At 49.0% G+C, this 124,064-nt stretch overlaps 2 protein-coding genes across 2 annotated transcripts; one reads left to right on the top strand and one right to left on the bottom strand.

The window, feature by feature from the left end:
• The first annotated feature begins 20,602 nt into the window (after nucleotides 1-20,602).
• LOC116976466 lies at nucleotides 20,603-25,379 on the top strand. Its single transcript, XM_033026359.1, has 2 exons — nucleotides 20,603-21,071; nucleotides 24,566-25,379. The coding sequence occupies exons 1-2, from the start codon at nucleotides 20,603-20,605 to the stop codon at nucleotides 25,078-25,080; spliced, it is 984 nt and encodes a 327-aa protein (XP_032882250.1). The 3' UTR covers nucleotides 25,081-25,379.
• Nucleotides 25,380-27,367: 1,988 nt separating this feature from the next.
• Nucleotides 27,368-119,177, bottom strand: LOC116976465 (adenylate cyclase type 8-like). Its single transcript, XM_033026358.1, has 19 exons — nucleotides 118,371-119,177; nucleotides 112,975-113,124; nucleotides 110,593-110,717; nucleotides 98,154-98,265; nucleotides 90,365-90,492; nucleotides 89,028-89,186; nucleotides 76,883-77,216; nucleotides 74,123-74,317; nucleotides 66,580-66,680; nucleotides 65,029-65,265; nucleotides 62,733-62,820; nucleotides 56,011-56,177; nucleotides 52,786-52,867; nucleotides 47,365-47,523; nucleotides 45,140-45,286; nucleotides 44,328-44,420; nucleotides 36,913-37,027; nucleotides 30,809-31,177; nucleotides 27,368-27,543 (listed from the first exon to the last, which is right to left on the bottom strand). The coding sequence occupies exons 1-19, from the start codon at nucleotides 119,175-119,177 to the stop codon at nucleotides 27,368-27,370; spliced, it is 3,744 nt and encodes a 1,247-aa protein (XP_032882249.1).
• Nucleotides 119,178-124,064: the final 4,887 nt, after the last annotated feature.

Below are 124,064 nucleotides of genomic sequence, written 5' to 3'. Positions count from 1 at the left end.
CCCATATCAAAAACCACCAACGCAACTTTCCCAACTATTACCTGCCACACTTTGTCCGGCCTCTCCCCTCCCCGCACAACCAGTCTGAAGACGGGACTTGACCCGAAGAGGCACCCTTCCATGTTCTCCACAGATGCTGCCTGACCCACTGAGTTCCAATGTTCCATAGATTCAGGATCAGTTCCTGTGGATTGGAGGGTAGCTAATGTTATCCCACTTTTTAAGAAAGGCGGGAGAGAGAAAACAGGGAATTATAGACGAGTTAGCCTGACATCGGTGGTGGGGAAGACGCTGGAGTCAATTATAAAAGATGAAATAGCCGCACATTTGGTTAGCAGTAACAGGATCGGTCCGAGTCAGCATGGATTTACGAAGGGGAAATCATGCTTGACTAATCTTCTGGAATTTTTTGAGGATGTAACTAGGAAAATGGACAAGGGAGAGCCAGTGGATGTAGTGTACCTGGACTTTCAGAAAGCATTTGATAAGGTCCCACATAGGAGATTAGTGGGCAAAATGAGGGCACATGGTATTGGGGGTAGAGTGCTGACAGGGATAGAAAAGTGGTTGGCAGTCAGGAAACAAAGGGTAGGGATTAACGGGTCCCTTTCAGAATGGCAGGTAGTGACTAGTGAGGTACCGCAAGACTCGGTGCTGGGACCGCAGCTATTTACAATATACATCAAGGATTTAGATGAAGAGATTCAAAGTAACATTAGCAAATTTGCAGATGACACAAAGCTGGGTGGCAGTGTGAACTGTGAGGAGGATGCAATGAGAATGGACAGGTTGGATGAGTGGGCAGATGCATGGCAGATAGTTTAATGTGGATAAATGTGAGGTTATCCACTTTGGTAGCAAAAACAGGAAGGCAGATTATTATCTAAATGGTGTCAAATTGGGAAAAGGGGAAGTACAACGGGATCTGGCGGGTCTTTGTCATCAGTCAATGAAAGTAACCATGCAGGTACAGCAGGCAGTGAAGAAAGCAAATGGCATGTTGGCCTTCATAACCAGAGGAGTTGAATATAGGAGCAAAGAGGTCGTTCTGCAGTTGTACAAGGCCCTAGTGAGACCACACCTGGAGTATTGTGTGCAGTTTTGGTCCCCTAATCTGAAGAAGGACATTCTTGCTATTGAGGGAGTGCAGCGTAGGTTTACAAGGTTAATTCCTGGGATGGCGGGACTGTCATGCTGAGAGAATGGAGCGGCTGGGCTTGTATACTCTGGAGTTTAGAAGGATGAGAGGCTATCGTATTGAAACATAAGATTATTAAGGGTTTAAACACGCTACAGGCAGGAAACTAGCATGTTCCCGATGTTGGGGGAGTCCAGAACCAGGGGCCACAGTTCAAGAATAAGGGGTAAGCCATTTAGAACAGAGATGAGGAAACACTTTTTCACACAAAGAGTTGTGAATCTATGGAATTCTCTGCCTCAGAAGGCGGTGGAGGCCGGTTCTCTGGATACGATCAAGAGAGAGCTAGATAGGGCTCTTAAAAATAGCGGAGTCAGGGGATATGTGGAGAAGGCAGGAACGGGGTACATGATCACATTGCCATGATCACATTGAATGGCGGTGCTGGCCCTAAGGGCCGAATGGCCAATTCCTGCAACTATTGTCTATTGTCTTTTGAGTTACTCCAGCACTATGTGAAACGTCACCTATCCATGTTCTCCACAGATGCTGCCTAACCCACTGAGTTACTCCAGCACTCTGTGAAACGTCACCTATCCATGTTCTCCACAGATGCTGCCTGACCCACTGAGTTACTCCAGCACTCTGCGAAACATCACCTATCCCAGTTCTCCACATATGCTGCCTGACCCACTGAATTCTCCAGCGCTTTGTGTCCTCCTGAGTATTGAAGTTGGGAGGTTATGTTACAGTTGTACAAGACATTGGTGAGGCCGCATTTGGAGTGTTGTGTTCAGTATTGGTCACCCTGTTATAGGAAAGTTGTCATTAAGCTGGAAAGAGTGCAAGAAGATTAATGAAGATATTTCTAGGACTCGAGCCTGAGTTATTGGGAGCAGTTGGGCAGACTAGGACTTTATACATTGGAGCACAAGATGCTAGGGGGTAGTAGACATACTATGGATGTCCAGTCACTCTACACCTCCATCCCTCACCAGGTGGACTGAGGCCAGGCGACAACTCTCAGACACCTCCTCCTACTTATCCTTGGACCATGACCCCACAGACGAGCACCAGGCCTTAATCTCAAGCACCATTACTGATTTCATCACTTCCTGCTCCCCGACCTTATGGTTCCCCAGCCCCGCACGGCCCTATTTTGCCTTCTCCCCAAAATCCACAAACAGAACTGCCCTGGCAGACCCATTGTTTCTGCCTGTTCGTGTCCCACCAAATTAATTTCCACATACCTCGACTCCATCCTATCCCCACTGGTCCAATCCCTCCCTACCTATGTCCAAGGCACCTCACACGCTCTTTGTCTCCTCAGTGACTTCCATTTTCCAGGCCCCCACTCCCTCATCTTCACCATGGATGTCCAGTCACTCTACACCTCCATCCCCCACCAGGAAGGTCTCTGGAGGCTTTGAAGAGAGAGATAAATAGAGCTCCTGAAGATAGCGGAGTCAAGTGGATATGGGGAGAAGGCAGGAACGGGGTACTGATTGTGGATGATCAGCCATGATCACGGTGAATGGCGGTGCTGGCTCGAAGGGCTGAATGGCCTACTCCTGCACCTGTTGTCTATTAAGCCCTCAGTTTCTTCCTCAATTGCAGAACCAGCCAAGTTCCATCTACCAATACTCTCCCACGCCTAGCAGAGCTGGTCCATACTCTCCAACAACTTCTCCTTCCACTCCTCCCACTTCCTCCAGATCCAAGGCGTAGCTATGGGCACTCGCATGGGCCTTAGCTCTGCCTGCCTCTTTGTAGGGTACTTCGAACAATCCCTGTTCCAGGCGTACACTGGCCCTATCCCCAAACTCTACCTCCACTACATTGACAACTGCATTGGTTCTACGTCCTGCACCCATGCAGAACTCACTGACTTCATCAACTTCACCACTAATATCCATCCTGCACTCAAATTCACTTGGACTATCTCCGACATCTCCCTACCATATAACCATATAACCATATAACCATATAACAATTACAGCACGGAAACAGGCCATCTCGACCCCTCTAGTCCGTGCCGAACACATAATCTCCCCTAGTCCCATATACCTGCGCTCAGACCATAACCCTCCATTCCTTTCCCATCCATATAACTATCCAATTTATTTTTAAATGATAAAAACGAACCTGCCTCCACCACCTTCACTGGAAGCTCATTCCACACAGCTACCACTCTCTGAGTAAAGAAGTTCCCCCTCATGTTACCCCTAAACTTTAGTCCCTTAATTCTCAAGTCATGTCCCCTTGTTTGAATCTTCCCTACTCTCAGTGGGAAAAGCTTTTCCACGTCAACTCTGTCTATCCCTCTCATCATTTTAAAAACCTATCAAGTCCCCCCTTAACCTTCTGCGCTCCAAAGAATAAAGCCCTAACTTGTTCAACCTTTCTCTGTAACTTAGTTGCTGAAACCCAGGCAACATTCTAGTAAATCTCCTCTGTACTCTCTCTATTTTGTTGACATCCTTCCTATAATTAGGCGACCAAAATTGTACACCATACTCCAGAATTGGCCTCACCAATGCCTTGTACAATTTTAACATTACATCCCAACTTCTATACTCAATGCTCTGATTTATAAAGGCCAGCACACCAAAAGCTTTCTTTACCACCCTATCTACATGAGATTCCACTTTCATGGAACTGTGCACAGTTATTCCCAGATCCCTCTGTTCACCTACATTCTTCAATTCCCTACCATTTACCATGTACGTCCTATTTTGATTTGTCCTGCCAAGATGTAGCACCTCACACTTATCAGCATTAAACTCCATCTGCCATCTTTCAGCCCACTCTTCCAACTGGCATAAATCTCTCTGTAGACTTTGAAACTCTTCTTCATTACCCGCAACCCCACCTATCTTAGTATCATCTGCATACTTACTAATCCAATTTACCACACCATCGTCCAGATCATTGATGTACATGACAAACAACAGTGGACCCAACACAGATCCCTGTGGCACCCCACTCGTCACTGGCCTCCAACCTGACAAACAACCATCCACCATTACTCTCTGGCATCTCCCATTCAGCCACTGTTGAATCCATCTTGCTACTCCACCATTAATACCCAACCATTGAACCTTCTTAACCAACCTTCCATGAGGAACCTTGTCAAAGGCCTTACTGAAGTCCATATACACAACATCCACTGCTTTACCCTCATCAATTTCCCGAGTAACATCTTCAAAAAATTCAAGAAGATTAGTTAAACATGACCTTCCAGGCACAAATCCATGTTGACTGTTCCTAATCAGACCCTGTTTATCCAGATGCTTATATATATTATCTCTAAGTATTCTTTCCATTAATTTGCCCACCACTGACGTCAAACTAATAGGTCTATAATTGCTAGGTTTACTCTTAGACCCCTTTTTAAACAATGGAACAACATGCGCAGTACGCCAATCCTCCAGCACTATTCCCGTTTCTAATGACATTTGAAATATTTCTGCCATAGCCCCTGCTATTTCTACACTAACTTCCCTCAATGTCCTAGGGAATATCCTGTCCGGACCTGGAGACTTATCCACTTTTATATTTCTCAAAAGTGTCAGTACTTCCTCTTCTTTGATCCTCATAGTTTCCATAGCTACTCTACTTGTTTCCCTTACCTCACATAATTCAATATCCTTCTCCTTGGTGAATACCGAAGAAAAGAAACTGTTCAATATCTCCCCCATCTCTTTTGGCTCTGCAGATAGTTGGCCACTCTGACTCTCTAATGGACCAATTTTATCCCTCGTTATCCTTTTGCTATTAATATAGCGGTAGAAACCCTTCGGATTTACTTTTACCTTACTTGCCAAAGCAACCTCATATCTTCTTTTAGCTTTTCTAATTTCTTTCTTAAGATTCTTTTTACATTCTTTATACTCCTCAAACACCTCATTTACTCCATGCTGCCTATAACTATTGTAGATATCCCTCTTTTTCCGAACCAAGTGTCCAATTTCCCTTGAAAACCATGGCTCTTTACAATTTTTACGATTTCCTTTCAACCGAACAGGGACATAAAGATTCTGTACTCTTAAAATTTCACCTTTAAATGTACTCCATTTCTCTTCCACATCTTTCCCATAAAACAAACTGTCCCAATTTACTCCTTTTAAATCCTTTCGCATCTCCTCAAAGTTAGCCTTTCTCCAATCAAAAATCTCAACCCTAGGTCCAGTTTTGTCCCTCTCCATAATTATATTGAAACTAATGGTATTGTGATCACTGGACCCGAACTGTTCCCCAACGCATACCTCTGCCACCTGACCCATCTCATTTCCTAACAGGAGGTCCAGTACCGCCCCTTCTCTAGTAGGCACTTCTATGTATTGTTGCAAAAAACTATCCTGCACACATTTTACAAACTCCAACCCATCCAGCCCATTTACAGAATGTGTTTCCCAGTCTATGTGTGGAAAATTGAAATCTCCCACAATCACTACCTTGTGCTTACTACTAATATCTGCAATCTCCTTACATATTTGCTCTTCCAATTCTCGCTCCCCATTTGGCGGTCTATAATACACCCCTATAAGTGTTGCTACCCCTTTCCCATTTCTCAGTTCCACCCAAATAGCCTCCCTAGACGAGCCCTCTAATCTATCCTGCCAAAGCACTGCTGTAATATCTTCCCTGATAAGCAATGCCACACCTCCACCTCTTGCCCCTCCAATTCTATCACACCTGAAGCAACGAAATCCTGGAATATTTAGTTTCCAATCACAGCCCTCCTGCAACCATGTTTCACTGATCGCCACAACATCATACTTCCAGGTGTCAATCCAGGCTCTAAGTTCATCCACTTTTCTTACAATGCTCCTAGCATTAAAATATACACATTTAAGAAACCCACCCTCTCTTATTCTCTGATTTTTTTCTTTTTCTTCTCTCTCCCCTACATTTTGGGTCAGAGTGCTACCATTCTACCTACCGTTTCTAGATCTCAGCGTCTCCATCACAGGAAACAGACTATTGAGCGGCATCTGCTACAAACCTACTGACTCCCACAGCTATCTAGACTACACATCTTCCCACCCTGCATCTTGTAAAGACTCCATCCCCTACTCCCAATTACTCCGTCTACGCCACATCTGCACCCAGGATGAGGTGTTCCACACCAGGGAATCAGAGGTCCTCATTCTTTAGGGAATGGGGGTTCCCCTCTTCCACTATAGATGAGGCTTTCACTAGGGTCTCCTCGATATCCCGCAGCTTCGCTCTTGCTTCCCCTCCCCCCACTCGTAACAGGGACAGAGTCCCCCTTGTCCTCACCTCCCACCACTTTTTTTCCAGGTTCTTACCTTCCCTGGAGATGTGATCACATTCTCCGGGCTCTGCGGCCTACCATCGCTGGAGCTGGAGGCCTCCTCGGACTGTTGTGAGCCCCACCGCGGGGCGTGGACTTAACATCGGAGCGGACCCCTTGCCTGGGATCGCTCCCACCGCGGCCTGCGGACTTACCATTAAGGGCTCGCAGTCTCGGGTGAGGCTAGTCGGGAGCTCCAACGCCGCAGAAGGTTCGACAGCCCCGACGCGAGGTTCGATCGCCCGGCCCGCGGGAGTTGACAACCCCGCCGATGCGGGAGCTGATCGCTTCGACGCGGAGGGCCAGACCGCCGCTGGCTACGGGAGTCAAGACCGTCCCGTCAATGTGGGGCTCGAGGCCAACGACCAAGGAAGAACAAAAGGAAGGACTTGAACTTTATTTCGCCTTCCATCACAGTGAGGAGTGTGTAGGAGTCACTGTGGTGGATGTTGATGTTAAAATGTGTTTATGAGTGATCTGTTGCTTTTAATTGTATGAATGACCTGGCCAGTGAATTTCACTACACCAATTGGTGTATGTGACAATAAATGAACATGAACTTACGACTGTTTTCAGGTGAGGCAGAGGTTCACTTGCACCTCCTCCAACCTCATCCACTGTATCCGCTGTTACAGGTGTCAATTTCTCTACATCGGCGAGACCAAGCGCAGGCTCGGCGATCTTTTCACTGAAACTACCTGATCTCCGCCTAAACCTACCTGATCTCATGGTTGCTCAGCACTTCAACTCCCCCACCCATTCCCATCTGACCTCTCTGTCCTGGGCCTCCTCCATTGTCAGAGTAAGACCCAGCACAAATTGGAGGAACAGCACCTCATATTTCGCTTGGGCAGCTTACACCCCAGCGGTATGAACATTGAATTCTCTAACTTCAAATAGCCCTTGCTTTCCCTCTCTCTCCACCCCCTCCCCCTTCCCAGTTCTCCCACCAGTCTCACTATCTCCTACTACATTCTATCTCTGTCCCGCCCTTTCCCCTGATATCAGTCGGAAGAAAGGTCTCGACCCGAAAGGTCACCCATTCCTTCTCTCCAGAGATGCTGCCTGTCCCGCTGAGTTACTCCAACATTTTGTGTCTACCTTCGATTTGACCTCTTTCATACAGAGGGTGCTGGGTGTATGGAATGGGCTGCCAGAGGAGGCAGTTCAGGCAGACATTATAACATTTGAATGACATTTGGCCAGGTACATGGATAGGAAAAGGTTAGAGGGATATGGGCCGGGCACAAACAAATGGAACTAGTTTAGATGGGGCATCTTGGTCAGCATGAACATTGGACTCAAGGGCCTATTCCTGTGCTGGGTGTCTGCCACTTCCTCGGGCAGCAGTTTTTATGTACACAACACCCTTTGTGAATAAGTTTCCCCTAAGATCTCCTTTCAAACTTTTTCCTCTCACCTTAAACCTATGCCCTCTAGTTTTAGACTCCTCTGTGATGATCTCAGTGTCTTTGTAATTTTACTTCGGAGTCACGTGAGTGACTACGTGAAGAACCCGTCCAGCACGCATGCGCGCCATGAGCGTTCACGCAGATGCAACAGCGACGAACGGGAGTACGGGCGCTCCCGCTACAAGCCTGAAGGAACGGACCGTTAGGTAAGTTCTTACCCACAGGTTCGAGTTTACAAACTTTGCTCCTCTTTGTTGCTCCAAGGGAAACTGGAGAGAGCAAAGCAGCACAGAGGGAAGCGGCCCCCGTTCGACTCCAGGGAAGGAACGTCCCGTCAGTGGAGGGGGGAGAGGCGGCACCGGGACTGCACACGCTGGGGTCCACAGTCAGGGTACTGAGCCGATGCCCAGTCCGCTAAGAGCTGTCTGACCAACAGCAGCGGACTGGAGGGAAATTTTAAAAAACGGCCGGTAATCCCTGCATTCACCCGACAAAGAGACTCGCCGCCCGAGAACCGCAGAAATGCCGCCCGAAAACGGCAAGCAGCCTCTAGTAGCAAAGTCAGAACCAAACCTCGGGCTGGAGACAGACACGGAAGATGGAACCGGCACATCAAACTACCACCCGAGAGCAAGGGAGTGTCTGTTCTCCAAGCCTAGAGTAAGGACATGGAGCCAAACACTCCAGCGAGACTTGCCTCGGGAGCAGGGGCAAGCCCGCCAAGGGAGCATTACACTCCCACTCCAGTGCACTACAGCACTGGCCATCTCCCTTATCGAGGGATCGATGGCGACCAGGGCTGGGCTGGTCAAGAAGAGGGGTCACTGGCTGAACAACATCGGGAGAATGCTTGAGGTACAGGATCAGGAAGAGCTGCTGGGTGTGAGTCCGCTACGTGGCTACACCACTAGCGAGATGGCTTTACAGTCTAAACTGACGGCCAGCTTACTACCTGTTCTTTTCAAAAAAACCTCTCCAAGACAGGTAGTCATGAGGCGTTGGATTTCATCACGCCTCCCCAAAATTGCATTTACTCAAAGTGCCCACCATTATTGGGGGGTACATTGAGCATGGCATTTTAAAAACCCAAATATCTCAAATTGCATTTGATACCCCTGTCGTCGGCTATCATTTTCGCATGCTCATTCCAGAGGGGTAGGGTAGTATGACAAAACACCTGACCCTACTGTTCACAGTATGCTCCGCAACTTCTCGAAGGCAGTTATAAAACCTGCCCTCAACCTAAAAAATTCACAGGACTGTGAGAACGCCGGCCTCACAACCACAGATCCTGCTATCTGGCAAAGTTACCAAACCAAGCCTAAGAAACTGGACAAAGTGTCCAAGATATTCGCATCAAGAGGGCAGGGCCTGGAATGAGCACCACACAAAACCAGACAGCAGTACCTCCACGCGTCCACCAGTAGGCGTCTACTTAATGGTACTGGTGAAAGCTCGGGGCCCGCATGCCAACCCCCGTAAGCCTTTTCAGGCCAGGATCCATGGAAAATGCGCCACCCTCCAACAACACCATCCCTACAGACAAGGAACCAGAAACCGAAGAAATGAACACACCATTAAACAACAGTGAAGACAGATAAGTATGGTTCCTACCATCACATAAAAGGTGAAGGGTTTGTACTAACAGGGCGAGGGTCACACCTGGGTTGGAAGCATGAAGAACTATCACACTTGGTAGTTATATACCAAAAGTATTCAAGGATAAAAATTGAATTAAGAAACCTACCACCAGTTCAGCATGCACCCCAAAGGGGTCTACCCTCCCACTAAAAAATAACATGAGGGACTAGCTAACTGGAGAAGATGTACAAGGGGTCATAAAGAAGCCTAATATGAACCTTTGGTACCAAAAAACCCAAAGATGGTGAATGTCGCACCATCATTGACTTAACCACTTGAGTATTTTCACCAGGTTACACACTTATGGAAACTTGTAACTGCTAACCATGGATTTCCAAGGATACTTTATGGTAGACATCAACTTAAAAGATGCATACTATTCAGTACCCATTCATAAAGATTTTCGGAGATACCACAATTTACCTGGATGGGGTAACTATGGCAGTATAAATTATTGACAATGGCAAATATGAGCCAAAACTGTTTCCAGATATTCAAACCAGCCCTGACACTGTTAAGGAACATATCGTCATGGCATGTCTCTATGATATTAACGACAGACAAATCCATGGAAATAGCTAATCAGCAGCATTAGCTACTAAAACTTATTTAGCCTGGGCTCTGTCATACAATCCAGATAAATCTACGTTGACACCATCCACAACTATTGACTACCTGGTATTCAATTAACTCTATCCACTTGTCTATAACATTGCCATAAGGAGAGCCAGCGTATGGCACAACCTGTACCAGTTAATGGTAACAATCAACCAACCATTCAACAAAGTGGCAAGAGTAATTGGGAATTAGTAGCAGCATTACCAGCTACTTAACTTGAACCTTTCCATTAGAGCTAAGGTGCTAGTGTTTAAACTAAATACCCATACCCAGAACATGGTGGCAAATGGACTAATCTGGAGTCGTCATCACTATAGACACTGGGCATAAAACTTAGTTGGAAATATTGAGTACGTTCTATTGGTAAAGCATATTGTTCAGTAGTGCACCATTTTGCATGTTTGTTTATAAATTAACAAGATCACAGTGGTGGCATATACCAAACCACTTGGGTGGAATAAAATCGATATCATGTGACAATTTATTTAACAATTGGTAACCATATGTCGTCAAACATATTTGACCATCAGCAACTTACCTACCAGGTGAGCTAAATACTGTAAACAGACATATTAAACCAAAGTATTTGATGAAATTACAAAGCAATATGGAACACCAGATATCGATTTCCTTGTATTTCAATTGAATCACCACGTACCGATGTATGTCGCTTGAAACCAAACTTTGAGGCAGAGGCAATTAATATATTCCCGCTGAACTGGGGGGGGAATCTAATCTCTATGTTCTCCCCTCAGAACTGCTGTAGCTTTGGGAGCAACAACAGCAGCAGCAGGAGGAGATTAGCAAGAGATACGACTGATTGGCTCTAGCCCAAGTGGGAGGAGAGAAGTGAAAACAGTTTAAGTACAGGTCAAGGACAGGCAGACTTGACTCAGAACTGCTGTAGCTTTGGGAGCAACAACAGCAGCAGCAGCAGCAGCAGCAGGAGGAGGAGATTAGCAAGAGATACGACTGATTGGCTCTAGCCCAAGTGGGAGGAGAGAAGTGAAAACAGTTTAAGTACAGGTCAAGGACAGGCAGACTTGACTCAGAACTGCTGTAGCTTTGGGAGCAACAACAGCAGCAGCAGTAGGAGTTTAGCAAGAGATACGACTGATTGGCTCTAGCCCAAGTGGGAGGAGAGAAGTGAAAACAGTTTAAGTACAGGTCAAGGACAGGCAGACTTGACTCAGAACTGCTGTAGCTTTGGGAGCAACAACAGCAGCAGCAGGAGGAGATTAGCAAGAGATACGACTGATTGGCTCTAGCCCAAGTGGGAGGAGAGAAGTGAAAACAGTTTAAGTACAGGTCAAGGACAGGCAGACTTGACTCAGAACTGCTGTAGCTTTGGGAGCAACAACAGCAGCAGCAGGAGGAGATTAGCAAAAGATACGACTGATTGGCTCTAGCCCAAGTGGGAGGAGAGAAGTGAGTCAGTGCTGGGAAAACAGCTGAAAACTGAGGAATTTGGTTGTAAATTGGTAAATCAGGCAATTTATCAGTCAATTTAAGTAAGACTGCTCTTAGGGAGCGGCAGTGAGTGAGCGGCCCTTGTGAGGGAAGTGCCCTGTGAGAAAGTGTGAGTCTTTGGCTCGAGAGTCTTCGGAGAGGAGGCTGAGGAGAGGAGACTACGCAAAACACTGCAGAGGGAGAGACGAAAGAAGGAGATGTCAGGCAAGCTGATTCAGTGTGATGCTTGCAGTATGTGGGAGGTCAAGGACACCGCTAGTGCCTCTGGCTGCTACAAATGCGAAAAGTGCATCCAGGTAGAGCTCCTGAAGGGCCGTGTTGGGGAACTGGAGAAGCAAGTGGATGACCTCCGGTTCGTCCGAGAAACGGAGTCGTTCCTCGACAAGTCCTACAGTACGATTGTTACACCTAAGGTACTGGAAGAGAGAAGGTGGGAGACAGTGAGAACAGGAGGGAAGCATGGAATGCCAACGTCCCCGGGGGTTGTACCTCTTGTGAACAGGTTCACCCACTTAGAAGCTGTCGGGACAGAAGAGGTGTTTACACTGGGCGGCGGACTGGCTTGTGATGCGAATAGGGCTGTTGAGCCAAAACCAAAAAGGCCTAAGGCAGGCAACGCCATTGTAGTAGGAGACTCCATTGTGAGAGGTACGGACAGGGGTTTCTGCGGCAACAGACGGGATGCGAGGATGGTGTGCTGCCTTCCTGGTGCCAGGATCCAGGATGTCACGGACAGAGTGCAGAAAATCCTCAAGGGCGAAGGTGAACATCCGGAAGTGGTAGTGCATGTCGGCACAAACGATGTCGGAAAGAAGGGGATGAATATTCTGCAGCGTGACTTTAGAGAGCTCGGAAAAATGCTGAAAAGCAGGACCTCCAGGGTTGTTATCTCCGGTTTGCTTCCAGTTCCTCGTGCTGGCGAGAGCAGGAACAGGGAGATACGGGACCTGAACGTGTGGCTGAGGAACTGGTGCACGGGGCAGGGATTTAGATTCTTAGATCACTGGGATCTGTTTTGGGGTAAGGGGGAACTGTACAAAAGGGACGGATTGCATCTTAACAGGTGTGGGACCAGCATTCTGGCAGGCAGGTTTGCCACTGCTACACGGGTGGTTTTAAACTGAATAAGGGGGGTGGGGTGTCGAATGGGCTAGTGGAGGATGGAGTTAAAGGGAAAGGGTTTCTTAAATGTGTGAGAGTAGAGACAGAGGGGTGTAAAATGAGGGTAGAAGCAATAGGTAGCAAGGTGAAAAGTAAAAGTGGCAGGCCGGAAAATCCAGGGCAAAAATCAAAAAGGGCCACTTTTCAACAAAATTGTATAAGGGGTAAGAGTGTTGTAAAAACAAGCCTGAAGGCTTTGTGTCTCAATGCAAGGAGCATTCGTAATAAGGTGGATGAGTTGAATGTGCAGATAGCTATTAATGACTATGATATAGTTGGGATCACGGAGACATGGCTCCAGGGTGACCAAGGCTGGGAGCTGAACATCCAGGGATATTCAATATTCAGGAGGGATAGAGAGAAAGGAAAAGGAGGTGGGGTAGCGTTGCTGATTAGAGAGGAGATTAACGCAATGGAAAGGAAGGACATTAGTTTGCAGGATGTGGAATCGGTATGGGTAGAGCTGCGAAACACTAAGGGGCAGAAAACGCTGGTGGGTGTTGTGTACAGGCCACCTAACAGTAGTAGTGAAGTTGGAGATGGTATCAAACAGGAAATTAGAAATGCGTGCGACAAAGGCAAAACCGTTATAATGGGTGACTTCAATCTACATATAGATTGGGTGAATCAAATTGGCAGGGGTGCTGAGGAAGAGGATTTTTTGGAATGTATGCGGGATAGTTATCTAAATCAACATGTAGAGGAACCAACGAGAGAGCAGGCTATTTTAGACTGGGTATTGAGTAATGAGGAAGGGTTAGTTAGCAGTCTTGTTGTACGTGCCCCCTTGGGCAAGAGTGACCATAATATGGTTGAGTTCTTCATTAGGATGGAGAGTGACATTGTTAATTCAGAAACAATGGTTCTGAACTTAAAGAAAGGTAACTTTGAGGGTATGAGACGTGAATTGGCCAAGATTGACTGGCAATTAATTCTAAAAGGGTTGACGGTGGATATGCAATGGAAGACATTTAAAGACTGCATGGATGAACTACAAAAATTGTTCATCCCAGTTTGGCAAAAGAATAAATCAGGGAAGGTAGTGCATCCGTGGATAACAAGGGAAATCAGGGATAGTATCAAAGCGAAGGATGATGCGTACAAATTAGCCAGAAAAAGCAGCATACCGGAGGACTGGGAGAAATTCAGAGACCAGCAGAGGAGGACAAAGGGCTTAATTAGGAAAGGAAAAATAGATTATGAAAGAAAACTGGCAGGGAACATAAAAACTGACTGCAAAAGTTTTTATAGATATGTGAAAAGAAAGAGATTAGTTAAAACAAATGTAGGTCCCTTGCAGTCAGAAACGGGTGAGTTGATCATGGGGAACAAGGATATGGCGGACCAATTGAATAACTACTTTGGTTCCGTCTTCACTAAGGAAGACATAAATAATCTGCCGGAAATAGCAGGGGACCGCGGGTCAAAGGAGTTGGAGGAATTGAGTGAAATCCAGGTTAGCCGGGAAGTGGTGTTGGGTAAATTAAATGGATTAAAGGCCGATAAATCCCCAGGGCCAGATAGGCTGCATCCCAGAGTACTTAAGGAAGTAGCTCCAGAAATAGTGGATGCATTAGTAATAATCTTTCAAAACTCTTTAGATTCTGGAGTAGTTCCTGAGGATTGGCGGGTAGCAAACGTAACCCCACTTTTTAAGAAGGGAGGGAGAGAGAAAACGGGGAATTACAGACCAGTTAGTCTAACATCGGTAGTGGGGAAACTGCTAGAGTCAGTTATTAAAGATGGGATAGCAGCACATTTGGAAAGTGGTGAAATCATTGGACAAAGTCAGCATGGATTTACAAAAGGTAAATCATGTCTGACGAATCTTATAGAATTTTTCGAGGATGTAACTAGTAGCGTGGATAGGGGAAGAACCAGTGGATGTGGTGTATCTGGACTTCCAGAAGGCTTTCGACAAGGTCCCACATAAGAGATTAGTTTACAAACTTAAAGCACACGGCATTGGGGGTTCAGTATTGATGTGGATAGAGAACTGGCTGGCAAACAGGAAGCAAAGAGTAGGAGTAAACGGGTCCTTTTCACAATGGCAGGCAGTGACTAGTGGGGTACCGCAAGGCTCAGTGCTGGGACCCCAGCTATTTACAATATATATTAATGATCTGGATGAGGGAATTGAAGGCAATATCTCCAAGTTTGCGGATGACACTAAGCTGGGGGGCAGTGTTAGCTGTGAGGAGGATGCTAGGAGACTGCAAGGTGACTTGGATAGGCTGGGTGAGTGGGCAAATGTTTGGCAGATGCAGTATAATGTGGATAAATGTGAGGTTATCCATTTTGGTGGCAAAAACAGGAAAGCAGACTATTATCTAAATGGTGGCCGACTAGGAAAAGGGGAGATGCAGCGAGACCTGGGTGTCATGGTACACCAGTCATTGAAAGTGGGCATGCAGGTGCAGCAGGCAGTGAAGAAAGCGAATGGTATGTTAGCTTTCATAGCAAAAGGATTTGAGTATAGGAGCAGGGAGGTTCTACTGCAGTTGTACAGGGTCTTGGTGAGACCACACCTGGAGTATTGCGTACAGTTTTGGTCTCCAAATCTGAGGAAGGACATTATTGCCATAGAGGGAGTGCAGAGAAGGTTCACCAGACTGATTCCTGGGATGTCAGGACTGTCTTATGAAGAAAGACTGGATAGACTTGGTTTATACTCTCTAGAATTTAGGAGATTGAGAGGGGATCTTATAGAAACTTACAAAATTCTTAAGGGGTTGGACAGGCTAGATGCAGGAAGATTGCTCCCGATGTTGGGGAAGTCCAGGACAAGGGGTCACAGCTTAAGGATAAGGGGGAAATCCTTTAAAACCGAGATGAGAAGAACTTTTTTCACACAGAGTGGTGAATCTCTGGAACTCCCTGCCACAGAGGGTAGTCGAGGCCAGTTCATTGGCTATATTTAAGAGGGAGTTAGATGTGGCCCTTGTGGCTAAGGGGATCAGAGGGTATGGAGAGAAGGCAGGTACGGGATACTGAGTTGGATGATCAGCCATGATCATATTGAATGGCGGTGCAGGCTCGAAGGGCCGAATGGCCTACTCCTGCACCTAATTTCTATGTTTCTATGTTTTCTACCTCATCAGTCAGGTACTACGGCCTCGTCAGTCTGGTACTACGCAAAATACAGATGGACTCTGCTTCAAGTATTTTGATAGTACCCGACTAAACCCACAGTCATGGTTCCCAGTGGTCCCCGACATGGTCATCAAAACCCTAATGATTTTCCCAGTAGCCCAGACTTATCAACTCACCCAGTTTCAGGCATAAGCCACCCATGCCACGATAAATTAAACTACTGGGTTGCAGATTTGAAAAGACCACTGCTGGGCCTGGGTTGCAGAATTGGGAAGACCACTGCTGGGCCTGGATTTGTCAGACAGCACTATCGACACGATGACAGCATCCCATCGCATATCCACTAGGGAACATAGTTGGTGAACATCAAGAAGTGGGAAGATACTGTTCAAATACAGGAACTACATATTCAACTACAACAAAACCTGTACTGGAGTTCCTGGCAGGTCTTCACCACAATGAAGGACTCAGCTACTGCGCCATTAATACAGCCAGAAGTGCTCTGTCAGCCTACTTAACTCAGGCACCAGGACAACAGGCCATAGGGTACCACCCACTGGTGTTCAAATTCAGGAGAGGCATATTCAACTCTAATCCCCCAGACTGGGATGTCAGTGTGGTCCTGACGTACCTTAGGGGATGGTCACCAGCCAGGTCCCTCACCCTGGAACAGCCCACCCTGAAGACGGTCATACTGATGGCCTTGTCTCAGCACAAAGAGTCCAGTTCCTCCATCTACTACGATTGGACAATATGGTTATAACACCAGACCGTGTCACATTTACCATTCAGGGGCTGGTCAAACAGAGCAGACCAGGAACATCAGCTCCAGTCATGGAATTCCGGGCATACCCACCTGAACCACGGTTATGTGTCATGACCCACTTATTGAACTACATCGACACAATAAGAAATCCTCGAGGGAGAGAAAAAGCCTTATGGGTCAGCCACAAGAAACCTCATGGTCGGGGGACGAGCCAAACTATCTCCAGTGGCTCAAGCAGGTACTGGGAGTTGCTATAACGTGTATAAATCTTACTCCACCAGGGCAGCATCCACATCGGTGACTAAGAGGATGGACGTGCCTATGGACCACATCCTGGCTACAGCGGGGTGGTCTAGGGAGTATACGTTCCAAACTTTTATAACAAGCCGCTGGCAGAACCTGTATCGTTTGCAGAAAAAGTATTAGAATCTGCAAAAAATATATAATTTAAGCCCGGGGGAGCATTTTGGTCGTTATTGTTAATAACACCATTATTGTTTTACAAACAGATTCATGGTTGATTACGATAACATACTTCCTCCCTCAAATGACTTCGGCAGCGAGTGAAGTATGAACTGTTACACGGTTTGAAATCACAGAGCTTTAAAATCTTCACGTAGTCACTCACGTGACTCCGAAGTAAAATAGTAAGATTAAACGAGCTTACCAGTTTGAAGTTTGATCTGTATTTTATGAGGAGTTACGATGAGGGATTACGTGCCCTCCGCTCCCACCCTCAATTATAGAGCTCAACTGGTAACTTAGTTCTCCTTGTCTTTACTATGTTTATTCAATTATTGTGTTGTTCCTGTGATTCCACACCGCTGCTTTGAAGTATGCCGCGCATGCGTACTGGACGGGTTCTTCAAGTAATCCCTCATCGTAACTCCTCATAAAATGCAGATCAAACATCAAACTGGTAAGTTCTCGTTTAATCTTACTATTTTATATAGCTCCATATGCTCACCCTTCAACCTGGCAGGCAGTGGCCAGTGGAGTGCCGCAAGGCTCGGTGTTGGGGCCGCAACTGTTTACCATATATATTAATGATTTGGAAGAGGGAATTAGGAGCAACACTAGCAAGTTTGCGGATGACACAAAGCTGGGTAGCAGTGTGAACTGTGAAGAGGATGTTAGGAGGTTGCAGGGTGACCTGGACAGGTTGAGTGAGTGGGCAGATGCAGTATAATATAGATAAATGTGAGGTTATCCACTTTGGCGGCAAAAACAAGGGGGCAGATTATTATCTCAATGGGGGTTAGGTTTGGTAAGAGGGAGGCGCAGCGAGACCTGGGTGTCCTTGTACACCGGTCACTGAAAGTTGGCGTGCAGGTACAGCAGGCAGTGAAGAAGGCTAATGGAATGTTGGCCTTCATAAGAGGATTTCAGTAAAGGAGTAAAGAGGTTCTTCTGCAGTTGTATAGGGCTCTGGTGAGACCACATCTGGAGTATTGTGTACAGTTTTGGTCTCCTAATTTGAGGAAGGACATCCTTGTGATTGAGGCAGTGCAGCGTAGGTTCACGAGATTGATCCCTGGGATGGTTGGACAGTCATATGAGGAAAGATTGAAAAGACTAGGCTTGTATTCACTGGAGTTTAGAAGGATGAGGAGGTATCTTATAGAAACATATAAAATTATAAAAGGACTGGTCAAGCTAGATGCAGGAAAAATGTTCCCAATGTTGGGCTAGTCCAGAACCAAGGGCCACTGGCTTAGAATAAAGGGGAGGTCATTTAAGACTGAGGTGAGAAAAACCTTTTTCACCCGGAGAGTTGTGAATTTATGGAATTCCCTGCCACAGAGGGCAGTGGAGGCCAAGTCACTGGATGGATTTAAGAGAGAGTTAGATAGAGCTCTAGGGACTAGTGGAGTCAAGGGATATGGGGAGAAGGCAGGCACGGTTTATTGATAGGGGACGATCAGCCATGATCACAATAGAAACATAGAAATTAGGTGCAGGAGTAGGCCATTCGGCCCTTCGAGCCTGCACCGCCATTCAATATGATCATGGCTGATCATCCAACTCAGTATCCCAATGAATGGTGGTGCTGGCTCGAGGGGCCGAATGGCCTCCTCCTGCACCTATCTTCTGTTTCTATGTTTCTATGACCAATGAAGGCAAGCGACCAAACGCCTTCCTCACCCCCGTCCGCCTGGAACTATGTACCTACCCCTCTGTCTCTCTGTTCTTCAACACTCTCCAGGACTTTTAAGTCCTGGGCCCTGGGTTTAACATCATCTTACGTTTGTCCATGTTAAATTCTATCTGCCATGCCTTTGCACTTTCTCAGTTGCTCACGTTCCTGCTGCAACCCATGACAGCCTGCATATTTACTCCACATTCCAGCACCTGCAGTCTCTGGAGTCTCCGTAGTAAACATTGTTCATCCTGGAACATATGACTACAGCTGGGAACGGATGTTGTGGTGAAGAGACAGATATATGTAGCCTCATTACTGGGGCACCAAGTCACCACGGGGCACCCCACAGCTGGGTCCCATCCCACACAAACACATTGGAGGAGTCATAGCATTGGCTAAACTTCCAGCACTGATCAAAGCCAGAGTCCATTAGTTTTATGTAGATATCTGTGTGGCAACAGGGACAGAGCGGAGCAGCACAGTCTTGGCCCTTCAGCCCATCACTCCCATTATCACCCACTCTCCCATATACACTGGACCCATTTACCTGTTAGGTGTGTCCTCATCTGAGTGCCTTGCCTATCCAGATGCCGCTGGCATTTTGAGCTCCCAGGGACACACAAGAGAGGGAGACCCCTTGAGGCAGTGAGCGGTTGGGTTACGGAAATCTTCTGCCTCAGATGTGGCGGGGATGACAGGAGGGAGCTGGATGTCGACGCGACGCTGGGAAGCAGCACGTTTCTCGGGAAGAGAAGGATGGGAACATGCCGGACTGTCCTGCCATCCACCATGTTGGAAGAACGCAGACACCTTGTTCACCCTGCTCTCCTCTGCTCTGCTCGGGCAGTGGGACATACATCAGGCATGGTCAGTGTCCCTCATCTCCTCCCCTCACCTCTCCTCACCTTCCCTCTCCTCACCTTCCCTCTCCTCACCTTCCCTCCCCTCACCTTTCCTCCCCTCATCTTCTCTCACCTCCTCATCTTCCCTCACCTCACCTCCCCTCTCCCCTCCCCTCACCTCCTCTCCCCTCCCCTGACATTCTCTCCTCGTCTTCCCCTCCCCTCCTGTGCCCTCACCTCCCTCCCCACACTTCTCCCCCCACCTCTGCACCTCTACTCTGCTCTCTTTCCCCTCCCCTCATTCCCCCTCCATCCTCTGCTCTTTCCTCCCCACCCCGAACGTCCTCACCTTCTCTCCTCCCATAGCCCTCTCCTCATCGCTGGAGATGGTGGGGCCACAGACAGCTGCAAGGTGAGAGGGGGCAGTGGAACTGTGGCCGGGCGGTGGGGTGCTGGGCTGAGTGGCGTGAGTGTCTGACACTTGTATATACGGTGGGCAGGTTGCAACACCTTCCTGCAACACCTTCCTGGGACCTCTCAGGCATTGTGGGCTTGAAGGGTCAGCGAGTCTGTGGGACCTGCCCCAGGGGGGCAGTGGGCAAGGCTGGCACTGAGGAGTGGCAGGAGTGAGGAGAGTGGAGGGTGTATCCCCAGGATGCCCCCTCCTCAACACAAGTGTCCCAGATAGGACAATGAAATTCTTGCTTGCTGCAGCCCGACAGGATATTGTAGTCATAAATACAGATCAGATCAGTGTGTCCGTATACCATAGACCACACTTATATACACACACATCATTAAACAGATAGAGTGCAATAGGTCGTTATAGTTCAGGATGTTTGTTTGAGGTTGCCTGATGGGTGTGGGGGAACAGGTCCCCACACCTGCTGGTGCCCCTCCCATCCACCACATCCTGTGAGCTGTCGTCACTGGAAGAGAGGGGACGGACGGGTGCAGCCCGCACGTTGGTTGACAACAGCCTTGGTGAGCGGTGGGCGATGGAACACGAGCTGAGATTCAAGCGTACCGTGCTGCCTCATTACCTGAAGATGCTCACCTCAGCACTGAGCCTGAATGACATCTCCAGCCGCGGCAGCCAACAACAACTGTGTCCCAGCGAGGAGACCGCACTGGGAACGGCGTTGAGGGAAGCTCACTCACACGTCAGTGAGGCTGCAACACAGGCTGGGGCGGTGCTGGAAGACCTGGACAGGGAGGTGGAGGATGCAGCCGAGGAGAAGAGGAGCTGTGAGCAAGAGATGGGGAATGAGAAGCAGCAGCTTCTGCAGCTGGACAAGCAGATGGTGAGTGAGGAGAGCAGGAGAGAGGTGGTCAGAGATGATGTGGAGAGATGGCAGCTGGAGATGCGACAGGCTCAGCACACCCAGGATACGGAGAATGCCCGCAGGGCAGAGAAGGAGACATCGCGTAACCTGGGCATCGGGCTGGGCATCCTGCCCTTTGTGGGTAAGCTGGCAATCGTACTAAACTGTTAGATCTGATTACGCTGCAGAGAAGTAAGAAGGAACTGCAGATGGTGGTTTAAACCGGAGATAGGCACAACATGCTGGAGTAACTCAGCGGGTCAGGCAGCATCTCGGAAGAAGGGTCTCGACCCGAAACATCACCCATTCTTTCTCTCCAGAGAAGCTGCCTGTCCCGCGGAGTTACTCCAGCTTTTTGTGTCCATATTCCTCTCCTCTGACAAATCTTCAACCAGTCGGGACGGTGAGGAGTGGCATTCCCAGGAAAAACAGCAGCGCTCCCAAGGTGGGAATGCTTGGCAAATTGCCTGAGCTCTGCAGTGCTGGGCAGGTGGGAGAAGTCAGAAAACTGTGGGGAGGACCAGTGAGTGCGGGGAGACGGACAGAACAGAGAGCTGGAGTGAGGGAGAGGAGAGGACAGAGAGAGGGAGCAAACGGAGAGATTGGTGCAAGGGAGAGAGAGGGGGAGAGAACAGAGATGGGGAGAGAAGGAGAGAAGCAAGAGAAGGAACGAGGGGGAGAACTGAGGGAGGGAGTGAGAAGAAGGTGGAAGAAGAGAAAGGAGAGAACCCAGGGCAGGAGGAGAACAGAAAGGAGGGCAAACCAAGAGGGGGCAGGGAGAGTTGGGGAGAGAGGGGGAAGGAGAGAGAGAGGGAATAGAGAAAGGGAGGGAATGGAGGGACAGAGTGAGGGGAAGAACCGAGATGGATTGATGGAGAGAACCGAGAGAGGGAGTGTGGGAAAGGACTGAGGGACGAGGGAAAATGGGTCTCTCAGTAATAAGGTATGGGGTAATGGGTTTGGGGGAGGGGGTCCACGGGAGTGAGGGGGTGACAGGTGTGTGTGTGAGGATGTGGGTGTGTGTGAGTGTGTGAGTGTGAGTGTGTGTGTGTGTGTGGGTGTGTGAGGGGGTGTGTGAGTGTGTGTGTGTGTGTGTGAGGGTGTGTGTGTGTGGGTGTGTGAGTGTGTGTGTGTGTGTGTGTGTGTGTGTGTGTGTGTGTGTGTGTGTGTGTGTGTGTGTGTGTGTGTGTGTGTGTGTGGTGGGTGTGTGTGTGTGTGTGTGTGTGTGTGTGTGTGTGTGTGTGTGTGTGTGTGTGTGTGTGTGTGTGTGTGTGTGTGTGTGTGTGTGTGTGTGTGTGTGTGTGTGTGTGTGTGTAGGGAGGTGAGGGGTTTGAGCAGTCATGTACAGCTTCCACACTGACTGCGCGTGAAGGCAGGCAGAGCGATGGTGCTGTTGGACTCGTTAGTTATCGGTGTGGACAGGAGATTATGCATCAGCAGCAGAGCAGTGGAGACTGCAGGATGGTGATGCTGCCTCCCTGGTGCCAGGGTCTAGGAAGTCTCGGAGCGGCTGCATGGCATCCTCTAGGGGGAGGGGGAGCAGCTGGGGGTTGTTGTGTACGATGCCACCAACGCCATGAGCAGGAAACGGGACAAGGAGCGGCAAAGTGAACATGGAGAGCTGGGCAGATTAAAAAGCAGGTTCCCGAGGGAAGGAAGCTCTGGAGTACTCCCGGTACTAAGTGGTGGTGAGGATAGAAATAAGGAAGATAGGACAGAGGAATGCAAGGCTCAGGAGTTGGTGCAGGACACAGGGGGTTCAGATTTGTAGACCGTTGGCATCTCTTCTGGGTCAGAGGTGACCTGCATGAGGGGACGGGTTGCACCTGAACTGGATGGGAAGCAGTATCCTAGCAGGCAGGTTCACTGCTGCTACTTGGAAGGGTTTAAACTAGATAGACAGAGGGTGGGAACTAGGGTAGTGGGTCAGAGAGTAAGAGTAGGAAGGAACTGCAGATGCTGGTTTACACCGAAGATAGACACAAAGTGCTGGAGTAACTCAGCGGGACAGGCAGCATCTCGGGAGGGAAGGAATTTGTGACTTCGGGTCAAGACCCTTCTTCATGATGTTTCAGGCCGAGACCCTTCTTCAAAAAACGGGATATAAGAACGGTGCGAGCGCTCGAAGGAATTGTACTAGAGGCCCCAATAGCAAGCGGTAGATGGAGCAATGGAGACAGATTACTGGAAGTTGCCAGGGCAACAGGGTTGTGTTGGTGGGTGACTTGAAACTTCCCCAACATTGACTGGGACCTGCTCAGAGCTAGAAGCGTAGACGGGGCAGGAATTGTGAGGTGTATCCATGCGGGTTTCTTGAAACAGTACGTGGATAGTCCAACCCGAGAAGGAAACAAACTGGACCTTGAGTTGGGAAATGAGGCTGGCCCGGTGTCTGGTGATTCACTGGAAGAGCATTTTGGGGATAGTGATCACATCTCCATAAAGGTCTGAATGAAGAATGAAGTGCCTCGAGCCGCAATGTCACCTATCCATGTTCTTCATGGATACTGCCTGACCCACCGAGTTACTCCAACACTTTGTGTTCTTTTGTGTATTAACCAGCATCTGCAGTTTTGTCTTCAATCAGTAACCCAGTTCTGAATCCATATGACCAAGTCACAGTGAATGCCATGTGGATCAGCCAACCGATAGGTTCTTTATCAAATGCCTTAATTAAAATCCATGTTGACAACATCCACCATCTTACGTTCGGCGGCACTGTGGCACAGCGGTAGAGTTGCTGCCCTACAGTGCTTGCAGCGCCAGTGCTTGCAACTACGGGTGCTGTCTGTACGGAGTTTGTACGTTCTCCCCGTGACCGCGTGGGTTTTCTCCCAGATCTTTGGTTTCCTCCCACAATTGGCTTGGGCTTTGTATACATGGTATACGTGTAAATTGTCCCCAGTGTGTGTAGGATAGTGTGAATGTGCGGGGATCGCTGGTCGGCGCAGACTCGGCGGGCAGAAGGGCCTGTTTCCGCGCTACATCTCTAAACTACGCTAAACGAGCCTCATTCATCACCTTCGTCACCTCCTCAGAAAACTGGAACGTTAGTAACCCCTGTCCCACTTAGGAAACCTGAATGGAAACCTCTGGAGACTTTGCGCTCCACCCAAGGTTTCCGTGCGGTTCCCGGAGGTTGCAGGTAGTGGAAGCAGGTAGGGTGACGGACAAAAACTTCCGGGAACCACATGGAAACCTTGGGTGGGGCGCAAAGTCTCCAGAGGTTTCCGTTCAGGTTTCCTAAGTGGGACAGGGGCATGAGTCCAAAACCATGCTGACTGTCCATGCTGAGTGAATCCTATCCTTTAGGAGAGAGGGGGAAAGTTTAACATTTAATAGGTTTAACAGCTTGGTTTAAGAGGCACTGACTTGGCTGAGGTTGAATACAGGGAACAATACTTCAGGAGAACATTGAGTAAACTGGAAAATAACATCAAACGTTGCCATACAGAGTCTGGTGAGTGGCTGCAGTGAGTACCACAGGAGTCAGCGATGATCGTGTTTAAGGGACTGTGGATAGGCGCATGGATAAGCAGGGAATGGAGGGATACAGATTCTCTGTAGGCAGATGGTACCGACATTGTGGGCTGAAGGGCCTGTTCTATGTACTAACCTCCCTCCCTCTGTCACCAGCAATCCCTCTGGTTGTGGGATCCTGTAGAGAAATGTCTCGTTGTGAGGCATTGATTGAGGAGGCAGTGAAGGACAAGGCGGAGGTGAAGGTGAAGCTTGATCAGGCATCTCTGGAGCTGGACCAATGCCGGCAGAAGCTGCTGGAGCTGCAACACCGCAGGCTGGAGGTGGACAACGGGCTGCGGGAGAGGCAGAGGGAGCTGCAGATGCTGCACCATGCACTGGAGCAGCTGCTCAGCTCCAGGAGGAAGGTATCCAATGAGCTGGACCATCTCAGCTCACTCAGAGCCCAGCTGGGCGTGCTGACCACCCGCTGTGGGCAGGATGCATACGCCGGGTACGGGCTGATCCATGGCCGGCTCATCTCCCTCCTCTCCCACCTGCATGGACACAGCTTCAGCCTCCAGCTCCTGGCAGATCCCCGAGTGCTCAGTAAACTCACCCTGCTGGACGGCAATGGGCCGAGCACTGGAGGCTCAGAGAGTGGTGGGGGGGCGGGGGGGCATGACCCATGACTGACCCCCTCACCACCGGCCGCAGGGTCAGAGAGTGAGGGGGGGGGTCCTGACCCTTGACCCCGTGACCCACCCCCCCATCCACATCACTGAGCCCAGGGTCAGGGAGGGCAGGGGTCATTGACCCCAAGGAAAGGTCACCCCTCCAACCCTGCCCCTATGATTCACAAGATGTTAGCAGACTGCGTGATCGATAATGTCCCCGCAACCCCAGCCCACCACCTAGCGTATCTGTGGGGAGACACCGTTCCCCTCATGCCCACCCTCAGAAGATGCCAACACAGTGCCCTGGCACCCTGCCCCCCCCCCCCCCCCCCCCCCCCCCCGCCGCTGTTGCTGTGACATGGTGTACGCTGGAACTATTAAAGGAAAATGACAAACACTGCGGCTGCTGGAGTCTGAGATTAAACAGAACGGTGGAGGGTTTGCGGGTCGAGGGGGTGTGGGGGGGGGAGGGGAGGGGTTGAGAGAGAGAGTCAGATAAATGATTCATCATCAGACCTCTCCTCAGATCCATCTTCCGATTCACACGTTGGAGCCAAGCTGGATTGGGTATTGAGGCACCGTTCGTGTATGTGAAGCATGGTCTGGGGACAGAGTCTCAGTATACATACCACCACCTGGGTGCAGGAGACATTATCCTGGTGCAGGTACCATCAGGATACACCAACTGGACCAGGCTCTTCGGCCCACAATGTCTGTGCCCAACAGTGGTGCAACGGTAGAGTAACTAACGGCCTCACAGCGCCGGAGACCCGGGTTCGATCCCGACTACGGGTGCTGCCTGCACGGAAGTTGTATGTTCTCCCCGTGACCGCGTGGGTTTTCTCCCAGATCTTCATTTTCCTCCCAAGACGTGCAGGTTTATAGGTTAATTGGCTTGGGTGTATGTGTAAAAAATTGTCCCTAGTGTGTGTGTAGGATAGTGTTAATGTGCGGGGCTCGCTGGTCAGTGTGGACTCGGTGGGCCGAAAGGCCTGTTTCCGCGCTGTATCTCTAAACTAAACTAAACATGATGCCAAGACAAACTCTTATCCATCTGCTCACAATCCATACCTCTCCTTTCCCTGCATGTACATGTGGCCATCTGAAGGCTGCAGAATGATGGTGTCTGCCTCCAGCACCACTCCAGGAACTCACCACCCTCTGTGTAAAATCACATCTCCTTTAAACTTTGCCCATCTCACCTCAAAGCTATGGCCTTTGGTATTTGACATTTGCATCCTCACCTGGGTATTCCTGTACAGAACACATTCCGGCTTAGGTTCCTCTTTGTAATGGGGGGCACGGCTTATAGAAACATAGAAAATAGGTGCAGGAGGAGGCCATTCGGCCCTTCGAGCCATTGTGATCACGGCTGATCCTCTCCTATCAATAACCCATGCCTGCCTTCTCCCCATATCCCTTGACTCCACTGCCCCCTAGTGCTCTATCTAACTTTCTCTTAAATCCATCCAGTGACTTGGCCTCCACTGCCCTCTGTGGCAGGGAATTCCATAAATTCACAACTCTCTGGATGAAAAAGTTTTTTCTCACCTCAGTCTTAAATGACCTCCCCTTTATTCTAAGACTGTGGCCCCTAGTTCTGGACTCATACACATGGGTGTCATACACATTAACCACCCCACACACTAACTGCCCCCTCCGCACACGTGGCTCAATACCCCCTTGTCAATATATTAATGTTATTAATTGCTCCAATTACTCCATAAACCGACCCCCAGTCTACTGACGCCTTGCCCACCCGGACTCACAGGTGTGTCTAGAGGGGGAGGGGTGGTAGAGAGTGAGGGCCAGAGAGAGAAGGGGAGGAGGGGGAGAGGTTACAGGGACGGGGGGGGGGGGGGGGGGGGGAGAGGAGGGGAGGGGGGAGAGAGTGGGAGGGGGAGGAGCGAGGGAGGGGGCGGAGAGAGAGCGACGGGGAGGGGGGGGTAGGGTCGAGAGAGGGGGGTGAGGGGGGGAGAGGAGAGAGAGAGAGATGAGAGGAGAGAAGGAGGGAGAGGGGAGGGAGAGAGGAGGGGGTGAGGGAGGAGGGAGGAGGAGAGGAGGGGGAGAGGGGGGAGAGGGGGAGGGGAGGAGAGAGAGAGAGGAGCAGAGAGGGGGAGGAGTGAGGGAGAGAGGAGGGGGGGAGAGGAGGGGGGGAGGGGAGGGGGGAGAGAGAGAGAGGGGAGGGGGAGAGAGAGAGAGAGGGGAGGGGGGAGAGAGGTAGAGATGGGGGAGGGGATGAGCGGGATGGCGCGGGCGGAAGATGGTTTGGGCCCCGCCGCAGCGGCGTCTGGTGTTGAGGTCACAGCCGCTCCCGCCCGGCGACGGTGGATGGCGAGGCACGGACGCCGCGGATGGACACGCTGGTCCGGTCCGGTCCGGTCGGGTCTGGTCGGGTCTGGTCTGGTCCAGTCTGGTCCGGTCTGGTCCGGTCTGGTCCGGTCCGGTCCGGTCTGGTCCGGTCTGGTCCGGTCTGGTCTGGTCCGGGCGGGCGGACACCGCACCCCCTCCACTACTTACCTGGAGTAGACGCTCAATGGGTGAAGGCCAACTGACAGTCTGATCCCGCCCCGGACCCACTGCGCACGCGTAGACGGCGCCATTTTGCGTCGCTCGCTTCCCCAACTGCGCAGGCGCGGATGGGCGCATTTGTTTCTCCCCCAGCGGCCGGAGCCAGAACTGCGGGCGATTTCCCACAAAGTGGAAACGCTGATTGTGCTCAGATTTAAAAAGAAAATTCTGGGGATATTTTCTTACTCTGTGGGGGAAAAAGGGGGCTTCGGACGGCCTTGACTCCTATACTGAAATCTTCTTGTTATTAAGCTGGAGTAACTTGGTTTAAGAGGCACTGACTTGGCGGAGGGAGCAGGTTGGTCGTGGGGAACAATACGTCAGGAGAACCTTGAGTAAACTGGAAAATAACATCAAGACAAACAGGATACGTGTGAGAGAGGGAGAGTGGTGAATTCAGCACTGTAAATGGTAAGAGTGGATCAGCCATCGCAGTGGAACACACTGCCAGGTACGTCAGAAGCCTGTTCTGAGCTAACATTATTTCAAAGACGTTTCCTTAACTATGGCCTGATAACGGCGAAAAAACGAATACTTACATTTTGGAAACACACAACAGTCCCTACAGTGAAGATGTGGATTACAAACATGTCCGAGACACTACATTTGGAAAATATTAGGCTTGTCTTGGCAGAAAACACAGATCGATTTTTCAAGACATGGACACCCTTCACCGAATTCTTACAAGGATAGTCTGGCACAACACAAATTTGGATTTAAATCCGATTCTGGGTTGGGTGAGGTGGGCGGGGGCGGGGGGGAGGGGCAGGCATATCTCCACTTTTATCTTTCTTACTTTTTCCTTTTCCTCTCTTATATGTTTATTCGTTCTCTGGCCACACCTCTTTGGTAGTCTAGGGGTCCTATCTTTTCACTTTTTCCTCTCTTGTTTCTCTCTTCTTTTCTCTCATTTTCAGGTTAAAAGGTTAAAATTGAAGCTGTACAATAATAGTATAATTTTACATGCCGAATGTTTTATTCTTGTACAATTGCTTCTAATAAAAATAATAATTAAAAAAAGAACAGAGTGCCAGTCACCCCCGGAGAGCAGCTGGTTTTGTTTCATACAGGCTGGATGAAGCTGGAACAACCCATGGCCGCATGGTGGCACAGTGGTGGAGTTGCTGCCTTAAGCCCCTGTCCCACTGTACGAGGTCATTCACGTGTTCTCCCGACTTTCCCCTGATTTGAACTCGGAGAATTACGGTAATAGCCATTCGTAGGTACTTGGGGGCTCTCGTGGACACTCTTCCCGCAAAACTTCACGAGCTTACCGCGTTTCCCGAGTACCTGCCGTTAGCGTTACGAGTCGCTAAGAGACGTCCTGAGTTCCGACGTACCCGCTACGTACGTTCTACATACTTACCACGAGTTTGATTTTTTTTAAACTCGGGAGAGCTCTCGTATAGTGGGACAGGGCCTTTACAGCGCTTACAGCCACAGACCCGGGTTCAATCCTGACTATGGGTGCTGTCTGTACGTTCTCCCTGTGAACTGCGTGGGTTTTCTCAGAGATCTTCGGTTTCCTCCCGCATTCCAAAGACGTACAGGTTTGTAGCTTAATGGCTTGGTATAAATGTAAATTGTCCCTAGTGGGCGTGGGTTAGTGTTAATGAGCGGGATCGCTGGTCGGTGCGGACTCGGTGGGCCAAAGGGCCTGTTTTTGTGTTGTATTTCTAAACTAAACTAAACCATATCCCACGGGAAACAAAAATTGGCATTTTGTCAGGATGCACCGCAGCATGGTTTGGGAACAGTTCCATCCAAGACCGCAAGAAATTGCAGCGAATTGTGGACACAGCCCAGACCATCGCACAAACCAACCTCCCTGGCCCTGAAGAAGGGTCTCGACCTGAAACGTCACCCATTCCTTCTCTCCAGAGATGCTGCCTGTCCCGCGAAGTTACTCCAGCTTTTTGTGTCTCCCTTCCATTGACTCCATTTACACCTCACGCTACCTCGGCAAGGTCAGCAGCATTATCAAATCCCACCGGGCATAAGTGTGAAAACGCACACCTCCAGATTCAGGGAAAGTTTCTTCCCAGCTGTTATCAGACAACTGAATCATCCTACCACAACCAAAGAGCAGTCCTGAACTACTATCAACCTCTTTGGTGACCCTCGGGCTATCCTTGATCAGACTTTGCTGGTTTTACCTTGCACTAAACGTGTAACTTATCATGTAACTACCACAGTAAATGGGTTGATTGTAATCATGTATTGTCTTTCTGCTGACTGATTAGCACGCAACAAATTATTTTCACTGTACCTCGGTACACGTGACAATAAACTCAACTGTAATTGAAATACCAACCACTGCTGCCTGGTACCAAGGACACACTGTCTACCCAAAGGCAGGTGTTGGTAAGATCCCACACACCACACTCAAGAATCTATCTATCACTGCATTAAAAATATACATTGACGGCCCCCACAGCCTTCTGTGGCAATGAATTCCACAGATTCACCACTCTGACTAAAGAAATTCCTCCTCATCTCCTTCCTAAAGGAACGTCCATGTATTCCGAGGCTATGACCTCTAGTCCCAGACTCTCCCACTCGTGGAAACATCCTCTCCACATCCATCTATCCGGGCCTTTCACTATTGTGTGTGACAGTGCTGGTGGGCGGGCTGCCTGTGATGTATATTAACAAGCTGGGTGTGAATGTGGGAGGAATGATGAGCAAGTGGGTACGGAATGAAAGAAATGACTTCCACACACACACACAGCATCAGATTTCAGCTGAGATCAGATTTAATATTGAGTCCTGTATTACTGTGTGTTGCTCTGGTGCCAGCCCATTGATGCCGGGATAGGGGTAGGGTTAAGGTTTTCATTGGGTTAGGGTTAGGGTTAGCTGGGACTGCTGCTTGTCTGTCCCACAGTGGGCAAGGGCTGGAGGTGAGAGCCTCGAGCAGACGAGGCCAGGCATGGGTCTCACCACACTGACGGCGGCGAGCGTGTCTGGGCTCAAGACGGAGGCTGGACGGAGGCTGCCGCTGTGCCGATACACAGCCTCTCCTCAACCTGAGCAACCACTTACATCTCTCTATAAATTCACTGCACTACATTATTACACAATCACATTAGCGCCTGCTCCATGGAGGAGGATGTGTGGCGCTGAGCCGTGCCGATGTGGGCCAGGCAGTGCTGTGCACGGCACTAGTTACCCTTGTTGTTGGGGGCTGCCGGTGTGTTCTTCTGCTGCACCAGACCAGACACAAAGGCGGACAGCGTCTGCTGGGAACTCATCCGCCTCATCCAGTGATGCTTCACAATCTCCTTCACTCTCCCCAACAGGAAATAGGTATCCATCTTGCCCTGCGTCTCCGAGAAGCCCTTAATGGTAATGGCTCCCCGGTACTCCAGCACAAAGCCGCGCAGGGACAGGACCACCTGGGTATCAGCGGGCACCTGCACCTTCCCACTCACACCCGTGGAGTCCATGCGACTTGCCATGTTCACTGTCGTGCCCCAGATGTCAAACTGAGGCTTCTTTGCCCCAATCACTCCTGAGATCGCAAATCCATGGCTGAATCCTGCAACATGAGCCAGAGACGTCAGCACACGCACACACACGCACACACACACACATGCACACACACACACATGCACACACACACACAGGCATGCATGCGCGCACACACACACAGGCATGCATGCGCACACACACATTAACGCGCGTACACACACACATGCACACACACATATGCACACACACGCACGCACACACATGCACACACATGCACACTTGCACACACACACAGACATGCATGCGCTCAAACACGCACACACACAGGCATGCATGCGCGCGCACACACACAGGCATGCATGCGCGCGCACACACACAGGCATGCTTGCGCGCGCACACACACACACGCGTACACACACACATACACACGCGCGCACACGCACACACACACACGTGCACACACACATGCACGCACACACACACACGCACGCACACGCTCACACACATGCGCACGCACACACACACAGGCATGCATGCGCACACGCACACACACACAGGCATGCATGCGCTCACACACACATGCACACGCACACACACACACAGGCATGCATGCGCGCACACACACACAGGCATGCATGCGCGCGCACACACAGGCATGCGCACACACAGGCATGCATGCGTGCACACACACGCACACAGGCATGCATGCGCACACACACACACACACAGGCATGCATGCGCACACATGCATTCACACACATGCACACACACACACACAGGCATGCATGCGCACACACGCACACACACACGTACACATGTGTGGACACACACATACACACGCACACACACACACACACAAACATGCGCACACACACAGGCATGCATGCGTGCACGCACACGCACACGCACACAGGCATGCATGCGTGCACACACACCCGCACACAGGCATGCATGCGCGCACACACACACACACACAGGCATGCATGTGCACACATGCATTAACAGACACGCGCGCACACACACACGCGCACACACACAGGCATGCATGCGCACACACGCACACACGTACACATGTGCACACGCACACACACACATGTGCGCACACACACACATACACACGCACACACACGCACGCACAAACATGCGCACACACGCACGCACAGACGCGCACGCGTACACGCACACACGCATGCATACGCGCACACATACACACGCACGCACGCATGCACACACGAATGCACAGGTAGGCACGCACACACACGTACACACACATGCATGGATGCATGCATGCGCACACACACGCACACATGAGTGGCACAGGCTGGCAAACGCTGGCACAGGCATACGTACACACGCACGCGCGCGCGCACACACACACGTACGCACGTACACACACAGGCATGTACACACACATATGCAGGCAGCCACATGCACGCGCACACACACGCACACACACACGCTCGCACACACACATACGTGTACACGTATGCACGCATGTACACACATACATACATGTACGCACACACACATACATTTGCACACACATGCATGCACACACGTGCGCGCGCACGTATACACAGGCATGCACGAGCACACACACACGTGCACACACGCATACATGCACACACACACGCATGCATGCGCACACACACGCAGACACACGCATGCACACACACATGCATGCACACACATGCACGCATGCACACACGCACGTAAACATGCGCGCATGCACACATACACACAAGTACGCATGCACACATACACATGCACACACACGTACGCACGCACGTACACACACGCACAGACACCAGCATGTAGACACATACGCATGCATGCAGACACATGCACGCACACACACATGCACACGCACACACACACGTACACACACACGTGCACACACTCGCACACACACATACGTCTACACGTATGCACACATGTACACACATACATACGTACGCACACACACATACATTTGCCAACACACGCATGCACACACGTGCGCACACACACACGTACACACACACGCACACACACACACACACACACGTACACACACACGCATGCACACACCTGCACACGCACGCACAGCCGCACGCACATACATGCACACATTCACACAGACGTACACACATGCATGAACACGCAAGCACACACGTACACATACATGCACGCACATGCACGAACACACACACATGCACAAACGCACGTAAATGCCCGCACGTGTATACATACATGCACGCATACTTACACACACATGCAAGTACACGCACACGCATATACACACACGCACACGCATATACACACACTCACACACATGCATGCACGCTCACACATACACGCACACATTCACACACAGATGTACTCAACATGCATGAACACACAAGTACACACAAACACACACATGCACGAACACACACACATGCACAAACGCACGTAAACGCACGCACGTGTATACATACATGCACACATTCACATACATACACACACATGCAAGTACTAGCACACGCATACACACACTCACACACACATGCACTCACGGACTCAAACGCACGCACACACATACATGCACGCAGACACATACACACATGAACGCACATGCACATACACGCACGCCCACACACGCAAGTACACATACACGCACGCATACGCGCACATGTACACACATACACGCGGCACACATACGCACTCACACACACATACGCACAATACATGCACACACACACGTACACAGACACACACGCGCGTGCACACACATGTAAATGCACATACACACAAACAAGCATGCACATACATACACACGTACACACACACATGTAAGCACACACACGTACACACACACATGCAAGCACACACATGTACACACACGCATGCAGATGCACGTACACACGCTCGCACAGGCACGCACGCACACACGTACACATGCACGCATGCACACACATACACGTACACACACGCACGCACTAATTTACACACGTACATGCACACACAAACACATGTACACACACGCATGCACGAACACACATGCCCACGCACTAATGCACGTACACACACATGCATGTAAACACATGCACTCGCACATACACCACACACATACACATGCACACTTGCACGCACACAATGCACGCACATACATACACGCATGCACACACACACGTGCACACATACGCATCCGTTCACACACATGTACACACCGCACGCACCAAACATGTACACCTACATACACACACGCATACACATACACACACATGCACACATACGCATGCCCACACACAGACATACATACACGCACTCACACACATGTACACACACACACATGAAGGCACACATATACACGTACACACACGCAGGCACACACACATGCACACATACAGACATGCATGCATGCACAAACACGCACGCATGTACACACACACACACACGGTCACACACATGCAGGCATGCACACATCTACATGCACATGCGTACACGCACATGCACACACGCACACATACACGCACGCAGGCTCAAAGACACACGTACACACGTGCCCGCACACTCACACACATACACTTACGCATGCACACACAAGCACACACACACGCAAGCACGTACACACACACACACACCGCATGGACACACATGCATGCACACACACTTGTAAACATACACACATGCACACACACACGTAAACATACACACATGTATGCACACATGCGTACACACGCATGCACACATGAACATGCACATGCACAGACACACGCACATACTCACACTCGCACATGCACAAACTCACTCATACACAGGCACACGCACACATACACGTACACACATACGCGCGCACACACACACGTACACATGCACATGCTCACACACACATACATGCACACAGCACACGCACACATACACACACATATGCATGCACACACACATACACACACACACACACACACACGTGCATATGCATGCAAACGCATGCACGCACTTACACACATACATGCACGCAGGCACACACATATACGCACGCACGTGCACACGCACACGCATACATGCACACATACACGGACACACGCACACACACACGCACTGCCACATACATACACATGTACACTCACACACACAGGCACAAACACGGCTACACACACATGTATACATACATACGCGTATACACAGCCAGCGGGAACAAGCAGCAGATTACAGAGAGATTTGAGAATCATGGGCCTGAACTACTGGGAGATATGCATGTCCCTGGGTCACCCATGCGGCATAGGGCTTGGCCAGGAGCATAAAGTGGGCAAATGGGACAAGCTGAGATGAGCATCTTGGTCCCAATGAACACATTGTATAACTCTGCGACTGAGAAAATGGGGCAAGAAGTTACAGTTGGAATTTCACTCAGCCAGACACAGTGATGTAAATGCAAGTGGATTTAGAGTCATAATGCCCTTTAGCCCAACTTGCCCACAATGGCCAACATGTCCCCGCTATACTAGTCCCACCTGCCTGCATTTGGTCCATATCCCTCCAAACCTGTCCTATCCATGTACCTGTCTGTTTCTTAAATGTTGGGATTTTAATTTGTTAAATTGGATGTTAGATGTTAAATTTAAAAGGTACCTGAGGGGGTAATATCATCACAGAGGACAGTGTATAGGTGTATGGAACGAGCTGCCCGAGGAAGTGGTCGGGGTGACTACAATGGTGATGCTTAAAAGACATTCAGACAGCTTCGCTGGCATGGAGGAGTTGGGCCGAAGGGCCTGTTTCTATGCTGTATGACTCTATAACATCGGGTTACAGGCTCCCACTCTGTACAACTCCCCTCTGATTCCTGTCACCAAACCAATGCCTTTACCCAGATGGTAATGCGGGTCTGGACTGAGGCAGGGTCCCAACCTGTCCATTCCCTCCACAGATGCTGCTTGACCCACTGCGTTCCTCCTGCACTGTGTGTTTACTGGAGATGCCAGCACCTTGTGTCTCCGTCTGGTCATCTAACCTCCCCACATGGGACAATTTTGCTGGCTCCTGGTGTGAATCAGTCCCGGGACATGTTGCTGGCTCAGGGCGCTCAGGAAATGACTGGAGAGAAGGAATGGGTGACGTTTCGGGTCGAGACATTCTTGCCATAGAGGGAGTACAGAGAAGGTTCACCAGACTGATTCCTGGGATTGCAGGACTTTCATATGAAGAAAGACTGGATAGACTCGGCTTGTACTCACTAGAATTTAGAAGATTGAGAGGGGATCTTATAGAAACTTACAAAATTCTTAAGGGGTTGGACAGGCGAGATGCAGGAAGATTGTTCCCGATATTGAGGAAGTCCAGAACAAGGGGTCACAGTTTAAGGATAAGGGGAAGTCTATTAGGACCGAGATGAGAAAAGCATTTTTCACACAGAGTGGTGAATCTGTGGAATTCTCTGCCACAGAAGGTAGTTGAGGCCAGTTCATTGGCTATATTTAAGAGGGAGTTAGATGTGGGCCTTGTGGCTAAAGGGATCAGGGGTATGGAGAGAAGGCAGGGATGGGATACTGAGTTGGATGATCAGCCATGATCATAATGAATGGCGGTGCAGGCTTGAAGGGCCGAATGGCCTACTCCTGCACCTATTTTCTATGTCTATGAGACCCTTCTTCAGACGTCACCCATTCCTTCTCTCCAGAGACGCTCGCTGCCTGACCCGCTGAGTTACACCAGCTTTTTGTGTCTATCTTCGGTTTAAAGCAGCACCTGCAGGTTTATATAGCAGTGTTGCTGCGCTGGTGCCCTGCATGCCGCATGGACTCTGGTGCCCACTGTGTGTACCGTGCTGCCCAGACTCACCCACGCGGAGCTTGAAGTCAATGTCGGAGTGGTGTTGGATCTGAGCCATGATACTCTCCAGAGCGATCGCAAAGTCTGCCAGGATGCACAGGTGCTGCCATTCATCGTCGTTCCCCTGCAACAACAGCGCATGTTAACTGGTACCACTCCACGCCACCCTCACGCACACCCAGCGCCTGCCATGCACCCACCCCGGCCCCCACCCCCATCCCCTCCCTCTCCTAATGAGTAGCAAGTGTGCAGATGACACAAAAAGGTGGCTTGCTCTAGATGGATACCCCCCCCCCCCCCCTACGAGTAACACAAAGTGCTGGAGGAACTCAGTGGGTCAGGCAGCATCTGTGGAGGGAATGGACAGGCAACGTTTCAGTCTGAAGAAGGTGCCTGACCCAAAACATTGCCCATCCATTCTCTCCACAGACGCTGCCTAACCCGCAGAGCTACTCCAACACTGTGTGCAACTCACTCATCCAATAAACCTTTCTATTTCCCATTCCAGGGACATTATTCAACAATTGCATATGACATTGCATGTGTAGCAAAAGTACATCAACGTTCAATGGTCACAACACATCAAGCAGTCGTTATGGTATCTTAGCCAGGCCCAGGAGCATACCGACAGGGAGGTCCCACCCCTCCCCACTCCCCGCCCTGTGCCCAAACTCCAGGATCGTGGGACTAAAATGCAACTAGTACTTGAGAGACCTCCACTGGGGACCTCCAATATACCTTCTCTGGACTGGTTCCAATGCAGTCACATGCTTCCCATAACGCAAGAAACAGTACTCCAGATGTGATCTCACCAACACGCCATGTTCTGAAGCATAACCTCCACATAGACAATGGACAATAGGTGCAGGAGGAGGCCATTCGGCCCTTCGAGCCAGCACCGCCATTCAACGTGATCATCCACAATCAGTACCCCATTCCTGCCTTCTCCCCATATCCCCTGACCCCGCTATCTTTCAGAGCTCTATCTAACTCTCTCTTGAAAACATTCAGAGAATTGGCCTCCACTGCCTTCTGAGGCAGAGAATTCCAGAGATTCACAATTCTCTGGGTGAAAACTTTTTCCTCATCTCCGTTCTAAATGGCTTACTCCTTATTCTTAAACTGTGGCCCCTGGTTCTGGACTCCCCCAACATTACGAACATGTTTCCTGCCTCGAGCGTTTCCAATCCCGTAATAATCTTATATGTTTCAATAAGATCCCCTCTCATCCCTCTAAATTCCAGTGTATATAAGCCCAGCCGCTCTATTATATCAACATATGACAGTGCCGCCATCCCGGGAATTAACCTTGTGAACCTACACTGCACTATCTCAATAGCAAGAATGTCCTTCCTCAAATTAGGGGACCAAAAACGCACACAATACTCCAGGTGTGGTCTCACTAGGGCCCTGTACAACTGTAGAAGGACCTCTTTGCTCCTATACTCAACTCCTCTTGTTATGAAGGCCAACATGCCATTTGCTTTCTTCACTGCTTGCTGTACCTGCATGCTTACTTTCACTGACTGATGAACAAGGACCCCTAGATCTCATTGTACTTTCCCTTTTCCTAACTTGACACCATTCAGATAATAATCTGCCTTCCTGTTCTTGCCACCAAACAGGATAACCACACATTTATTCACATTAAACTGCATCTGCCATGCATCTGCCTACTCACCCTGCATCCACATAGCATCCTCCTCACAGTTCACACTGCCACCCAGCTTTGTGTCATCTGCAAATTTGTTAATGTTACTTTTAATCCCTTAATCTAAATCATTGATGTATATTGTAAATAGCTGTGGCCCCAGCACCGACCCTTGCGGTACCCCACTAGTCACTGCCTGCCATTCTGAAGGGGACCCGTTTATTCCTACTCTTTGTTTCCTGTCTGCCAACCAATTTTCTATCCATGTCAGCACCCTACCCCCAATACCATGTGCCCTAATTTTGCCCACTAATCTCCTATGTGGCACCTTATCAAATGCTTTCTGAAAGTCCAGGTACACTACATCCACTGGCTCTCCCTTGTCCATTTTCCTAGTTACATCCTCAAATAATTCCAGAAGATTAGTCAAGCATGATTTCCCCTTCGTAAATCCATGCTGACTCGGACCGATCCTGTTACTGCTCTCCAAATGTGCCGCTATTTCATCTTTTATAATTGACTCCAGCATCTTCCCCACCATCGATGTCAGGCTATATTTCCCTGTTTGCTCTCTCCCTCCTTTCTGAAAAAGCGGGATAACATTAGCTACCCTCCAAGTTTTCCAATCCTCTGGCTTCCTGCTCATCTTTGCTATGTTATATTCATGTTATATCTTTTATTTTTATACTGTCCCTGATTTCTCTTGTCAGCCACTGTCACCCCCTACTCCCCTTGGAATCTTTCTTCCTCTTTGGAATGAACTGATCCTGCACCTTCTGTATTATTCCCAGAAATACCTGCCATTGTTGTTCCACCGTCATCCCTGCTAGGGTATCTTTCCAGTCAACTTTGGCCAGCTCCTCCCTCATGGCTCCAATGTCTCCTTTGCTCAACTGTAACACTGACACCTCTGATTTACCCTTCTCCCTCTCAAATTGTAAATCAAAACATCATATTATGGTCACTTCCTCCTAATGGCTCCTTTACCTCGAGTTCCCTTATCAAATCCGGTTCATTACACAACACTAAATCCAGAATTGCCTTCTCCCATGTAGGCTCCAATACAAGCTGCTCGAAGAATCCATCTCGGTGGCACTCCACAAACTCCCTTTCTTGGGGTCCAGTACCAACCTGATATTCCCAGTCTACCTGCATGTTGAAATCTCCCATAACCACCATAGCATTACCATACGACATGCCAATTTTAACTCCTGATTCAATTTGCACCCGACATCCAGGCTACTGTTTGGGGGCTTATAGATAACTCCCATTAGGGTCTTTTTACCCTTACAATTCCTCAGTTCCATCCATACTGACTCTACATCTCCTGTTTCAATGTCACCGCTCGCAAAGGACTGAATTTAATTCCTCACCAACCGAGCTACCCCACCCCCTCTGCCCACCTGTCTGTCTTTTTGATAGGATGTATACCCTTGAATATTCAGTTCCCAGCCCTGATCCTCTTGCAGCCATGTCTCTGTAATTCCCACAACATCATACATGCCAATTTCTAACTGAGCCCCAAGCTCGTCCACTTTATTTTTTATACTTCACGCATTCATATATATAACTTTTAATCCATTACTCACCTCACCTTTCACATCGATTCCTATTTCACTTGGCCATACTCCCCTATCGCTTTGCAACCCGTCCCTTTTGTACAATTCACCCTTACCCCAAAACTGATCCCAGTGGTCTAAAGCCCCTGTTCCACTTGGGCGATTTTCTCGGTGCCTACAGGCGGATAGGCTGTCGCCACATGGTTGCGGGGTGACGCCTGTATGGTCGTGAGTCATCTCCTCAGGCTACGACAGGGTCATAGCTTGTCGCGGGTGGACGTAGGTTGACTTTGGTTGGCGTAGGTTGTCGCCTATGTGTCCGTAGGTTGTCACAGGTGTGGTCGTAGGTGGACGTCCTATAGGGTCGCTGGTTGTCAGTAGCTTGACGTCGGCTAGGTGGTCGGTTGTAGCTTGTCGTAAACATTATCGTGGGGGGGGGGTCCAGTCACTGTTTTTTCAGCGACCTGCTACAACTGTGACAGTCAGCGGCAGTCGCTGAAAAAATCGCCTAAGTGGGACAGGCCGTTAAGAATCTAAATCCCTGCTACCTGCACATGTTTGCATTCAATTGCCCTCGCAATAGCTAATGACCTGTTAGCTTTCCTACATGTAAAACCTGATTGTACTCATGCCTGGTCTAATCTCCATAGCTAACATGCTATTGTCAATGTGTCTGGACACCTGTGACAGCAATAAACCAATGTCATTGCTTGCTGTAACCACATCACAGCTTACTTGTATGTATATTCCCTCTGAGTAGCACTGCATTCTCTTTGACCCCAGTGGGATTCCAGCTTACAAGAGTGATGACATAGGCAGTAACCCCGTGCCTGCCTTCTCCCCATATTCCTTCATTCCACTAGCCCCGAGAGCTCTATCTAACTCTTAAATTCATCCAGTGAATTGGCCTCTACTGCCCTCTGTGGCAGAGAATTCCACAAATTCACAACTCTCTGGGTGAAATTTTTTTTTCTCGTCTCAGTTTTAAATGGCCTCCCCTTTATTCATGGACTATTTCTGGTTCTGGACTCCCCCAACATTGGGACCATTTTTTCTGCATCTAGCTTATCGATGTTTCTATAAGATACCCTCTCATCCTTCTAAATTCCAGTGAATACAAGCCCACTATTTCCAATCTTTCCTCATATGACAGTCCTGCCTCAATAGCAAGGATGTCCTTCCTCAAATTAGGAGACCAAAACTGCACACAATACTCCAGATGTGGTCTCACCAGGGCCTTGTACAACTGGTGTACAAGGACACCCAGATCTCGTTGCACTTCCAAACAATATATATTAATGATTTGGACGAGGGAATTGAATGCAACATCTCCAAGTTTGCAGATGGCACGAAGCTGGGGGGCAGTGTTAGCTGTGAGGAGGATGCTAGGAGGCTGCAAGGTGACTTGGATAGGTCGGGTGAGTGGGCAAATTGGTGTCATGGTACACCAGTCATTGAAAGTAGGCATGCAAGTGCAGCAGGCAGTGAAGAAAGCGAATGGTATGTTAGCATTCATAGCAAAAGGATTTGAGTATAGGGGCAGGGAGGTTCTACTGCAGTTGTACAGGGTCTTGGTGAGACCACACCTGGAGTATTGCGTACAGTTTTGGTCTCCTAATCTGAGGAAAGACATTCTTGCCATAGAAGGAGTACAGAGAAGGTTCACCAGACTGATTCCTGGGATGGCAGTACTTTCATATGAAGAAAGACTGGATAGACTCGGCTTGTACTTGCTAGGATTTAGAAGATTGAGGGGGGATCTTATAGAAACGTACAACATTTTTAAGGGGTTGGACAGGCTAGATGCAGGAAGATTGTTCCCGATGTTGGGGAAGTCCAGAACAAGGGGTCACAGTTTAAGGATAAGGGGGAAGTCTTTTAGGACTGAGATGAGAAAAACATTTTTTACACAGCGAGTGGTGAATCTGTGGAATTCTCTGCCACAGAAAGTAGTTGAGGCCAGTTCATTGGCTATATTTAAGAGGGAGTTAGATGTGGCCCTTGTGGCTAAAGGGATCAGGGGGTATGGAAAGAAAGCAGGTACAGGATACTGAGTTGGATGATCAGCCATGATCATATTGAATGGCGGTGCAGGCTCGAAGGGCCGAATGGCCTACTCCTGCACCTATTTGCTATGTTTTCTATGTTTCTATGCCATCCCGGGGATTAACATTGTGAACCTATGCTATGCTTCAATAGCAAGGACGTCCTTCCTCAAATTAGGAGACCAAAACTGCATACAATACTCCAGAAGGTACACAAAATTGCTGGAGGAACTCAGCGGGTGCAGCAGCATCTATGGAGCGAAGGAAATAGGCGACGTTTCGGGCCGAAACCCTTCTTCAGACCCGAAACGTCGCCTATTTCCTTCGCTCCATAGATGCTGCTGCACCCGCTGAGTTCCTCCAGCAATTTTGTGTACCTTCGATATTCCAGCATCTGCAGTTCCCTTTTGAATACAATACTCCAGATGTGGTCTCACCAGGGCCTTGTACAACTGCAGAAGGATCTCTTTACTCCTATACTCAAATCCTCTCGTTATGAAGGTCAACAGGCTTTCTTCACTGGCTGCTGTAGCTGCATGTTTAACTTTCAGGGATAGGTGTACAAGGACACCCAGATCTCGTTGCACTTCCCTTTTTCCTAATCTGACACCATTGAGATAATAATCTGCCTCCTTGTTTTTGCCACCAAAGTGGACAACCTCACATTTATCTACATTATACTATATCTGCCCACTCACTCAACCTGTCCAAATCACCCAGCAACCTCCGAACATCATCTTCGCAGTTCACACTGCCACCCAGCTTTGTGTCATCTGCAAATTTGCTAATTTTACTCGTCCCAGCACCGAGCCTTGTGGCACTCCACTCGCCACTGCCTGCCATTCTGACAGGGGCCCGTTTATTCCTACTCTTTGTTTCCTGTCTGCCAACCAATTCTCTAACCATGTCAATACCCTACCCTCAATACCATGTGCTCTAATTTTTCCCACGAATCTCCTGTATGGGACCTTATCAAAGGCTTTCTGAAAGTCCAGATACACTACATCCACTGACTCTCCTTCATCCATTTTACTTGTCACATCCTCAAAAAATTCCAGAAGATTAGTCAAGCAGGATTTCCTCTTCATAAATCCATGTTGATTTGGACCAATCCTTTTACTGCTATCCAAATGCACCATTATTACTTCTTTAATAATTGACTCCAGCATCTTCCCCACCACCGATGTCAGGCTAACTGGTCTATAATTCCCTGTTCTCTCTCTCTCGCTCCTTTCTTGAAAAGATGGATAACATCAGCTCCCCTCCAATCCACTGGAACTGATCCTGAATCTATAGAACATTGGAAAATGATCACCAATGCATCCACGATTTCTAGAGTCACCTCCTTGAGTAGCCTGTGATGCAGACCATCAGGCCCTGGTGAGACCACATCTGATATGGAGGGAGGTGCTGGGGATTCTCTGCCTTGAATCTCGGGGATGACAGGATGCCATGATCAATGCCAAGACGGGGTGAAATCCCCAGCCAAGGTAGACGGGGAGTGAGGAAGGCGTTTGGCACGCTTGCCTTCATTGATCAGTATATTGACCACAGTAATTGGGATGTAATACCACATAACAAGAGGATTTCAGTATAGGAGTAAATAGGTTCTTCTGCAGTTGTATTGGGCTCTGGTAAGACCACATCTGGAGTATTGTGCACAGTTTTGGTCTCCTAATTTGAGGAAGGACATCCTTGTGATTGAGGCACTGCAGCATAGATTCACGAGATTGATCTCTGGGGATGGCAGGACTTCTCATATGAGGAAAGATTGTATTCACTGGAGTTTAGAAGGATGAGGTGGGATCTTATAGAAATGTATAAAATTATAAAAGGACTGGTCAAGCTAGATGCAGGAAAAATGCTCCCAATGTTGGGCGAGTCCAGAACCAGGGGTCACAGTCTTCGAATAAAGGGGAGGCCATTTAAGACTGAAGTGAGAAAAACTTTGCACGCAGGAGAGCGTGCAAACTCCACACAGACAGCAACCGAGGTCTACTCTAGATTGAAGCCAGGATGAGTGAAGCAGTGATGTCGTGGCTTGACTTGCTGTGATTTGGTCATCGATAGCTAAACCGAAAAAGTGTGCGTCGTGTTTCAAAGTGGTTGGCAAGTGCATTGGGCAGTGAGCAATGTGGTGCAGAGTGCATGAAGTGTGAGTGTACACACCTCCATCGCCGTGGTGAGACCAGACACTGCCATGTACGTACTCCCAATGGTTTTAATCTTTTCTACATTGTTAAAGCGTTCTTCATTCATAGCCTGCAGAGTGGAGACAGAGCAAAATTAGGTCAGCCCATCAGTCAAGGTATGTTCACCCTCAGCAAGGCCAGTAGGAGCCAGGTTGCACGGTGTGGGGGGGGGGGGGCATGTGGGGGGTCGGTGTGGAGGGGTGTTGGTCAGTGGGGGTGGAGGGGGGAGGGAGGGTGTGGGGGGATGGGGGGGATGTGGGGGGGAGGGTATGAGGGGGAGGGTGTGGGGGGAGGGTGTGGGGGGGTGGTGGTGTGGGGGGGATGGTGTGCCCTAACTGAACCCACTGTGTGCTCTAACTGAACCCACTGTGTGCTCTAACTGAACCCGCTGTGTGCTCTAACTGAACCCGCTGTGTGCTCTAACTGAATCCGCTGTGTGCTCTAACTGAACCCGCTGTGTGTTCTAACTGAACCCGCTGTGTGCTTTAACTGAACCCACTGTGTGCTCTAACTGAACCCGCTGTGTGCTCTAACTGAACCCACTGTGTGCTCTAACTGAACCCACTGTGTGCTCTAACTGAATCCGCTGTGTGCTCTACAGCGGGCTCAGTTAGAGCACACAGCGGGTTCAGTTAGAGCACACAGCTGGGTCAGGGGGGGGATGGTTTGGGGGAGACGTTGTGGGGGGGACGTTGTGGGGGGGACGTTGTGGGGGGGATGGTTTAGGAGGGTGTTGGTCACTGGGGGTGTGGGGGACGCATGCATGGGATGGTACGGCACAATAACCACCTGATCGAAGTCTGCGATGATCTCGTTGAGCAGCTGCAGACACGCCATCCCCTGCTTGTTGCCCTCCGCCTGTGAATAAAACGCGTTGAACTCCGGGATGGAGGCAAACAGGACGCCCACATCGTTGTGCGACTCAAAGTAGACGTCCTGGCCACCGCGGGCAGACAAGTACAACACACATTACAATCTAGCTGTCACAAGATTCAAATAATCCCCAAAAAGGGCTCTTGCATTCATTAGAGCACAAAGCTGGTTCAGTGTTAGAGCACACAGCGGGGTCAGTGTTAGAGCACACAACGGGGTCAGTGTTAGAGCACACAGCGGGGTCAGTGTTAGAGGACACAGCGGGGTCAGTGTTAGAGCACACAGCGGGTCAGTGTTAGATCACACAGCGGATCAGTGTTAGAGGACACAGCGCGGTCAGTGTTAGAGCACACAGCGGGGTCAGTATTAGAGCACACAGCGCGGTCAGTGTTAGAGCACACAGCGGGGTCAGTGTTAGAGCACACAGCGGGTCAGCGTTAGAGGACACAGCGGGGTCAGTGTTAGAGCACACAGCACGGTCAGTGTTAGAGCACACAGCGGGGTCAGTGTTAGAGGACACAGCGGGGTCAGTGTTAGAGCACACAGCGGGTCAGTGTTAGATCACACAGCGGATCAGTGTTAGAGGACACAGCGCGGTCAGTGTTAGAGCACACAGCGGGGTCAGTGTTAGAGCACACAGCGGGGTCAGTGTTAGAGCACACAGCGGGGTCAGTGTTAGAGCACACAGCGGGGTCAGTGTTAGAGCACACAGCTGGTTCAGTGTTAGAGCACACAACGGGGTCAGTGTTAGAGCACACAGCGGGGTCAGTTAGAGCACACAGATGGTTCAGTTAGAGCACACAGATGGTTCAGTTAGAGCACACAGATGGTTCAGTTAGAGCACACAGCAGGGTCAGTGTTAGAGCACACAGCGGGTTCAGTTTTAGAGCACACAGCGGGTTCAGGTAGCGCACACAGCGGGTTCAGTTCGAGCACACAGCGGATTCAGTTAGAGCACACAGTGGGTTCAGCTAGAGCACGCAGCTGGTTCAGTATTAGAGCACACAGTGAGCTCAGTGTTAGAGCACACAGCGGGTTCAGTAGAGCATACAGTAGGTTCAGTTAGAGCACACAGCGGGTTCAGTTAGAGCACAGCTGGTTCAGTTAGAGCACAGCGGGTTCAGTTAGAGCACAGCGGGTTTAATGTTAGAGCACACATCAGGTTCAGTTAGAGCACACAGTGGGTTCAGTTAGAGCACACAGCGGGTTCAGTTAGAGCACACAGCTGGTTCAGTGTCAGAGCACACAGCGAGTTCAGTTTTAGAGCACACAGCGGGTTCAGTTAGAGCACATAGTGGATCCAGTTTGAACACACAGTGGGTTCAGTTAGAGCACAGTGGGTTCGGAGCACACAGCGGTTTCAGTTAGAGCACACAGCGGGTTCAGTTAGAGCACGCAGCGGGTTCAGTTAGAGCACACAGTTGCTTCAGTTAGAGCACACAGTGGGTTCAGTTTGAGCACACAGTGGGTTCAGTTAGAGCACAGTGGGGTCAGTGTTAGAGCACACAGCAGGTTCAGTTAGAGCACACAGCGGGTTCAGTTAGAGCACACAGCGGGTTCAGTTAAAGCACGCAGCTGGTTCAGTGTTAAAGCACGCAGCTGGTTCAGTGTTAAAGCACAGAGTGGGGTCAGTGTTAGAGCACACAGCGGGTTCAGTTAGAGCACGCAGCAGCTGGTTCAGTGTTAGAGCATACAGTGGGGTCAGTGTTAGAGCAAACAGCGGGTTCAGTTGGAGCACACAGCTGGTTCAGTTAGAGCACACAGCGGGTTCAGTTAGAGCACACAGCGGGTTCAGTTAGAGCACAGAGCGGGTTTAATTAGAGCACACAGTGGGTTCAGTGTTAGAGCACACAGATGGTTCAGTGTTAGAGCACGCAGCGGATTCAGTTAGAGCACACAGTGGGGTCAGTGTTAGAGCACACAGCGAGGTCAGTGTTAGAGCACACAGATGGTTCAGTGTTAGAGCACACAGCGAGGTCAGTGTTAGAGCACACAGATGGTTCAGTGTTAGAGCACACAGCGGGGTCAGTGTTAGAGCACACAGTGGGTTCAGTTAGAGCACACAGCGGGTTCAGTTAGGGCACACAGCGGGTTCAGTTAGAGCACACGGCAGTTCAGTTAGAGCACACAGCGGGTTGTACCTCATCTTCGGGATCCTTGTGGAGGAAGTAATGAGCCACATGTTGAGGCAGGATGTTGTGGAGGAGACTCTCGTTGTGCCGACGTAACTCTGCCATCTCCTCCATCTCCCTCTTGGCCAGCAGCCTCCACAGGAAGTCCAGTCGTGCTGTTGACTCGATCTGTGAGCGAGGGGGACCAACACGGGCACTCAGTCTCTGCATTGCCCCGAGGACAATGCAAGGCCCACACACAATGCAAGGCCCACCCCCTGGATGAATATCTGAAGGGGCTGCTCCTCAAGTTGTGGTTGCATTTTAGTCCCACGATTTGGGTATTTCGGCACAAGGCAGTGAGTGGGGAGGGTTGATCTCCCTGTCGGTCTGCTCCAGGCAGCGGGCGGTCGATTGTTAAGCTGGCTGCCTTCCCCCTTTTCCGGGGTTACGTCCGCGCCCGGGTGGTGTTAGAGAGGGACTATGCGCTGTCCACGGGCGCCCGGGGGGATTGCCGGACTGCTGGGCACCGCGGGGGGAGGAATACATCCTCGATGGGGATTGTAATAGAGTTGCCTAGCAGTTTATTTGGTATATTTGTTTGACGTGTATTATGGTGGTGGGTTTCGTTTCTTTTTATATTGTACTGTAAATATTATTTTCAATAATTGAGTCAATTATTTTTGGTTAAAAAAAAAGGGGGAAAAAAGGAAAAAAATGTGAGGCCCAATGGCATTGATATTCCTCTCAAAGGCTCCGAGTGGCCAGAGGTACATCAGAACACAACCTCATTCTACACTAGCTAATAGGTGCAAAAACTGCAGTCAATGTAGCCAGACATCCAGTGCTCAGGGAGGGACTGGAGACCAGGCCTGGGCCCAGAGACAGGGAGAGACCCGAGCAGATCTCACAGTGGCTTACCTGTTCGCCGGTCCAGGCAGCGGGCAGTCGAAGTTTCTGCCCGGGTTGACTGCCTGCCCCCCTTCTGGGCCTATGTCCATACCCGCGTGTCCCTGGAGAGGGAACACGCGGTGTCCTGCTTATATTGACTGATAAATTGCCTAATTTACCAATTTACAAACCAAATTCCTCAGTTTTAAACTGTTTTCCCCCTCTGACTCACTTCTAACTCTCCTCCCACTCGGGCTAGAGCCCAATCAGTGCTTTCTCCCGCTTCCCTTTGTTGCTGTTGCTTCAAAATCCACGGGAGCTCTGAGAACGCCTCTTAGGGAGCGGCAGTGAGGGAGCGGCCTTGTGAGGGAAGTGCCCTGTGAGAAAAGTGCGAGTCTTTGGCTCAAGAGTCTTCGGCGAGGAGGCTGAGGAGAGGAGGCTACGCAAAACGCTGGAGAGGGAGATGCAAAATAAGGAGATGTCAAGCAAGCTGATTCAGTGTGATGCTTGCAGTATGTGGGAGGTCAAGGACACTGCTGGCGCCTCTGGCTGCTACAAATGTGAGAAGTACAGGTACAGCTCCTGAAGGACCGCGTTGGGGAACTGGAGAAGCAAGTGGATGACCCCAGGTTAGTCTAAGAAACGGAGTCGTTCCTCGACAGGTCCTACAGTAAGATTGTTACACCTAAGGTACTGGAAGAGAGAAGGTGGGTGACGGTGAGAATGGGGGGAAACATGGAATGCAAACGTCCCCGGGTGTTGTACCTCTTGTGAACAGGTTCACCCACTTAGAAGCTGTCGGGACAGAAGATGTTATCACACTGAGCAGCGGACTGGCTTGCGAAGCAAAAAGGGCTGTTGAGTCAAAACCAAAGAGGCCAACGTCAGGCAACGCCATTGTAGTTGGAGACTCCATTGTGAGAGGTAGGGACAGGGGTTTCTGCAGCAACAGACGGGATTCGAGGATGGTGTGCTGCCTTCCTGATGCCAGGATCCAGGATGTCACGGACAGTGCAGAAAATCCTCAAGGGCGAAGGTGAACATCCGGAAGTGGTAGTGCATGTCGGCACAAACGATGTCGGAAAGAAGGGGATGAATATTCTGCAGCGTGACTTTAGAGAGCTCGGAAAAATGCTGAAAAGCAGGACCTCCAGGGTTGTTATCTCCAGTTTGCTTCCAGTTCCTCGTGCTGGCGAGAACAGGGAGATACGGGACCTGAATGTGTGGCTGAGGAACTGGTGCAGGGGGCAGGAATTTAGATTCTTAGATCACTGGGATCTGTTTTGGAGTAAGGGGGAACTGTACAAAAGGGACGGATTGCATCTTAACAGGTGGGGGACCAGCATTCTGGCAGGCAGGTTTGCCACTACAGGTACTACACGGGTGGTTTTAAACTGAATAAGGGGGGTGGGGTGTCAAATGGGATAGTCGAGGACAGAATTAAAGGGAAAGAGAGTAAAAGGATGGTTAATGATCCCAGAATTAATGGGGAAGAAAGCTCACAAGGGGATAGGAGAGTATGGCCAAGTGTAATAGGGATCGATGTGAAAGGTGAGATGTGTAAGGAATTAAAAGTATTGTATATGAATGCACGAAGTATAAGAAGTAAAGTAGATGACCTTGAGGCTCAGTTAGAGGTTGGTAGATATGACATTGTGGGGATTACTGAGACGTGGCTGCAGGAGGATCGGGCCTGGGAACTTAATATTCAGGGTTATACATCCTATAAAAAGAACAGGCAGGTGGGCAGAGGAGGGGGGGTAGCTCTGCTGGTGAAGTATGGAAGACATAGGGACTGACGAGGTAGACTCACTGTGGATTGAGTTGAGGAATTGTAAAGGCAAGAAGATGCTAATTGGTGTTATCTACAGACCCCCAAATAGTAGCCCGGATGTAGGGTGTAAGTTGCAGCAGGAGTTAAAACAGGCATGTAACAAAGGTAATGCCACTGTGGTGATGGGGGATTTCAATATGCAGGTAGACTGGGAAAATCAGGTTGGTTCAGGACCCCAAGAAAGAGAGTTTGTGAATGCCTCCGAGATGGATGCTCAGAGCAGCTTGTAATGGATCGGACCAGAGAAAAGGCAATTCTGGATTTAGTGTTGTCCAATGAACCAGATATGATAAGAGAACTCGAGGTAAAGGAACCGCTTGGAGGTAGTGATCATAATATGATTAGTTTTAATCTGCAATTTGAGAAGGAGAAGGTTAAATCGGAAGTGGCAGTGATGCAGTTGAACAAAGGGGAATATGAAGGCATGAGAGGGGAGCTGGCCAAGGTAGACTGGAAAGGGATCCTAGCAGGAATGACGGTGGAACAGCAATGGCAGGAATTTCTGGACATAATCCGGAAGACGCAGGATCATTTCATTCCAAAAAGGAAGAAAGATTCTAAGGGGAGCAGGAGGCAACCGTGGCTGACAAGGGAAGTTAGGGATAAAACTAAAAGATGTATAACACAGCAACGAGTAGCCGGAGGCCAGAGGATTGGGAAACTTTCATAGGACAACAGAAGGAAACAAAACTGGCAATACGGGCTGAAAAGATGAAGTACGAAGGGAAGCTGGCCAGGAATATAAAGAAGGACAGTAAAAGTTTATTTAGATATGTTAAGGGATAAAGAATAGCAAAGTCAAATGTGGGTCCCTTGAAGGCTGACACGGGTGAAATTATTATGGGCAACAAGGAAATGGCAGAAGAGTTGAACAGGTACTTCGGATCTGTCTTCACTAAGGAAGGCACAAACAATCTCCCAGATGTACTGGAGGACAGAGGATCTAAGAGGGTAGAGGAACTGAAAGAAATTTTCATTAGGCGAAAAATCATATTGGGTAGGCTAATGGGACTGAAGGATGATAAATCCCCTGGGCCTGATGGTCTGCATCCCAGGGTCCTCAGGGAGGTGGCTCTAGAAATAGTGGACGCATTGGTGATCATTTTCCAATGTTCAATAGATTCAGGATCAGTTCCTGTGGATTGGAGGATAGCTAATGTTATCCCACTTTTCAAGAAAGGAGCGAGAGAGAAAACGGGGAATTACAGACCAGTTAGCCTGACTTCGGTGGTGGGAAAGATGCTGGAGTCAATTATTAAAGAGGTAATAATGGGGCATTTGGATAGCAGTAAAAGGATTAGTCCAAGTCAACATGGATTTATGAAAGGGAAATCATGCTTGACTAATCTTCTGGAATTTTTTGAGGATGTGACAAGTAAAATGGATGAAGGGGAGCCAGTGGATGTAGTGTATCTAGACTTTCAGAAAGCCTTTGATAAGGTCCCGCACGGGAGACTGGTGACTAAAATTAGAGCACATGGTATTGGGGGTAGGGTGTTGACATGGATAGAAAATTGGTTGGCAGACCGGAAGCAAAGAGTAGGAGTGAACGGGTCCTTTTCAGAATGGCAGGCAGTGGCGAGTGGAGTGCCGCAAGGCTCGGTGTTGGGGCCGCAACTGTTTACCATATATATTAATGATTTGGAAGAGGGAATTAGGAGCAACACTAGCAAGTTTGCGGATGACACAAAGCTGGGTGACAGTGTGAACTGTGAAGAGGATGTTAGGAGGTTGCAGGGTGACCTGGACAGGTTGAGTGAGTGGGCAGATGCGTGGCAGATGCAGTATAATATAGATAAATGTGATCTTATCCACTTTGGCGGCAAAAACAAGGGGGCAGATTATTATCTCAATGGAGTTAGGTTAGGTAAGGGGGAGGTACAGCAAGACCTGGACGTCCTTGTACACCGGTCACTGAAAGTTGGCGTGCAGGTACAGCAGGCGGTGAAGAAAGCTAATGGAATGTTGGCCTTCATAACAAGAAGATTTCAGTATAGGAGTAAAGAGGTTCTTCTGCAGTTGTATAGGGCTCTGGTGAGACCAAATCTGGAGTATTGTGTACAGTTTTGGTCTCCTAATTTGAGGAAGGACATCCTTGTGATTGAGGCAGTGCAGCGTAGGTTCCCTGGGATGGCGGGACTGTCATATGAGGAAAGATTGAAAAGACTATGCTTGTATTCACTGGAGTTTAGAAGGATGAGGGGAGATCTTATAGAAACATATAAAATTATAAAAGGACTGGACAAGCTAGATGCAGGAAAAATGTTCCCAATGTTGGGCGAGTCCAGAACCAGGGGCCACAGTCTTAGAATAAAGGGCAAGTCATTTAAGACTGAGGTGAGAAAAAACGTTTTCACCCAGAGAGTTGTGAATTTATGGAATTCCCTGCCACAGACGGCAGTGGAGGCCAAGTCACTGGATGGATTTATGAGAGAGTTAGATAGAGCTAATGGAGTGGGCTAGTGGAGTCAAGGGATATGAGGAGAAGGCAGGCACGGGTTATTGATAGGGGACGATCAGCCATGATCACAATGAATGGCGGTGCTGGCTCGAAGGGCCGAATGGCCTCCTCCTGCACCTATTTTCTATGTTTCTATGTCCACGGGGACTCTGGAGGCCTTCCGTGAACGCTGGCCAATAGAGGCAGTCTTGACTTTGCTACTACTCTGTAATTGTGTTAAATTGAATAAAAGCATTTTGGATTATTTTTTAAAAAGGTGGCTTACCTGTCGTGCATGGTAAGCGACGGTTACGACAAACATGAACATCAGCAAGAAGATGATCCCTTGATGCCACTTGTAGTAGGCACTGTGGAGGCAGAAACACAGAATCAGTCACTTCTGCAACGAATCACTCAAAGAGTGATACGGCACGGAAACAGGCCCTTCGGCCCAACTTGCCCATGCCAACCATGATGCCCCATCTACACTAGTCCCACCTGTCCGGGTTTGGCCCATATCCATTTAAAACGTTCCTATCCATGCACCTGTCTTTTAAATGTTGTTACTGTACCTTCTCTGGCAGCTCATTGCATACACCTGTGAAAAAGTTGCCCTTCAGGTTCCTATTCAATCTTTCTCCTCTCACCTTAAATCCATGTTCTCTGGTCCTTAATTCCCCTGCTCTGGGTGAAAGACTACCTGGGCGTCTACCGGGCACGTGCCGTCAGGGTGGGCAAGGTAGGCACTGCCTACCCCGACTAAAATTATAAAATGGTCATTATTAAATATAAATAGTAAAGGCATGGGAGAATAATGCCTATGTAAGAGATCGATCTCTTAGGTAGGCATAATTCTCCGTGCCTTTCAACCGCAGCACTTGTAACACGCGAAGGTCTGTGCAGCCCACGTGCCGTCAGCGCTGCTTCAAGCCGTCAATGACATGCAGGGCCGGAGGCAGCTGAAATTCTGCCTTTGCAGGACTGCGCAAGTTTCTTGGCAGGTTTTCCAAGTACGGATTGCCTAAATCTTAAGAGTATCTTGGGAAACAAAGAGAAGAATGCAGTTTGTGTACCGATAATGTGGTAAGTACATTTCTTGGTGCTATATGTTTTTAAATACCGTATTTCCAGGGGTGTTGGGGGGGAAGAGTTCCTTTCACAGCGTGTGGGGAGTGGCCCAGGGTAAAGTTGTGGGGAGGGCAGGAGCATTGAGAAGGAGGGGGTTGGGGATCGTGCCAGTAACCCACTTGCGACGCTCTGGGCACGGAGCCACCGCATTGAAGCCGGGGGGAGGAGTAGCTCGGGTGGCTGCGAGCGGCTGCCAGGTGCGGACAGAGGAACCGGCCGCCACCTCAGCCCCTTCTGCCGGCCCCCACTCACCTCTGGTAGGGCTCTCCGTCTGAAAACCTCTCTCTTGCCTCTCCCGGCCTCACTCATGTCAGCCGCTTCCCGCAAATCCTTAAATTCCAACACCGAGATCAAGGGACCAATTGAGGTTACTCGGCTGTGGGAATTTAAGGATTTGCGGGAAACGGCCGACATGAGCGAAGTCGGCGAGCGGCAGGTGAGAGATGTTCAGACGGAGAGCACTGCCAGAGGTGGGCGGACCGGCAGAAGGCGCTGAGGTGGCGGCCAGTTCTGCTGTCGGGTCCCGGCGGCCGCTCGTAACCACCCGAGTTGCTTCCCTCCCCGGCCACAATGCGGTGGCTCCGCGCCCGGAGCACCACGGCAGCGGTGAGTGAGTGAGTTACTGGCATGATCATCGACCCCCTCCTTCTCAACGCTCCTGCCCTCCCCGCAACTTTCCCCCTGGTCAGACTCTCCACACGCTGTGAAAGGAACTCTGCCCCCAATTGGTCCTGGAACAAGTATTGTCATTCAATAAGATGATAACTGATTCAACGTCCCGGTATGCTCCCGTTTTTCCCACCATCTCTCCACCTGCCGTCATCCTCCATCTCCCACCCATTCAGTAATTCAGAATGAAGTAGATTCGGAAGCCTTGGGCAAATTGAATTGTTACTGTAATTTTTACGTAGAGGAGAACAATCTGCGCATGCGCGGTTTAAGATTTTTTTTTTTAAAGCCGTCTGACTGCCTACTCTGAGTAATCACTCATGGCAAGTGCCTGGCGTCTACCTTATCTAATCCTCTCATGAACTTATACACCTCTAACAGACTGCCCTTCTGCCTCCTGAGCTTCAAGGAACAGTCCCAATCTAGCCAGTCTCTCCTTGTAGCTGAAGCTCCTCATGCATAGTAACATCCTCATGAATCTTCTCTGCACTCTGTCTCGTTTAATCACTACCTCCCTAAAGCCAGGGTCCAGAACAAGCCCGACAACTTGTACAGGTGTATCACGATGTCCCATTCCTGTACTTAGTGCCCAGTTGGATGAAGGTAAACATGCCAAACACCTTCTTCACCATCGTCTACTTACCTGTAACCCTTGCTTGCCCTCTCTCTCCATCCCTCCCCCAGCATGGGTCCCCGACTAGTTTCACTGTCCTGGTTCATTTTACTAATTGTATGCATCCTTGTCACCTTCCCCTCTGCTAACAATGAATCATTCCACATTTCATTATTATCTGTCGTTTTCACACCCTACCCTTCCATCTCTAGACTCCCCCTCCTCTGACACTCAGTCTGAAGAAGGGTCTCGACCTGAAACGTCACCCATTCCTTCTCTCCCGAGATGCTGCCTGTCCTGCTGAGTTACTCCAGCATTTTGTGTCTATCTTCGCAGATGCAATAGTGGCATTAATGAGGATTTTAGATAGGCACATGGAAAGTGTAGGGATTAGGGGAAAGTGCAGGCAGGTATGGAAGTTATAGCAGCACTTAATTAAATAATTTATCTAGTAGTCAAGGCATTAAACAAGTTACTTATTTTTACTATTGTATTATACTTTTGTATTCTTAATAAATACATTTATGTCCTTGTATTAAATATAAAATGGTGTGTGTAACAGTATAAGATGGTGTGTGTAACCTTGGCTTCAGCTAACAACATAGCTGGGAGATTAAAAGCAATAGTTTGGAATTTGACGGCTGCCGACAGATGAAGAGATATGAGGGGAAAGACTGAACCAAGGGCGGAAGTTAATGGTGGCGAGACAGAGAATACTAGAATCAAAGACAGATTGATGCAAAAAGGAGTACAGCATGAAAGATAATGTAGCAGAGATAAGGCTGAAAAACTGTAATAAAGAGCTGCCTGTTTCTGTGGATCAGAGAGCAATTAGAGAACGGACAGGTGGTGTCATCTCTGAATGTTCCAGCCGAATATTTGCAAATAAAGGCTTTCGTCTTCTTGAAGAATTCACCGTGTCTGTGTCATCTTATCCAACTTTGTGTCTTAAAACCACGACACAGGTTAGGTGAGATCAGTTTAAATAGGCATTAAGTTGGCACAAACCTTGTGAGAGGAAGGGCCCATTGCTGTGCTGTAGCGTTCTATGTTGCGCGTGGCAGTTTGGTTGAAAGTTAATTTGAAAGCCGGCGCCATTACCTTTCCAATGATATTTCAGTGGAATGAGGGGACTTCTCCAGCGTGACCTCAGCGATGTAGATGTAGATGATCATCATCACTGTGAGGCACAACATCTTCACAACCGAGTGGAGATGGAGAAAGATAGCCGAGGTGATCATGGGTAACACACTACCCAGCAGAAAGAACTGAGGGAAGAAACAGGGTCAGCTTTAGGACAGCTCTATCCAAGCCCATTATCCGCGCACGGCTACCTACCTCTGTGGCCTGTGCTGGCTGGCTGGCTGACTAGCCGCCTACCTCAAGGCCAAGGACAAAGCCTTGGCATAGACAACCTGCATAGGTCTTGTCCAGGTGAACATGGCTCCACAGCCCCACTGCCCAGTCTCAGGCTTTGTTGTGGGAACGAACTGCAGATGCTGGTTTAAACCGAAGAGAGATGCAAAATGCTGGAGTAACTCAGCGAGACAGGCAGCATCTCTGGAGAGAAGGAATGGGTGACATTTCGGGTCGAGTCTGAAGAAGGGTCGCGACCCGAATCGTCACCCATTCCTTCTCTCCGGAGATGCTGCCTGTCCCGCTGAGTTACTCCACCATTTTGTCTCAGACTCTTTGTCCCAAGTTATAGACAGATACACAAGCCTGCCATTTGTTCACACACTCAACAGCAGCATTGTTTCACGTTTATCACTGAGACGTTGAGACACACTGCAGTGTGAAGCAGAGACAGAAGCACACAAGGTCCAGAGGGGTCTTTTCAGGATGGATGTGATGAGGGAGAATATGGAACGGGCATTGAAATGAAGGGGCACTCATTAAAGAGAGTGAAGGGACAATGTTTTTCATCCTCGGAGGGTGGCAAGTCTTTGAAACTCTCAGTGGCTGTGTGGCAAAAGCAGAGGCAATAACTATTTTTAAGGCACGGATCAGTGGAGTGAGGATGAAGTATTGTGTAGGGAGACGTGGATGCTGAGATCAGGCATGTTCTTACTGAACAGTAAAGTAGACTGGAGGGGCCGAGTGGCCTCAGCATGCTCCTAATTCCCACCAATAGGGGCTGTATAATATAGGAGGCCATTCAATCCATCAAAGTTAGTCTAACTTTCACACCCTTCTCCCAATGATTCACCTCTCATCTTCCCTCTGTCAGATGTCCATCCATGCCCTTGGATCTCCCACCATCCATCGACACTAGGGGCACGTTACAGTGACCAATAATCCACATGTTCAAGATGTAGGAACCAGGGCAATTGGGGAAAACCTATGCATTCACATGGAATACATGCAAACTCCACACAGACAGCAGCAAAGCTTGGTATAACAATAATTCAAGGAATTAAGGATGTTAATGAGAGGAATTCAAAGTGCTGTTCCATAAATCCACCATCCTTTGTGTGAAAAAGTTACCCCTCAGATTCCGGTTAAATCCTTTCCCCTTCAACTTAAACCTATGTCCTCTGGTCCTCGATTCACCTACTCTGGGCAAGAGACTCTGTGCATCTACCCAATCTATTTCCATCATGATTTTGTACACCTCTATAAGATCAGCCCTCATCCTCCAGCGCTCCAAGGAATAGAGTCCCAGTCTATTCAACCACTACCTATATCTCAGATCCTCGAGTCCTGGCAACATCCTCGTAAAACTTCTCGGCATCCTTTCCAGCTTGACAACATCTTTCCTGTAACATGGTGCCCAGAACTGAACACAATATTCTAAATGCGGCCTCACCAATGTCTTATACAACTGCAGCATGACCTCCCAACTTCTATACTCAATAGTGTAGGAAGGTAAATCAAATGCTTGGTTTAAACCGAAGACAGACACAAAAAGCTGGAGTAACTCAGCGGGACAGGCAGCATCTCTTCGGACTGCTTAGTAAAGATGATGGAGCGGGGGTTCGGAAAACGAAAGTTATTAAAGAGACAAAGGGCGTATGAGGTATCTTAGACATAGGTTGGGAGAGCTTGGCCCAGGGGAGATCGGATGGAGTCGAGGTACATGGAAATAATTTCAGTGGGACAGGAGTAGGCAGAAACAAAGAAACAACCAAGGCAGTGTGTTTATGGATTTTGGGAACTATCCTCAATACTCTGGCTAATGAAGGCCAATGTGATCTACCTGTGACTCCACCTTCAAGGAACCATGCACCTGTACTCCTAGATCCCTCTGCTCTACAACACTCCCCAGAGGCCGACCATTCACTGTGTAGGTTCTGCCCATGTTAGACTTCCCAGAATGTAACATCTCACACTTCTCTGTATTAAATTCCATCAACCATTCCTCCGCCCACCTGGCCAATCGATCCAGATCCTGCTGCAATGGTTCACACCCATCTTCACTATCTGCAAAACCACCCACTTTTGTATTATCAGCAAACTTGCTAATCTTGCCCTGTATTTTCTCATGCAAATCATTGATGTAGATGACAAACAGTAACAGGCCCAGCACCGAACTCTGAGGCCCACCACTAGTCACAGGCCTCCAGTCCGAGAAGCAACCTTCCACCATCACCCTCTGCTTCCTTCCATGGAGCCAATTTTCTATCCATTCAGCTATCTCTCCTGGGATCCCATGAGATCTAACCTTCCAGAGCAGCCTACCATGCGGAACCTTGTCGAATGCTTTGCTAAGGTCCTTATATATATCTACAGCTCTGCGCTCATCGACCTTTTTGGTCACATCTTCAAAAAAATCAATCAGATTTGTGAGACACGACCTCCCACATACAAAACCATGCTGACTATCCCTAATCAGCCCTTGCCCATCCAAATGCCTGTATATCCTATCCCTCAGAATACTCTCTAATAACTTTCTAACTACAGATGTTAAGCTCACTGGACTAAAGTTCCCAGCATTTTCTCTGCAGCCCTTCTTGAATAGAGGTTCAACATTTGCCACCCTCCAGTCTTCCGGCAACGCTCCTGGATTTAAAGATGACTTCTTCAGACTATGGGGAGTGGGGGGGAGGGTGGAGAAAGCTGAAAAAAAGACTACCTACGACAACCGGTCAACCTACGTCCACCTGCGAGAAGCTACGACCCTATCGGTGACAACTGAAGACAATTCACTCGCCGGTTGACGTAGGTAGTCGCCAATGGAATTCACCGAAGTCAGCACCGGGGACAACCTACGACAGCACCTACATCAGGAGAAGTCAAGCTGCGCCCATTTGGCGTCAAGCCCAGTGTCGCCGACTGTCGGCGAAGATTTTTAAATATGTTGAAAATCCAGCGGTGACCAGAAAGATGCTACGATTCTTTGGGCAACTGCGGAGACGACTCACGACCATACAGGCGACACCCCGGCGACCATGTGGCGACTGCCTAGTCGCCTGTAGTCGCCTAAAAAATTGCCTAAGTGGAACAGGCACTAAAAGGAAACAAAAGGATGTGTAGGTCCTGCCCATGTTAGACTTAGATTTAAGTGAGGGGAGAAAGATTTAATGGGAACATAAGGGGTAGCCTTTTTTACACGAATGGTGGTGTGTGTATGGGACAAGCTGCTGGAGGAGGTAGTTGACGCTGGGACTATTGCAACGTTGAAGAAACATTTGGACAGGTGAATGGATAGGACAGGTTTGGAGGGCGGAAAGCAGGAAGGTGAGACTAGTGTCGCATGTTGGTCGTCGTGGGCAAGTTGGGCCGAAGAGGCTCCTCGCTGTATTTGGAATATTTGTGCCTCACCTGGAAGGGTTGCTGGGGTCTTGGATGGATGCCTGGGACAATGTGTCGGGACAGATGCTGCATCTGCTGTGGTTGTAATGGCAGGTACCTGGGGACGGGGTGGTTTGGGTGGGAAGGGATGAGTGAACCAAAGAATTGTGGCGGGAGCGGCCTCTACGGAAAATGGAAAGAGTTGAGGATGGGAAGATGTGACTGGTGGTGGGATTAAGCCATGTAACTGTGGATCACAGCAGAGGGGCCAATTCACTGGATGTTTTCAAGAGAGAGTTGGATAGAGCTCTTAGGGCTAACGGAATCAAGGGATGTTAGGAAAAAGCAGGAACGGGATACTGATTGTGGATGATCAGCAATTGATCATATTAACCAATTGTTAACCAGGATTTCCTGAGCTCCCTGCAGGGAGATGCTGACTCTCGACTCGTACTGTCTTTTTCACACAGAGAGTGGTGAGTCTGTTGAATTCTCTGCCTCAGAGGGCGGTGGAGACTTTCAAGAGAGAGCTAGATAGAGCTCTTGAAGATAGCGGAGTCAGGGGATATGGGGAGGAGGCAGGAACGGGGTACTGATTGTGGATGATCAGCCATGATCACATTGAATGGCGGTGCTTGCTCGAAGGGCCGAATGGCCTACTCCTTCACCTATTGTCTATTGTCTCATTTTTAAACGCTTCCTTCTAACAGCCGTTCCTGATCCCCTTTTTGCCAAGTACTGAACTGAAATAGTCCTTCCCCTAGTTTAGGTCCCAAACCAAGAGCACCAACCTTATAGAACATGATGCCAAGCTCAACTCTTACCTGCCCACAGATAAACCATGCCCATCCACTCCTTACATAGCCATGTGCCCATTCAAAGGTTACTTAAATGCCTCCACCACCACCCTCAGCAGTGTGTTGAAGGCGCTCACCACCCTCTCAGCAAAAAAACATTGATGCTCTCACCTGAAAGCACTGCCCTCCAGTCTTTGATATTTCCACACTGGGAGAACGGTTCAGACTGTCTATCCTGTCTACATCTCTCATAATTGTATACACTTCGATCAGGTCTCCCCACAAACTCCGGCGATCCAGAGAAAACAATCCTAGTCTGTCCAACCTCTCCCTGTGGCTAATACCCTCTAGTCCAAGCATCCATTTGGTAACACTCCTCTGCACCCTTTCCAACGCCTCCACACCCTTCCTGTAATGGGACAACCAGAACTGCACGCAATACTCCAAATGCGGCCATCTACCCTCCACCCACAGCCCCACATCATGTAGTCACGGCAGATTAAGAGATATAGAAACATGGAAAATAGGTGCAGGAATGGGCCATTCAGCCCTTCGAGCCAGCACCGCCATTCAATATGGTCATTGCTGATCATCCACAATCAGTATCCCGTTCCTGCTTTTCCCTCACATCCTTTGATTCCGTTCGCACTAAGAGCTCTATCCAACTCTCTCTTGAAAATGTGGCCCTTGTGGTAGATGTGGCCCTTGTGGCTAAGGGGATCAGAGGGTATGGAGAGAAGGCAGGTACGGGAAACTGAGTTGGATGATCAGCCATGATCATATTGAATGGCGATGCAGGCTCAAAGGGCCGAATGGCCTACTCCTGCACCTAATTTCTATATTTCTATGTTTCTATGAAAACATCCAGTGAATTGGCCTCCACTGCCTTCCGTGGCAGAGAATTCCACAGATTCACAACTCTCTGTACTCCAAAAGAGACCGATACAGCTGCATCATGACTTCCTTATCTTTGTCCATGGCTCCCTTAAAGTTTACCAAACTATGGTCACTATTCCTAAAGGGTTCCTTCAGGCATTTTAACCTCTTATGCATTGCTGAGATGGGGGAGTACAGTCCCCTCCAAGTTAGGACTCGCTACATACAGCTCCAAATGCACCTCTTGGATGCATTATAAATCTAAGCTCATGCATGAAAACAAATTCCCAGTATTGAGCGGTGGGTCCTGAATATACTCAATGACAGAGCATTCAGAAAAACCATCTCTGGGAGAGAACTTTGATGATTCATTGTCCTTCAGGTGAAGGAATTTCAACTGTTCTCATGAAAATCAAAACAATAGAAACTTGTAGGAATTTGAAGCAAAATTATAAGAATCTGTAAGCAATCAGCAGGCCAGGCAACACCTATACAAAGTCTGAAGAAGGGTCCCAAACCGAAACGTGACCCATTCCTTCTCTCCAGAGATGCTGCCTGTCCCGCTAAGTTACTCCAGCCTTTTGTGTCTATCTTCGGCGTAAACAGACAAAATGGAGAAAGTAGGCGATACAGAATTCGTGCAGGGAGGTTCTACTGCAGTTGTACAGGGTCTTGGTGAGACCACACCTGGAGTATTGCGTACAGTTTTGGTCTCCTAATCTGAGGAAAGACATTCTTGCCATAGAGGGAGTACAGAGAAGGTTCACCAGACTGATTCCTGGGATGGCAGGACTTTCATATGAAGAAAGACTGGATAGACTCGGCTTGTACTTGCTAGGATTTAGAAGATTGAGGGGGGATCTTATAGAAACTTACAAATTTCTTAAGGGGTTGGACAGGCTAGATGCAGGAAGATTGTTCCCGATGTTGGGGAAGTCCAGAACAAGGGGTCACAGATTAAGGATAAGGGGGAAGTCTTTTAGGACCGAGATGAGAAAAAAATGTTCACACAGAGAGTGGTGAATCTGTGGAATTCTCTGCCACAGAAGATAGTTGAGGCCAGTTCATTGGCTATATTTAAGAGGGAGTTAGATGTGGCCCTTGTGGCTAAAGGGATCAAAGGGTATGGAGAGAAGGCAGGTACAGGATACTGAGTTGGATGATCAGCCATGATCATATTGAATGGCGGTGCAGGCTCGAAGGGCCGAATGGCCTACTCCGGAACCTATTTTCTATGTTTCAATGTTTCAACAGATGAGTGCGTGTCCAACACTGCTGCTGAAGGCACAGATAGTCTAGAGTTATTCCTGGCTTTGAGGCGAGTGAGTACGGTGAGTGGCTGTACGTGGAGAGGATGGTTCTTCCTGTGGGAGATTCTAGACCTTGCCGTAAGGTACATTTCACAGCAGTACTCACCTCAGGCTGGTTGCAGATGCTTGCTGCCCAAATGGTAGGATCGTCCCATGCGCTCTGATTATGACGAGTTTCTGCATATGGGTTCAACCTAGGACACCAAATCTACAAGAAATAGCAAAATCAAACAACCAGAACATGATAGAGCTTTGACAAGTTGGACCGCTTGTAAAATTTGTCAAATATTCTTGTAAAATATCATTTGTAATATATTCCATATTCCATAATATATTACTTTGCAAAAATTTCTAAACACCTGTTTTCACTTTTTTATTCTGGGGTATTGTGTGTAGATTGATGTTAAAAAAAAAAGGAGTTTAATCCATTTTAGAATAAGGCTGTAACGTAACAAAATGTGGAAAAAGTGAAGGGGTCTGAATACTTTCTGAATGCACTGTATCTATGTACTTGCATGCTTACTTTCAGTGACTGATGTACAAGGACACCCAGGTCTTGTTGCACCTCCCCTTTTCCTAATCTGACACCAATTGGGATGGCTGATCCCAATCAATTTCTCCACCTCCTGCCCACCACTGCTGAAATCAGCCTTCCCCAGTTGCCACTTTCCCCCCAAGGTTCAGTATTATCCTTACCATAATTATCCAAAAACATATGGAATTATGATTACCGTTCTTAAAACACTCTCCCACTGAAACTTTGATCACCCAGCCAGGCTCATTTCCCAACTAAAGATCATAGAAACATAGAAAATAGGTGCAGGAGTAGGCCATTCGGCCCTTCGAGCCTGCACCGCCATTCGATATGATCATGGCTGATCATCCAACTCAGTATCCTGTACCTGCCTTCTCTCCATACCCCCTGATCCTTTTAGCCACAAGGGCCACATCTAACTCCCTCTTAAATATAACCAATGAACTGGCCTCAACTACCTTCTGTGTTCCGGTAGGAACACTTCCCTGTCTGTACTATCGACAAATTATGTCAAGCAATCCTCCTTATATGTACTGAACCAATATTGCCCAGTCTAAACCCCTGGACAACAGGAAGTCTCTGTCAATATTATTGAAGTTTAAGTCATCCGTGACAACATTCCTGTTGGCGTTACATCTTTCCATAAACTGTCTACATCTCGTGTCGGCTATTGGGAGGCCAATAATATACCCCCCTCACAGTGATTGCACCTTTCCTAATGCTGAATTATACCCATTTTGCCTCATTGTTTGAGCCCCTCAGGAAGTCCTCTGAGAGCAGTGACAATTTGCCCTGTCAGTATTGAAGTCTCCCTCTGCTAGCTCTAAAACATCAAACCTCTGGAACAATGGAGGGATATGGAGCAAACGCAGGCAGGTGGGACTAGTGTCGCTGGGTCATGTTGGCCGGTGTGGGCAAGTTGGGCCGAAGGGGCTGTTTCCACGCTGTATCACTCTATGACTCGGGATGGCGGGACTGTCATATGCTGAGAGAATGGAGCAGCTGGGCTTGTACATTCTGGAGTTTAGAAGAATGAGAGGGTATCTCATTGAAACATATAAGGTTGTTAAGGGTTTGGACACGCTAGAGGCAGGAAACATGTTCCCGATGTTGGGGGAGTCCAGAACCAGGGGTAAGCCATTTAGAACAGAGACGAGGAAACACTTTTTCTCACAGAGAATGGTGAGTCTGTGGAATTCTCTGTCTCAGAGGGTGGTGGAGGCAGATACTCTGGATGCTTTCAAGAGAGAGCTAGATAGGGCTCTTAAAAATAGCGGAGTCAGGGGATATGGGGAGAAGGCAGGAACGGGGTACTGATTGGGGATGATCAGCCATGATCACATTGAATGGCGGTGCTGGCTCGAAGGGCCGAATGGCCTACTCCTGCATCTATTGTCTATTGTCTATTGACTGTAATGCGCCACCAGCCAAGTCTCTGCAGTGGCCCTCACAGTAGCTCCGCGCACTAATCCAGGCTCTAAGCCGGTTTACCAATAATACTGCGTAGGAAGTAACTACAGATGCTGGTTTAAACTGAAGATGGACATAAAATGCTGGAGTCACTCAGCTACACTGAGGGTCTAAAGAAGTGTCTCGACCCGAATCATCATACATTCCTTCTCTCCAGAGATGCTGCCTGTCCCGCTGAGTTACTCCAGCATTGTGTGTCTTCTAATAATACTGCTTGGTTCACTTCACACTTCACACCCACCCCTGCCACATTTACAGTCCTGGCCCTGCCCTGCACGAATCCTAATCAGCCCAATGCACAACTGTCCGTCCCATGAACTATCTGAGCCCTGCCTGCTTCACGGTTTCTGCCCCGTCCTCATGCCCACCCTACCGTCCAGCAGCGATGGATGGTTACTTAGAGACGGTGGTGTTGGGCCAGCTGGCACGCACCATGTCGTATATGGAGGAGATAAAGTTGGCGGAAATGGCGATGAGCATGATGGAGGTCCTCACACTGTAGGTCTCATGGATCCAGCCGCACAGCTGATGCATGGCCTTCGGCAGGCAGGCAAAGCCCTCGGCAGTGGTGCACAGCAGGAGCCAACAGTAGATGAGTACAATGCAGGTGAAGTGGCCCAGCCGCATGGTCCACCTGGGGACAGATCGGAGAGGGAGATCTGTCTCTTTAGCAATCACAACACCATCAACTCCAGCTGCTGACTGCGACATGTGCAGGAGACCTGGTGGCCTCTGCCAACATAGGCAGGAGCAGCAGAGGGAAGGTACGTGGAACAGGCAGGGTGGAAAGCCAGCGCGAATGGAGTGGAGAGTCGGGAAGGATGGGAAGATGAGGCCAAGAAAGGCAAAGGATAGAAACGGTGAAGGGAGGATAAGGGGGAGGTCGGAACAGGGAGGGAAGGAGGGAGGAGGGAGGGAGGAGGGAGGGAGGAGGGAGGAGGGAGGGAGGGAGGAGGGAGGAGGGAGGAGGGAGGGAGGGAGGAGGAGGGAGGGAGGAGGGAGGGAGGAGGGAGGGAGGGAGGAGGGAGGGAGGAGAGAGTGAGGAGGGAGGGAGGAGAGAGGGAGGGGAGAGGGAGGAGAGAGGGAGGAGGGAGGGAGGAGAGAGGGGGAAGGAGGGAGGAAGGGAGGGAGGAGAGAGGGAGGAGGGAGTGAGGAGGGAGGAGGGAGGGAGGGAGGGAGGGAGGGAGGGAGGGAGGGAGGGAGGGAGGGAGGGAGGGAGGGAGGGAGGGAGGGAGGGTGGACTGTAATGACTGGAATGGATTGGGTCGGGGACGAGGAGAGGAGTAGGAGTAGAGGTGGGCAGAGGGGTGGTGTAGGGGTGGGCTTGGAGTGAAAGGAGATGACAGGAGGGAAGAGATGTTGTGGACCTCCACAGCCTCACAGTCTGGGACTGACCCTGTTTGTGTGGGACTGACCCTGTGTGTGTGGGACTGACTCTGTGTGTGCGGATGAGTGAGTGTGTGTGTGGGTGAGTGTGTGTGTGTGTGTGTGTGTGTGTGTGAGTGAGTGTGTGTGCGGATGAGTGAGTGTGTGTGTGGGTGAGTGTGTGGGACTGACCCTGTGTGTGTGGGACTGACCCTGTGTGTGTGGGACTGACCCTGTGTGTGTGGGACTGACCCTGTGTGTGTGGGACTGACCCTGTGTGTGTGGGACTGACCCTGTGTGTGTGGGACTGACCCTGTGTGTGTGGGACTGACCCTGTGTGTGTGGGACTGACCCTGTGTGTGTGGGACTGACCCTGTGTGTGTGGGACTGACCCTGTGTGTGTGGGACTGACCCTGTGTGTGTGGGACTGACCCTGTGTGTGTGGGACTGACCCTGTGTGTGTGGGACTGAACCTGTGTGTATGGGACTGTCTCTGTGTGTGTGTGGGACTGACCCTGTGTGTGCGGGTGAGTGAGTGTGGGACTGATCGCAGTGTGAACAGATCAGAGGGTTTGGGACTTACTCGGGTATTTTGAACATTGACTGCATTCCGATGATGAAGAGCATTATAATGAAGGAGCAGACCATGCTGGAAGTGAACACTTCGTCCCGCATCCTGCGATACTGTGCACAGGAAGAAGGGAGCAGTCAAAACACAGGGCAACCACTCTACACAGGCGAATGCTCCCAGACATATCCGCATATCCTTTACGGGATCTTCCAAACCATGTCTGAAAACTAGCTGCCTCCCATCCATACCGAAGACAGAGAGAGATAGAGAGATGGAGAGATGGAGAGATGGAGAGCTGGAGAGATGGAGAGCTGGAGAGATGGAGAGCTGGAGAGATGGAGAGATGGGGAGATGGAGCGATGGAGAGATGGGGAGATGGGGAGATGGGGAGATGGGGAGATGGAGAGATGGAGAGCTGGAGAGATGGAGAGATGGGGAGATGGAGAGATGGAGAGCTGGAGAGATGGAGAGATGGAGAGCTGGAGAGATGGAGAGATGGGGAGATGGAGAGATGGAGAGATGGAGAGATAGGGAGATGGAGAGGGAGAGATGGAGAGATAGGGAGCTGGAGAGCTGGAGAGCTGGAGAGCTGGAGAGATGGAGAGATAGGGAGATGGAGATGGAGAGATGGAGAGGGAGAGATGGAGAGATGGAGAGGGAGAGGGAGAGATAGGGAGATGGAGATGGAGAGCTGGAGAGCTGAAGAGATGGAGAGATGGAGAGATGGAGAGGGAGAGATGGAGAGATGGAGAGATGGAGAGCTGGAGAGCTGGAGAGATAGGGAGATGGAGAGATGGAGAGCTGGAGAGATGGAGAGATGGAAAGATGGAGAGATAGGGAGATGGAGAGATAGGGAGATGGAGAGTTGGAGAGATGGAGAGATAGGGAGATGGAGAGATGGAGAGCTGGAGAGATAGGGAGATGGAGAGGGAGAGATGGAGAGCTGGAGAGATGGAGAGATAGGTAGATGCAGATGGAGAGATGGAGAGGGAGAGATAGGGAGATGGAGAGATGGAGAGATAGGGAGATGGAGATGGAGAGGGAGAGGGAGAGGGAGAGGGAAAGGGAGAGGGAGAGGGAGAGAGAGGGGGAAGGGGACAGAGATCGAGAGAGAGGGGGAGAGGGAGAGGGGGGGAGGGAGGAGGATAGAGCATGTGAGAGTGCGTGGGAGTGAGCGGGAGATTTCAATATGCATGTAGACTTGGAAAATCAGGTTGGTACTGACCGCTAGAGAGAGAATTTGTAGAGTGTCTCTGAGATGGATTCTTAAAGCTGCTTGTAGTGGAAAAGGCAAATCTGGATATGCTATTGTGGAAATGTGATTAGTTGATGGAGCTTAAGAGCACAAGGAGGTAATGACCATGATATGATCAAATTCAAACTGCATTGAGAGGGGGAAGATTAAATCGGATGTGCAGTATTACTGTGGAGCATAGAAACACTAGCCTGCCTTCAGTGGTTGGTAAGATGTTAGAGTTGAGTATCAAAATCAAAGATGAGGTTTCTGAGTACTTAGAAGCACACGATAAAATAGGCTGGTCAGCATGGTATTGTGAACGGGAGGTCTTGCCACGAGAATCTGCTGGAATTCATTGAGGAAATAAATAGCAGGTCGAACAAAGGAGAGTCAGTGGATGTTCAAAAGGGAACTGCAGATGCTGGAATATCGAAGGTACACAAAATTGCTGGGGAAACTCAGCGGGTGCAGCAGCATCTATGGAGCGAAGGAAATAGGCGACTTTTCGGGCCGAAACCCTTCTTCAGACTGATGGGGGGTGGGGGGGGGGAAAGAAAGAAGGAAAAGGGGAGGAGGAGGAGGAGCCCGAGGGCGGGCGGATGGGAGGGTGGGAGGAGACAGCTAGAGGGTTAAGGAAGGGGAGGAGACAGCAAGGGCTAGCCAAATTGGGAGAATTCAATGTTGATGCCATAAGGACGCAAGGTCCCCAGACAGAATATGAGGTGCTGTTCCTCCAATTTCCGCTGTTGCTCACTCTGGCAATGGAGGAGACCCAGGCCAGAGAGGTCGGATTGGGAATGGGAGGGGGAGTTGAAGTGCTGAGCCACCGGGAGGTCAGGTAGGTTATTGCGGACTGAGCGGAGGTGTTCGGCGAAACGATCGCCCAACCTACGCTTGGTCTCACCGATGTAAATCAGCTGACATCTAGAGCAGCGGATGCAGTAGATGAGGTTGGAGGAGATACAGGTGAACCTTTGTCGCACCTGGAACGACTGCTTGGGACCTTGAATGGGGTCGAGGGGGGAGGTGAAGGGACAGGTGTTGCATTTCTTGCGGTTGCAACGGAAAGTGCCCGGGGAGGGGGTGGTGCGGGAGGGAAGGGAATAATTGACGAGGGAGTTGCGGAGGGAGCGGTCTTTGTGGAAGGCAGACATGGGGGGAGATGGGAAGATGTGGCGAGTGGTGGGGTCACGTTGGAGGTGGCGGAAATGGCGGAGGATTATGTGTTGTATTTGCCGGCTGGTGGGGTGAAAGGTGAGGACCAGAGGGACTCTGCCCTTGTTGCGTGTGCGGGGATGGGGAGAGAGAGCAGTGTTACGGGGTATGGATGAGACCCTGGTGTGAGCCTCATCTATGGTGGCGGAGGGGAATCCCCGTTCCCTGAAGAACGAGGACATTTCCGATGCCCTGGTATGAAATGTCTCATCCTGGGAACAGATGCGGCGTAGGCGGAGGAATTGGGAGTAGGGGATGGAGTCTTTACAGGGGGCAGGGTGGGAAGACGTGTAGTCCAGATAGCCATGTGAGTCAGTGGGTTTGTAATGTATGTCGGTCAGGAGTCTGTCCCCTGCGATGGAGATGGCGTAGCTATGGGCACACGCATGGGCGTAGCTCCAACACAAGGCGTAGCTATGGGCACACGCATCGGCCCCAGCTACGCCTGCCTCTTTGTCGGGTACGTTGAACAATCCTTGTTCGAGACGTACCAGGGCCCCATCCCCGTCCTCTACCTCCGTTACATTGACGACTGCTTTGGTGCCACCTCCTGCACCCACACACAACTGACTGACTTCATCCACTTCACCACCAACTTCCATCCGGCACTCCAATACACCTGGACGATTTCCGACACTTCCCTGCCATTCCTTGACCTCACCATCTCCATCGCAGGGGACAGACTCCTGACCGACATACATCACAAACCCACTGACTCACATGGCTATCTGGACTACACGTCTTCCCACCCTGCCCCCTGTAGAGACTCCATCCCCTACTCCCAATTCCTCCGCCTACGCCGCATCTGTTCCCAGGATGAGACATTTCATACCAGGGCATCGGAAATGTCCTCGTTCTTCAGGGAACGGGGATTCCCCTCCGCCACCATAGATGAGGCTCACACCAGGGTCTCATCAATACCCCGTAACACTGCTCTCTCTCCCCATCCCCGCACACGCAACAAGGGTCAGAGTCCCTCTGGTCCTCACCTTTCACCCCACCAGCCGGCAAATACAACACATAATCCTCCGCCATTTCCGCCACCTCCAACGTGACCCCACCACTCGCCACATCTTCCCATCTCCCCCCATGTCTGTCTTCCGCAAAGACCGCTCCCTCCGCAACTCCCTCGTCAATTCTTCCCTTCCCTCCCGCACCACCCCCTCCCCGGGCACTTTCCGTTGCAACCGCAAGAAATGCAACACCTGTCCCTTCACCTCCCCCCTCGACTCCATTCAAGGTCCCAAGCAGTCGTTCCAGGTGCGACAAAGGTTCACCTGTATCTCCTCCAACCTCATCTACTGCATCCGCTGCTCTAGATGTCAGCTGATTTACATCGGTGAGACCAAGCGTAGGTTGGGCGATCGTTTCGCCGAACACCTCCGCTCAGTCCGCAATAACCTACCTGACCTCCCGGTGGCTCAGCACTTCAACTCCCCCTCCCATTCCTAATCCGACCTCTCTGTCCTGGGTCTCCTCCATTGCCAGAGTGAGCAACAGCGGAAATTGGAGGAACAGCACCTCATATTCCGTCTGGGGACCTTGCGTCCTTATGGCATCAACATTGAATTCTCCCAATTTGGCTAGCCCTTGCTGTCTCCTCCCCTTCCTTAACCCTCTAGCTGTCTCCTCCCACCCTCCCCTCCGCCCGCCCTCAGGGCTCCTCCTCCTCCTCCCCTTTTCCTTCTTTCTTTCCCCCCCCCCACCCCCCATCAGTCTGAAGAAGGGTTTCGGCCCGAAACGTCGCCTATTTCCTTCGCTCCATAGATGCTGCTGCACCCGCTGAGTTTCCCCAGCAATTTTGTGTACCGTCAGTGGATGTTGTTTACTTGGATTTTCAGAAGGCCTTTGATAAGGTGCCACACGTGAGGCTGCTAAGGAAGATGAGAGCCCACGGTATCAAAGGGCAGATACTAGCATGGATAGCAGGTTGGCTGGATGGCAGAAGGCAAAGAGTGGCAATTAAGGGGGCTTTCTCTGGTTGGCTGCCAGTGACTAGCGGAGTTCCGCAGGGCTCGGTGCTGGGGCCTCTACTCTTCACGTTGTATATTCATGATTTGGACGAGAGGATTGAAGACTTTGTGGCCAAGTTTGCGGATGATACGAAAATAGATGGAGGGGCAAGTAGTGTAGAGAAAGCAGGGACTCTGCAGAAGGACTTGGACAGGTTGGGAGTGTGGGCAGAGAAGTGGCAGATGGAATATAGTGTAGCAAAGTGTGGAGTCATGCATTTTGGGAGTAGGAATAAAGGCGTAGACTATTTTCTAAATGGGAGGGAATCCAGGAATCGGAGATACAAAGGGACTTGGGAATGCTGGTGCAGGATTCCCAAATGGTTAATTTACAAGACGAATCAGTAGGAAGGAAGGCAAATCACTGCTAGCATTTATTTAGAGAGGATTGGAATATAAAAACAGGGATGTAATGTTGAGGCTCCATAAGGCACTGGTCAGGCCGCATTTGGAATATTGTGAGCAGTTTAGGCCCCATATCTGAGGAAGGATGTGCTGGCTCTGGAGAGGAGGTTTCTTTTTTTTTTTTATGTTTTGTTTATTTTATTAGAAGTTAATACAATACAAAACAGTACAGTGGAACCTAATTTTAGGTGCCAACTATGTCATACAGTAATCCATTCTATATACAACCTCTACTTTTATGTTTTGAGAAGGGAAGTAAGACAAGAAAAAGAAAACAATAGAAAGGGGAAATAGAGGAGAAATAGATGGTAGAGAATAGAAAAACGTGAGGTGTGTATATAAAAAGAAAAAGAAAAAGTGGAAAGTAGAAATAGGAGAGAAGGCCCCTTAAAAGATAAATTTTCAAATCTGTATTCGGAGATGTAGATCTATCCACGGCATGAACTGAAATTAGCAATCTTTATGGTACCGCTGCATCACATGATTCCAAAAAGTCGATGAAAGGAGACCAACTCCTTAAGAATTGGTCATATTTATCTATTAGTCAGAGTCTCATTTCTTCAAGGCGTGCTATGTCCATCATATTCCTAATCCACATTTTAACAGTTGGTATGGCTGTATTTTTCTAAAATTTAAGTATCAATTTCTTTCCAATTATTAACCCATAATTTAAAAAAACGTTTTGGTCTTTATTTAAATTGGTATCTTCTACTATTATTCCAAATATAATCCATTCCGTTTTAGGTTCTATTGTGGACTTGAAAAGCTTTGTAAATATATCAAATATATCACTCCAAAATGTATTCAACTTTGTACATCCTACAAATGAATGTGTTATATTAGCGTTTTGAAACAAACATTTATCGCATCTGGGAGACATGTTTGGATAAAATTTATTCAACCTCGTTTTTGAATAATATAGTCTATGTAATAATTTGAATTGAATTAAATTATGTCTTGCATTAATAGAACAGTTATGTGTATTCATCAAATACTTTTCCCATCTATCCTTCGAGATCTTTATCATTAGCTCATGTTCCCAATCTTCTCTTAGTGCTTCTGTTGAGGGTAATTCTCTATTTAATATATTATTATAAAAGTATGATATTAGTTTTTGTGAATCAGCCTTAATATTCATTGCTTCTTCTAAAGGGTCTAAAAGAAAAGGCCCAGAGGAGGTTTACGAGAATGATCCCAGGATTGCGTGTGTGAACATATGATGAGCGTTTGTCGGCGCTGAGCCTGTAATCGCTGGAGTTTAGAAGGATGAGGGGGTACCTCATTGAAACTTACTGAATAGTGAAAGGCTTGGATAGAGTGGATGTGGAGAGGATGTTTCCACTAGTGGGAGAGCCTAAGAGCCTAAGAGTGTTAGCCTCAGAATTAAAGCACGCACCTTTAGAAAGGAGATGAGGAGGAATTTATTTAGTCAGGGGGTGGAGGCCAAGTCAGTGGATACTTTTAAAGCTGGAGATAGACAGATTCTTGATCAGTACGGGTGTCAGAGGTTATGGGGAGAAGGCAGGAGAATGGGGTTCGGAGGGAAAGATAGATCAGCCACGATTGAATGGCAGAGTAGACATGATGGGCCGAATGGCTGAACTCGGCTCCTGTGACATGACCTTATGAAGAAGGAGAAAAAGGGGGAGGGAGGGAGAGACAGAGAAACAAAGACAGACAGACAGAGATGCAGGGAGAGGGAGATGTGGAGAGAGAGAGAAACAGAGATACAGACAGGCAGAGACAGCGAGAGAGAGAAAGAGAGAGAGGTGAAAATACAGAATCAGTGGAAGGAAAAAACGGACAAGGAGAAAGAGAGGAGACAGAGAAACACAGAGAGAGTAGCATGGGATAGAGACAGAGAAGAGGAAAAATGGAGGTTGACAGGGAGAATAATTGAGACACTCAGGAAACTGCAAGGTAGCATTCTTAAAGGAATGTATCATTTTGAATTGTTTAGAATCTGAATCCTAGGATTAGCACATTGTGCAATGAACCACAAATTCCTCCACAGATACCACAAGCTGCCACAGGTTTATTTAAAGGGTTGAACCTGTCTGTGGATATTAGGCTCAAGGTGAAGGTCTGGAAGAATGTTCGGGCAACATAACAAGTACTGCCTCTACCACTTTTTCTGGCAGCTCGTTCCATTTCCTTCCAACACGTGATAGATGGGTGAGGTGGGGTGTGAGGTGGGGTGTGAGGTGGGGTGTGAGGTGGGTTAATTGGCAAGTGGGTGGAGTAAGTGAACAAAGACTAAAGGTGAACGAGGGATGCAAGGGGTCAGGTAAGGAGAGGAGTGAAAAGCCAGGAGGAGGGATATAGATGGAAGTTGGTAGGAGGGAGGGGAAAGAGGAGAAATAAATAGGAAATGGGGAAGACAGGGATGGGAGATGGGCGTACAGAGCAGGGGAGAGGATGGTGGGATATGGTGGGGGGGAATGCTTGCCCACTGGGATGGGGAAAGAGGGGTGGTGTGGGAAGGAGGGGGGGATTGGTACAAAGATAATGGAAAATGGCACAAATGTCATTTCTACTGAGCCCAGTGAATTTGTGAGCAAACCTGTCTGAGCTCAAAAGCAGAGCTACAGCCTCCTCTCACTGTGTGGCCCCAGGCCCTGTGGCTCTGGCCTTAACGCTGGATTCACACCGTTCCAGGGCACCCACCAAGACCGGGTCATCTCACCTTCCTTTCAATGTCTTCATCCTTGAACACCAAGGAGATCTCGTTGATGTAGCAGGCTCGCAGCCTGTCACTGCTACGCAGCTCGATGGCGTTCTCAACTCTCACGTTCACCGAGCAGAATCTGGCCGAAGTGAACGAGAGGGCTCTGGATCTGATGATAGGCTCCCTGGGCTTCCTCAAGATGGCGGCGAGCACCTGTGGGGAGTGATTCGAACAGACGGTAAACGCTCAGCTGAACACGGCTGCGGCCTGCGACCATGGTGGTGTCGGAGAGAGTGTGGCCTTCAGACGATGCATGCTGGAGATGCGGGAGGTGGCACTAATGCAGCAAGGCACAGAGGGTGAGGGAGCTGCACACTGTTTGTTTTAACCAAAAATAATTTAATCAGTTATTAAAAATAATATTAACAATACAAAATAAAACAAATCAGAACCCACCACCATAATACAAGACAGACAATGAACTCCTGTACAACTATGTTACAATCCCCATCGAGGATGACTTCCACCCCCCGCGGTGCCCAGCGGTCCCGGAAATCCCCCAGGGTGCCCGTGAACAGGGCGTAGTCCCTCTCTAACACCACCCGGGCACGGACGTAACCCCGGGAAAGGGGCGGGTGGGCAGCCGGCTCAGGTAGAGTCCTCTTCCGCCTGGCGCCGTGACTCACGGATGGCCAGCTTGGCCCGGCCCAGGAGCAACCCAACCAGGACATCTTCAGCCCCAAACCCTCTCCCCTACGCACAGGGTGTCCAAAGATGAGGATGGTCCCAGGGTGTGAAGTGCAGCCAGAAGGCAAGGAGCAGCCCCTTTAGATATTGGAACAGTGGCTGCAGCCTCACACACTCCATGTACACGTGGTACACAGACTCTTCCAGCCCGCAACAATGGCTGGCGGCTGGCGAGTCTGTGAACCACGTGTAGATGGAGAAACAGGTTGTAGGGAACACCTCGGTGCAGTACCCTCCACCCCAGGTCCCTGATGTAGAGGGGGAGAATCCCTGTGTACAGGGACCTCACTGGGGGCCCCCCTCGCGACCGGAAGGCAACACCGACCACCACTTAGTGGTAGGGAGCGTCGCACTGTGGGAGGGGCAGTACTGAGGGAGCGCTGCATCACTGTCGCAATCCCAAACCCATCGTCCCCATCCCACAATCTCCATCCCCGCCCTGACACTCCGCCACCCAAGGTGTTGTAGATATTGTCGAAGCCATGGTTTAGAGCAGGGGTCGGCAACCAATGGCCCACAGACCGGATCCAGCCCCTAACCCAAAATCATCCGGCCCGCAGGCGTATTTTTTTTCAATTAGTTTTCGTGACCTGGGAACTGCAGCCAGTCCCGGGGCACGCAGGTGATCTGGGCGCTAGAGCCAGTCCCGGGGCATGCGAGGGACCTGGGAACTGCAGAAAACGAATTGAAAAACAACAGCAAGTATCACACGGTACACAAAAATGCTGGAGAAACTCAGCGGGTGCAGCAGCATCTATGGAGCGAAGGAAATAGGCGACATTTCGGGCCGAAACCCTTCTTGCAAGTATCACACTATGGCGATAGATGTGGCCCGCCCTCCGCTCACAGACATGGGTACTGGCCCCGATGCAGAACAAGGTTGCCAACTCCTGGTTTAGAGCTATGATTTGGATGAGAATGTAGAAGACATGATTAGTAATATTGGACATAACACTGAAGTGGGTGGTATTGTAGATGGTGAAGATGGTTATCAAAATGACAGCAGCATCTTGATCGGTTGGGCAAGTGGGCAGAGCTACAGTTACTGGAGTTGAATGCAGATAAGTGTGAGGTGTTGCATTTTGGAAATTGACACCAGGGCACGACCTTCACCATGAATGGCAGGGCCAGGGGGGTGTTGTGGAGCAGAGGGGTCTACAAGTACAGGTACATAATCCCAGGTAGATGGGGTGGACAAGATGGCCTTCGGCACATTAGCCTTTATCACACAGGGTATTGAGTCAGGTATTTGGGATGTTATCTTCTTGGACACGCTAGAGGCAGGAAACATGTTCCCGATGTTGGGGGAGTCCAGAACCAGGGGCCACAGTTTAAGAATAAGGGGGAGGCCATTTAGAACAGAGATGAGGAAAATCTTTTTCACTCAGAGTGGTGAATCTGTGGAATTCTCTGCCTCAGAAGGCAGTGGAGGCCAGTTCTCTGGATGCTTTCAAGAGAGAGTTAGATAGAGATAAAGATAGCGGAGTCAGGGGATACTGTATACTTGTATTTATACTTATGCATTTCAAATATGTATGTCATGTTTTATACTTTGGCAATATAACAATGTTTTTTTATCATGCCAATAAAGTTTTAAATTGAAAAATTGATTGGATATGGGGAGAAGGCAGGAACGGGGTACCGATTGGGGATGATCAGCCATGATCACATTGAATGGTGGTGCTGGCTCGAAGGGCCAAATGGCCTACTCCTGCACCTATTGTATATTGTCTAAAAGCAGAGGTCATACATTGAAGGCAAGAGGGGAAAGATTTAAAAGGATCCTGATTTAAAAGGCAGCTTTTTCGGATGGATAGCGGTGGGTATATGGAATGAGCTGCCAGTGGACTATAACAACATTTGAAAGACACTTGGACAGGTACATGGGTGATACGCAGGCAGGTGGGATCAGTGTTGGTCAGCATGGGCAAGTTGGGCCGCGGAGCCTGTTACCGTGTTGTACCACTCTATGCCATAGCCAGTCTAGGGGTGAAGTGAGTGCCTCCCATCCTGTCCCAGCGTGTTACTCACTTTGTTCAAGCTCATGATCCTGTCGAAGGGGTGATCCAGCCTCCAGGGAGCGTTGGTCTTATTCATATGGTGCAGGTTACTATCAAGCTTCTGGGCACTGCTGCGGAGAGCCTCTGTCCTCCTGTTAGCAAGCAGTAATCTCTGGGGGATATTGGGCTCTTTGTTCAGGCTCGACTGCCTTCGCTCGGACACGGGTAAAACCGATGGCCGCTTGATGAAGTAGGTCAGGATATTGTACTTTGCCAACACTGCATTCCGTTCACTGCCAAAACCCTCCTCAGTTTCATAATGACCTTCTAAGCAGTTCAAGGTCGCTTCAGAGATATGGATTCGCCTGAGACACAACAGGTGATATTTATTAACTAACCCTTACTTCAATATCAATTCTCAATTTTCTTGCCAAATGTATATAGATAATTTTAATCTTTTATCACTATTTCAGCCCTTTTTTTGTTCTGAATCTGTCTGTCTGTTGAACAGAAGTGGACCACTCAACATCCCTGCCATTGACTCAGATCACAGCTAATTTCATTGTAACCTCAGTTCTGTATTCCAATGTATCTCTGGTCACCTATCACCACTTTGCTTATCAATAATCTACCCAAGTGTCTTAATAGTATTTAAAGGCCCTGCTTTCACCACCCTAGTGGTGATGAGTAAGTGGATAGGAGAAAGATGGAACATTTGGTTGAGAGGTGATGTATCAAGCTGCTGCATAAAGTCAACCATACCAAGGAACTGTGTAAGGAAGGAACTACGCATTCTGGTTGAAAACAAAAATAGACACAAAAAACTGGAGTAACTCAGCAGGTCAGACTGAAAAAGGGTCAAGACCCGAAACGCCACCTATTCCTTTTCTCCAGAAACGCTGCCTGACCCGCTGAGTTACTCCAGCTTTTTGTGTCTAAAGGGCCTGTCCCACTTGGGCATCATTTGCGCGTCATAATTTACACGTCACGACGCGCACATGGCACGTGGTGGTGTAGGCAGTGACGCGCAAATGACCCCCATGTGTGACAGGCCCTTAAGACCAAGAAACTACTCATTAACTTCAGAAAGAGGTAGTTGAGAGACCACACCACCACCTGGTGGGTCAGCGATGGAGAGAGTTAGCAGCTTCAATGTTCTGGACCTTTCCTGGGCCCAGTTCATGGATGCAATCACAAATGCGGCTCACCAGCAACTCTACCTTCTCACAAGGTGAAAGAGATCCAGCGTGTCATTAAATACCTAACAAACGTCTACAGGTGCACTGTAGAAAGTAGCAATGTTACAAAATTTTGAGATTTTAAAAATCAAGTCTGTAATTTATCCCATCAGATAAAGCATAAAAATAAGTTTAATTTGACACCTAATTCACTTTCATATCTCAAGTATTTAAAAAGTTATGGCCATTTTCATACTCGGAAATGAGCATCTTGTTCCCTATTGATTTTCTATGGACATAACAAAAAAGCTGTGATCGTGAACAGTCAAAAGCCCATAACTTTCTTAAAAATTAAGAGAACTGAATGAAATTTTCAGTTATCATAGATTGAAGCATTCTGAAACAAATATAAAATAATCTTACTTGGATTACCTGAAATTAAAGCATATAATTAGTTAGTTACCTAATTGTAGCTAATTTCAGACTTCAATTACTAGATCTAAACATCTATCCATTTCTTAATAAATGATTAACATTTTTAAATAGCCTAAATGTCCAAATAATATTCACAAATAATTCACAATAAAACATGATTTTAAAATCTCATTTACATTAATTTATAGACCAAATGGAAGGAATTTAGTGTTCAATTGCTGTAAATAAATGCCCATTTAAATCAGCTTTCCAGTGGGTTCCTGTAGAACGCGCTGGTTTAGAACGTTCACATTGCGGTAGATTTGTGCCCCAAATGCCGAGAAAAATACTGCGCGATATAATGGGCCCAAAATGAGCTACTCGCAATATTAAACTTTGTGGAAAGGGTTCTTTAGAAGCCCTTTTTAATGTAAAAATATACAGCCTAACTTCAGATATTTGCTTTATGAGACCCTGCGGTTGCTGGCGGTCGCGGGTTTAGAGATTGATTTTTAAACTACTATAACTATTATACGAGGCCTTTAAAACTAATAATAGCTTTTGCGACGGGGTCTTCCAGCGATTTTTCGTTAATAATTAACTAGGCTGAACATCTTCGATTTGAACAGCCTAGAGAAAATCGCGTTTTAAACCCGCCCCCCTCTAAACGGCGCCAAAATCGCGCACACCCGCAGCAGCAGATTTTCAACGACGCTTCAGGTAGGCTTTGCAACATACCTATAGAAAGTATCCTGGATGAGTATGACCGTTCCAACACATAGGAATAGTCCCAACCCTAACAGTACATTGAAAATGGAACACGACAGATAGGAGAGAGAGTTGTTTGGTTGTGTTGATGCAACAACAAGCTCTCGCTCACTGTCAACAATATCAAGCGATTCTTGCTTTCTCTAATTATGCTAAAGAGGCAAGAATGTTTAATTGCCATATGTACTGACAACGGAGCAATTACATTCCTCTGTGCAGCAGCTTAACCAGCCAGTAACCCATACACATAGTTAATATCTTCTTATCTTAGGCCCCCCTCGGTCATGGCTGACCATGGGTGTCTCCAGGGTTGGAGGACGCCAGTGCGTGACTTTGTTTAACGTGGGGAGACTGGTGCACAGACAGCCAACACACTGTCCTTGACAGATCTGGGTCAGGATCCAGTGGCATGGTGTCCAAGACGACCGTAGACCCTTTTCTGCTGCAGCCTTCATCCCCCTTCCCAGCCATTGTGACGCTCCACTAAGGTCAGCCATCATCCTCCGCCTGTTCCACCGTTGAGGTCTTGGTTGGATTGCTCTTTGTCAGAGACCTCCCCCCTCGACCTTACCGCTAAGGGTGGCCCTACCAGGAGCATAGCTCCAGACGGCATCGCTCTCAGGATCTCAGGACCACACAAGCTTCTCCACTACGACAAGGTGACAATCCACGGATATATATCATATGCAAAATATTCAATAAATTAATAAGCCTAATACTAGTGCAAAACAAAACCTGGTATCCAAAGTGCTACACAGAAGTCTTTTGTCTTTTTGTTTTGCACAACCCTCTTTCTTTTAGAATTCTTTGTGTTATTTATACATATTAGAATTAGAATTAGAATTTCTATATTTGTCATTCAAAAACAAGTTTGAACAAAATGTTGTTACCATGCAGTCATAACAGTAAAAAGGCAACAAAATGCACAATTAACACAATTTAACACAAACATTCATCACAGTGAATCTCCTCCAGCCACCTCTTCACTGTGATGTAAGGTAAAAAAAGACATCTCTTCCTTGCTTCTTCTCTCACGGTCAGGCAGTCAAACTGCTGTGTCGAGGTGATCGAGGCTCTCGATGTTGAAGCCGCTGCCGGGCGATGGAAGATCCCACGGCCGATTATAAGCCATGCCTGGTGATGAAAGGCCCCGCGAACGGGCCGATTCAAATTGCGAACAGGGCGGTCGAAGCTGCTGTTGCTGGAGCTTCCGAAAATCGGTCACCAACCAGGGACCTGCGAGCTCCTGATGATACAGTCCACAGGGCCCACGGCTGAGGCCTCCGTAGCTCCGAAGTCGGGTTGCAGCTGCAATCGCAGCGCCACCACAACCTACAAAGTCAGCCAGCTCCGTGATGGTAAGTCCACAGGCTCTGTGACCAGAGCCCTCAAGGTCGATTCCAGTTGGGCCCTCAAGGCCGCCAGCTTCTCGATGTTAGGCCTCAACACGAATGGAGATATGACATGGAAAAGGTTGCATCCCCGTTGAAGGAAGAGATAACCCCCCTCCCCCCACATCTATATTACTAAAAGTCTGATCTTGACCGCTTTTGTCCCGCTGTGGTGTGATTTCCAAGAGAACGCCGTCACCAACGGCCGTCATTTTTTGCCACCTCGCTCAGAGCCTCCTTCCGCCTTCCGGGACTGGATGATTTTTCCCATCGATGAAAAATCAGAGAGATATTAATGGGTTTTTTTAAATTGCCATTCTCTCTGCTGCCCCTGCTGGTGGGAGGGGGGAGGAACTATAAAACCCGGAAGTGGTGTGCCTCACTCAGTCTCTGCAAGATGGAGGAAGCCAAAGGGTTACGTCTCTCTGAGCTCTGAATAACACTGAACACATGTCTACTCAACTGTGAGTCCCCTTAATGTGGTTTGAAAATGAAAATATGGTTGGTTTGAAGTAAAAAGACACTGCCTGCAAATGGTTGTTTGGGTGCTTTGGGTTGAAGTAAAAAGGCACTACTGCAAATGGTGGTTTGGGTACTCTGGCTTGAAGTTAAAAGGCACTACTGCAAATGGTGGTTTGGGTACTCTGGCTTGAAGTTAAAAGGCACTACTGCAAATGGTGGTTTGGGTGGTTTGGCTTGAAGTTAAAAGGCACTACTGCAAATGGTGGTTTGGGTGGTTTGGGTAACTTCCTGTTTGCACTGTATATTGATTTTAGATAAAACGCTACCACCTACCGCTGTGATTTTTGGCCATCTTACTCAGTCCCCCTCTGCTCAGCAGGTGCAGAGGATTCTTCCCATCAATGAAAAATAAAAGTGTTATTAGTGTTTAAAAAATGTTGAGAATCTCTCTCCTGTCAATCACGCCGTGAAGGCCACACCTTTTCCGGTGGGAGGGGGAGGGGTTATAAAACCCGGAAGTGTGGGTGTAGCTCAGTCTCTGCATGATGGGGGAGGGAGAGGCCATGACTGTCTGAGGTGTGAATCAACTGAACACACTGAATGTCTACTGAACTGTGAGTTTGGTGTTTTGTGTGGTTTTATGGTGGTTTCACCCTGCATGAAATGGTATGAAGCTGCATTTGAATTTGGTGGCCTTGCACCCTGCTTGAAATGGAATGAAACTGCATTTGAATTTGGTGGCCTTGCACCCTGCTTGAAGTGGTATGAAACTGCACTGAATTTGGTGGCATTGCACCCTGCTTGAAGTGGTATGAAACTGCACGAATTTGGTGGCCTGCACCCTGCTTGAAGTGGTTGGAAACTGCACTTGAATTCGGTGGCCTTGCTCCCTGCTCGAAGTGGTAAGAAACTGCTTGAATTTGGTGGCCTTGCACCCTGCTTGAAATGGTAGGAAAATGGATTTGAATTTGGTGGTCTTGCACCCTGCTTGAAATGGAATTTCAAGGAAGAGCCATGAGTCAACTGCCAGCCCACCAGCCGTGAGTGAGCTGCAAGCAGATCAGGCTTGGGGGACTGAGCTGCCACCCCAAGAACCCATACCAGCACTCCTGAAAGCCCCCCCACTGGCCACCAATATTGGAATTGGTGGAGAGGTGGAATATTGCATCGGGGGACCAGCCCTCCCGTGTGAACATAGGACCCAACGGGTTCCACTTAGTCTAGTAATCTATATAATTAAAAGTCTAAACTTGACCACGTCCTGTTTGCACTGTACATTGATTTTAGAAAAAACGCTACCACTTACGGCTGTGATTTGTCGCCATCTTACTCAGAGTTCCCCTCCAGCTGTCAGGGCCAGAGGATTTTTCCCATCGATGAAAAATAAAAAAATGAATTTTTAAAAAATGTTGAGATTCTCTCTCCTGTCATTCATGCCATTAAGGCCACGCCCCTTCTGGTGGGAGGGTGGAGGGACTATAAAACCCAGAAGTGTGGACGTGCCTCAGTCTCTGCAAGATGGGGAGCGAGAGGTCACGACTCTCAGTCTGAGCTGTGAATAACATTGATCACTAAACCGTGAGCGTGGTTTTACTGACCTGTGAGTGCCCTTAATGTGGTTTGAAAATGAAGTTTGAAAATGAAAATGTGATTTGAAAATGAAGTTTGAAAATGAAAATGTGATTTGAAAATGAAGTTTGAAAATGAAAATGTGGTTGGTTGTAAATGAAAATGTGGTTGGTTTGAAAATGAAAGTGTGGTTTGAAAATATATATAATTTTAATCTTGACCACTTCCTGTTCGCACTGTATATTGATTTTTAGAAAAAAATAATTTGGTGGCCTTGCAACCCTGCTTGAAATGGCATGAAACTGCACTTGAATTTGGTGGCCTTGCACCCTGCTTGAAATGGTATGAAACTGCACTTGAATTTGGTGGCCTTGCACCCTGCTTGAAGTGGTATGAAACTGCACTTGAATTTGGTGGCCTTGCACCCTGCTTGAAGTGGTAGGAAACTGCACTTCAATTCGGTGGCCTTGCTCCCTGCTTGAAGTGGTATGGAGCTGCACTTGAATTTGGTGGCCTTGCACCCTGCTTGATGTGGTACGAAACTGCACTTGAATTTGGTGGCCTTGCACCCTGCTTGAAATGGTAGGAAAATGGATTTGAATTTGGTGGTCTTGCACCCTGCTTGAAATGGAATTTTACGGAATAGCTGTGAGTGAGTGAGCTGCCCGCCCAATAATCCATTCGGCCCACAATTTCCATACTAGCCCTCTGGAAACCAGTCCCTTCAGCCCACAACACCCATACTAGCACTCCAGAAAGCCCCCCCCACTGGCCATCAATATTGGAATTGGTGGAGAGGTGGTATATTGCGTTGGGGGACCAGCCCTCCCGTGTGAACATGGGACCCAATGGGTCCCACTTAGTCTAGTACACAACTAAAAATAGACTAAAACATATATCTAACATTTTACTTCGGAGTCACGTGAGTGAATACGTGAAGAGCCTGCCAGGACGCATGCGTGTCCATATCGTCTATCGCATTGCGTTACGACTAGCAGGGTGGACGTGATTCTCCTGCCAGCAACAGACCTGAGGTAAGTTTTTTTTTAAACTTTCCAGGTTTACATCTTCTTGCAGGAACCTCTACTTAGAGGTCCTGCTAAAAGTCCAGGGCGAAGACGGGACGGAGGGGAGACCCCAGTCATGAACTTCAGGGAACCCCGGTCACGGGGAATTCCGCCCACGGACCTAGGCGCTCGGAAGACCGCGGAATGCAGGTAGCGAGCGGCGGTGAATTCACCTTTGAGCCGCACCGTAGACTGCGGGATGCAGGGAGCGGGCGGCGGTAAGTCGACTAGCGAGCCGCTTGTAAAACTAGCGGCTTCATATACCCCCCCCCCGAAGCAGGATAACCTCCCCCACGACTTTGTAAATCGCGGCTATCCCTTTTATTGGGACCGCGTGGATATCCCGGCTGTAGTTACTGCGGGGATACCCAGATCAGGGGAAGGGGGGGGGGGGGGAAGCCCCGACTGGAGAACATCGCGGAGAAGCCCTGCTAGAAGGGACAACGGAGAAAAAGCTCGGGGGAGAAATAACCCGACAATGGAAGCCTTTCTACAAGGACCACAGAGGAGCTGGTGAAAGATTAAAGGCCCTACAACCAGGACAAAGGTCTTTTTTAGGCCACAGCCCAGAACGGCCTTCCTGGAAGATGCGCCAACCCCGTACTCAAGCTCCTCTACCTCCCAGGAGCAAAGTGCAAAATCATGCACACATGGTTGAGGCAGCTCCTGGGTCGGGCTGCATAAGTCCTCCCATTCGGATAAAGGTATGGAGCCACATCGATGATGTCTCCTGTCACGGATACAAGTTGGTAATATTAAACTGGTTTGAATATTTACACTGGTTTGGGATAACATAAGATTAGTTTATACTGCACATAGGTATGGTTGGAGTTGCCTTTCAAGGCAGGCTCACAATAATGGGATGTGGACTGATCATTGTCAACAGCCTCAACCCGCATGTGCAGTATAGACATTTCTGAATAACTTCCATGTGATCATTTCCGCTCACAGGGTTGAAGATATTTGAAATTTAACTGGGTGAGGCAAAATTGGACTCAGAAGCGTTGCAAAATGGGCTAACTCCAGTTTCCAGATTATTTACCAAATCACTACAATCAGTGCTTCGACTGCACAGAGCTAACAAATAAGTGGCATGGCCAATCTGGATGATATTGAACATACTGTATTTTACTAAATTAGCCTTATCAGCAACATAGCTATATTTGAGAAATTGGTTCTCACCCGTCCAGTTAAATTTAAATTAAGTTGATACTAACTGAAACTATTGATTATTGGGATACAATCAATCCATTTATTTGTCTGGGATCAGCTCTGAGACAAAAGATTAGACCTCTGCTATTTTCAGCTGAAACTATCAAAGTCACAATGATGGACAGCTTTGCTCCACTAAAACCTCTCATCCATAAATCTTCAGTCATTTCCAAACTGATGCTATTGCCCAAAGATGGGAAATTTACTAATACCATCTCTAGTTACGGAGGCAGATGGGATTAGCATGAGTTATCAAGTGTTCAGTCATGGTATCAACTGCCAATGGACACCAGGTGCATTCTGTGCATTAAAGGGTGTGTGGATATGCATATACTGCATGCACAAGTCCAAGGTGATACACTTTGGTGGTGGTATATGTTAATCACAAAGGTACAATCAAATCAAAGTATCCGGTGATAGTTTTACCTAACCGCATTTAGCACTGATGTATTATTATGCAAAATCAATGACAACACAGAATGAATGTGCGATCACAAAGTATTTAATGACATTGTGGATCGATGGAACACTAACAATTGAGATGTTTGCATCCAGGCTCAATCAACAGTTGGAGGGTGCATTCTCGCTACACTAGGGAGGAATGTTCTTTTATGTCTTCCTCCATTTGGCCTTTGCTAGACGGGTCTTGCAAAATTCAGCAAGATTCCCGCTTCCGGGTTTTCATCGTGCCTGCCTGGGTTATATACCTATGGCTCCCGCTGAGGCGGGGAATGAGCATAAAACCTTACATGGTTATTTCCGGATAAAAAAGATGCTGGTTCAGTTGTGATGTTGAAACCATCCTCTGCATGATATAATCAATCATCGACTTACAGTCTCTGAGAGACCGTTTCCTGCGGTTCGGGTTGTCAAACCATAAGCATTAGGAGTGCTCACTGCAGATTGCAGGGATAGCACCAAATAGCAGCAATCTGCATAGGAGATGGGAAGTATTGTTTATGCTTCTTTATGTTTAACTCGGCACGGATGACTGACACATTGAAATTCAGTTTTATGGGATTATAACATTAAGTTAATATTCCATTACAGTGCCTGAAATACCTCATCATCATTTGGCTGCAGAGACCATAAACCACTCTGTTCGGTCTCACCCTCTGACATCTAGATTATAAGGGTATCGTCAACCTAAAACCTCCCAGGCCCAGGGACGCAGAGATATGGTTTGTTAACATTGTGCTACGTCACTTCGCCGATGGGCAGCAGCAACATCCCTGTCCATGGTCAAACTCACGTACTAGTAGTTATGCCATGGCGCTGAATACAGCGCTATGGGTCCAGTCATTGCTACACTGGATAGGATGATCATATCTGCGGGCTATAATAACATGTTTTGTTTATGATTAGTCAAGCAGAGTAGACAGGGACACAAGACCAAACTAGATGTTGCACATCCCATGGACCTTGGGTTGCGTGTGATCACGCATCTACACCAGTATGTCAAGGTTCCTAAGACAGCAATATTGTTAGTTACATAAAACCTCATTAGAAGGAAACTACGAACCTTCTCCAGAGGGTTATATGGGTCTGGCATATACAGGAATGAACATTGACATTTTGAGTCTCACTCCACCAGGACCGCAACACCTCAGCAGCAGGGATGGACCACACCCTAGCAGCTGCAGGATGGTCAAACTATTGATCTGTCCAAATATTCAGAATAAACCTATTGCCAGATCAGGGGGTATTTGCCAACTCTATGTTAGGTATGGTTCATACTTCCTCCAGGTTGAGGGAGGTTACTATTGCCACTATTGTTCATTAATAGCATCAACATGTCTATATCTATGTCATGTCTGAATGCATTCTTAGTGTTTACTCATCATTGGCCTACTGATGCAGTGTATGACGCCTGGACTCGTTTCCAAGGCATGAAATCACAGAGCTTTAAAATCTTCACGTAGTCACTCACGTGACTCCGAAGTAAAATAGTAAGATTAAACGAGAACTTACCAGTTTGAAGTTTGATCTTTATTTTATGAGGATTAACGTTGAGGGATTACGTGCCCTCCACGCCCACCCTCGATCATAACGTTCAACTGGTATCCTATTTCTCTAATCTTACTATGTTCAGTTCATTTACTGTTGTCTGTGATTTCACACCGCTGCTTTGAAGCTTGATACGCATGCGTCCTGGCGGGTTCTTCACGTAATCCCTCAACGTTACTCCTCATAAAATAAAGATCAAACTTCAAACTGGTAAGTTCTTGTTTAATCTTACTATTAACGATAAGATAAAGAAAGAAAGAAAAAAGACAGGGACTGCAGGCGAGCCGCAGCTACTAGGAGCCGCCATCTAAATTCTAATTCTAACTTGCCAAATTACATCACTTTGCACTTGTTAGAGTTAAATTCAATTTGCCAATCCTTTGTCTGGATTCCAAGTTGATCGAATAAGCTTAGACCTTAATGTAACCTTAGACAGCCTCCTTCACTCTTAACCACACCACAAATGTTGCTGTCATCTGCAGTCTTACTACTCATTCAAGCTACATCCATTCCAAACCATTAATGCATGTATATGGCAGACAGCAGGATATCCACCACAGTTCCCCGAGGCCTACCATCTCAGAACCAACCCTCTACTACCACACTGGTTCCTTCTGACAAGCAACATTTGCCTACATATTTGCTCCTCTAGCTCCTGTCGACTGGGTAGGGTCCAACCGGGAAAAGTAATCCTTCCATTCCTTCCACAGATGCTGCCTGACCTGCTGAGTTCCTCCAGCGCTTTGTATTTTACTCTAGATTCCAGCACCCAATGACCCTTGCATCTCCTGTTAAGAAACATAGAAACATAGACAATAGGTGCAGGAGACCATCCGGGCCTTCGAGCCAGCACCGCCATTCAATGTGATCATGGCTGATCATCCAAAATCAGTACCCCATTCCTGCTTTCTCCCCATACCCCCTGATTGAATTGAATTGATTGAACTGAATACATTTTATTAGCTAGGTATGTACACATACAAGGAATTTGCCTTGGTGCTTTGCTCACAAGTAACAACACCACATACAGTAAACCATTAAGAATAAAACATTATAAGTTAAACATGTGAAGAATTAAATAAAATAGCAGAGCGCAAGGGGGCTACAGACTTTTGGTTATTGAGTAGAGCAACTACTCGTGGGGAAAAAAACAGTTTTTATGTCTGGCTGTGGCAGCTTTGACTTCCAGAGGGAAGTGATTCAAAGAGTTTGTGGCCAGGGTGAGAGGGGTCAGAGATGATCTTGCCCGCTCGCTTCCTGGCCCTTGCAGTGTACAGTTCGTCAATGGGGGGAAGGTTGCAGCCAATAACCTTCTCTGCTGATCGGACGAATCGCTGCAGCCTCCAGGTGTCATGCTTGGTGGCTGAGCCAAACCAGACCATGATGGAGAAGGTGAGAACAGACTCTACGATGGCCGTGTAGAATTGGGCCATCATTGCCTGTGGCAGATTGTGCTTCCTCAGCTGCCGCAGGAAGCACATCCTCTGTTGGGCCTTTTTGACTGTGGAGTTGATGGTGGCCTGCCAATTAAGATTTAAGGTCCCTGGAGATGATGGTTCCAAGGAAATTAAATGACTCCACAGATGTGACTGTGGTGTTGTTGATGGTGAGTGGGGGGTGGAGGTGGGGGGGGGAAGGGGGAGCTCTCCTAAAGCTTCCGTTAGACCTTAGATTCTGTTCCTAAGATTATCTAATGCCCCTGTCCCACTTAGGAAACCTGAACGGAAACCTCTGGAGACTTTGCGCCCCACCCAAGGTTTCTGTGCGGTTCCCAGAGGTTCCCGGAGGTTTTTGTCAGTCTCCCTACCTGCTTCCACTACCTGCAACCTCCGACAACCACCTGCAACCTCCGGGAACCGCACGGAAACCTTGGATGGGGCGCAAAGTCTCCAGAGGTTTCCGTTCAGGTTTATTAAGTGGGACAGGGGCATTAACTCTCCATTGAAAACATCCAGTGAATCAGCCTCCACTGCCTTCTGTGGCAGAGAATTCCACAACTCTCTGGATGAAAACGTTTTTCCTCATCTCAGTCCTAAATGGCCTCCCCCTTAATATTAAACTGTGACCCTTCCACCTTTCCTGTTGCTCCCAGTGAAGTGAATATTTACCCAGGATGGCCGGAGCTCTCCATCTCATCTGCAATGTGTACATCGAGTGACCAGACGTCAAACTGCCACTTGCGCAGCCCCAGCACACCACACAGGACGAAGCCCGAGTGGATTCCAATCCGCATGTCGATGTCTGAGCGGCAACACAAGCGGATATTCCTAAACAACAGAGAAATGCAGCTGTCAGATTCATCGTCACCACATTCCAGGACCCAACACCCCAACACATTCCCAATGCGTACATGTTTGTAGGCTATAATTAGCTTGGTGTATCTGTAAACTGTCCCTCGTGTGTGTAGAATAGTGTTAATGTGCGGGGATCGCTGGTCGGTGTGGATCCGGTGGGCCGAAGGGCCTGTTTCGTTCGCACTGTATCTCTAAACTAAACTGAACTAAACATGGATCCACCATTAGATTAGATTCGTTTTATTGTCATTCAGACCTTTCGGTCTGAACGAAATTTCGTTTCCCTGCAGTCATACATATAATAAAAAATGACAAAAACACACAATCAACACAAATTTAACATCCACCACAGTGAGTTCACCAAACACCTCCTCACTGTGATGGAAGGCAAAATCTTAAAGTCTCTGTCTCGTCTCTCTTTGTTCTCCCTCTGCGCAGAGGCGATCCAGGCTCCAGATGTTGTGACCCCACCGGGTGATGGTAAATCCCACGGCTCAACCGTGCTCCGCGAACTCCGCGGGTGGTCGCTGCCGCCGCCCCGGTTCCGGGGGCCGAGTGGGGTCTCCGCTGCCGCCGCCACGGTTCCGGGGCCGAGTTGGGTCTCCGTTGCCGCTGCCGCTGCCGCCGCCGCACCAGTGGCTTGCTGATTGCTGCCTGACCGCTCGTTTGTCGTACCCATCTCTCTTCTAGACTTGCAGTCCTCATGCTGGGTCCCGGCCTGAAATGTTGACTACCTCTTTGGTATGTGGGAGGTAACTGGAGCAGTCACGGGGAAAGGCTAAGTGGACACAGACAGAACCTGCAAACTCCACCCAGACAGAACCTGGGTCATTGTTGCTGGAGCAGGGTGTCAGAGCAATCCATCAGCCACGGTCCTGTTGAATGGTGGGGTCAATGTGAGCAACCAAATGTTTCCATTTCTTCTGTTCCTACATTGGAATCATTTTTGAAAGCAACTCACTGGCTATTAATCAGTTGGGGATGTCTCTGGTGTGAAGGATATGCACATCTTATCTTTCCCTCGGAATCAAATCCCAGTGAATGGCAACTTTACAGATACAGTGAAATGGCCAGACAGACATGTGTCGCTAGTGCTGTCTCGGCAAGTGTTGAGTGAGTGCTATCCCAGTCGAGGGGCTTTGCATCCTTACCGGATAGCAGTGATCATTCCCAGTCCCAGCTCCACGCAGCAGTGAGCATGGTCAGCGCGGGGCTCAGGTATGCCCGAAACCGCATAGTAGCAATCGCCAAGAATCTTAATTCGTAAGCAGGAGTTCGCCTGTGAAGCAGAAGATGGAGGAGCTCACTCGACTGTCCCAGTACCCATTCCTGCTGCAGCACAACCTCAGTCTGCATTCAGTCACTGCTTTGCTGTGCCTTAATGACTCCGATGCTGTGTCTAATGTCGCTAAACATGAGACAGAGGAGTCTTTCAGCTCAGATTATCCCTAGCTATCTGACCCACCAGATCTACCAGAGTACACAGGGATCCTTCCTGCCTCCCCCACTGGGCGGTACTATCATCACTGGCTTTGTGCTGCGCCAGTTTCAGGAAGAGTGGGGTGTCCATGTGCATCTTTGAGGAAGTAAATAGCAGGACAGACAAAGGAGAGCCAGTAGATGTTATTTACCTAGATTTTCAGAAAGCCTTTGATAAGGTGCCACACATGAGGCTGCTAAGGAAGATGAGAGCCCACGGTATCAAAGGGCAGATACTAGCATGGATAGCAGGTTGGCTGGATGGCAGAAGGCAAAAAGTGGCAATAAAGGGGGCTTTCTCTGGTTGGCTGCCAGTGACTAGCGGAGTTCCGCAGGGGTCGGTGCTGGGGCCGCTACTCTTCACGTTGTATATTAATGATTTGGACGAGGGGTTTGAAGGCTTTGTGGCCAAGTTTGCGGATGATATGAAAATAGATGGAGGGGCAGGTAGTGTAGAGAAAGCAGGGACTCTGCAGAAGGACTTGGACAGGTTGGGAGAGTGGGCAGAGAAGTTGCAGATGGAATACAATGTAGCAAAGTGTGGAGTCATGTGTTTTGGTAGTAGGAATAAAGGCGTAGACTATTTTCTAAATGGGGTGAGAATGCGGAAATCAGATGTGCAAAGGGACTTAGGAGTGCTGGTGCAGGGTTCCCAAAAAGTTAATCTGCAAGTCTATATTCCTTGGAGTGCAGGAGGATGAGGGGTGATCTTATAGAAGTGTATAAAATCACGAGAGGAATAAATCGGGTAGATGCACAGAATCTCTTGCCCAGAGTGGGGGAATTGAGGACCAGAGGACACAGGTTCAAGATTACTTTTCCACAGAAAAGGCGATGGGTACATGGAACAAGCTGCCAGAGGAGGTAGACACAAAATACTGGAGTAACTCGGCGGGACAAGCAACATGTTTAAGAAGGAACTGCAGATGCTAGAAAATCGAAGGTAGACAAAAATGCTGGAGAAACTCAGTGGGTGCAGCAGCATCTATGGAGCGAAGGAAATAGGCAACGCTTCGGGCCAAAACCCTTCTTCAGACTGATGGGAGGGGGGGCAGCAAGGGATAACGGAATTGGAAGAATTCAATGTTTATGCCACTAGGATGCAGACTACCCAAGCGGAATATGAGGTGCTGTTCCTCCTATTTCCGGTGTTGCTCGTTCTCGCCATGGAGGAGGCCCAGGACAGAGAGGTTGGATACTGAATGGGAGGGGTAGTTGAAATGCTGAGCCACCGGGAGGTCAGGTTGGTTAGTGCGGACCGAGCGGAGGTGTTCGGCGAAACGATCGCCAAGCCTACGCTTGGTCTCACCGATGTAGATCAGCTGACATCTAGAGCAGCGGATGCAATATATGAGGTTGGAGGAGATACAGGTGACATCTCTGGAGGGAAGGAATGGGTGACGTTTCAGGTCGAGACCCTTCTTCAGATGTCTTCAGTCTCGACCCGAAACCTCACCCATTCCTTCTCTCCAGAGATGCTACCTGTCCCGCTGAGTTACTCCAGCATTTTGTGTCTACCTTCGATTTAAACCAGCATCTGCAGTTCTTTCCTATACATCCTGCCAGAGGAGGTAGTTGAAGCTGGGACTATCCCAACGTTTAAGAAAAAGTCAGACAGTTACATGGATAGGGCAAGTTTGGAAAGATAGGTACCAAACATAGGAAGGTGGGACGAGTGTAGCTGGAACATTTTAGCCAGTGTGGGCAAGTTGGGCTGAAGGGCCTGTTTCCACACAGTATCACTCCATGACTGCAAGTCAAATAAGTAGTAAAGAACGAAAACGTAATACGAGCATCTATTTCAAGAGGGCTTGTATACAAAAACAGGGATGTAATGTTGAGGCTCTATAAGACGCTGGTCAGGCCATATTTGGAATATTGTGAGCAATTTTGGGCACCATATCTGAGGAAGGATGTGCTGGCTCTGGAGAGGGTCCAGAGGAGGTTTACAAGAATGATCCCAGGAATGCGTGGGTTAACGTATGATGAGCACTTGTCGGCACTGGGCCTGTACTCGCTGGAGTTTAGAAAAATGAGGGGGGACCTCATTGAAACATACAGAATAGTGAAAGGCTTGGATAGAGTGGATGTGGAGAGGATGTTTCCACTAGTGGGAGAGTCTAGGACCAGAGGTCATAGCTTAAAGGAGATGCGGGGAAATTTCTTTAGTCAGAGGGTGGTGAATCTGTGGAATTTTTTGCTACAGAAGGCTACGGAGGCCAAGTCAGTGGATTCTTGATTAGTACAGGTGTCAGATGTTATGGGTAGAAGGCAGGAGAATGGGGTTAGGAGGGAGAGATAGATCAGCAATGATTGAATGTGCCTGTACATACTCGCTAGAATTTAGAAGGGGTTGGACAGGCTAGATGCAGGAAGATTGTTCCCGATGTTGGGGAAGTCCAGAACAAGGGGTCACAGTTTAAGGATAAAGGGGAAATCTTTTAGGACAGAGATGAGAAAAACATTTTTCACTCAGTGAATCTGTGGAATTCTCTGCCACAGAATGTAGTTAAGGCCAGTTCATTGGCTATATTTAAGAGGGAGTTAGATGTGACCCTTGTGGCTAAAGGGATCAGGGGGTATGGAGTGAAGGCAGGTACAGGATACTGAGTTGGATGATCAACCATGATCATGTTGAATGGTGGTGCAGGCTCGAAGGGCCGGATGGCCTACTCCTGCACCTATTTTCTATGTTTCTATATTTGATGGGCCAAATGGCCTAATTCTACTCCTATTCCTTATGACGTTATGACCTATTGGACCTCCACATTCCCTACACGACAACCCCAGCTGCCTGCACAAGCTGCTTGCTGGATGAGGGCCGAAGTTGTCCTGGACCAGGGCTTTGTGTCTCACTGCAAGGGGCTAGGGGTTAAGTTACAAAGAAATGTCTTCACCCAGGTGTTGATGTATCTTCGAAATTGTAGCCTCAGCAGGCTACAATGGAGGCTATTTACGCGCCCTGTTTAAGATGGATTTTGGGGTAAAACAAGGGCTACGAATGATGCAGGAAAATGGTGTTGAAATTGAAGAAGCCACCTCCTGCTTTCATTGAATGGCAGAGCAGGTATGGTCTTTTCATGCATTACTTCTAGTGTTCTCAAACTTATACAAAAGTACGGAATTAGAAGGGCCAAGAGGAGCCTGAAAATGTCAGATTAAAGAAAGTCCCAGAGTGATACAGCAGGTAAATGGGTCCAACGCCCACACCGGCCAACGTGTCCCATCTACACTAGTCCCACCTGCCTGCATTTGGCCCATATCCTTCTAAACCTGTTCTATCCATGTACCTGTCTCAATATTTCTTGAACGATGCCTGAACTACCTCCTCTGGCAGCTTGTTCCATTCACCCACCACCCCGCACGTCCCTAATAAATCCTTCCCTCCCCCCACACCTTAAACCTATATCCTCTGGTTCTCAATTACCCTACTCTGGGCAAGAGACTGTGATCTATTCGTCGCATGATTTTATACATCTCTTTAAGATCACCCTTCATCCTCCAGTGCTCTAAGGAATAGAGTCCCAGCCTACTCAACCTCACACCCTCTAGTCCTGGCAACATCCTCGTAAATCTTCTCTGAACCCTTTCCAGCTTGACAACATCTTTCCTGTGTTATGGTGCCCAAAAATGAACACAGTACTCTAAATGCGGCCTCACCAAAGTCTTGTATAACTGCAACATTGCCTCCCAACTTCTATACTCAATATAAGTAGGAAAGAACTGCAGATGCTGGTTTAAATCGAAGGTCGACACAAAATGCTGGAGTAACTCAGTGGGAGAGGCAGCATCTCTGGAGAGAAGGAATGGGATGGGAGAACATTGGCTTCTCTAACTTCAAATAGCCTTTGCTTTCCCTCTCTCTCCATCCCCTCCCCCCCTTCCCAGTTCTCCCACCAGTCTGACTGTCTCCGACTACATTCTATCTCTGTCCCGCCCTCTCCCCTGACATCAGTCTGAAGAAGGGTCTCGACCCGAAACGTCACCCATTCCTTCTCTCCAGAGATGCTGCCTGTCCCACTGAGTTACCCCAGCATTTTATATCTACCTTCTATACTCAATACTCTGATTGAGGAAGGCCAATATGCCAAAAGCCTTTTTGAACAGCCTATCTCCCTGCAACACTTTCGAGGAACTATGTACCAGCACTCCTAGATCCCTCTGCTCTACAACACTCCCCAGAGCCCTGCCCTCGTCAGACTTCTCAAAATGCAACACCTCACATTTCTGTGCAGTAAATTTTCTGCATCCTTTGTGCAGATATCACAATAATCCTCATATTTTTCTGTATCATTTCTCTGCATCTTTTACGAGGATGTTGCCAGGACTTGAGGGTCTGCTGTTTAGGGCGAGGTTGAGTAGGCTGGGACTCTATTCCTTGGAGCGCAGGAGGATGAGGGGAGATTTTATAGAGGTGTATTACATCTTGAGAGACAATAGACAATAGACAGTAGGTGTAGGAGTAGGCCATTCAGCCATTCAAGCCAGCACCACCATTCAATGTGATCTTGGCTGATCAGCCCCAATCAGTACCCCGTTCCTGCCTTCTCCCCATATCCCCTGACTCCTCTATCTTTAAGAGCTCTATCTAGCTCCCTCTTGAAACTATCCACAGAACCGGCCTCCACCGCCCTCTGAGGCAGAGAATTCCACAGACTCACAACTCTCTGTGAGATAAAGTGTTTCCTCGTCTCCGTTCTAAATGGCTTACCCCTCATTCTTAAACTGTGGCCCCTGATTCTGGACATCGGGAACATGTTTCCTGCCTCTAGCATGTCCAAACCCTTAACAATCTTATCTGTTTCAATAAGATATCCTCTCATCCTTCTAAACTCCAGAGTGTATAAGCCCAGCTGCTCCATTCTCTCAGCATATGACAGTCCCGCCATCCCGGGAATTAACCTTGTAAACCTACGCTGCACTCCCTCAATAGCAGGAATGTCCTTCCTCAAATTAGGGGACTAAAACTGCACACAATACTCCAGGTGTGGTCTCACTAGGGCCCTGTACAACTGCAGAAGGACATCTTTGCTCCTATACTCAACTCCTCTTGTTATGGCCAACATGCCATTAACTTTCTTCACTGCCTGCTGTACCTGCATGCTTACTTTCATAGACTGATGAACAAGGACCCCCAGATCCTGTTGTCCTTCCCCTTTTCCCAACTTGACACCATTCAGTTAATAATCTGCCTTCCTGTTTTTGATACTAAAGTGTATAACCTCACATTTATCCACATTAAACTTTATCTGCCATGCATCTGCCCACTCCCCCAACCTGTCCAAGTCACCCTGCATTCTCATAGCATCATCCTCACAGTTCACACTGCCACCCAGCATTGTGTCATCTGCAAATTTGCTAATGGAAGAGGAATAGATTGGGTAGATGCACAGACTCTCGGGCCAAGAGTAGGTGAATTGAGGACCAGAGGACATTGGTTTAAGGTGAAGGGGGAAATATTTAATAGGAGTCTGAGGGGTAACTTTTTCACACCAAGGATGGTGGATGTATGGAACAAGTTGCCAGAGGAGGCAGTTGAGGCTGGGACTATCGCAACATTTCAGCAACAGTTAGACATGGATAGGACAGGTTTGGAGGGATATGGACCAAATGCAGGCAGGTGGGACTGGTGTAGCTGGGACATGTTGGCTGGTGTGGGCAAGTCTGCCAAAGGGCCTGTTTCCACACTGTATCACTTGATGAATAACCATTCCTCAGCACACCTGGCCAATCGATCAAGGTCCTGCTGCAATTTTTCACAACCATCTTCACTATCTGCAAAACCACATACTTTTGTATCATCTGCAAACTTGCTAATCTTGCCCTGTATGTTCTCATCCAAATCATTGATGTAGATGACAAACAGTAACAGGCCCAGCACTAAACCCTGAGGCACACCACTAGTCACAGGCCTCCAGTCACAGAAGCAACCTTTCACCATCACCCTCTGCTTCCTTCCATGGAGCCAATTTTCTATCCATTCAGCTATCGCTCCTTGGATCCGATGCGATCTAACCTTCCAGAGCAGCCTACTTGTCGAATGTTTTGCTGAAATCCATGTATACAACATCTACAACTCTGCTCTCATCAACCTTTCTGCTGACATATTTGGATAAAAAAACTCAGATTCGTGGACACGACTTTACATGTACAAAACCATGCTGACTATCCCTAATCACCATTGGTCCATCTAAATACATGTTTATCTTATCCGTCAGAATATTCTCCAGCAGCTTCCCCAACACAGATGTCGGGCTCCCTGGCTTGTAGTTCATAGGCTTTTCCCTTGACTAGAGGCACAATAGTGCCACCCTCCATTCTTCCGGCAACTCCCCTGTATTTAATGACAACTCATTAATCTCACCCGCTCTCTCTCTGGTTACCCTTTATGTACTTATGAAATGTCTTGTGATTATCCTCAATGCCAGATCTATCTCTTGTCCCCTTTTTGCTTTCCTGATTTCCTTTGATAGCTTGCTAATTCATTCCCAAAACTCCTCCAGGGACACCCTTGCTTCTATCTACGTTGGTAAAGCAGCAGATTGCTGTTTGTATTGGTATACACCCTGTTCCCATCACAGCATAAGACCCTTCCTACTCCAACCTTCTTAATGGGACAGGAACGCCTGCTTTCTTCGATTGTGTGAGCACACTCCTTCTTCAGTTGTACAGAGCCCCAGTGAGACCACACCTGGAGTATTGTGTGCAGTTTTGGTCCCCTAATTGGAGGAAGGACATTCTTGCTATTGAGGGAGTGCAGCGTAGGTTTACAAGGTTAATTCCTGGGATGGCGGGACTGTCATACGCTGAGGGAATGGAGCAACTGGGCTTGTATACTCTGGAGTTTAGAAGGATGAGAGGGAGTCTTATTGAAACATATAAGATTATTAAGGGTTTGGACACGCTAGAGGCAGGAAACATGTTCCCAATGTTGGGAGAGTCCAGAACCAGGGGCCACATTTAAGAATAAGGGGTAAGCCATTTAGAATGGAGATGAGGAAACACTATTTCCACACAGAGAGTTGTGAGTCTGTGGAATTCTCTGCCTCAGAGGGCGGTGGAGGCCGGTTCTCTGGATACTTTCAAGATAGAGCTAGATAGGGCTCTTAAAAATAGCGGAGTCAGGAGATATGGGAAGAAGGCAGGAACGGGGTACTGATTGTGGATGATCAGCCATGATCAGATTGAATGGTGGTGCTGGCTCAGAGGGCCAAATGGCCTACTCCTGCACCTATTGTCTATTGTATATTGTCTAAACAGACACAAGGATAGGATAGGATAGGTACAGTAATATGAAGCAGGTGGGACTAGTGTAGATGGAGGATCTTGGCCTGCATGGGCAAGTTGGGCCAAAGGGTCAGTTTCCATGCCGTGTGACTGTAGGCCCCTATTCCCAAGAGGAAAACAGCAGGCCAATTTCCCCCTTCACACCCCCAGTCAGGAGAACCAAAGCCAACTCACTTCAGCAAGCTCGTCAAACTGCCCAAAGAGTTCATCAAGCAAGTGGACCAGTTCATGTGGCGCCAGGAGGATCGATAAGTTAGTGAAACCCTTGATATCTGCAAATATTATACTGGAGAGAAACAGGTTGTTGGTTATAACCTTTCATGATTTCCACTCACTCCCACTCACTGTCCTGCTCCCATTCCCACACTCCTGCTCCACTCTCATTCCCACACTCATGCCCCCCTCCCATTCCCACTCCCACTCCTGCCCTCTTCCCATTCCCACAAGGGATCAGAGTAGAATTAGGCAGACAGTGAAGAAAGCAAATGGCGTGTTGGCCTTCATAACGAGAGGAGTTGAGTATAGGTGCAAAGAAGTCCTTCTGCAGGTGTATAGGGCCCTAGTGAGACCACACCTGGAGTATTGTGTGCAGTTTTGGTCCCCTAATTTGAGGAAGGACATTCTTGCTATTGAGGGAGTGCAGCGTAGGTTTACAAGGTTATTTCCCGGGATGGCGGGACTGTCATATGCTGAGAGAAAGGAGCAGCTGGGCTTGTACACTCTGGAGTTTAGAAGGATGAGAGGGATCTTATTGAAACATATAAGATTATTAAGGGTTTGGACACGCTTGAGGCAGGAAACATGTTCCCAACGTTGGGGGAGTCCAGAACCAGAGGCCACAGTTTAAGAATGGTGGGTGAGCCATTTAGAGCGGAGACGAGGAAACACTTTTTCTCACAGAGTGGTGAGTCTGTGGAATTCTCTGCCTCAGAGGGCGGTGGAGGCAGGTTCTCTGGATACTTTCAAGAGCGAGCTAGATAGGGCTCTTAAAGATAACCGATTCAGGGGATATGGGGAGAAGGCAGGAACGGGGTACTGATTAGGAATGATCAGCCATGATCACATTGAATGGCGGTGCTGGATCGAGGGGCCGAATGGCCTACTTCTGCACCTATTGTCTAGGCCATTCGGCCCATCAAGTCTACTCCACCATTCAATCATGGCTGCTCAATCGCTCCGTCCCACCCATTCTCCTGCCTTCTCCCCATAACCCCTGACACCCGTACTAATCAAGAATCTATCTATCTCTGCCTTAAAAATATCCACTGACTTGTGCTCCACAGCCTTCCGTGGCAAAGAATTCCACAGATTCACCACCCTCTGACTAGAGAAATCACTCCTCATCTCCTTTAATTCTGAGTCTATGGCCTCTAGTCCTAGACTCTCCCACTAGTGGAAACATCCTCTCCACATCCACTCTATCCAGGCCTTTCACTATTCTGTATGTTTCAATGAGGTCCCCCCTCATTGATTCTAAACTCCAGCGAGTACAGGCCCAGTGGTGATAAACGCTCATCTTACAGTGCCCTCCATAATGTTTGGGACAAAGACCCATCATTTATTTATTTGCCTCTGTACTCCACAATTTGAAATTTGTAATAGAAAAAATCACATGTGGTTAAAGTGCACATTGTCAGATTTTATTAAAGGCCATTTAAAAAAATAATTGGTTTCACCATGTAGAAATTACAGCAGTGTTTATACATAGCCCCTAGCCCCCCCCCCATTTCAGGGCACCATAATGTTTGGGACACAGCAATGTCATGTAGCCATGTTTAGTATTTTGTTGCATATCCTTTGCATGCAATGACTGCTTCAAGTCTGTGATTCATGGACATCACCAGTTACTGGGTGTCTTCTCTGGTGATGCTCTACCAGGCCTGTATTGTAGCCATTTTTAGCTTAAGCTTGTTTTGGGAGCTAGTCCCTTCAGTTTTCTCTTCAGCATATAAAAGGCATGCTCAATTGGGTTCAGATCGGGTGATTGACTTGGCCACTCAAAAAATGACAATTTTTTTATATTTGAAAAACTCCTTTGTTGCTTTAGCAGTATGTTTGTGATCATTGTCTTGTTGTAGAATGAACCGCTGGCCAATGAGTTTTGAGGCATTTGTTTGAACTTGAGCACATAGGATGTGTCTAAACACTTCAGAATTCATTATGCTACTACCATCAGTAGGTGTATCATCAATGAACATAAGTGAGCCAGTACCTTCAGCAGCCATACTTGCACAGGCCATAACACCCCTACCACTGTGTTTCACAGATGATGTGGTATGCTTTGGATCTTGGGCAGTTAATCTTCGTCTAATCTGTCCACAAGACCCTGTTCCAGAACTGTGGTTGCTCTTTTAAGTACTTCTTGGCAAACTGTAACCCGGCCATCCTATTTTTGCAGCTAACCAGTGGTTTGCATCTTACAGTGTAGCCTCTGTATTTCTGTTCATGAAGTCTACTGCGGACAGTGGTCATTGACAAATCCACACCCGACTCCTGAAGAGTGTTTCTGATCTGTCGGGCAGATGCTTGTGGATTTTTCTTAATTATAGAGAGAATTCTTCTGGCATCAGCTGTGGAGGTCTTCCTTGGCCTGCCAGTCCCTTTGCGATTAGTAAGCTCACCAGTGCTCTCTTTCTTCCTAATGATGTTCCAAACAGTTGATTTTGGCAAGCCTAAGGTTTGGCTGATGTCTCTAACAGTTTTATTCTTGTCCCTCAGTCGCATAATGGCTTCTTTGACTTTCATTGGCACAACTTTGGTCCTCATGTTGATAAACAGCAGTAAAAGTTTCCAAAGGTGATGGAAAGACTGGAGGAAAGACCTTCTACTTCTTCTTCTTCTTTGGAGTTTTACGGCAGCCGGCATCCGCAATGTTGCATTGCTGCCACCTTCTGGCTTCATTCCACAGTACTCATGTCTTTATATTAGATCCTTTTTATAAGCCCAGAGGCCCTCAAGAAATCAAACAACAACTTTATTCCTTTTCCTTTCCCTCTACACTCTAGAATGTTCTTTACTGATATTTCTGTCAATCCAATTTTCTTCATTTCACTGGTCATAAATCCTCTTTCTGTCTCATATCTCCTACATGCAACTAGGGCATGCTGAACTGTTTCTGGTTGATGGCATTCCTCACACAGCCCAGTAGGGTGTTTTCCCAATATTTTTAATGTGCTGTTCAGGTGAGTATGTCCTATCCTCAATCTTGTTAATACTACCTGTTCTCTCCTGTTCCCCCCTCTTCTTGCTGTTATGCCCACTCTGTTTTGTAGCAAATAGAGGTGTCTCCCCTTTGTCTCCTGTTCCCAGTATTGTTGCCATTCCTGATTTATTTTCTTCCACACAATGTGTTTTCCTTCAGATTTGGATAGTTGTAAGTTTACCTCTGTTTCTTTTTTTTACAGCCTCCTTTGCCAATTTATCCACCTTTTCATTCCCTAGAACACCAATGTGTGCTGGGACCCACAACAAAGTCACGTCACTGCCCCTCCTTGTCACTTGGCTTAATAGTAGCAGGATTTCATAAACTAAGTCAGGCCGCCTAGGAGGAAAGACTAGGTGCTGAGAGCTCTCTTATACCTGCATTAAGGAGGCAATTAAACACACCTGAGCAATTACAAACACCTGTGAAGCCATGTGTCCCAAACATGATGGTGCCCTGAAATGGGGGACTATGTATCAACACAGCTGTAGTTTCTACATGGTGAAACCAAAATGTGTAAAAATGGTCTTTAATAAAATCTGACTTTAACCACATGTGATTTTTTTTCTATTACAAATCTCAAACTGTGGAGTACAGAGGCAAATAAATAAATGTTTAAGAAGGAGCTGTAGATGCTGGAAAATCGAAGGTAGACAAAAAGCGGGTGAGGCAGCATCTATGGAGCGAAGGAAATAGGCGACGTTTCGGGGCAAAACCCTTCTTCAGCTGCCAACCTGCCATCCAAATAAAGAAATGATGGGTCTTTGTCTCAAACATTATGGAGGTTAACCTACTCATTCCTGGGATCATTCTTGTAAACCTCCTCTGGACCCTCTCCAGAGCCAGCACATCCTTCCTCAGATATGGTGCCCAAAATTGCTCACAATATTCCAAATGCTGCCTGACCAGCGCCTTATAGAGCCTCAGCTTTATCCCTGTTTTTGTATACAAGCCCTCTTGAAATAAATGCTAGCATTGAGTTTGCTTTCTTTACTACTGATTCAACTTGCAGATTAACTTTTTAGGAATCCTGCACCAGCAATCCCAAGTCCCTTTGCACCTCCGATTCTTGGATTCTCACCCCATTTAGAAAATAGTCTACGCCTTTATTCCTACTACCAAAATGCATGACTCCACACTTTGCTACACTGTATTCCATCTGCCACTTCTCTGCCCACTCTCCCAACATGTCCAAGTCCTTCTGCAGAGTCCCTGCTTTCTCTACACTACCTGTCAACCAGAAAAAGCCCCCTTTATTGCCACTCTTTGCCTTCTGCCATCCAGCCAACCCGCTATCCATGCTAGTATCTGCCCTTTGATACCGTGGGCTCTCATCTTCCTTAGCAGCCTCACGTGTGGCACCTTATCAAAGGCTTTCTGAAAATCTAGATATACAACATCTACTGACTCTCCTTTGTCTGTCCTGCTATTTACTTCTTCAAAGAATTGCAACAGATTCGTCAGACATGGTCTCCCCTCCACAAAGCCATGCTGACTGGCCTATTTTATCGTGAACTCTTGCCTCTTTCTTACTATTTATATAACGCTTTTTATAACTCATTATATACAATCGCGCTCCCATTCCCACAGTCCAGCCCCACTCCCATTCACTCTCCCACATATCAATGATGTGGATGTGAACATACAGGGCAAGATCAGCAAGTTTGTTGATGATACAAAAGTTAGTGGTTTTGCAGATAGTGAAGATGGGTGTGAAAAATTGCAGCAGGATCTGGATCGATTGGCCAGGTGGGCGGAGGAATGGTTGATGGAATTTAATGCAGAGAAATGTGAGGTGTTGCATTTTGGGAAGTCTAAGATGTGCAGGACCTACACAGTGAATGGTAGGCCTCTGGGTAGTGTTGTAGAGCTGAGGGATCTAGGAGTACAGGTGCATGGTGCCTTGAAGGTGGAGTCACAGGTAGATCGGGTGGTCAAAAAGGCTTTTGTCACATTGGCCTTCATCAGCTCGACTAGTATAGAAGTTGGGAGGTCATGTTGCAGTTGTATAAGATGTTGGTGAGGCCGCATTTAGACTATTGTGTTCAGTTCTGGGCACCATGTTATAGGAAAGATATTGTCAAGCTGGAAAAGGTACAGAGAAGATTTACGATGATGTTGCCAGGACTAGAGGGACTGAGCTATAGGGAGAGGTTGAGTAGGCTGGGTCTCTATTCCATGGAGCGCAGGAAGATGCGGGGTGATCTTATATAGATCTTATTACATAGATCTTATAGAGGTGTATATGATCATGAGAGGAATAGGTTGGGTAGATGCACAGAGTCTCTTACCCAGAGTAGGGGAATCGAGGACCAGTGGACATAGGTTCAAGGTGAAAGGGGAAAGATTTAATAGGAATCTAAGTGTAACTTTTTCACGGTGGGTGTATGGAACAAGATGCCAGAGGAGGTAGTCGAGGCTGGGACTACCCCAAAATTTAAGGAGCAGTTAGACAGGTACATGGATAGGTCAGGTTTGCAGGGATATGGACCAAATGCTGGCAGATGGGACTCGTGTAGCTGGGACATGTTGGCCAGTGTGGGCAAATTGGGCCGAAGGGTCTGTTTCCACACTGTATCACTATATGACTCCTGTCCAATCCCACTCCTGCCCCGTTCCCATACCCACTTTCCTGCCATGCACCCATTCCCACTCACACTCCTGCCCTGCTCCCATTCCCATTTCCAATCCCACACTCCTGCTACACTCCCGCTCCCGCTCCCACAATCCTGCCAACGGTCCCATTCCCACACTCCTGCCCCGCTCCCATTCCCATAATCCTGCTCCATTCCCATTCCCGCTTCTACAATCCTTCTCTGCTCCCATTCCTACTACTGCCCCACTGCCATTCCCACACATCTGCACAGCCCCAATACTCCAGCACCGCTCCTATTCACACATTCCTGGCCCGCTCCCATTGCCACACTCCTGCCCCACTCCCACTCTCCTCCCCTGCTCATGCTCCCATTCCCACACTCCTACCCGCTTCCATTCCCACTCTATTGCCCACTCCGAATCCCACATGCCTGCCACGCTCCCATTCACAATCCCACACCTGCCCTGTTCCCATTCCCACTCTCCTGCACTGCTCACATTCCCACATATAACCTGCTCCCACTTCCATACTACTGGCCCGCTGCCATTCCCACACACCTGCCCCACTCCCATTTCTACCTCCTGGCCCGCTCCCATTCCAACACTCCAGCCACTTCCCATTCCCACATTCCCGCCTCGCTCCCATTCCTACAGTCCTGCTCCACTCCCGCACGCATCCCCACGCTCATGTCCTTCTCCCATTCCTACTCTCATGAACCGCTGCCATTCCCACATTCCTGCCCCGCTCCCAGTCTCACACCCCTGCCCCACACCCACACTCCTGCCCGGCTCCCATTCCCACTTTACAGTCCTGCTCCCACTCCCCCATTCATGCCCCATTCCCACTCCCACACTCCTGCCCACTCCCATTCCCAAACTCCTTCCCCGTTCCCATTCCCATTCCTGCCCCACTTCCATTCCCACACTCCTGCCCCCCTCCCATTAACCACTCACTCCTGCCCTGTTCCCATTCCCATGTCATTGGGATAGGAGTAGAATTAGGGCATTCGGCCAATCGTCTACTCCACCATTCAATCATGGCTGATCTATCTCTCCTTCCTAACCCCATTCTCCTGCCTTCTCCCCATAACCCCTGACACCCGTACTAATCAAGAATCTATCTATCTCTGCCTTAAAAATATTCATTAACTTGACCTCCACAGACTTCTGTGTCAATGAATTCCACAGATTCATCACCCTTTGACGGAAGAAATTCCTTCTCATCTCCTTCCTAATGGAACGTTCTTTAATACTGAGGCTATGTCCTCTGGTCCTAGACTCTCCCACTAGTGGAAACATCCACTCAACATCCACATCCACTCTATCCAAGCCTTTCACTATTCTGCATGTTTCAATGAGGTCCCCCCTCATTCTTCTAAACTCCAGCGAGTACAGGCCCAGTGCCGACAAATGCTCATCATATGTTAACCCAATCATTCCTGGGATCATTCTTGTAAACCTCCTCTGGACCCTCTCCAGAGCCAGCACATCCTTCCTCAGATATGGTGCCCAAAATTGCTCACAATATTCCAAATGCGGCCTGACCAGCGCCTTATAGAGCCTCAACATTACATCCCTGTTTTTGTATACAAGCCCTCTTGAAATAAATGCGAGCATTGAGTTTACATTCTTTACTACTAATTCGGCTTGCAGATTAACTTTTTGGGAATCCTGCACCAGCAATCCCAAGTCCCTTTCCACCTCCGATTTCTGGATTCTAACACCTTAGAAAATAATCTAAGTATTTCTTCCTACTACCAAAATGCATGACTCCACACTTTGCTACACTGTATTCCATCTGCCACTTCTCTGCCCACTCTCCCAACCTGTCCAAGTCCTTCTGCAGAGTCCCTGCTTTCTCTACACTACCTGCCCCTCCACCTATTTTCGTATCATCCGCAAACTTGGCCACAAAGCCTTCAATCCCCTCGTCCAAATCATTAATATACAATGTGAAGAGTAGCGGCCCCAGCACCGAGCCCTGCGGAACTCCACTAGTCACTGGCAGCCAACCAGAGAAAGCCCCCTTTATTGCCACTCTTTGCCTTCTGCCATCCAGCCAACCTGCTATCCATGCTGGAATATCGCATTTCCGTTCCTGCACCCACACCTCACACTCTTTCCCTGCACCTACACTCCTGCCTCACTCACATTCCCACATCCTTGCCCCGCTCACAATCCTACACTCCTGACGCTCCCATTCCCAAACTCCTGCCCCTCACCATTTCCACACTCCTGCCCCGCTCCCAGTCCCACACTCCTGCCCAATTCCTATTCCCACTCCCTCACAGCTCCCCATTCCCATTCCCACACTCCTATCGCGCTCCCAAACCCACTTCCGTACCCCTGTACCTCACCAATTCCCATAATACTGCCCCACTTCCACACTCCTGCCCCTCGCGATATCCACACAGCTGCCTCGTTCCCAATCCCACAATCCTGCCACAATCCCATTCCCACATTCCTGATCCTGCTCCCACTCGTATTCCCACACACCTGTCCCGCTCCCATTCCCACTCTCACACTCTTGCAACGCATCCACAGCCACACTCACGCCCCTCTCGCACTCACCCACATCTTTCCCGTTCCCACACTCCTGCCGCACTACCATTCCCACACTCATGCTCCACTCCTATTTCCACACAGCTGCCCCTCCCAAATTCCTACTCCCACACTCCTTCCCTGCTCCCATTCCCACAATCCCACCCCGCTCCCAATCTCACAGATACAGTCCTGCCACGCTCCCCTTCGCATTCCCAGACTCCTGCTCTACTCCCATTCCCACTACCACATTCCAGGCCTCACTCCCATCTCTACTCTCCTGCCCCGCTCCCTTTCCCAAACCCATGTCCCGCTCACATTCCCACTCCCACACTACTGCCCCACCACAATGATCCCACTCCCATACTCCTTCCCTGCTCCCGTAATCGCTCCACACTTCGGCCCCATACCGATCCCCACAATTCTGCCCAGATCCCATTCCCACACATCTGCCTTGCTCCCTTTCCCACATGCCTGCCCCATTCCCATTCCCACACCTACCCCGCTCTTATTCCCACAATACACTCCTGCCCTGCTCCCATTCCCACTACCGCACTCCTGTCTATCTCCCATTCCCTCACTCCATCCCTGATCCATTTCCCACATTTTTTACCCTATTCTTACGCCCAACCTCCAGCCCCGCTCACATTCCCACTCCTGCCCTGTTCCCTGCACCCACACCCATACTCCTGCCTCACTCACATTCCCACATCCCTGCTCCGCTCACATTCCTACACTCCTGATTTGCTCCCAATTTGACACTCCTGCCCCGTTTGCGCACTCCTGCCCTGCTTCCATTCCCACACCTACCTCGCTCCCAATCCCACATTCCTGCTCCGGTCCCATTCCCACACTCCCATCCCGCTCTCTTTTCCAAACCCACACTCCTGCCCTGCTTCAATTCCGATAGTCTGCACCGATTACATTCCCACACTCCTGCCCCGTTCCCATTCTCACACTCCTGTCCTGCTTCTAATCGCACTCATCTGCTCCCAATCCCACACTCTAGCCCAATCCCATTCCCACACTCCTGTCCCTCTCCGGTTGCCAATCCCACAATTTCCCCCCGCTCCCATTCCCACATTCCTGACCTGTTCCCAATCCCACACCCACAATTCTGACCCCCCCACACTCCCGTCCCATTCCCACACCCTGCCCCGTGCCCCGCTCCTAATCCCAGTCACATACTCCTGCCCCGCTCCCATTCCCACTACTAATCCCACACCCACAATTCTGCCCCCCCCCCACACACTCCTGCTCCGCTCCTATTCCCACGGTGCTGTCACGCTCCCATTTCACACTCCTGACCCTCTTCAATTCTCACACTCCTGCCCTGCTCCACACATCCCCACACTCCTGCCCCGCTCCCATTCCACCACACCTGCACCACTCGGAACCTCACTTTCCTACCCTGCTCCCATTCACTCACACCAGCCCCATTCCCATTCCCACACTCCTGCCTCGCCCCCACTCCCAAACTCCTGCCCCGCACACCAACCCAGTCCCTAACTCATGCCCCGCTCCCATTCCCACACTCCTGCACTGGTCCCATTCAACACTGGTGCCCCACTCCCATCCCCACGCTCCTGCTTTGCTCCCACTCCCACACTCCTGCCCGCAAATTCTCATACACCTGCCCCGCTCCCATTCCCAGACTCCTGCCCCTGCTCACAGTCCCACACATGCCCCATTCCCGTTCCCACTCCCACACCTGCCACACTCCCCAACCCACTTCCAAACTCCTGCCCGCTCCCATCTCCCCACTGCTGCCTTGCTCCCATTCTGCTACATTGCCACACTTCCGCACGCACTAATTCCCACACCCCTGCCCGTTCCTATTCTCTCACTCCTGTCTCGGTCCCACTCCTGCCCAACTCTGAATCCCATTCCCGGACACCTGCCCCTCTCTCAATCCCATTCCCACACTCCTGCACCACTCACACTCCCACCCCTACCCCGCTCCCCAAACCACTCCCAAACACATGTCCCGCTCCGATTTCCACACTCCTGCATCAGTCCCATTCCCACACTCCTGCCCTGCTCGCATTCCCATTCCCACAACTGCTCTGCTCCCACTCCCGCTATCCTGCCCCGCTCCCACTCCTGCCCCGGTCCTATTCCCACTACTGACCTCCTCCCATTTTAACATCCCAGCCCAGCTCTCATTCCCACACTGCTGCCACAATTCCCCTCCCATTCCCATTCCTGCCCCGCTCACCAACTCGCACACTCCCGCCCGCACCCATACCCACACTCCCGCCCGCACCCATTCCCACACTCCCAGCCGCACCCATACCCACACTCACGCCCGCACCCATTCCCACACTCCCGCCCGCACCCATTTCCACACTCACGCCCGTTCCTATTCCCTCACTCCTGCTCAGCTCCCACACTCCTGCCTAGCTCCCAATCCCACTCCCAGACACCTGCCCCTCTGCCATTCCCATCCCCACTCCTGCCCCGCTCCCCAGCCCAGTCCCATTCCCTCTGCTGCCCCGCTCTCATTTCCACACTCTTGCCCTGCTCCCATTCCCACACCTGCCCTGCTCCCATTCCCTTTCTCCCGCCCCGTTCCAAATCTCCACACCAGCTCCCAATCCCACCCCGCTCACCAACCCACTCCGAAACTCATGCCCGTTCCCATTTCCACACTGCTGCCTTGCTCCCATTCCCACTTCACTGTTCTGCCCCATTCCCACACTCCTGCCCCACTCCCATATCCAACTTGCTGCCCTGCTCCCATTCCCATCCCCACCCTGCCCTGCTCCTACTCTCCTGACCCCGCTCTCATTTCAACATTCCTGCCTCGCTCACATTCCCGCAGTACTGACTCGCTCCCAGTCCCATACTCCTGTCTCGTTCCTATTCCCTCACTCCTGCCCAGCTCCCAATCCCACTTACAAACACCTGCGCCTCTCCCATTCCCACACTCCTGCCCTGCTCCCATTCCCTCACTCCTGCCCCTCTCCAATTTACATTCCCATTCCCACAGCACTAACCCGCTCCCAATCCCACCCACAATCCTGCCCCATTCCCAATCCCACTCACACGCTCCTATCCCACACCAAATCCCATTCCCACACTCCTGCCCTGCTCCCATTCACTGTCAACATCAGCCCCATTCCCATTCCCACACTACTGCCCTGCTCCCATTCCCACTGTCGTGCCCCACTCCCACACTACTTGCCCGGACCCCTTTCCACACTCCTTCCCCTCTCCAATCCCATTCCCTTTCCCACAGCACTACCCCGCTCCCAATTCCACACCCACAATCCTGCCCCGCTCCAAATCCCACTCGCACACACCTATCCCACTCCAATCCCATTCCCACACTCCTCCCTGCTCCCATTCCTTCTCCACACTTCTGCCTCATTCCTATTCCCACACTTCTGCCCTGCATCCATTCCTGCACTCCTACCCCGGTCCCATTCACACACACCTGAACCACTCCCATTCCCATTCCCACACTCATGCCATGCTCTCATTCCCACACTCATGCCATGCTCCCATTCCCACCCCTGCCCCCGCTCCCATTCCCACCACTGCCCCCGCTCCCATTCCCGCTCATATTCCCACTCTCCTGCCCCCGCTCCCATTTCCACACTCCTGAGCTGCTCACATTTTCCCACTCGGGCCCCGCTGCCATTCCCACGCTTCTGCCCCACTCCCCAACCCACACCCAAACTCCTGACCCGCTCCCTTTACCACATTCCTGCCTTGCTCACATTCCCATTCTACTGGTCTGTCCCATTCCCACAATCCCACACGCACCAATTCCCATTCCCACACTCCTGGTCACATTCCCACACTCCTACCTCACTCCCATTCCCACACCTGCCCCACTCCCATTCTCACACCTGTCCCATTCCCACTCCCACTCTCCTGCCCTGTTCCCATTCCCACGCCCCTGCCCTGCTCCCATTCCCACAATTTTGCCCCACTCCCCAACCCATTCCAACACTCCTGACCCACTCCCATTCCCACTTCTGTCCTGCTCCCATTCCCACATTCCTATCCCACTCCCATTCCCACACTCCTGCCCTGCTTCCGTCCTATGTTCCTGACCCGATCCTATACCCAAACTCCTACTCTGCTCTCATTCCCACATTCCTGCCCTGCTCTCATTCCCACATTCCTATCCCACTCCCATACACCTGCCCTGCTCCCATTCCCACCCCTGGCCCTGCTCCCATTCCCACCCCTGGCCCTGCTCCCATTCCCACACCTGCCCTGCTCCCATTCCTGCTGCCCTGCTCCCATTGTGCACAGACTCACCTGACGTTAGCGTATTCATGGGCGTAGATCTTGTGGAAGCCTCCTTGTGTTCTCACCTCTATAGCCATGTCCTTGAGTATCTCCTGCATCATAAACCGTGGCAGAACGGACAGTACCAACTTTTCCTTTATAAAGCAAATAAAGGATGATTATCTTCACAAAGGCGATCTGAAGAGACAAGCAGGAATTCAAGTGTCTTTCACCATCCCCCTATAAACAGAGTAAGGGGCTGTCCCACTGCGGCGACCTAATCCGCAAGTTCAGAAGAGTTTGCCCTCGACTCATACTCGCAGCTTAGTCGACACGAGGTCCTAGGAGGTCTTTGTAACTCTCCTTCATGCTTGAGAGTAGTACCCCGCGTACTCGAGGCCTCAGCTAGGCGGCGGTGTATTTTTCAACATGCTGAAAAATGCCCGTGAGTAAAAAAAGGTCACCACGGAAAAAATCGATACTTTTTTTACTCGTAGGTTTAGTCGAAGTAGGTTGTAGTAGGTCGGCATGTTAGTCATAGGTAATCGAAGGTAGTCGTAGATAGTCTTCAACATAGTCGAAAGGAGGACGAATGGAGGTTGAAGGGAGGTCGAAGGAGGTCGTCTTCACTCTCCACTATTCGGTGTCCAATTTTCCCGAAACTAGTCGAAGCTAGTCTTCAACATAGTCGAAGGAGGTCTTCAACATAACGTTTTCCAAACTCTCCTAAACTCTTTTAAACTCGCCAATTAGGTCGCCGCAGTGGGACAGCCCCTTAACTTTGTCAATAGTAGCAGCAATAGGCATTCCAACAAAGATCGTTCCGCCCAGCAGGTTCATGCTGGCTCCCAGCAGAGCAACGGCATTTCACTCTGCTTGCTTCCCTGTTTGTCTCTTTCACACATGCCATGAACACTCCTTTCATTAATTGGCCACTTACCTACACTGTAGACAAACTTACCTACATTCTAGATTTGCCCACTGTAACGTCGTCTTAGAGGTTTACAAGTTGACAACAGGCATGGATAAAGTCTGTTTCCCCACGGTACTTGATTTTAAAATTGGAGGGCATAGGCTTGAGATGAGAGGGGGAGATTGAAGGGCCAACCTTTTCACACAGAGAGTGGTCCATATCTGGAATGGGCTGCCAGACAAAGTTAGAGAAGTAGGCACCTGTCTTCCTGGACCTTGTGTGTGACCTCCTCACTATAATTCCTATCTCTGAAGCTCTCATTCTACCGGACTATCCTGGGATCATCCAACCACAGTTCCAGTTCCAGTTCCACTTCCCTAACGTGGTCTTCAAGGAGTAGCCCCGGATACAATTCCCACAGATGTAGTCATCAGGGACATGGGCAGTTTCCCTGACTGCCTACATCCTGCAGGAGGAACATTGCACCATTCTACCTGCCATCACTACTGCACTAAACCAAGAGGGAAATAAGCCCAACAATCACACACAGACTGTACTTTGACCACCTGTTCCCTCTCTGCTCAGCATTTGCTCAGCCTCCTCGCCGAAGCCTGACTTGCCCTCCATACATTTCTCCTTCACACAGCATCTATCCCAACACCCACTCTCAATAGGATGTGTTCTTCAGTCTGAAGAAGGGCCTCGACCCGACTTGGAGAAAAGAAAACCCATTCCTTCTCTCCAGAGATGCTGCTTGTCCCGCTGAGTTACTCCAGCATTTTGTGTCTATCATCGGTATCAAGAGACAGTTGGACGGGAGATACAGGGAAATCAAAAGAGACATTTAATGCTGAGCAACAGCGTTTCAGGCAGCATCTCTGGAGAACATGGATAAGTGGCTTTTTGGATTGGGACTCTTCTTTAGACTGCTTGTTGCGAGCATCAGAAAGCTACAAGAGGAGGGGCAGGACAAAGCCTGGGAAGGGATAGGCAGATGTGAGGGGGAATTCCCATCCACGCTCCTTTCCACCTTCCGCAGAGACTGCTCCGTCCGCACAGCCTTGATGCAGTCATTCCTTTCCAAACCACCCCGCCCCAGGTACTATCCCCTGCAATTGCCGGAGATCTAACGCCTGCCTCTATACCATCTCCCTCGCCTACATGGTGGGAGTGGGGGAATGGGGAGATGGTGGGAGTGAGGGAACGGAGAGATGGGGGGAGAAGGGAACAGAGAGATGGTGGGAGTGAGAACGGAGAGATGGGGGGAGTGAGGGAACGGAGAGATGGTGGGAGAAGGGAACGGAGAGATGGTGGGAGAAGGGAACAGAGAGATGCAGTGGGGGAACAGAGAGATGAATCCACTAGGAAAAGTGGAAACATCTGTATTGTTTTCGAGGCAAATAAGGAGACACAGAAATGGTAATGTATCGACACTGGGCAGAGAGAACTGAATGAGATCATGGTCTGTGGCTGCCAATGTCCTTTGACCATGATATTACCTGTCTTTCATTCTCTTCCTCTAATTGCAGTCTGCCCTCAATACTCCGCCTGGTCTCCAGGAAAGCCAATCGATGTGCTCGGTCGGTGAGGTAACTGATATAGAGACTGCCTATGTTCATCGTGATCAGCAACAATCCTTTGACAATCAACTGCAATGGAAAGACACCAGAATCTATTCTGAAAATGCTCGGACAGAGGCAGGTTTTTCAGTGTTGATATGCTGCGGGCGCTTTAGATGTATGACATATTTGAGAGGTAACATCACCTATTGCCATTCAAATTTGAGAATATCAACGAAGGGCAATGGAGATTTACAGGTGTTTCAGAAGCTTTGGTTTAGATTAGTTTATGTATTATAGTTACATGTACTGAGGTACAGTGAAAATCTTTTGTTTGAGAGCTGTCTAGTCAACGGAAAGACTGTACATAATTGCAACACCTGTCCCTCTACCTCCCTCCCTCGACTCTGTCCAAGGACCCCGACAGCCCTTTCAGGTGAGGCAGAGGTTCACTTGCACCTCCTCCAACCTCATCGACTGTATCCGCTGTTCCAGGTGTGAACTCGTGTACATCGGCGAGACCAAGCGCAGGCTCGGCGATCGTTTCGCTGAACCGCTCGGTCCGCCGAAATATACATGATCTCCCGGTGGCTCAGCACTTTAACTCCCCCTCCCATTCCCAATCTGACCTGGGCCTCCTCCATTGTCAGAGTGAGGCCCAGCGCAAATTGGAGGAACAGCACCTCATGAACAATGAGCGCGAGGAGAAGACAATGGGGACCTGGCATGGGGGGACCGCTGTGAAGAACAATGAGGGACCCGGCGTGGCGGGACCACCGTGGGGGACGGTGGGAAAACAAAGGGGAACCCTGTGTGGTGGAGAGGGGGGCACTCTAGTTTTAGAATCCTCTGCCCAGGGGATAAGTCTGTGTGTGTTTGTTCATGTGAAGGTGCTGTGCACACAACAGCCTGACAACAGGCACTTGTCTTTTTCTTTTAGTTTTCACTTATAATTCCAACTTTTTCGTGCCCCTTGTGTGTTGTGACAGTTGGCAGACCAATTACCCTCCGGGGATGAATAAAGTTTTATTGTATTTAAGTATTCACATACAAGGAATTTGCCTTGGTGCTCAAGTGACAACATGACATACAGTGACAGTTAGGAATGACACATAAAATATTAAACATTAATAATAAAACATTATCGATTAAACATGTGAATTAAATAAAATACCAGAGCAAAAGGAGGCCACAGATTTTTGGTTATTGAGTAGAGCAACTACTCGTGGATAAAAGCTGTTTTTATGTCTGGCTGTGGCAGCTTTGACAGTCCGGAGTCGCCTTCCAGAGGGAAGTGATTCAAAGAGTTTGTGGCCAGGGTGAGAGGGGTCAGAGATGATCTTGCCCGCTCGCTTCCTGGCCCTTGCAGTGTACAGATCATCAATGGAGGGAAGGTTGCAGCCAATAACCTTCTCAGCTGATCGGACGATTCGCTGCAGCCTCCAGGTGTCGTGCTTGGTGGCTGAGCCAAACCAGACCATGATGGAGAAGGTGAGGACAGACTCTACAATGGCTGTGTAGAATTGGACCATCATTGCCTGTGGCAGATTGTGTTTACTCAGCTGCCGCAGGAAGTACATCCTTGTGCCTTTTTGACTGTGGAGTCGATGGTAGCCCCCCATTTAAGGTCCTTGGAGATGATAGTTCCCAGGAAGTTAATGTTTGCAGCACTGCTTCGGGGAACAACATGCAGAGAGTCGCCTGGCTTGGGCACCATCTTAGCAGCTGTTGTTGTTGAGGCAGATAAGAAATGGCGTGTGCATCATGTTTGGTACAGACATTGTGGACCGAAGAGCCTGTGGTTGTGCTTGATATGTTGTAATGTTGTACTAGGATATGTTGTAATGCAGGCAGATAGGATCAGTGTACATGGGCATCAATGTCGACATGACTTAAGCAGGCCGACAGGCCCCTCTGCGCTGTAAGGCTAGGATTCTAAGACCACCAGGCTGCCATTATTCAAAGCCTAGGAGAGAGATGCAATCAGACTGGAGATGATATTGATGAGTGGGATGGTTTTCAAAGTGTATAGACAGCTGGGGTCAAGTGTATCCTCGGAGCAGTTTTGGGAACTAAGGAGCAAACTAAAAAAATTCATGGCAACGAGGGGACAGGTAATTGCCTTGGCGGATAGCATTGAGGATAATCCCAATAGATTTTATAAGTGCATAAAGGGTAACCAGATAAAGAGTGGGACCCTGTAGGTCAACTGTGCGTGGAGCCAAACAAGATGGACAAGGTCCACAATGAGTCTTTCTGCTCTGTTTTCTCCTTGGAGGATCGAGGAACTTGGGGGCGGTCACTAAGTGTCTTGAGAGCAGTCAGTATTACGGTCAAGGAGATGGTGAAGGTCCTGACGCATATCTCCTGGGTCTGATCCGATATATCCGAGGACTCAGTGGGAAGCTAGAGAGGAAATTGCAGGAGCCCTGGCTGAGATTGATGTATTGTCATTAAATGTAAGTGAGGTGCTGGAAGACTGGAGGGTGGCAAATGTAGTGCCTCTATTCAGGAAGGGATGCTGGTAAAAGGGTGGGAACTACAGATCAGTGAGCTTACATCTGTGGTTGGAAAGTTTCCTTTATTTCGTAGCATGCAGTCATGACAGTAAAAAAGCAACAAAACACACCATTAACACAATTTAACACAAACATCCATCACAGTGATCTCCTCCAGACACGTCCTCATTGTGATAGAAGGCAAAAGGTTTTATCTCTTCCCTGCTTCTTCTCCTGTGGGCAGGCAGTCAAACTGCTGCGTCGAGGCGATCGAGGCTCCCGATGTTGAAGTCCCCGCCGGGCGATGGAAGATCCCGCAGCCTATTTTAAGCCATGCCGGGCGATAAAAGGCCCCACAAACAGGCCGATTCAAATTGCGAACAGGGCAGACGAAGCTGCTGTTGCTGGAGCTCCCGAAAATCGGTCACCAACTAGGGACCTGCGAACTCCCGACGTTACCGTCCACAGGGCCCATGGCCGAAGCCTCCGTAGCTCCGAAGTCGGGTCGCAGCCACAGCGCCACCACAACCTCCAAAGTCATCCAGTTCCGCGATGGAAAGTCCAGACTCTGCCACCAGAGCCCTCAAGGTCGATTCCAGTTGGAGGCCCCCAGCTCAAATGTTAGGCCTCAGCGCAAACAGAGATACGACAAGGAAAATGTTGCATCCCGTTTAAAGAAGAGATTTTAAAAAGTTCCCCCCCCCCCCCCACATATACACAACTGAAAATAGACTAAAACATACATCTAACAAGACAAAAAGAAGACAAATAGAAGAAAGACAGACAGACTGCAGGCGAGCCGCAGCTGCTTGGGCAACGCCACCAATTCCACTAATTCATATAGAGTATTATAGAGAGGGAATAATATATGTGCATTTAGATGGATCAGGGCTAATTGGGGATAGTCAGCATGGTGCTCTACAGGGGAGGTCATGGTGCTCTACAGGGGAGGTGGCCGACTAGGAAAAGGGGAGATGCAGCGAGACCTGGGTGTCATGGTACACCAGTCATTGAAAGTGGGCATGCAGGTGCAGCAGGCAGTGAAGAAAGCGAATGGTATGTTAGCATTCATAGCAAAAGGATTTGAGTATAGGAGCAGGGAGGTTCTACTGCAGTTGTACAGGGTCTTGGTGAGACCACACCTGGAGTATTGCGTACAGTTTTGGTCTCCAAATCTGAGGAAGGACATTATTGCCATAGAGGGAGTGCAGAGAAGGTTCACCAGACTGATTCCTGGGATGTCAGGACTGTCTTATGAAGAAATACTGGATAGACTTGGTTTATACTCTCTAGAATTTAGGCGATTGAGAGGGGATCTTATAGATACTTACAAAATTCTTAAGGGGTTGGACAGGCTAGATGCAGGAAGATTGCTCCCGATGTTGGGAAAGTCCAGGACAAGGGGTCACAGCTTAAGGATAAGGGGGAAATCCTTTAAAACCGAGATGAGAAGAACTTTTTTCACACAGAGAGTGGTGAATCTCTGGAACTCTCTGCCACAGAGGGTAGTCGAGGCCAGTTCATTGGCTATATTTAAGAGGGAGTTAGATGTGGCCCTTGTGGCTAAGGGGATCAGAGGGTATGGAGAGAAGGCAGGTACGGGATACTGAGTTGGATGATCAGCCATGATCATATTGAATGGCGGTGCAGGCTCGAAGGGCCGAATGGCCTACTCCTGCACCTAATTTCTATGTTTCTATGTCTATGCCTCATGAATCTGACTGAGTTTTTTTTATGATGTGACCAAAAAGGTTGAAGACACCATAACTGTAGACATTGTACATATTTGTTTCAGCAAGGCATTTGACAAGGTAGTCTGCTATGGAAGGTTGGATCCAAGGAGAGATAGCTGAATGGATAGAAAGTTGGCTTCATGGAAGGAAGCAGAGTGAGATGGTGGAAGGTGGCGTTTCGGACTGGGGGCCTGTGACTAGTGGTTCGGTGTTTGTCCCATGGCTGTTTGTCATCTGCATTAAGGATTTGGATGAGAACATACATGGCATGATTAGCAAGTTTACAGATGACACAAAAGTGATTGGCATTGTAGATGGTGAAGATGGTTGTCAAAATTTGCAGCAGGATCTTGATCGATTGGCCAGGTGGGCTGTGGAATGGTTGATGGATTTTAATACAGGGAAATGTGAGGTGTTGCATTCGGGAAGTCTAACATGGGCAGGACCTACACAATGAATGGTAGAGCTGTAGGGAGTGCTGTCGGGCAAAGGGATCTAGCAGTGCAGGTACATTGTTCATTGAAAATGGCATCACAGGTTAATATGGTGGTCAAAAACGCCTTCGGCACATTGGCCTTCATCTGAGTATTGAGTATAGAAGTTGAAAGGGTGGTGCAGTTATATAAGATGTTGGTGAGGCCGCATTTAGAATATTGTGTTCAGTTCTGGACACCACGTTATGGGAAAGATGTTGTCCAGCTGGAAAGGATGCAGAAAAGATTTACCAGGATGTTGCCAGGATGAGGGCCTGAGCTATTGGCAGAGCAGGCTAGGACTCTATTCCCTGAAGTGCAAGAGGATGAGGGGTGATCTTATAGTTTTCCAAATTCGACACAAATAGATCAGGTAGGCCCACAGAGTCTCTTGATACAGAGTGAGGGAATCGAGAATCAGAGGACATAGGTTTAAGGTGAAGGGGTAAAGAGTTGCCTCTCAGGTTCCTATTCAATCCTTTGCGCTCATCCTAAACCTATGCCATTTAGTTCTTGATTGCCCTACCTCGGGAAAAAAACTGTGCATTCGCCATATATATTTCCTTCATGTCTTTATACATGACCGAGGACAGAAGGGGTGTAAAGTCGCGAATGGAAATGTGGTGTGGTACCTGGTGAAGAATCGCGTGGGTGTGGGTGACGCGGAATGTTTCAATCAGCAGGTGGGCGCATGTGGAGGTGGTGCAGGCCAGGATACTCCAGAGCAGCGGCAGGGGCAGCATGGTGTACGTGCCAAACACGATGAAGAGGATGTACCAGGTCTCGTTGGTCTCCAGGCCCATCCCCACGTCCAGGAGAATCTGCATCGTCTGGTAGAACCAGGTGGCCAGGCCGATATACTGCAAGTAGTTGTGCGAGATGGCGTCCTTGCCGGCTTGCACCATGAAACACAGCGTGGTGGAGAAGAAGATGATCAGGCCCGTCAGCCCGCTCTTCATGGGTTCGATCATATCGGGCACCAGGAAGAAGTACACCATCAGCACTGTGAACTTGGTGAAACAGTCCAACAGGTTCATCACCACGACAGAGTTGCGCCTCTGGCGAGCGAAGTAGCGCTGGTACAGCTTCTCCAACTCCGTGGAGCGGAAGGAGTGGTTAATGGTGGGGAACAGCAATCCACGGCAGTTGTAACCAGTCGACACGAAGAACTCGGGGATTACCGCCGACATGGAGCCCGGGTGGATGGAACCGCGTTCGGAGCGGATATTGTTCAGGATACGTTGGTTGATGTTGGTAATATACTCATTCTTGATGGAAAACTTATACTTGGGGAAGCTGTCGGGTGCGGCCAGCTGGTCCGACTTCTTGCCGAAGAGCTTGACTATGTTCTCCCAATGAAATTCCTGCTGAGCGATGGAGTTGGAGGAGAGCTGCTGGATGGGCACCTCCAGCTCGGTGCTCTCGACTAAGGTATCCATGCCTGAGAGAGACTGCGAGCGACCGCGCTCCGGTCGGTCTTGGCAGCTTCAGCCGCGGTGGGCGTGTGACAAGTTATGGGCGAGCGCCATTTCTCCCGGCACCGCTGCCAACGTAAACTAACATCAACGCAAGGGTCGAGCTCCACTCATTACATAGACAACGTTCAGCTGCTCGCATCCGCTACTCTGTTCCAGCGCTGGGCGAGTGTGACACCTCACCGACATTGTTCGCTCACAATGCCGTCGCCTCGCCTATCGTTGGCATCGCACCCCACCTACTGATGACGGGCGAGAGCTGACACACAGAGCCGGCCTGTGCAGCACAACCTCCCTCCCTCCCTCAACTCCCTCCCTCGGGGGGGAACACCCACTCCCCGGAGCGGCTGCGACACTGGCTCACCTCTCTGTCACCCCTGAACGCACTCAATCGCTCACTCCAGCACTCTGCACGACGCTCAAAAGCCCAGGTCGGCACGAAGCCCGCTGCTGAATGACTCGCCTCAACATTGTGCCTCAACCAACCACTTGAGATTTCGTGAAATAACAATGATCAGTAAACGTCCCCGTCAGGAGCAGAGAGCTGAAGCCACCTTCACAGAGTGATATGTAGAAAGAAGGAACTGCAGATGCTGGTTTACAACAAAAAAAGTGTGCTGCAGTGACTCAGCGGTTGTGTCCGCCGTGTACTTGACGAAACGTCACCTGTCCATGCTCTCCGGAGATGCTGCCTCTTTGCAGCGACGTTCCTGGTCCACGTGAAATAAATCCAAACGCAGTTGTGACGGGTTCACCAGCCAAGGTGAAGTCGAATCGGTAGTAAATAAATCAAACTCAAGAGGGCTAGTATACAAACATAGGGATGTAATGTTGAGGGTCTGGTCAGGCCACATTTGGAGTACTGTGAGCAATTTTGGGCACCATATCCGAGGAAGGATATGCCGGATCTGGAGAGGGTCCAGAGGAGGTTTACAAGAATGATCCCAGGAATTAGTAGGTTAAGCTGTGATGAATATTTGTCGGCACCGGGCCTGTACTCGCTGGAGATGAGGAGGAGGGGGGGGGGGAGGGGGGGAGGGGGGGGAGGGGGGAGGGGGGAGGGGGTGAGGGGGGGGGGGGGGGGTAGGGGGGGGGAGGGGTGGGGGGGCTCATTGAAACATGCAGAATAGTGAAAGGATTGGATAGAGTAGATGTGGAGATGTTTCCACTAGTGGGAGAGTCTAGGACCAGAGGTCAGAGTTTCAGAATTAAAGGGAGGAGATGATGAGAAATTTATTTTAGGAAGGAGATGAGAAATGTATTTAGTCAGAGGGTGGTGAATCTGTGGAATTTTACTTCGGAGTCACGTGAGTGACTACGTGAAGACCCCGTCCAGCACGCATGCGCGACATAGCTTCTCACGCAGTGCAACAGCGACGAACGGGAGTACAGGCGCTCCCGCTAGAAGTTTAAAAACGGGAGCTCCAGGTAAGTAACTTACTCTGAGGTCGTGTTTTTCCAAACCCTTGCTCTTGTTTGTAATACTCAAAGGATGAACAAGGGAAAACAATCAAGAAAGGTCGTTCCCCGTTCGACTCCGACGGAACAGGAGGGTTCCATCAGTGGGGGGCGACCGGCAGCACCTGGACCGCACACGCTGCGGTCCACAGTCACCGACACCAATTCCGAGCCGAGCCCAGCACCGCTAACACAGCCTGAACATCAGCAGCGGGCTGGAGGTAAGGCAAAACGGAAGTCGGACCGGCCGGTATACTCAGACGAGTCCGGTACGGAAGACTCACCGCCCGAGAGTGGCAAAGGTGGCCGTTTGAGCCAAATGGAGAGGCTCATGGAGCAAATGCTCCAGCGTGACTTGCTCCGGGAGATGGGGCAAGCTCGCCAAAGGAGCACAGGGCACTCCCGCCCCAGTGCACTACCACACACTGGCCATCGCATCTCCCTCAGCAGAGGGGAGCGTTGGCGACCAGGACTGGGCTGGTCCAGAACAGGGGTCACTGGCCGAAGATATCGGGAGTATGCACGGGGTACAGGAACAGGAAGAGCTGCTGGGAGTGGCGAACCACTACGTGGCAACACCGCGAGCGGGGCGGCCGTTACAGCCAAAACTGGCGGCCAGCATTGACTACCTCTCATTCAAACCACTGCAAGAACAGGTAGTCAGTTGGACCTCTACACACCATTGGAAAACTGCATTTCACTAAATGTACCTGCTGTCAACAGCCAATTCTGGGGGTACATTGGACAGAGTATCAGAACCCAAGAATTGAAACTGCAGCGAATACTGAAGCTCCTGACGTCAGCTATCACCTCCTATGCTCGTTCCGTGGACCGGGTAGACATGACAACTAATCAGCAAGATACCCTGGCTCTACTGTGTAACACACAGTACCAGATTAATAACCTCCGCAAGGAAGCAATAAGACCTGCCCTCAATCCAAAATTCGCAGGACTGTGCAGAACACCGGCCTCAGAACCACAGATCCTGCTATTTGGCAAGGACTTGCCCAAACAAGTCAAAGACCTGGATGAGGAATCAAAAGCATTTGGCCTTATGAGGGCAGGACCCGGAACGAGCAGAACCACTTAACCAAAGCGGCAGTACCCCATCACATCCACCAGTCGACGTCAATTCCATGGGACTGATGAAAGCTCGGGGTCCGCACACCATCCCTGTAAGCCTTTTTTAGGCCAGGGCCCAGAGCGGACCCCATGGAAAGTGCGCCACCCCCACACAGCACCACCCCGACAGACGAAGAACCAGAAACAGAAGAAATAAATCCACCAATAACAATGGAGGTAGGTGGGTCTGGTTCCTACCAGTACATAACAGGCAGGGGAATTGTGCTAACAGGGGGGAGACTACACCTGTTCATGGAAGCATGGAGGACTATCACACTTGATAGTTATATACTTAACAGTATTCAAGGATACAAAATTGAATTTATTCAAGAAAACATGCCACCAGTTCAGCATGCACCCCAAAGGGGTTTAACCCTCTCCCTAAAAGAAAAACTGGAGGGACAAGCAGAACTGGTGAGGTTACTTACAAAGGGTATCATTGAGAAATCTGAACATGAACCTTTGGAATTTGTTTCAAATATATTTACCAAAACCAAAAAAGATGGTGGATGTCGCATCATCATTGACTTAACTACATTGAATACTTTCGTTAAGTATATACACTTTAAAATGGAAACATTTGTGACTGCCAAACAACTGATTTCCAAAGGATACTTTATGGCAAGCATCGATTTAAAAGATGCCTACTATTCAGCACCTATTCACAGGGATCATCGTAGATACCTAAAATTTACCTGGATGGGGCAACAATGGCTGTTCAAATCGTTGCCTATTGGTCTAACATCAGCCCCAAGACTGTTTACCAAGATACTAAAACCAGCCTTGGCAATATTAAGAAAACAAAAACATATTGTCATGGCATATCTTGATGATATTTTAATAATAGGCAAAACCATGGAATTAGCTAATTCAGCTGTATTAGCTACTAAACATTTATTTGAAACCCTGGGTTTTGTCATACATCCAGATAAATCTAAGTTGATGCCATCCACAACTATGGACTATCTGGGGTTCACAATTAACTCAGTCCACATGTCTGTAACGTTGCCAAAAGAGAAATCAGCAGAATTGGCACAAACGTGTAGCAAATTAATGGTTAACAATTGACCAACCATCCGACAAGTGGCAAGAGTAATTGGGAAAATAGTAGCAGCATTTCCAGCTACCCAGTTTGGACCTTTGCACTATCAAAACTTACAAAGAGCAAAGGTGCAAGCGTTAAAACGACATGCAGGGCATTTTGACCGAACCATGAAATTGCCCATTGAAGCAATATCAGAGTTACAATGGTGGATAGAGAACATTTGGCATAGTTCCAGTCCTATCATCATCAATAACCCAACGTTAACTATACAAACAGATGCCAGTGCTCAAGGCTGGGGAGCAACTAATACCATATCCAGCACAGGTGGTAGATGGACTAATCTAGAATCATCACTACTGCAGACACTGGGCATAAACTATTTGGAAATGTTGGGTGCGTTCTATGGTATAAAAGCATATTGTACAAATATGCACCATTTGCATGTTCGTTTACAGATTGATAATACCACAGTGGTGGCCTATATTAACCATATGGGCGGGATAAAATCGATATCATGTGACAATTTGGTCAATACAATCCGGCAATGGTGTGTCGACAAACATATTTGGCTATCAGCAACTTACCTACCAGGTAAGCTAAATACAGTGGCAGACACCAGGTCACGCAAGTTTAATGATAACACCAAACGGATGTTAAATCCCAAAGTATTTGCTGAAATTACAAAGCAATATGGCACACCAGATATCAATCTATTTGCATCCCGACTGAATCACCAGGTACCAATGTATGTCGCTTGGGAACCAGACCCTGAGGCAGCGGTGATGGATGCATTCGCGCTGGACTGGGGGAACTATTTTTTCTATGCCTTTCCCCCCTTCTGCCTTATCAGTCAGGTACTACGCAAAATACAGATGGACTCTGCTTCAGGCATCTTGGTAGTACCCGACTGGCCTACACAGCCATGGTTCCCAGTGGTCCTTGACAGAGTAATTGAAACACCAATGACCATTCCCAGTAGGCCAGATCTACTGATCCACCCTGCATCAGGCGAAAGTCACCCATGCCATGACAGAATAAACCTACTGGGTTGCAGATTCTAAAAAGACCTTTGCTGGACCTGGGATTGTCAAACAGGACCATGGACACGATGACAGCGTCTCACCGACTCTCCACCAAGAAACAATACTCGAGCATAAGAAAATGGGAAACATACTGCTCGAGAACAGGGACAACCTACTCATCAACCACCATAAGACATGTACTGG

Source organism: Amblyraja radiata, chromosome 8 (assembly GCF_010909765.2).
Source record: "Amblyraja radiata isolate CabotCenter1 chromosome 8, sAmbRad1.1.pri, whole genome shotgun sequence".
NCBI classification, from domain to species: Eukaryota; Metazoa; Chordata; class Chondrichthyes; order Rajiformes; family Rajidae; genus Amblyraja; species Amblyraja radiata.
The sequence above is the reverse complement of the archived record's forward strand: the minus strand, read 5'-3'. Positions and strand labels throughout refer to the sequence as shown.

Excerpts from the sequence above, each read along its gene's own strand:
- LOC116976466 (XM_033026359.1), top strand. The coding sequence starts at position 20,603 with ATGGAACACGAGCTGAGATTCAAGCGTACCGTGCTGCCTCATTACCTG. Across the intron at positions 21,072-24,565 it reads GGGCATCCTGCCCTTTGTGG|CAATCCCTCTGGTTGTGGGA; the intron begins GTAAGCTGGCAA and ends CTCTGTCACCAG.
- LOC116976465 (XM_033026358.1), bottom strand. The coding sequence starts at position 119,177 with ATGGATACCTTAGTCGAGAGCACCGAGCTGGAGGTGCCCATCCAGCAG. Across the intron at positions 77,217-89,027 it reads GAGAGCTCCGGCCATCCTGG|GCGAATCCATATCTCTGAAG; the intron begins GTAAATATTCAC and ends GTTGTGTCTCAG. Across the intron at positions 37,028-44,327 it reads GTCTCACCACGGCGATGGAG|GGGAACGACGATGAATGGCA; the intron begins GTGTGTACACTC and ends CTGTTGTTGCAG.